The sequence below is a fragment of the Durio zibethinus genome, chromosome 24 (genome assembly GCF_047325235.1).
Source record: "Durio zibethinus cultivar Kanyao isolate XHJ-2024 chromosome 24, ASM4732523v1, whole genome shotgun sequence".
NCBI classification, from domain to species: domain Eukaryota; kingdom Viridiplantae; phylum Streptophyta; class Magnoliopsida; order Malvales; family Malvaceae; genus Durio; species Durio zibethinus.
Genome location: NC_143185.1, coordinates 19,800,807 through 19,924,223, shown reverse-complemented (window position 1 = coordinate 19,924,223; position 123,417 = coordinate 19,800,807). Strand labels below are relative to the sequence as shown.

At 31.5% G+C, this 123,417-nt stretch overlaps 8 protein-coding genes and 3 pseudogenes across 15 annotated transcripts; 8 read left to right on the top strand and 3 right to left on the bottom strand.

The window, feature by feature from the left end:
• Window positions 1-18,666: 18,666 nt before the first annotated feature.
• Window positions 18,667-20,814, top strand: LOC111317124 (transcription factor HHO5-like). Its single transcript, XM_022919482.2, has 5 exons — window positions 18,667-19,039; window positions 19,132-19,364; window positions 19,455-19,797; window positions 20,068-20,144; window positions 20,236-20,814. The coding sequence occupies exons 1-5, from the start codon at window positions 18,841-18,843 to the stop codon at window positions 20,497-20,499; spliced, it is 1,116 nt and encodes a 371-aa protein (XP_022775217.1). The 5' UTR covers window positions 18,667-18,840; the 3' UTR covers window positions 20,500-20,814.
• A 1,854-nt stretch (window positions 20,815-22,668) lies between these two features.
• Window positions 22,669-27,650, top strand: LOC111317123 (plasma membrane, autoregulation-binding site, misato segment II, myosin-like, tubulin/FtsZ protein). Of its 5 annotated transcripts, none has more exons than XR_016333141.1 (10): window positions 22,669-23,003; window positions 23,112-23,213; window positions 23,458-23,503; window positions 23,911-23,986; window positions 24,607-24,970; window positions 25,312-25,561; window positions 25,875-26,117; window positions 26,258-26,377; window positions 26,829-27,341; window positions 27,440-27,650. XR_016333141.1 is itself a non-coding variant. In XM_022919481.2 (10 exons), the coding sequence occupies exons 5-10, from the start codon at window positions 23,925-23,927 to the stop codon at window positions 27,275-27,277; spliced, it is 1,488 nt and encodes a 495-aa protein (XP_022775216.2). In that variant the 5' UTR covers window positions 22,677-22,790; window positions 22,922-23,003; window positions 23,112-23,213; window positions 23,458-23,744; window positions 23,911-23,924; the 3' UTR covers window positions 27,278-27,650. The 5 variants fall into 5 exon arrangements, 4 of the variants coding, with proteins under 4 accessions (XP_089609607.1, XP_022775216.2, XP_022775215.2 ...); XM_022919481.2 differs by having other exon boundaries at window positions 22,677-22,790; window positions 22,922-23,003; window positions 23,458-23,744; window positions 26,829-27,650; XM_022919480.2 differs by having other exon boundaries at window positions 22,679-22,790; window positions 22,922-23,003; window positions 23,112-23,199; window positions 26,829-27,650.
• Window positions 27,651-28,448: 798 nt separating this feature from the next.
• Window positions 28,449-30,633, bottom strand: LOC111316212 (LOB domain-containing protein 10 pseudogene; annotated as a pseudogene). The gene is made up of 2 exons (XR_016333142.1): window positions 29,544-30,633; window positions 28,449-28,582 (listed from the first exon to the last, which is right to left on the bottom strand). The product of XR_016333142.1 is annotated as an LOB domain-containing protein 10 pseudogene (transcript).
• Window positions 30,634-35,385: 4,752 nt separating this feature from the next.
• LOC111316458 (LOB domain-containing protein 10-like) lies at window positions 35,386-37,776 on the top strand (annotated as a pseudogene).
• A 1,741-nt stretch (window positions 37,777-39,517) lies between these two features.
• On the top strand, window positions 39,518-42,087 carry LOC111316211 (Ribosomal protein L25/Gln-tRNA synthetase, anti-codon-binding domain-containing protein). The gene is made up of 3 exons (XM_022918224.2): window positions 39,518-39,979; window positions 40,063-40,192; window positions 41,538-42,087. Exons 1-3 carry the CDS (start codon window positions 39,614-39,616, stop codon window positions 41,762-41,764), a joined length of 723 nt encoding a protein of 240 aa, XP_022773959.1. The 5' UTR covers window positions 39,518-39,613; the 3' UTR covers window positions 41,765-42,087.
• A 2,616-nt stretch (window positions 42,088-44,703) lies between these two features.
• Window positions 44,704-50,014, top strand: LOC111317121 (mitogen-activated protein kinase kinase kinase 5-like). The gene is made up of 11 exons (XM_022919475.2): window positions 44,704-45,395; window positions 45,832-46,455; window positions 46,533-46,620; window positions 46,738-46,800; window positions 46,904-47,067; window positions 47,285-47,360; window positions 48,309-48,368; window positions 48,440-48,565; window positions 48,902-49,111; window positions 49,189-49,286; window positions 49,434-50,014. Exons 1-11 carry the CDS (start codon window positions 44,929-44,931, stop codon window positions 49,627-49,629), a joined length of 2,172 nt encoding a protein of 723 aa, XP_022775210.2. The 5' UTR covers window positions 44,704-44,928; the 3' UTR covers window positions 49,630-50,014.
• On the top strand, window positions 49,708-55,037 carry LOC111317122 (phosphoglycerate mutase-like protein 4). Of its 2 annotated transcripts, XM_022919476.2 has the most exons (8): window positions 49,709-49,849; window positions 51,895-52,112; window positions 52,222-52,300; window positions 53,040-53,090; window positions 53,185-53,295; window positions 53,486-53,617; window positions 54,302-54,377; window positions 54,650-55,037. In XM_022919476.2, exons 2-8 carry the CDS (start codon window positions 51,895-51,897, stop codon window positions 54,868-54,870), a joined length of 888 nt encoding a protein of 295 aa, XP_022775211.2. In that variant the 5' UTR covers window positions 49,709-49,849; the 3' UTR covers window positions 54,871-55,037. The 2 variants fall into 2 exon arrangements, with proteins under 2 accessions (XP_022775212.2, XP_022775211.2); XM_022919477.2 differs by lacking the exon at window positions 51,895-52,112 and having other exon boundaries at window positions 49,708-49,849.
• A 5,575-nt stretch (window positions 55,038-60,612) lies between these two features.
• LOC111316210 (CDPK-related kinase 5-like) lies at window positions 60,613-65,976 on the top strand. Its single transcript, XM_022918222.2, has 11 exons — window positions 60,613-61,481; window positions 62,077-62,207; window positions 62,311-62,352; window positions 62,481-62,589; window positions 62,916-62,994; window positions 63,084-63,380; window positions 63,456-63,568; window positions 64,202-64,309; window positions 64,388-64,450; window positions 64,550-64,717; window positions 65,410-65,976. Exons 1-11 carry the CDS (start codon window positions 60,828-60,830, stop codon window positions 65,548-65,550), a joined length of 1,905 nt encoding a protein of 634 aa, XP_022773957.2. The 5' UTR covers window positions 60,613-60,827; the 3' UTR covers window positions 65,551-65,976.
• A 2,112-nt stretch (window positions 65,977-68,088) lies between these two features.
• LOC111316209 (uncharacterized) lies at window positions 68,089-70,111 on the bottom strand. Its single transcript, XM_022918221.2, has 6 exons — window positions 69,851-70,111; window positions 69,587-69,733; window positions 69,219-69,478; window positions 68,934-69,027; window positions 68,716-68,827; window positions 68,089-68,549 (listed from the first exon to the last, which is right to left on the bottom strand). The coding sequence occupies exons 2-6, from the start codon at window positions 69,720-69,722 to the stop codon at window positions 68,357-68,359; spliced, it is 795 nt and encodes a 264-aa protein (XP_022773956.1). The 5' UTR covers window positions 69,723-69,733; window positions 69,851-70,111; the 3' UTR covers window positions 68,089-68,356.
• Window positions 70,112-74,196: 4,085 nt separating this feature from the next.
• Window positions 74,197-85,858, top strand: LOC111317120 (uncharacterized; annotated as a pseudogene). The gene is made up of 24 exons (XR_016333145.1): window positions 74,197-74,529; window positions 74,651-74,760; window positions 75,550-75,715; window positions 75,831-75,931; window positions 76,512-76,584; window positions 76,674-76,808; window positions 76,956-77,116; window positions 77,179-77,302; window positions 77,382-77,478; window positions 77,989-78,088; window positions 78,353-78,404; window positions 78,558-78,659; window positions 78,747-78,893; window positions 78,952-79,129; window positions 79,237-79,480; window positions 79,563-79,717; window positions 80,446-80,574; window positions 81,033-81,150; window positions 81,261-81,456; window positions 81,648-81,759; window positions 81,839-81,993; window positions 82,578-83,992; window positions 84,301-84,497; window positions 85,276-85,858. The product of XR_016333145.1 is annotated as an uncharacterized LOC111317120 (transcript).
• A 768-nt stretch (window positions 85,859-86,626) lies between these two features.
• LOC111316456 (uncharacterized) lies at window positions 86,627-90,714 on the bottom strand. Its single transcript, XM_089753484.1, has 10 exons — window positions 90,310-90,714; window positions 89,806-89,913; window positions 89,581-89,697; window positions 88,812-89,339; window positions 88,358-88,725; window positions 88,178-88,277; window positions 88,024-88,083; window positions 87,770-87,853; window positions 87,494-87,610; window positions 86,627-87,170 (listed from the first exon to the last, which is right to left on the bottom strand). Exons 1-10 carry the CDS (start codon window positions 90,379-90,381, stop codon window positions 86,985-86,987), a joined length of 1,740 nt encoding a protein of 579 aa, XP_089609610.1. The 5' UTR covers window positions 90,382-90,714; the 3' UTR covers window positions 86,627-86,984.
• Window positions 90,715-123,417: the final 32,703 nt, after the last annotated feature.

Genomic DNA, 123,417 nt, shown 5'->3' with positions numbered 1-123,417 from the left:
AGAAATGGATTTATAATGGAAGCAATAGAGGCAATAAGGGTAGTTGCTCCAATAAATCATATCTCTTAGAGGTAAGAGAGTAGTTACGTCTATAAATCTTATGTCCCTTAAACAAAAGAAGATCAACCTACACTCCAAATAGATACAAGTGTAATCCACAAAAATGTGTAAAGGTAAGAGTTTTAAAACTAAAAAAAGAAGGTACGAATTACCATCTAATAATTACATATATCAAATCAAATAAAAAAATTTTATCCTTGACTTTATTAATAATTACATATATCAAATTAAATCAAAAGTTTTTGTCATTACCTTTATTTAGGTTTATGGCTCTCACCATTTCCTTTTCAATTTATTTATTTTTTACCTACTTCATGTTTATGCCTTTATTTGTTCTTTTCCCCACTTACATGTAAGATGAATTTACAATGGAGGCAGTGAAGGCAATAGGGGCAACTGCTCCTATAAATCCTATATCTCTTAGTAAGATAACTACTCTCACAAATCCTATATCCCTTAAACAAAAAAAAACCAACTTGCCCTCGAAACAGATACCACAAATGCTATGTTACATTTATCTTTATATTTTGATTGCATTTCTTCTTTCCTTTCACCATTTTATACAAACCCTCAACAATAATCTTTTTTTTTTTTTTTTTGTTTTCAATAATCAATCAGCTAAGAGTAACTAGCCAGTATACGAGAAGTCATCAACCCTAGCAAAACCCTTTAAAATTTATCACATCATTTTTTTCAGCACTTATCTATCTTATCTCCGTTAGGATTCTAATCAAGTCGAGTTGAGTTAATATAGTGAGAAGTTTGAACTCGATCTCAACTCAAAATTTGTTGCTCAAAACACGGCTCGACCTCAACTTGAGATAATAATTGAGCTACTCAAACTCGCTCGATTAGAGTTATTTAATAAAAATAAACTCAATTTTCATGCTTAATTCCAAGCTTAATTATGTGTTCAAACTTGAATTTAAGCTCAAACTAATATATATATAAGAGTAAAATAGTAATTTTTTAATTAAAATAATAAAAATATATTAAAATTTAAAAACTCGAGACTTTCTAAGGTTGTAACATAAGCCACAATGAGGGGTTATGAAAGAAATTGATAAAATACACTCAAAACATGTGTTCAAAAGATTCAAAACCAAAGGATCATTTTTCAACATCTTACCCCATTCCATGTCATTCCACTATTTTTTCTATTTTCATCCATCTCATTCCTCATAAAAGGATTCTCATTACTTTGCCTCAATTCATTTGTGGCATTCATTTTTTTTCTTTTGCCTTTTTTTTGTTTTATTTTTTTCTCTTTTTTTTTTTTACTTTCTATCTTTGAGATCTTTTGTTATCTTTTTCCTCTTTTCTTTTTAAAAATTATCCCTCAGTGTGAAAGGTGATACTTCGTCGAGGTTCTTTAGAAAAAAAAATCATAATAGGCTCAAAGGGATAGCAATGAATGACTTTTTGAATGGTAAAAAAAATATGGTCATTTTTCATCTCAAATGTGAATGCTTTCTTTGAAGATCATCTATTGAATAAAAATAAGCTCATGGATCTTTATAAAAAATTACATATCTTCAAGATATATCTATGCCACATCTGCTAGTAGCTGGCTTCTTTTGCTTAAATAGTCCCATTAGGTCAATGTGAATGAGTTCTCAAAATTAAATTCAAAATTATTATTATCATTGTCTAAATATTCACCATTTGAAAATTGGAATGGGAAAGAAAAGTTATGAAAGGTGACAAAGCATGGAACAATGGTTGGATGAAAGAAAAAATATAGTGAAATGCATCAATTTTTCTTTTATTAAAATGATAACAAATGAAATCTTATTGCATAAAAAAATCCTAATATTACTCTAAAAGAAATACTAAAGTGACAAGCAACTCTCAATCAGCTTTAACATCCTTCTCAAAATTATGCCCCCATGTGATTATGTGAAAAACTTTTATTAACATCTAGCCCCTAATTCATTAAAGCTCACCAAGCCCTTTTTGGATCAAACTCGTTCTTGGTCTTCACTTGAAGTACTGATATTGTGATTGGGTAATGGATTGCCACTACCATTAGGCATTGTTGCCCCTCCTTGATCAAAGTTTATCATTCCATCCTTGATCAATCGTTGCACCTTATGCTTTAGGGCAGTGTAATTTTTTATGGAATGACTTGTAATTCTATAGTGATAGTCACAGTGGGCTGTAGGATCATACCACTTAGAATAGAATGGCTTAAGCGATTTCAATCAACTAAGGGTAATCAAAAGATTGTTATAGAGCTGTTGGTATAACTCCGTATAAGTCATGAAGATTGGGTCAAATACGAATTTTTCTTGGGTAGTTTGTTGCTCTCGTGAACCACTTGCTAGGTTAGTAGGAAGAATCTGAGATCTTACGAGAGGTTGAATGTTAAAGATGTATATGGAAGCCTGAGAGCTGAAAATGAGTTAGTATGTTGATGAGTAAAATGGCTGTGGAGAAGGTTGATATGGGTAGGATAAGTTATTATTCATAATAGGATAGTATGAGGAGTAACCTTATGGTGGATAGGGTTGATATCCTCAAAACTGTCTACCAAAGCTCATGGTTTAAGCTTTGGTCTCTTTTCTCTCGGGTTCTCTTTTGGTTTCCTCTCCTTTCAACTTGTCATTTTTAATAGCATTCTCAATAATTTTGCTTGATATCACCATATCGATGAAGTTTTTTATTGCATTCCCTATCATATTTTCATAATAGGGAGATTTTAATATGCTAACAAACAACATTGTGGTTTTTTTCTCAGTTAAAGGAGGTTACACTTGAAAAGCTATGTCTCTTCACCTCTGGGCATACTTTTTGAATGATTCAGTCATTTTTTTTCATATTCTGTAAAGACAAGCGATTAGGAGCTAAGTCTATAATATGTCGATACTGACTAATAAAGTTATGGGCCATATCACTCCAAGAATGAATATGAATTCATCTAGCTGAACATACCACCTAGCAGTAAACCCAGTAAGGATGTTTTAAAATACATGCATCAATAGCTTTTTATTATGGGCATGGGCTATCATCTTCTAATAGTACATGATAATGTAAATCTTTAGGTATTTTGTACCATCATATTTTTCAAACTCTGATACTTTGAATTTTGGTGGTATAATAACATCTAAGACTAAACAGAGTCCAGCAACATCGACAAAATCATAAAAACCAATTTCTTCCACTACTTGTAGCATTTTCTATAACAAGTTCATTTTCTATTCAGCTTTTAAAATCTACTTATCTTTAGGCCTCAATTTTTTTTGAATCCAAGTTGAGGATTGGTACTGATTATACTACCTTTTCAGTAAAGATAGAATTTATATAACTTTGATATCGTTTTGGATTTGAAGCTGATGGCATTTCAAGGTATGTGTACCTTACAGGATAGAAAAATTACTGTGGTGGTGGACCTTGTATGGGTTAAGCTTAATGTGGTCCAAAATAAAAAAGGTACAATAGGTTATCCACCTCTTGTGATGGATGGTCTTGTTGGTTAGTACTTTTTTTTCTACTTTTTTCCTTGTTTAACTTGTTCAAAGCTTCTAAAATCTTATTCAACTCCCTTTTAAGCTTCTCTTGAGCTTTCTATATCCTTTTAAGATGATTAAAATTTTCTTATTCCATTTGTTTGGCTTGAGCTCTTATGTTGTATTGGTAAGTTGGGTTCTTGCTTGATGGAGCTATACTTAAACCTTGAATACCACAATTGTAATAAAAATGGATATGCTATGCTTTATGTTTGATATGTTGATGCATAAATGAAATGTGCATTTTCATGGATGAAATGAAATTGATGCAGATGCACAAAGTTACATATGACAATGAAAATAGTGCATGATAATGCAAATGCACAAAGTTAAATAAATAAAATAGTTAGGTAATCACTATATCACACACATTATTCTTTCTTATGTCCTAACTTTGAGTTACATCTATCAAAGGGTAGAAAAGGCTCTATCTTAGGGTTGGCTTCTTAAATGTAGATTATATGCAGGGTTAGGTGATGTTGACCACTAAAGGTTCTCAAATTCTTCCTTACATCATCATCCATCATAGACTAGTAAGGTAGTCCAATCCTCACCCATCACAGGCTACCAACAAAAAGGATTCAATTTGAGTGGGAGTATTTCGTTAGACATTGCGGAGATTATCATCTCACAAGAGCATAGGTACTTGACTCCTTCCTAAGAGGGACAGAGCCCGGGTATAGAGCTCATATAATGCAAATGCATGTAATAGTGTGTGTGAAGGAACATATAGGTTTCATGCCCCAAAAATAAAAGACAAAAATAAAAATAAAAATGTTAGTAAACAGATAACACAAATCATTACAATTTAAAACCATTAGACCAATAGGATTGGATATATTTAAAATGTTATGGCCTGACTCTCTATAGTAATCCCAATGTAGGCATCAAACTGTCATAACATATAGATTCGTAAATCTATAGCTAGACTTAACAAATAGAGTCACCATCAATCTTTTTTAACTAGGTGTGATTGGCTACCTAATGAATCTATCCTTTTAAGGAACTCTTAAGCTTGACAAAAAGTCTTTAAAAGAATAGGTTCAGGTCTGTTAACCAAAATAGGGTTCGAGAGTTCGATTCCATATGAGGAAGGTTATAGCACCCCTACATGTCCATCCAAAGGATTAACCATTTTATTTTAAATTTATCAAAAGGTCTTGATTCTAATGATTTTAATTTTTATGTTATATATTAGAAATAATTCTGAAGGTTCTCCATCAATCTAGTAGAACTCTTAAAAAAAAATTTTCTCACCTCAAAAGTATTCAAGGATTGCATTTATTTCTTTAAAGAGGCTTCGTCGTCAGAAAAAAAGGTTTAATTATTTTTAATCATTATTTTTATTTTGAAAATATATCTAATTATTCCACCATTTGAGTCAATTTACAAATATTTTCTTTTTTTGAATTTCAAAAATCTCCATAATTTAGGCCTATTTAGAAATTTTCTTGAATTTTTTTATTTTTAAATTTTGAAACATTTGGGACAATTTAGAAAAAAAATTTTTTATTTTTGGAACAAAGTACAATTACTTTAATTGAAATTTTATCTAAATTATTCCATCATTTGAGATAAATTTAAAGAAACTTCTCTTTTAAAGATTTCTTAAAAATTTACCATTTAAAATTTCTAATAATCTCATCCTTGAATAATTTGTATTTAATTCCAAAAATTTTATTAATATTTTTTTATTTTTTATTTTTTGTTTGAAAATAAATATTAATTATTGTTATTAAAATTTTATCTAAATTATTCCATCATTTGGGATAAATTTAGATAAAATTTCTCACCTATGAATTTTATAGAAATTTACCATTTAAAATTTCTAAAAATTTCATTATTAGATAATTATTATTTATTCTTTAAATATTTTTTATTTTTATGCAAAAATATCCCTAAAAATAAACAAACACATAAATAATAAATAAATAAATAAATAAATCAAAAAAATGAAACGACTCGATTGAAGGGTTTGGTGCGACTCAGTTCTAGGCTTAGAAGACGACTCGATGACTTGGCTCAAAAGCTCAGCTCAGCACGACTAAAAAGGTTGACTAAAACGCGTATCGAAGGTGCGGGTTGCAATCAAGTCGAGTCAACTAAATGAAAAATGCGCTGATGTTAGAGCTCTTTAACTCCAAAACGACATCGTTTTAAGATGGTATAAAAGCCTAAATTCAGTCTTCTTTTGTCATATCTCTTCCGCTTCTTTTCTCTTTACTTCTTTTTTTTTCTCCCACTCTCTATAAACCCCAAGAACACCGGTTGAATCCTTCACTAGATTATGGGATTGTTGTCAGAATCTGGATAAATTTACTGGAATCTGACCGAAAGTTCACCGATTTTTAAAAAATAAATGTCGAAAATTGAGAGCTTCATCGAAAACTGAGGATGTCACTAGAGTATCGTCAAAAAATTTAACCGAATTCTTAAAATTTTCCAAAAAATTTTCAAAATTTTTTTTAAATCCAAAAATTTTCAAACAATTTTTTTATGTTTTTTGATCTCTGTGCTTATCTCTGATTTTTCCCATGCTTTTGTGTGTTTATTCCTCTTATTTGAGTTTGTATTTATAGGATTAAAACCACAGAACCCCCATCCGAATCGAAATCCCAATTTCTTTTAAACTTCCACCTTAATCCTAACTTAAATCCTTCAACCCAATTCCAACAATTTCACCCAAATTCAACTACCTATTTTTTCGATCAGTTTTTCCATTTTTTTTATTTTTTATTTTTATTAGCAAAATCAAAAGTAGACCCTTAAATAGATTGCGGTGTCTACATATAGTTATGTGTGATGTGTTTTTATTTCATTAATAACTCTGTTAGGGCTGTATAGAGAAACTTATTTAGTTTGGTCTTAAAGTATGTGATTACTCGCATGAAGCATGAAATTAATTTACTTTTTGAATGAGTATATATATAAATTAATATTTTTTAAAATTTATAACAAATAAAAGTTATATATTTGACTACCTTTCATAAGAAAATAAATTAAAAAAAAAATAAAATGACATATTTTCACTTTATACAATCTTTACTTGTAATAATATATTATATATATGTATTTATATTTACTCAAATTTAAAAACAAAGAGAGAAAATTTAGTGTGGTAAGATAAAAATCTAATTATACACAAAAATGTAATGTAATACAATAAAAAGAATAGTATAAAATCGAATAAATCACTTAATGCACAATATAACAAATATTGCACAAGCTAAACCTTTCACACTACAATAAATGATAATATAAAAAATTGTAAGAAAATTGAAGTAGAAATGTTGAATATCTTAGTTATTTTTAATATTTTTTAATTATTATAGACACCTCATTTTGTTTAAAAATATTTTTTGGGAATAAATCTTCAACTGTAATTGAGAGATTGTCAAGATTTAATTCCAAAATCAATTGGCATTAAAAATGATATAAAGAGATTGTCGAAATTTAATTCCAGAATCAATTCACATTAAAATGACAGGGAGAGATTTTTGGGATTTGATTTTTGAATCAATTCTCATTAAAACAGAAATAAAATAAAATCATATATTTAAAAGAAATTGATTGAGCATGAATTCTTATATAAATATATGATCAAAGCAAATAGGAAACATTCAGAAAAAAAGATTATGCAGAAACTCTTAAGAGAAGAAAAAAAGAGAACTTTGTTTAGCAACTAAGAGGTTTTAGGTCTTGGGTTTGATTTGTTTAGATTTTTTAAAATTGAGATTTGGTGTTTTGGGGTTTGAATTTCTGTAGGGTTTTGCATTCCAGGGATTTCTGGGTTTAGTTTTCTAGATAATTTGTTGGGTTTTCAAAAATTTCCTATCAGTATTTAGGATTTATTTGTCAATTTTTGAAAATTAGTTAAAAAGAAGACAAAAGAATAACCATTTTAGAAAAGAAGCATACTCAAATAATTCTAAAGAAAAGTTGGGTGGTGTAGCTTTTATACTCCCCTAACACAACGTCATTTTGGATAGCCCAGGATTCACGCGTGACCCATTGACCCGCTTGACCCATGTGCCGACCGGATCTGAATTGTAGTTTTTTTTCTATTTTCTCTTGATTTTTTATTTTATTTATTTTATATTTTAATTTATTTATTTTTATTGAATATTTCATAGAATTCTATCTCTTTAAAAATAAAATAAAATAAGACCAAAAAACCAAAAATAAAAAAATCTTTTCGAACAAGTTTTCAAAAAAAATCCTTTAAAAAAAATCTTTTTCAAATAAAAATCCTTACAAAATAAATTCATGAATTCTACCAAATTATTAGAGAATTTTTATGGATTTAATTTTTAAAATGGAATCCACCAAACTATTGAAAAATTTTATAAATCAATTTTCAAAAAAATAAAAATAAAAATAATTTTTAATCCTCTAAACTATTGAAGGATTACTTCAAAGTAAGTTATACCAAACTATTAAGAGATTTTACTAATTTTTTTGTAATAAAATAAATCAATAAATTTGATGACGAGACCTTTTCAAAGTGGAACACTAGTCTCCATGAATACTTCTGAGGTGAAAGAATTGTTTTAAATTGTTACCAAACTATTAGGATAATTTTAAGACTAATTTTTAATATTAAAAAATTTAGTAAATTACAAATATGATCAAGGCTTGGATAATTCGAAATCAAATTTGTATCATCTTTTAGATAGGCATTATGGGTGTGCTATGACCTTTCCCACGCGTAATCGTACTCTCAAACCTAAAATTTAGTTTTGTAGAACAAAATCTATATCAGTTGGCTAATCACACTTAACTAAAAAAAATTGATAGTGACTCCTTCTAATCCATATCTAGTAGTAAATTTACGGATTTATACGTTATGATAATTATTATTGAAATAATGCTTTTTTGTTAGATTTAATTTATGGTACAGCAAATAGTAAGTGGCCTAACCATCCCTGACAGTAAAACAAATTTATTGATTTTTTTTGTGGTAACAATAAAAAAAAATTAACATAGCTGCACTATAATTAAGGAGATTAGAAAGATTGAAAAAAAAAAAGTAAAGTTAAAATTGAATTATTATGATTCAATAAAGAATAAAAAATAAAGATAAAAGGCATATGTAAAGCACTTACAAAATATAAAAATAAATGTTACTATAACTTTGTACTTTATAATATATTTAAAAAAATCAAAATTAAAGACAAATGATTTATTGTAAACCCCTACAAAAGAAAAACAAACTTATATAACTTACAAAAAAAAAATGAGGTATAAACAAAAGTGGATAACTAAACACAAAATAAAATTTATGCTAAATAATGACTTATTTTTAAAAGATATATATTATATAAATTATCAAAAGATTAAATTTTGTCTTTTTGAATAATAAAATATTAATATGAAATCTATTAAGATAAAATTAAATTTGATATTTTTAAATTTTAAAAAATAGATATCTAAATTATTAAAAATTTAATTTTAAAAGATAAAAGATATATTTTTAAATTATATGTTTAAATTATTAGAAAATTAATGTTAAATAACTAATATTTTTTTTAATATTTTTATTTATTTGATAAATATCATAGAATTATCAGTAAATTAATTTTAAAATATAAAATGATATATATTTAAATTATATATTATTAGAAAAATTAATTTTGGATAAATTAAAATTTTTAACTATTTTTATTTATTTAATTAATTTTAAAAAATAAAAAGATATATCTAAATTCTATACATAAAAAATAGATATCTAAATTATTAAAAAATTATTTTTAAAAGATTAAAGATATATATTTAAATTATATGTTTAAATTATTAGAAAATTAATGTTGGATAACTGATAAGTTCTTAATACTTTTATTTATTTGATAAATATCATAGAATTATTAGTAAATTAATTTTAGAAGATAAAAATATATATATTTAAATTACATAAATTATTAGAAAATAATTAGAAAATTAATTTTGGATAACTTAAATTTTTTATCTATTTTTATTTATTTGATTAATTTTAAAAAGATAAAAAGATGTATTTAAATTGTATATATAAATTATTAGAAAGTTAATTTTGGATAGCTAATAATTTTTAAATACTTTATTTATTTGACAAATACCATAAAATTATTAGAAAATTAATTTTATGCGATAAAAAATACATATTATATTGTATATGTAAATTAGTAAAAAAAATTAATTTTAAATAACTAATAATTTTTAAATATTTTTATTTAGTTGATAAATACTATAAAATTAGAAATTTTCCGTTAGTGCAAGTGCAATAACAAAAAATAAGATTGTATCTTATTGAAAACTCTATGCATGTATGTGATATAAACAACGTGTCCATTGAACTTTGCCTAGTGATTTTTCATAATAAATAATTTTTGTTTGTTTTTAAATCATAATAAAAAAGACATTAGCATTGGTGGGTTTTAAGTAGATTTAAAATGATTGTAAACAAATTAAAAGTTAAGGCTGAATTGAGAAAAAAAAATTACTTGATTGAATGAAAAGTTAAAAGCAAAGATAAAAGGCTTGCTTACAATACCTACAAAATATAAAAATAAATATTATTATAACTTTACACTTTGTAATATATCAAAAAAGAATCAACGTGAAAGGCAAATAACTTACTATAAACACCCACACAAAAATAAAAAAATCAAAGTTAAAAATAAATGATCTACCATAAACACCTATAAAGAAAAAAGTACTTATGTAACTTACATTTTATAATACAAAAAGAATAGGAGGTGCAAACATAGGTGGACTGCAATTAAGCAGATTTAAAAAGATTGAAAAAAAAAGTAAAAGTTAAAATTGAATTGTGCTGATTGAATAAAGAGTCAAAGACAAAGATAAAAGGCATATGTAAAGCACCTACAAAATATAAGAATAAATGTTACTATAACTTTATATGTTATAATATATATAAAAAAAAAAGAATCATAATTAAAACAAATGACTAAAAAAAAAACTTATATAACTTACAAATAATCAGGTATAAACAAAAGTGGATAACTAAACACAAAATAAAATTTATATTAAATAATGACTTATTTTTAAAAGATATATATTATATAAATTATCAAAAGATTAAATTTTGTCTTTTTGAATAATAAAATATTTATGGAATCTATTAAGATAAAATTAAATTTGATATTTTTAAATTTTAAAAAATAGATATCTAAATGATTAAAAAATTGATTTTAAAAGATAAAAGATATATATTTAAATTATATGTTTAAATTATTACAAAATTAATGTTGGATAACTAATAATTTTTTAATACTTTTATGTATTTGATAAATATCATAAAATTATTAGTAAATTAATTTTAAAAGATAAAAAGATATATATTTAAATTACATATTATTAGAAAATTAATTTTGGATAACTTAAAATTTTTAACTATTTTAATATATTTAATTAATTTTAAATGATAAAAAGATATATTTAAATTGTATATGTAAAAAAATAGATATCTAAATTATTAAAAAAGTAATTTTAAAAGGTAAAAGATATATATTTAAATTATATATTTAAATTATTAGAAAATTAATGTTGGATAACTAATAATTTTTTAATACTTTTATTTATTTGATAAATATCATAGAATTATTAGTAAATTAATTTTAGAAGATAAAAAGATATATGTTTAAATTATATATTATTAGAAAATTATTTTTGGATAACTTAAAATTTTTAACTATTTTTATTTATTTGATTAATTTTAAAAGATAAAAAGATATATTTAAATTGTATATATAAATTATTAGAAAATTAATTTTATGGGATAAAAAACACATATTAGATTTTTTATATATTAGTAAAAAAATAATTTTAAATAACTAATAATTTTTAAATATTTTTATTTAGTTGATAAATACTATAAATAAAAAAAATTTCATTAGTGCAAGTATAATACCAGAAAATAAGATTGTATCTTATTGAAAAATCTAAGCATGTATATGATATAAACAACATGTTCATGGAACTTTGCTTGGTAATTTTTTATAATAAATAATTTTCGTTTGTTTTTAAATCACAATAAAAAAGAGATTAACATAGGCGGGTTATAAGTAGATTTAAAATTATTGTAAAAAATAAATAAATGTTAAAACTGAATTAAAAAAAAATTACTTGATTGAGTGAAAAGTTAAAGGTAAAAATAAAAGGCTTACTTACAATACCTACAAAGTATTAAAACAAATAATATTATAATTTTACACTTTGTAATATATCAGAAGATAATCAAAGTTGAAGACAAATAACTTACTATAAACACCTAAAATAAATTCAAAGTTAAAGATAAATGATTTGCCATAAACACTTATAACAGAAAAAAATACTTATGTAACTCACACTTTATAATACAGAAAGAATAGGAAGTGCAAACGAAGGTAAGAACTAAATACCAAATAAAATTTATGTTAAATAATGACTTATGTTTAAAAGACATATATTATATAAATTATCAAAAGATTAAATTTTGTGATTTTGAATGATAAAAGACTGTTATGAAATCTGTTAAAAAAAATTAAATTTGATATTTTTAAATTTAAAAAGATAGATACCTAAATTATTAAAAAAATTAATTTTATAAGATAAAAGATATATATTTAAATTATATATATGTAAATTATTAGAAAATTAATTTTGGATAACTAATAATTTTAAAAATTTTATTTATTTGAATAATTTTAAAAGATAAAAAAATATATATTTAAATTAAATATATTTGAATTATTAAAAAATTAATTTTGGTTATATATTTTTTAGATTTTTAATTTTAAAAAATATATTTCTGGATTGATTTGGTTTGTAATTATAATTTAAATAATTTTGATAATTAAATAAATTAAAATTATCCAATTTTTATTTAAAAATATCTATTCACTTTACATGTAATTGGATTCTTGAATATATGATATTCATAATTAATAAATAGTAAATATGAATTTAAACTTAAATTTTAAATGATACAACACCATTAATTGAGTTAATGAATATCATAGATTCATAAATACTTAAGTTCATAAATAATTAAATTAATGAATATTGAAATATAATAAATATGAATCTAAACTCAAAATTTAAATGATACAAAATACAAAATGTATCTATTTACAATTAATTGAATTAATAATATTGTAAATTCAGAAATGTCTAACATTGTAAATGAATTATATTTACATGGCAGTGTCTATGTTGTATATTATTAGAAACAGTGGAGAGATAGCTAAGGGTATAAATGATATATTAGTACTCGCAAGTTACTCGGATTCGATTTAAAAAAAACTCGAATTTGGTTCGATTATTATCGAGTACAGCTCAAGCTCAAGTAACTCGACTTATCGATTGAGCCGAATTCAAGTATTTTTATATCGGCTCGAGTAGCTCGCGACCCTAATCGAGTTTTTATATTTAAATATATTTTTATTATTTTAATTAATAAAATATTTTGAATTCGAGTTCGAGCTTGAGTATAAATAATCGAACTTTTGTCAAGTATATAAATCGAGCTTATTTTTACATATTAATCGAGTTTAATCGAGCGAGCTCAAGTAGCTCAAATTCGATCACGAATCAAGCTCGAGCTTAAAAAATAAAACCCGATCGAGTTCAAGTCGAATATCGAACCGCGAGTTATGAGTCGAACTCGAATTTCTCACTATATTGACTTAATTTGACTCGATTATATCCTAAAGGTAACCAATAGTATTCCAAAGCAAAGACACGCTGAAAAAGTAAAAATTGAGTTATGTTGCCAAATGTCACAATTTCAAGACCTACAAATTAAAATAATATACAATAACAATGACAACAAAAATAAGTTTTATATCTCATAATAGTTATATGAAAAGTCAAAAATAATATATTATTAGATAATTTATTAATTTTATAAACATATCTTAATGAGGCATGTATTTATTTTTTAATATATATACACACATTAATAATGGAAATTTCAAACTTTGTGTAAATTAGAATATCATAATATGATTGTCATATGTCCAATTTATAGTTAATTAATTTTTAGAAATTTACCTTAATAAAAATAATTATCAGTCCTCTAATGTCCCTTTAGGAATTAAACACTCCACCATCATTTTATAAAAATAAGATAATTTTTATTTAAAAAAATCCCAAAATTATGGGATTTAATCTAAAGTTTAAATCTTAGTCCATTAAAATGAGAAAATGGATTTTGAATTTTTCTTTTTAAGAAAATTCAGGAGTAGATAGACTATTCGTCTCTCAGGTCATGATAATGTATGTCGTACTTGAAAACTTAAGATAGATGATTATAAATCGTACATTCGAGATAATCCCAATAAATTATTATTGATAGGATTCGAATATAAAATCTTTTCATCCAAAAATATTAACCTAACTGATTGAATCAATCAAAATGCTCTGCCCACGTAACCAGGCACAAAGCCCATAGCATATTCCCAAAATCGCCAGTGGAGGCATTGATGATCCTTGGACTCTATTTGAGGCCCATCAACGATTTCATTGGGCTTTAACAAATATACATTTTTTGTTTTTTTATTTTTATTTTTTGTAAAACAATGATATATTATTTATTTAATAATAATATGTTAAAATCATCACAGTATTTCCAGCGAACAACTAAATGGAATGTTAATATATCTTTGGAAATAACACTCTAATACCATGTTTTTTCTTCCTGATTTAATGCTTATTATTTTATTTGCCTTTTTGGAATGTAATTTGAACTAAAGAATTTTAAAATTAATTAAAATTTCATTATTTTGTAGTTAGAAAAAAGTCTGGGGTAAAAAGAGGTAAAGTTTATTTGTAGTTATAAACCTTTCATTCGGGTTATATTTTGATTTTTAAACTTTAAATTATTTCACCGTAATCCCAAATCTTTTAAAATAATATCAATATAATCCTCTAATCAAAGTTTACAAGAGCATTACAACTTAAGTTAATAAAGTCATAATTATTACTCTTTACAATCATATTAAAATGTATTTATTAAAAATAAATTTAAAAATGAAATAGAACCCTCATTTTATCCTTAATTTTTAAAATTCAACTTAAAATCAAAGGGAGAAAGTGGTAATTTATTTTTATTTGTAATAGTTAAAAAAATTTATTTTCTTTTTAATAAATACATTTTGGTATGATTGGCAAGAGTAATAATTTTGAATCAATGATTTTATTTCCTTTCTTTATTCTTATTTTATCAAATTTTATTTTTTCTGTATTTATAAATTTTGATCAAATAATATAAAATTAAAATCTTATTAAAAATAAAGTTACATTTAAAAAAAAAAAAAGAAATGAAACATACTCAAATAATTTTTTAACACCTGGCTAAACAAGTACAACTAGTATAATCTAAGACTCTTTAAAATTATGCCAACCTAACATAAGTAACTTATTTAATACCATAATTTATTGAGGAAATATTTTTCTTAAAAGAATCTCATTCCAAATCACTTAGCAAATGAGCATAATTCTCTTATTGTTTAAGTTTAAAATTATAGCTATAATGTAAAATTTAATTAATTATTTTAGGATATACAAGCTTTTTATATATTTTTTGAGAAAATAAATGTTAACCACCAAGAGCCGAAATTATTTGGGTATGTTTTATTTTTTTTTATAAATAATTTATAATTTTATTTTTAATAGGATTTAATTTTATATTTTTTATCAAAATTTGTAAATTTCAAAAAATAAATTTCAAAAAATAAAATAACGAAATAAAATAAAATCGAAATAATGGACCCAAAATTATTATTCTTTTCTATCTTATAAAAATATATTTATTAGAAAAAAACAAAATTTTTATAATTATTATAAAGGAAAATAAAGTATCTTTTTTCCCTAATTTTAAGTTCAAATTTTAATCAATGGCCAAAATGATAATTTTGTTTCCTTTTAAAAAATTTTATAATTAATTTATTTTCTAATAAATATATTTAAATTATTTAGGTATGTTTCGTTTCTTTTATTTTTTGTTAAAAATAATTTTTATATTTATTTTTAAAATGATTTATTTTATATTTTTATCAAAATTTATAGATATTGGGGAAATAAAATTAAATAAAATAAATAAAGAAAATTAATTTAAAATTATTACTTTTTGATATCATAAAAAATAAATTTTTATAATTATTATGAAGAAAACCAAATTACCGTTTTAGCACCAATTTTAAGTAAATTTTTAAAATTAAAGGCAAAATTGATAGTTCTATTTTATTCTGAAATTTTTTTAAATTTTTAATAAATACATTTTAGTATTGTAACAAAAGTAATAATTTTATATCTATTAACCCAAGTTGTAATTCTATTTCAAAATTTGATCTGAAGACCATATTCATACAATTTTAAAAGGTTTTGGACTATCATGAAATGATTTAAAATTTAAAAAACAAAATGGAACCCAAATGAAAAAAAAAAAATCGGATTACAAATGTTCTTTACAATTAAAAAATGAAAAAGAAAAAATAGAGGGGTAAGATGGAGCTTTTCAAACTAAAGAGTTAAGTGTATTTTTTTCTATGAAATTTCAAAGTAATTGTATTTTATCCCAAAGCTTGGTATTTGGTGTAAATTATCTATATTTTCATTTTTTAAGTATCCATTCCATATTTCTTTCCTTTCATGTCTTAATTGTAATCTTTTAACTAAATAAAAAATATATTATGATTAGTGTTGATTTTTTTTTTTTAATTTGGTGAGAATGGAACTTATTAGAAGTTGAAGCGAAAGTGTATCAGACATGTAATTGTTAATGTAATTCCTAGCTTGGTCTCGTTGAATGTTGATTTGAAAAGTGTGTACCAATAAGTTTAGGAAAATTTTTTTTTTTAAAATATGTTTTAACACTTAAATCAATAAATTTAAAAAAAAAATTTAAAAAATAAAGATATTATAGAATTGAATAATGTTCATGTCTGTTTAATTTTCCCTTTTACATCATATAAATAAGGAAGGAGTGATTCTTTGCTTTGAAATCATATAAAAGTTAGAATGGGTAACATGACCACGAAAAATAAAAATAAGTAATCATGTATTTAACAAAAATAAGTAAATTTTTTTTTTTATATTTTGCTATAAAATTCAATTAATAAATTCTTAAAAAAAAATTGGACCATAACTACATATTTATATACATAACTAAATATTCCTTAACATTAAAATTAATAATCACCAATAATTTTCTAAAAAATTAAATAAAACTTATATTTAGAGAAAAAAAAAAAAGAAGTAAAAATGGGAAATGAGCCCCACAAAATACAGAAAGTCCTCCAAAATTTTGATAATGCATTAATAAAGACAGAATTGATGGTCAGAAATGGTTGTCATTTTGCATCAAAAGCATTTCTTTTTCATTTGTCCGGAAACCTATCAAAACCCAACAACAACAAAAAAAAAATGAGTGAATCCTTATCTCAATCACACATTTATAGATTAAAATACACCAAATAAAAAATTCGTGAAAAATATTAAATTAAAAGATTAACAAAAGACGAAGCCTTTTGACACGTGTCAGTTTCAATGAAGGGAATATCAAAAAGGGAATAAAAACGAAAAAATAAAAAGCAATGAATTTATTTTATTTCTGGAAGACACGATCCCTTTGTAACGGACGGGTATGAACAGAAGAATCTTTACCCTGATCACATGTTTCTTGCCACGGGTTACCATTTTGTTGGTGTGTGACAGTCAAGTTTTTTGAAGAGATTTTTTTACAAGAAAGGCAACAATGAGAACAGAGAAAAAGTCGAAGGTGATAGAAATTTGATGTTAAAGTTATTAAATGTTTTTTTTTAAATAATTGTATGAAATAAATTTTTATTCACGAGATTTTTATTTTACTGAGACACACAAATGCCGACAAGAAATTATTATTTTTTATTTTCAAACACCCTATCCCAAAAAATAATATTATTTAAAAATAAAAATAATAAAAATAAAATAAAGTTGCTTTGTCAAACGAAACTTTCACGTGCTTATTAGACTTTGTTTTATTCTTTTAAATATATATAAAAATAAAATATAAAAGGGATATGATTTTAAATTTTAATAATAATTATATATGAATTTAATAAAATTTAAAATATATATTTTATATTTTTATGTTTATACAAAATATTATATGTAAATTTTGTTTAAAATATAATATATATACGAATTTTAATATTTAAATGATATAAATATATTAATTGTCAATTTTTTTTTTTTTTATATTGACTATTAGGTGAAGACCAAAGTTTCCAAGGGGCACTTGACGGATAGATTTGAATTAAAATGGATTGGTCTTGCATTCCCCTCTTTTCTTCAAAGAGGACAGGGGAGGAATAAAGAGAAAAGAAACTTTGTTTTTCGCAATAAATAAAATATATGAATTAGAAGAAAAATAAATTTGTTACAATATTGATTTAATATCCACACTATCATAAAGTTGATAAAAAAGAAAATTATTTCTTTATCTATCAAGATTCAATTTTATCTAAATATTTTGAAAATAAAAATTTAAATACATCGAATTGAAGTAAAAAAAAAAGTGCTTTTAAAATCTTATTAACATAAAAATTTCCAACAAAATTCGTAAGATCAATGCTTTTTAGTCATATATTTATATAAAAAAAAAATCTAGATATGAATTGGCATGTTTTCTCAATTCACAAATATATTTTTACCAAGGATCAAATTGTAAAAAGAAAAAACCAAGGATCTTTTTCTAATAAAAATACTACCAAAGATCAAGATGAAAGGCCATAATTGACAATAGTTTACTTTTCCTTGTATAAAAAAGAAAAATCAAAGAACACCCTCTCTTACGAAATATAAAAATTTGTCATTTCTTTAATGACCAAATACTCAATAAGTATTAAAAGACCAAATTACCCTCTAATATCTTTTGACAAAGAGTTGCCGTAACATGTGTCAACTATTTATGATATATTTTTTCAAATCCACACCTACCGAAGAATCTTGACACTGTAATTTCATTTCGAAAAAAAGGTTGAAAAATAAAAAATAAATAAAAAGTTCATTTTTCAACAATTCGCCGCGTGGGCTGTACGGAACCTAAAAGATAAGTACCATTGAGTTATTCCACCGAGTCACCGAGTTATAGCTTTAAAATATGCGACGACCCGTTTGGAAAGCCGCAGCGAATCTTGAATCTCTCTTACACGTCTATATAAACATGGCTGGCTGTTCCGTGTCATGTTTGTCTGGGTCTGGGCAATGTTAGAAAAAGAAAAAAAGGGGAATATCGAAGAAAATTAGAAAAGTAATGGAGTTGAGCTTGGATTTGTGTTTGGTTTATGTACCAAAAAGCATATCAGAGTTTCTGAAAGAAGTTTCAAAGATAAAAAATGGGCTTCAAAGATTATCAAAGATCAGTGATTATGTTAGAAGATTGGAAGACGAGATGAGGAAAATTGATGCCTTTAAACGCGAACTTCCTCTTTGCATGCTTCTCTTGAAAGATGGTATTTTTTTTATTTTATTGTTTTTTAATTTTTTAATTATGACTTTTTTTTCCTTTTTGTGGGATTTAATTTGATTTTTTATGGGGTTGTAGGGATTGAGAGATTGAAGGAGGAAGAAATGCAGTGTATGGAAATGGATGATGGATCAGTGACAGAAGAGTTGATGTTGCCATTGAAGAAAAATGCTGAGGAAAATGGAAGGGTAAATATGGAAAATGATGGCGGTGACAAGAAAAACTGGATGAGTTCTGTCCAACTCTGGAACTCAAATTTCAACAACGTTGATCATAACAAGAAACCAAACAGAGTTCCAGAACTGAAACTGGTAATTCCGAAACTAACTAGGTTTTCTTTAATCTTAATTTTTGGAAAAAAAAAAAGTAATATGAGTCTTTTTGGGGTTTGAATTTGACAGAGAAGTGAAGAAGAAGATCTGTCTGAGAACCCAATTGAACTTTGTAATAATAAAAGCAGGAGAGGGGCTTTTGTGCCATTTAAGGGACAAGTTGATAAGGAAATTTCAGGGCTTTCTCTTATGACCCCTAGTTCTGAATTGGCTTCTTGTAATCCAATCTTGAAGAGCAATGGCAGCTGTAAAAGTGGTTCTGGCTCTTCCTTGTATGCAGAACAAAAACAAATTAAGTTTCAGACCAAATTACAACAGCAGCAGCAGAATTCCAGGAAACAAAGGCGGTGCTGGTCACCTGAGCTTCATAAACGATTTATTGAGGCGCTTCAACAGCTTGGAGGTTCACAAGGTTAGGCCTTTGGAACTAGAGGTTATCAGATTGATGGATTTATTTATTTATTTTGTCCAGTTGAATTCAAAGAACCTCTTATCGGCAGCTTGTGTTCGTTCTCAATTTCATAGAATTATGTCTTTTTTTATGACCAAAAGATTGGAATCTGGTTCTTTTAGGAAATACCTGAATCAAGTTCTTTTTGAAATGTTCCGATCGAGTTCTTTTTGTATCTAAGTTTTATCTTTAATTGTGGAATAAATCTGATTGATTTATTCTCTTTCACAGTGGCCACTCCTAAACAGATTAGAGAACTGATGCAAGTTGATGGTCTCACCAATGATGAAGTGAAAAGCCATTTGCAGGTTAGCCTTTAGCATGTGAAATCTTCTCATGTTATCCTCTTATCTCCTTTCTGGTCACTGATTTTGTGTGTGAACTTTGGTTTATGTGCAGAAATACAGAATTCATATCCGAAAACTTCCAGCCTCTTCAGCTGAGCAAGGAAACGGCCTATGGCCAGCTCAAAATCAGTGCGGTGAACGCATGAAAGAAAACAATTCACAGTCTGGTTCTCCACAAGGTCCCCTCCTTGCGAGTGCTTCTGCTAAAGGTATGTCAAGTACTGGAGGTGACAGTATGGACGCAGAAGAAGATGAAAAATCAGATGGCCATAGTTGGAGAAGTGGGGTTCACAAGCCAGGAGAGATTGATGTATAGTCAGATAACTTATCCCCATGAATTTTGCAGAAACATGGGGAAACGGATTATAATCATAGTGACTTAGTGAGAATAACTTAGTCAACAACTAGAGGAATTTGAAATTGATATCCTGTTTGAGGCACTACCTTGGGTAGATTTCAAAAATATTTTGCAGATATCATGGACTGGTTTAGTTCATCTCCATATATCAAACTCCTGCTTTGATATAGTATGAGCTTGTGTAATTCTAATGATGGATTGTTGGAAGCAAAATGACAAATTTGTAGATAGTTAACTCTGATATTTGATATTTGATTTGCCTGGTTGCTACCATTCCTTTTATGTTTCATTATGAATTAGCCTTTGTGGGGATAACGTATTTGGGTTTACTCCAATGGGAAGATTAGTGATGACCTCATCTTACATCCAACATTCTGAAAAACTCTGCAGGAAAACCAGGCGAGTAAATAGCCTGTGCTCTGTATTTGCAATCATTCTTTCCGCTCTTAATATTCTCAATTGCGGAAAACATAATTCGTTTCTCCCGAGAATGTGAGATTTAACGTTGAACCGACTGAAATTAATGGTAGGTTTTGGTCTCAGTGGGATTTCACTTCATGACTCTTCTGCACTAACAGTGACCAACGCAGCCACCCATAAAATTTTCATGTTCTATGATATTTATGTACAAATCTTCTATTCATCTGCTTTTGGTTAGGTGTTTGTCTTGATATTTTTAGCTCTTTCCTACTTCCTCACCAAGAAGCAATCAGATATCAGATAGTGAAAAGAGTGGCATGCACTACTCCAACTGTCTGTGCTCAGCATAAAGCAAAAGCTAGTGGTTTCTGATTTCAATTACCTTCTCAAACATCAATCTTTCAAATCCTTCATTGCAAACCAATTCCAAACTTATCATCCCTCCAACTTTTAGCAAAGCTACTCCAATTTCTCTTTGTTAAAGTTAAACTTTTAGTATTAGCCAATTTAGTCCTTTCAACACCAATAAATTTAGACCATTTAATTGCCATGAGCTTTGCATCTGCATATGTTCTTTGCATTCTTACCATTATCATATCAAGAACCAGTTTTTAGTTTTCTTGTCGTTTTTGTGTAACCGATTATTTGTTATAAGCATCTTGTCCTTTATTTTTTTTTGCTATAATTACCTATTATTAGAAATAAAAAATCATTCAACAAATCTTGACTCGAAACTTTTTATTTATTTATTAAATTTATATATGATTTTTATCAAAATTTTTAATTGTATTATTTTCATTTTTTTTAATGTCTACTTTCAATTATAAAAAATTTAAGTTATGGTAACAAATCTGAAGTGATTTACATTGTTTAGATTATCCATTTACACATTTACCAAATTGTAGTAAAAAACCATTCTCACTGCCAGACCAATGTGCAAAACTGAAGCTTGACAAAAGTAGTCACTTCCAGCGCAAAAGAACGACAAAGTTATTGAAATTGGACAGAGGGATATGGTGAGCCCACGTGAAGATTTTGGTTTGAAAATTTAGTAGCCTAAAATAAGTGAGCATTTTAGTGGAATCTTTCTACTGTATTTCTTTATAATTTAATATATATTATATATTATTATTTTTTATATTAATTGATATATTACTGAAATTGATATTTAAATATTATAAATTTTAAAGAAATTTATGCTAATTTTTTTTTTCAATCAAATAAAAAGATTTAATAATAGGTTAACAATTTAAAAAAAAAATGTCACACATTATTTTTTTACTGAAAAATGAAAATATCAAAACTTATTTCTTATGTTTATTTATTTGGTGGGCACTATTGGTGGTATTAAGATTGTCCTCATCACTGTAAAACTTTTTATCATTGGAGGATTTTTCAAAAATAATTTTTACCATTATTTTATTGATTTATTTACCTAAATAATAACTAATATCATTTATTTCAAATTAAAAAACGTAACAATATTCCATAAAAATAAATAAAATATTAGGAACTACAATTCACGAATAAAAAAATTTCCTTTTAAATTGGATTTGGGTTTTGGACTACCCAAAGATGTTACAGTGAATGAGAGCCTACGGGACCTTCAACCCATTCCCTTTTTCTGTTTTCTTCACAAAAACTACGCCGTTTTTTCTGTTGGGAAAATTGAAAATCATAAAACTATTTTAAATAAAAAAATACGCCGCCAAAATAAGAAATCCCTAGAATCTCAAAACGCACCGCTTTTCTGTTCGCTTCCGTTCACCTTCCTTTGAAACGTTCTGCCGGCTCGTTTCGCTCTCCAATCCTGCTAACCCTAGCTCTCTGTAAAAATCCTCTTTTTTTTTTTTCCTAATTCAATTTATTAATCTCAGAAAATACTAAGATTTTCTATCAAATTAAAGATTAAATACGTTTAATTAACGTTATTATTCGACTTAAATATTACATTTTTCAGGTAAATAATCATGAGAGAAATTGTAACTATCCAAGTCGGAGGTTTCGCAAACTTCATCGGTTCTCACTTCTGGAACTTCCAGGTTCAGTTAATCTCTGCTTAGTTTCTATTTTTTTCCCATTTGTTTTTATTTTGATTATATTTCTTTTTAAGCTTGTTAAATTGAAATTTTTTATGCTTAAAAATGAAGGATGAAATGCTTGGCTTAGCCGCGGATCCTTACGGCGATCCACTCTTCAAAACCCAGAGTCTAAACATGGATGTTCTCTACCGTACAGGTGAAACGCCACAGGTGCAACTTTGACCAATTGTTTCTGAAATTGTTATTGCCTTAAAACCTAAAACATATATATATATATATATATATTTATATTTATATATATTTATCCCGTGAATGTTTTACCTTTGACTATTGTTTAATTATCACAAGACTTTCACTGATTTAGTTTTAGAAGGTTTATTTAGAATCAGAATGTCATCGTTGATTGTGCAGTTTTTGTGGAGATTAAATTGTTTATGTTGCTGTACATGTGCAGGGGACTCTTACTTATACTCCTCGTCTTCTCTCGATTGACTTTCAAGGTGTTTAAATTTTAGTTGCAAAGTTGATGTGTTATGTGTCAAATCTACATTGTTAAGTAATGCTAGTTCGACAAAGCCTCCAGTGCGGTGGAGATTCCATTCGCCCCACATTGGAGCCCCGGTGAGCACCAAAACGGCACTGACACTTGAAGTGCCAATAGTGTTTTGCCCCCAACCTGGGCTCTAGTGCAGGGCAAATGACTCCCCACTGCACTGGGGATCATCACCAAATGTTCACTTAGTAAGATTAATTCTACTTATATATATATATATATATACATATATATATATATGTATTTATATATCTATAAGTATATACATATATATATATATTAATACTTATAGATATATAAATACATATATATATATATATATATTCTACTCATGGAAACTTTTATACATTGCAGGATCCTTCGGATCGATGAGTTTGCAGGGTACATTGTATAACGAGGGTTCTAGTGCACCATCTGAAGTTGTTACATGGTGAGATTTTTCATCTTAACTAAGTGCATTAGTATTTCTGGTGTATCTTTTCTTCTGTTTGCAGTTAGTCTTCAAGTATTATCCCTTCAAAAATAAAAATGTAAAGAAGTAGCTTTATAAAAAGTTTGTTGCTTTTGCCTTTTTGAGTGGCATTTAGATGGTTGAGTGTCGGAGTTCAATATCCGACTCAAGCTGATCTCTTTACTGATGATTCTTGTTCTTTCTGTTTTTCTCCAACAAGAATGCTTTCCTTGCAATGTAGTTAACATAATGTTGTTTCAGCCTAATTAGTTAGTAACATAAGTAGTATTCTGTTTTAAATATAAAGGCAACTTTGGCTTCTAATTTCTGTTACTCACTACTAATGAGAAATGCTCATGGTTATGTTTTAGAACTCTTAAAAATATATCGTAATAAGTGCACAATAGATTCCTGTTTATTGCTTAGCACTTTATATCGCTCCATCCATCACTTTATATCACATGCTTGTAATGAATTACATACAGTTCATAGTTATCAGTCTTCTAAATTGCTGGGCTGTGTGCTTTGTCCTTCTCTGTGTTTTGAGTGCATAAGATTTCTACATGCACTAAATTGAACATCTTTAAAAGAATATACAGGGCAGGAAATATTTCCACTCATGAATCTGAACCTCAGAAGAAGAATTTGTTCTTGCAAAGTTTGTATCAGGAAGAGCAGAATGTTCCTTTGATCGATGGTATCAATGGTGGGACAAAGGATTCTCAAAATGAAATTCAGGATGCAGATATAGTCAATTGTTTAGATAAGGGAGTCCAATTTTGGACAGACTTCTCAAAAGTTCATTATCATCCTCAGAGTTTGTACGAAGTGAATGGATTGTGGCTGGATGCTCAAGCATTTGACAATTATGGAATTGGGAGGGATGTCTTCACTGAGAATTTACGAGGAGAAGAAATATGTAACAGGCTTCGTTTCTTTGTAGAAGAGTGTGATCGTATCCAGGTTAAACTTTGACCTATACATTATGATCCTTTACAGAAATTTCTTTGCGGTACCAAAATTTGTAAGTAAAAAACAAAAAGAGAAAGCCTATTTTTATTTGATAACATTTAAGGCTTATCATTGTCAACTTTATATGGTTGTTGAGGGTCTTGCTTAATGAATTTTTGTAGAGTTTTTAACTTAATGATGCCTAGGGTTATTTGGTATGGAAAGCTCTTCATTCCGATTCGATGTTAAGCTGGAGCCCCTCTTACACATCATTTGATGCTGAAATCATCTGTACTCTGATTTCATAATGTTGCTTGTTTAATTTGTTTTGCAATCATTGGCAATGTTGACAGGGTTTTCAATTCATTGTTGACGACTCAGGGGGTTTCTCTCCTGTAGCTTCCGATTTTCTGGAATGTATTGCTGATGAATACACAAACACTCCAGTGTTGCTATATGCTGTTAGGGGTCCTGGTACTCATATGAACCCAAGAAGCAGGAAGCAGACAGTTATCAGAGATCTTCATGATGCAGTATCATTCTCAAGATTATCATCCTTTTGTAAAATGATTGTGCCGGTTGGTTTACCCTTCTTGAGTAGGAGTAAGTCAAACTAACATTTTGATAATTTTGGCTGTCCTCCATTTCATTATTGTATTTGTTTCATAGACTCTTACATGGTTTCAAGTTGGATGTCCTTTGTAATCTTGATCCTTTTAATATTAACAAGGATCTTTTAGTACATATGTGCACACATTTTCCTTCCTGAGTCTATAAGATATCTTATGATGGTCAGCTTGGTCATTTTCACTCAAAATTTGAAGGTCATTAATAATTGTTATTTATTCTGATACTCTTGAAGAAAATTATCCTGACCCTTATATGGACTAAAGATTCTGCTTACCTAATTTTGAAGGTAAAGCTTCAACTTTCCTCAACATTGAAGATGAGAACCCTTACCATTGCAGTGCTGTGTGTGCTGCGGCACTACACTCTACAAGTCTCCCATTCCGCATGGAGCCACTTGGTCCCACTGCAGATTCATCTGATGCATCTGGTGCTGTGGATGTTAATGGCATTGTACAAATGCTAGCAGGACAATCTAGGCAGAATATGGTGGCCATTCTGGATGTTGCAATGCCATGCCCCAGTTTGACAGGTATAATGTGAATGCCTTTCCCCCTCAACACATGATATGAATGGTTTTTCACTTCATGCTCCTTATTAATAAAAAATTAGTTAGTTATTGTTGGGAAAAAGTGAAGTCTCTAGTTGATTGTTCCTAATTATGAAATCCAGGGAGACAGGACGAGCAATCCTTGCTTGGGAATTTGCAACCATTGACTCCAGAGGTTGCTGAGGATGTGGATGATTTGCAGGCTGTAGAATCAATGGCTGTGCATGGAGCAATTTGGTCAGGTACCATTTAGGATCTGTCCATATTTTCAGTTAAAAGATATTTTATTGTAAATTATTCTTATTAATGTTTGGTCTCCTGAATTTGCTCAGAAAAATTGTTTATATGCTGCTGCATTAGGCACTTTATTTATGAATGTTGTAATATACAAGCTCATTAAATGTTTCACAACTCAAATTGGCTTACATTGTCACTAAGGCAACCTTGTAGAAGCTGGAAGATATACATTCTTTCAATACCTTGGGAGGGTAGGATTTTTAAGGATGAATTGTTTCTTGGTCTGGATGATAAATTAAAAGCATCCATTGATGGTGAGGTTTATGTCCATGAGGAAGTTTTAAAAGTAGATAGATAGGTAGCAGTGTAAGAAAATATTTGATTTTTATCTTAACTTTCTCACTCTGAAAGTGGCATGGGCAACCCTGGTAATTGAGATTATTTGTATTGCTGCAGAAGGTCATCGGGCTTCAGTTTCTGAAGTTAAGAAAGCAATCCATGGTGCATATGAACGTGCAATCACAAGGCCAATGTTCTGCCATCTTTCAGTGGCTCGTTGCCCTCTCCCAATTCCCTTGCCATTCCCTTCAATCTTTGGTAATCTTGTTGGCCAGCAAGGTGAGCTGCTGGGAAGTCCAATTCTAGGTTCTATATCTAGAGGTTCACTAGATGTTCACTCTATCCCCATGGCTGCTAGACTGCGTTCTAGCTGTGCTATCTTGCCATTTCTGGAGAACAGATTGGGCAATGTTCGTAAATTTGGTATTGAGCGAGGATCTCCAGGGACAGAGTTGCTAAGAACTTGGGGATTTGGAAAGGATGAAGTGGAAGATATTGGTGAGACGTTGTCTAAAATGGTGAAGACAGTCAACCCTCATTCTGAAATCTCATCCGATTCAGATTAAGTTCATAGCGGATGAGAGGTCACGTGCATTTTCTGTTTTATGTCGTCCTTTCCTGGCGTCTCTGGTCAGTTAATTTCCTCGCTCATAATTGTCTCAGAAAGAGAATTTTTGTTGCAGTTAAAATACTTATCTAGCTGTATGGTTTTGCTTGCCACTTGCCAGACAAGTTGGAGGCGAAATCATCGTTTTGGTTCAAATTTCTGATGGGTGCTGTCAGTTATGGGCCAATAACTCATTGTGAGCGGAGAAGCATAAATTTTTACACTGCAAAATGGCAGCTATCGAAAATTTTGTATTCACGATTTACATATGCAATGTCCTTTTTTTTTTGGCCAATAATATTTTTAATGTTCATAATTTATGTTTCTATTAATGCATTCGGGAAACATGAAAATTTGTTCTTTACATTTTTGCATAAAAGAGTAATTTTTCTTGAAAAAGAAATACTGGTATTTTTTTATCCTCAAAACATTTTTCAGAAGGAAAATTAATAAACACTACTATAAAAATATAAATGCATTGCTCACTTGTTTCTAAGTTGACAAATCTTCAATTATTCTATGGCGAGTAAATTAAAAAGTAGGATAATTATACTTTTTCTTCCTTTCTGTCTCCATTCTGAAGTCTGATCATAATGGCAAACCCATTTTTTATTTTAGGTTAGATACCCTTCTCCCCTTTATCTTTCATGCCATCATCTTAGCCAAAATTTATTGACTGCATGTAAATATATGATTGTAGTTCTCTCCTTGATTTTCTACTTCAAGTAATGACCTTCTCTTCGAGGTAAAAAATTGTTATTACTGTCTTAATTGAATAATTAATTAGTTAAGATTGGGATTCTCAACTTTTAGATTTTAGTTCGACTAAAAATATGAAAAAAAAGGTTTTATCTCGTCATGTGCATATTAAAACTCCATGAGCTTCAAATATGAAAAAGATGTTGCAGTTAATCCAAAATGTAAAATTGAAGCATAGCTTTATGGTTTCTGCAACAACATTCACATGAAGAATGGCTATATGTATTCTAAGCTGATAACTGCAGTATTGAGTAGTGAATTCAAAGTGAAACAAAAAATTTAGAGAAACGATTTCTCATATCAACTTCTCTACTAAACCAAAAGACGAAAAGTTTACTCCTAAAGACCAAAGTAGATCCCACCAATTTTTTTAATGTTATGTTCCAATGCAAGGAGCTCTATATCAAAACCCAAAATTCCAATGCTGACTTTAGATATCTGAGGTAAACTCACTCCTATTTCTTTCTTTCTTTGTTGTTCACTTGTTGTATGCGAAAGATATCAGCTGCAAAAAAGATGAAACATGAAAAACCAAAACAAGAACGAGTCATGAGGAAATGCTTAAAAGCCTTGTAATTTTATGAGTAGTTGACTTAGATCACAAACAAAAGCCAAAACAATATATATATCTATATATATATATATATATATATATATATCCCAGAAGGAGAGATGCTGCAGAAGCTGACAGGAAACTTCATCTCATCCAATGTCAATGCACTTCTTTCAAAAACACTACTACTTCTACATCATTACAAGGAAGAAGCACTAACCTATTTCCAGTCAAAATAAAAAGAGTAAAATAGGTACCCGTATCATTTTTTTTTCATAAAAGAACTTGAAAATTAGTGTCTTTTATTAGGTAAAAGGAAACTATCTAATAAGGGCACTGCTGTCTTTCAAAGAGGCTGTGAAGCAAATCTCAGAAGACAGGTCAAGATCATGGATTTGATCTGCCACACCAAATTCCCACAAAACCCACACTCTATCTCCTTTTTGTCTCATGCTTACTGCAAAATCTAGTGCCGTAACGTATAATTTATTTTTGTTCAAAACAAGCGAATCAAGCCAAAAAGCAAACCGATAACTGTTCATGCATTTCATTTTCGTGGTAAAAATTTTCCCAGAAAAGTTGCTTTCATCAAAAAGGAGTAGAAAGAAGGAAGCAGATTAGGAAGAAGAAAATAAAATGTAGATTCTCAAGTCAATTTAAGGCAGCTAGGTCTCATCGATGCCACTTATAGCTGATGAATGGAATATCCCCCAACTGCCAGAAGACAATAATTCTCTTACCCACCCTTCTGCCTTCTACAATTAAAAGAGTAATTCTAGCTTTCCACCGGTACCAAGTGATATTTCCCCATTTATGAAAAAACCCAACATACATTGCACACAAAACTATCAGACCTTCACGGACAGGCATATACCATAAGTTAATAAACAAGAAAAAAAATTAAACACTTTACCTAGAATGAAAATTTGCTTTAATGAAAATGCGGGAAAGCAGGCACCCCATCTGCAAACAGAACAAGAAAAAAAGAGATTTCATTTTTTATTCAACAAGAAGGACCAATACTCCTACCCTCCTCGCTTCCTGAACTTTGCTGTGGATGTAGCTGTTGATTTTGCTGTGCCTGTTGCTGCTGTTGCCCTTGTGGCTGAAGCAAAAGCTGTGGTTGGAGTGGATGACCAACATGAGAATGATGATGATCTTGTTGTTGTGTCTGAATCTGATAAAGGTTATCAAAACTCCCTAAAGTCAATGAAGGTGACATGGTAGCTGCTGTTGTTATCTGATTAAACCCAGTCGCAATGACTGAATTAGCCCCTTCAAACCCACTATTAAACCTCACAATCTCTTGCTGTTGACCCTGATTATATTGCTGTTCATAACCTCTAAACATTTCTTGTTGTTCCCTTGCAGCTATCACCGCAGCCAATTGTTGTTGAGCCTCAAAAATCTGTTGCTGTTGTTGTGGTTCCCTTATCACCAACTGCCCCCCATGTGAAGCCGAAGCCGCCGCAGCTATAGGAAACCCCATCGGTGGCATCATGTTATGTTGCATCACAGTTGGAGAAGAAGCGTTCCCAACATGTTGTTGCAAAAAACCTGGCGGTTGTAAAATAGGAAGCATAGCTTGAGGACCAATATAAGTAGACAGTTCTTTCTTGGCATTGTTAAGATCATGTTGCATTTGTTTAAGCCTGTGTTGTAAGATGGAGATGAGGCCAACACAGCCATAGACAGGGTCTCGGAGACGAGCCTCAGCTTCATAGGCTAAAGAGTTAACAGCGTCTTCACGTTGGGAAGCGTTGAGTTCGTTTAAAAGTTTGGCTACATTGCTGGCACCGAATACCTTGTGAACGTTGGCGAATTTTTGGGGATTGTCTGGTGGAAAATAAGGTGCAAAGACGCATTCTTGGGTGCATTTTCGACGAAGAAACTTGCAAGCCGCGCAAGGAGAGTTTGATGATGACATCTCGTCTTTTGTCTTCTAATTAAACTGAAATCAGATCATCATTATTCATGAATTTGCAAGATCTTAAAGATCAGAAAGAGAAAACAAAAGAATAAAAAGAAGAGGATATCTAGTAAGAGAAAAAAGAGAAATGGGATTAATATAAAAGTATTAAAAGTGCATTGGAATGAGAAATCACAAAGAAAAAATGCACGTTGGGTACAAGTAAGCTTCTTCAGTTCTATCATCAAAGAGAAAAAAGAACTCTTTTATCATCCAGAAGAAGAACAAAGAAAAAGAAAAAAGAGGAGAGGGATAAGATTTTGATACCCAAAACGCTCCTTTTTCTGATGATGATCAAATCTTCATTGAAAGCCTTACCTTTGGCTGAAACTGCCTGAGCAAAATGGCAAAAAGAGCAACTAACCAAAGATAGCTCTTTTCTAATCAGAACAAATTCCTTTCGAAGATCGATCTTTCGTCTTCCAAAACTTACAGATCAAAACCTTAAACGACAAACAAATCATGTAGTTGTTTCTGGCCAAATCTTGTTCCCTCTTAAACTTCTGTTTCTATTTTCTCGTTTTCTTTTTTTTGTTTTTTCTCTCACTGTATCATAGAAAATCAAACAGAAGAAAAAACAAATACCTAACCCTAAAGACTAGAGAAAACAGAATCCTTTTAAAATCAAAATCTGAGGTTTTTATTTTTGGGATATTAAAAACTAAAAATTGGAAATAAATAAATAAGAATAAATATATTACTATCATCATAAAAGGGTTTGTTCCTTATTCTGAACAACAATTGAATGCGTCCCTGAGAAACCTCTTTGTCCCTGCGTTGTCTGCTTCCATTGCCGAAATTACCCTTTTCTCTTTGTTTTAAAATTTTCAAGATTACCATGGAAAGAAGCTTTTTTTTTTTTGGCTAAATTGGGAAATTAATTATAAGATGAATGAAAATAGAAATGTTATATTGTAGGATTAATTAGTATGAGAAAATTGAAATTAATTACGAGATGAAATAATTGGTAGGTAATTAATGTTAGCAAATTTTTTTACTTAAAATTGTCAAACATTAATTTTTGATTATCTAAATTAAAGATTTAACATTTTATTAATAAATCATATAATCACACATATGTTAGCGTAATATTCATAATTTTGATTTGATTGTATAGATCAATATTTGGTTGTGTGATAATATTAAATTATTGCATAGAATTCAATGGATGGTCTTTATTGCAATGGGAAAAAGGTTGGTTAACTACTATAAAATTTCACTTTGACTTTTGTATGTCTAATTTTTTTTTTAAGAATATTAGAAAAATTAGATTGTTATAATATTAGTGAGTATATTTTTTAATATAAACACTTTTATATATGATATAGAGGATAAATAAATGTATAGCATGTCTAGCCACATCTTACATTCAAAATTAGGTTCAAATTCCCAACTTAGTTAATGTGTTTAAAAGAATATTTAGTATGAGGTGATCCATTTAAAAATTATTGTGATCTACATTAAGTAATTACATTATTTTATTTGATAATAATTTCAAAATTCTATATGTTAGTGATATTAAATTACTGGGTGATAAGATTACTATTTTATAAAGTAATCTGATTCTCAATATGAAAAATTAAAAAGTTTTATCACCAAGAAAAAATAATTTTCAATATTATTTTCTAACTAATTCACCTTTACAAAAAATATAATTAATATTACCCCTAAGAACCTAGTCGCAAAAATTTAAAAAAAAAAATCGGTTTGTTTAATCACTTATTATAAAAAAGTTATGTTATAAATTTATATTGACTATAATTTTTTATAAAATAATGTTTAACTATGTTATAAAGTGTTGATTCAACAAGTATTAAATATTTTGCTTTTTTTTACAAAATTATTTTGGATATTTTGTATTATATGATTTTTTTTTATATAATACCAAATACAGTTATTTTAAAGTACTAGTAATTTCTAATATTATACTAAATATAGTAATTTAAGATCAATCGTGATCAAATCACTTTGATGATTTTATCATCTTAATAATTAAATTGCTACAATAATTTTAAAAATTATACCAAACTTTTTCTAAATGTTTTATTTACAACTCTAAATTTCAATTTGATATTTTGAGGTGCCAAGATATTTTGTTTTTCAAAAAATAGATGTCCAAAATATGGAATTGGTCATCATCTAAATAAAAATGATTTGATTTGGCTAAAAACAAGATTTTAAAATTTTAATTTCCATAATCAATAAAAACTTAAAATTTTAACAGCTCTACATGAATTTAATTAATTCATCAAATAGTTAAAACCACATGATAAGAATATAAAATTCAATTTAATTAATTTATGTAATTATTTTTAAAAAATGATACTCATATATCTAGAATTTAAATTTCAATACTTAAAATTTTAAACTATAGTTTTTTTAGAAAAAGAATGCATGATAAGATTTAAAACGATTTTTGTGTATTATTAATATATTAATTTTTTAAACTATCTCATAAATTCATTGACATGGTAACAAAAACTCTAACTACTATAAATCAACAACTTCAAACAAAAAAAAAAAAAACCATTATAAATCAACATGAAAAATTCTGGGCAATATAGAGGAAAAAAAACTTTTAATTATTAGAAAATAACTATGGGGAATTCAATTTTCTCCACCTTCTAATTGACATTTAAAAATAAAGGGTATTCTCGTAATTGCAACTTCTACAGCAATCATTTCTCTATTTTCTCATTAATACTCACTCCTCTTCTTCGTCTTCGTCTTCGTCCTCGTCTTCGTCAACCTTTTTTTGCCTTCATTTGGCATCAGCAAAAAGAAAAAGAAAAACCCAAACAAACGATTCAGGAGAGGAAAAGCAATGACGTGCGCTATTCCCGGTCAAGGGGCGTACGGAGCTATACCTGACCTGACCCGGCGCTGCCGCTAGCTACAGTGGCGTGTTGCTGACCAATATGCACATCATCAGGGCACAGTCGTTTTGATTTGATTGAACCCTTTTATCGTATTTTCCAGGTGACTAAACCTCAAAGCCCTTACTGATGGGTCAACTCCCCTCTGCTCCATGAGACCGTTACTCACCTAAGTACTATTAAAAAATTTTATTTAAAGTATTTTTAAATTTTTAAGATAATATTTTTCTTGATTAAGAGAATCAAACAACTTATATGTATTTTGACATTTTAAATTAAAATGAATCGACACATAACATGAAGTAATTGAAACTGATTTTGTGTTATTTTTAACATATGTTTCGTACTCTATAATTATCCTTTGAATTAATTATGTACATATGATTTTTTTATGGTACAACTATTTAGTTGCTTAATAAGGACATCTTTGTGATTTCTTAGGCTTAAATTTTAATAAAACCTACAAGGAATGCAATGCAAAGTAAACATGTGACCTAACATATGGTACTATAAATTTGTGCATATATAAGATTTTAAACGAATTAAATATAAATAAATTTTATTATATTTATGATTTAATCATTTAATTAATGAAATATAAAATATCATTCATAATCATTTATTAAATTTAATAAACAAATAGAAATTGATAAAAATCAAAGATATTTCACAAAATTTGCATTTATACCAATGAAACAAAAATAAATGAATTTTGCTATATTATTAATCTATATGTTTAATTATTAAATTATAAATTATTATTCATTATCATTTATTAAATTTAATTAATAAGGAGCTGTTTCTCAAATATTACGTTCCAACGTTCCCCACCCCCCCCCCCCCCCCGCCCAAAAAAAAATAATCTGTGTATATAGAGGGTATTTATAATAAATGGAATGAATCCCTCTGCACGCAATTGCTCAACAACACACTGGACCTCTCTGCACGGCGCTCTGGGTGGAGTCAGTGGTTGCACAACAGCACCGCTTCAGCAGCTGCAGCCAGGCGCCAGACAACTGCTCGCTTACTCACTCACTACCATCTATCGAACCACTCTCTTTCCTGCTCTCTTTCTCCCTTCTCTTCTTTTTGTTCCCCTCTCTTGAGTGCTATCACTCTTGTTTTCTTTGAGTTCTTTTTCCCTTATGGCAGACGTACGTTCATTGCCCCCCCCCCTCACGTCCCGTTAAAGGAAAGGTTTTAACTATTTGGCTGTTTGCAAGTGCTCCCTGACCTAACATGTGTTCTATCCAGGCTCTCTTCTTCCATTGCAGGCAACCTTCCAAGTAAAAAAAGGATTTTAACATTAATTGTTGAACCAACCCATCGGAAATCAATGATTTGTTAATTCAAAAGTGGATAATTAATAGAATGTAGCTGCTATGATATATTTAAAGGAAAAAGAATTCATAGATATGATAAAATCATAACTCATCTCGATAAGAAGCCCTTAAGTGAAAGCTTTAGAAATAATCCAAACGAAATATATATATATATATATTCAAACAGTTTGACACATTCAAATCCATATTCGATGTGTTGAAAGGATATGAATCTTGAAGTATATTTATCTAGCTAGTAATGTTAATGAAAATTTTGCCATAAAAATGATGGAAAAAGTTTCATACAATAACTAACTATGACTTCTTCCAAAGAAAAAAAATCTAATAAAAAATTTTCAATTAGCCAAGTTTATATATACTAATTAGAGAGAACAAGATTTGCCCAGAAACGACGATTTGATTTGTTTGTCGTTTAAGATTTTGATCTGTAAGTTTTGGAAGATGAAGGATCGATATTGGACAGGAATTTGTTCTTAGAAAAGAGCTAACTTTGCTTGGTTGCTCTTTTCATCATTTTCCTCCGGCAGTTTCAAGCAAAGGTAAGGCTTTCAATGAAGATTTGATAATCATAAACAAAAAAAAAAGGAGCATTCTGGGTATTCAAATCTTACCTCTCTCTCTCTTTTTCATTATTCTTCTTCTGGATGATAAAAGGGAAAGCTTTTCTTGTTTTCTTCTTTGATGAAGGAACTGAAGAAGCTTTCTTGTATCCGACATGCATTTTTCTTTGTGATTTCCCATTTCAGTGAAAATTTTAATGCTTTTATATTAAATCCCATTTCTGTTCTTTTTGTTTTCTCATTCTGGGTCTTTTAAGATCTTGCAAATTCATGAATATTGATGATCTGGGTATATTTCATTTCATGGATTTCAGTTTAATTAGAAGACAAAAAAGAGATGCCATCATCAAACTCTCCTTGCGCGGCTTGCAAGTATGGTCGTCAAAAATGCACCCAAGAATGCGTATTTGCACCTTACTTCCTACCAGAGAATCCGCAAAAATTGGCCGCTGTTCACGGAGTTTTCGGTTCCAGCAATGTAGCCAAACTTTTAAACGAACTGAACACTTCCCAACGTGAAGACGCTGTCAACTCGTTAGCCTATGAAGCTGAGGCTCGCCTCCGAGATGCTATCTATGGCTGCAATGGCGGATCGTAAGCGGAACCTGAGGGGGCCTTGGCCCCCCAAAGATTTTGAGTACCCTTAATATATACCATGCCAAGATAAATAGATTAGAAGGAAATTATGGTATTTGAGACCGAAACATGATAACCCGATTCTATTTGATATGGATAGTTATGAAATTTTTACAATTATCTTTGTTAAAACAAATTTATTTTAGTAAGTTCTATAACTCAATGACGAATATATACTATATATTATAATTATTTCATATATCTATATTAAATTAGATTAAATTGGCTTTCACATTAAAATTATTATTCGTTAATTTTATTTTTAACTTAATTTTATGTATTGTTATTTAAGAGGAATTAAAATCTTATTATAATTTGTCTATTTATTATATTCACAATCATTATTCACAATTCTTAAAAGTAATATTTTTATTGTACACTTTAAGAAATAAATTAACTTTCTAATTTTCTTAATAAAGTTTTAAGTTTTCAATCAAGTAATAAATATTATATAAAATTATATTTGATATATTGTCAATATAAAAATTTTTTATACTGTCAATAAATTCGATAATGTCACCTTATTAATAAATAAAAATAATAAATATACAAAAATTAATATTTTTTAAAAAACTTATTCATTAATGAGATAATATAATGTAATTGATTTTATTAATGAGATGATATCATCTTATTCAGTGATAATATATAAAATTTATACACTGATAGTGTATCAAATATAAATCTTATTATATATATAATGTTTTCTTTTTAACCGCTTATTTTCTCATCCTTTATGGTCAGTTTTAATTTTTTTTTTCTCTTCATAAAACTTCAAATACATTAGGTTAATTGTTCAGATTTTTTCATTTTTCCTAAAGTATTTGTGTTCAATACATTTTTGATAAATGTGAATATGGGGGTCGGATTCAAATATGTATATAAAATAATTTTACAAAAATGAGCATCTTTTGTTGAATACATATTCGTATTTGATATTCACTCTTGAATTTAAGTAACATAATAAATATATATATTTATATAATTTTAACCGGCTCCTCCAAAATCAAATATCAAGATATGCCATTGTGTGTTGGCCTTATCTCCATCTTACAACACAGGCTTAAACAAATTCAACACGATCTTAATAATGCCAAGAAAGAACTGTCTACTTATATTGGTCCTCAAGCTATGCTTCCTATTTTACAACCGCCAGTTCTTTTGCAACATGTTGGTAACGCTTCTTCTTCAGTTGTGATGCAACATAATATGATGACAATAATTGGGATTCCTACGGTCGCAGCGGCTTCTGCTTCACATGGAGGGCAGTTGGTGATAAGGGAACCGCAACAACAGCGACAGATTTTTGAGGCTTAACAACAATTGGCTGCGGTGGAAGCTGCAAGGAAACAACAAGAAACGTTTCGAGGTTATGAACAGCAACATAATCAGGGTCAATAGCAAGAGATTGTGCGGTTTAATAATGGGTTTGAAGGGGCTAATTCAGTCACTGCAACTGGGTTGAATCAGATAACAACTGCAGCTACCATGTCACCTTCATTGGCTTTAGGGAGTTTTGATAAACCCTTATCAGATTCAGGCACAACGACAAGATCATCATCATTATTCTCATGGTGGTCATCCACTTCAAGCACAACTTTTGCTTCAGCCACAAGGGCAACAGCAGCAACGGGCACAGCAAAATCAGCAGCCACTACAGCAAAGTTCAGGAAGCGAGGAGGGAAGGAGTATTGGTCGTTCTTGTTGAGTGTAAAAAAAAAAAAAAAAGAAACCTTTTTTTTTTCCTGTTTGCAGGTTGAGTGGTTGCTTTCCCGCTTTTTCATTAAAGCAAATTTTCATTATAGGTAAAGTGTTTTGATTTGTTCCTTCATGAACTTATGGTATATGCATATCCATGAAGGTTTTCTGTATACTAGATAAGCTTTGCATTTATGAAGGGTCATTGATGGTTTTGTGTGCAATGTACGTTGGGTTTTTTCATAAATGGGGAAATAATCATTTGGTGCCAGTTGAAAGCTAGAATTACTCTTTTAATTGTAGAAGGCTGAAGGGTGGGTAAGAGAATTATTGTCTTTTCTCAGTCTAGGGATATTCCACTTATCAGCTGTCAGTGGCATCAATGAGAAGTAGCAGCCTTAGATTGACTTGAAAATCTACATTTTATTTTCTTCTTCCTAATCTACTAATTCCTTACTTCTACTGTCATTTGATGGAAAAAATTTTGCTCGGAAAATCTTTTCCAGGAAAATGAAATGAATGAACAGTTATCCGTTTGCTTTTTGGCTTGATTAGGTTGTGTTGAACAAAAATAAATGATCCGTTTCTGCACTAGATTTTGTAGTAAGCATGAGACAAAAAGGAGGTAGATAGAGAGTGGGTTTTGTGGGGGAATTTAGTGTGGTAGATCAAATCCATGATCTTGACCTATCTTCTGAGATTTGCTTCACACCCTCTTTGAAAGACAACAGTGCCCTTTTAGATTGTCTCCTTTTACCTAATAAAGGACCCTACCTTTCAATTTTCCTTTATGGAAAAAAAAAAATAGTACTAGTACCTTGTTTAATATTTTTATTTTTGACTGGAAATAGGTTGAGAGCTTCTTCCTTGTAATGATGTAGAAGTAGTAGTGTTTTTTAAAAATTGCATTGACATTGGATGAGATGAAGTTTCCAGTCAGCTTCTGCATCATCTGTCCTTCTATATTGTTTTGGCTTTTGCTAATGATCTAAATGTCGACTATACTCATAAAATTCCAAGTCTTGTTAGCATTTCCTCATGACTTGTTATTGTCTTGGTTTTTCTTGTTTCATTTTTGTGCAGCTGATATCTGCCGCATACAACAAGTGAACAACAAAGAGAGAAAGAAATAGGAGTGAGTTTACCTCACAGATCTAAAGTAAGCATTGGGTTTTTGGGGTTTGATGAAGAGCTCCTTGCATTGGAACACACAATAAAAATTGCAGTGATCTGCATTGTAGAGCTATTCTTTGTAGAGTTATACATCAATTATAGTTTCTATCTTTTTCATATTTGAAGCTCATGGAGTTTTAAAATGCACAGCAAGAAATTAAACCTTTTTTTTTTTTAATTTTCTTCTTCTATTGGAAATTTGGGGACCTTCATTAACTTTAAATAAAGTAAAAAACTAAAAGAAAATATTGATTGGAAAATTATTCATTGCATTGAGACTGAAACTTTTAAACTTCATTAATGGCATTAAAAAATTGTCACTTACCTCGTTAAGAGATATTAAAAAAATTAAAAAATTAATATAATAAATAATGAATACATAATAATATTCTAATTCCACAAAAAATTTAGAAATTTTATAAACACCTTCACAGGTCAATGTGCCAAAAAAACTTGATGAATAAATTAGTCCAATGGCTCTTTTAAAAAGTTTATTGGGCCGAATTGGATATCTAGTTTTGTAGGTTTGGGCACAAAATTTGCCCACACTTTCTTAAACCTTGCCCAACAAGGAAAGCCCCAACCATGGCCCAGGTCCTTAAACCCCGCCAGTCCCTAACAATCCACAAAACCCTTATTCCAAAACTCGAGTCTGAGAGCGTCAGTCAGCAACCCAAACTCCAGTAAATCCCATCACCATTTCCATTCTGCATTGGAAACGATCCCTAATGTCCAGGTTGTGGCGCGGCCTGAAAGCGGTGGTCCAAACCCAGACCGCTTCACCTGCAAACTCCCACCATTACCACACCATCCAAGCCATCCCTCGAGAATGCACCGGAAGCCGTGTCTCGAGCCGTGACAGAGCCCAAGGTAGAATCCCGGCTGTGGTTTTCTCTCAAGGGTTGCTCGAAAAAGACCCTAGCAACCGTTCTCCATCGAGGAAACAGCTTTTGACTACCGAAAGAAAGCAGGTTCAATCCATCCTCAAGTCCGTTCAACTCCCTTTCTTTTGTTCCACTATGTTTCAGCTTCATATCAGGGCCGGTTCCGGGTCTTCGGTCTTACTTGAATCCGGAAGAGTTTTACCCATCAAGGCGAGTTTTTTTTTTTTTTTTTTGGGTTTATCAGCTTTTGTTGTTATCCAAGTTTAAATTTTGTTTTTTGGGTTGTTTTATAGATTCATAGGGATGAGGACAGTGGGAAGATATTGAATTTGGTGTTTGTTTGGGCTGATGAAGGGACTGAATTGAAGGTTGATGTGCCCGTTGTTTTCAAAGGAGAAGAGGATTGCCCTGGTATTAAGAAAGGTAAAAAATTTACTAAAATTGCCCCATTAGTCTTTGTTTGATTCATGTTGTGCTTTATTTACTTTTTTTATGGTGGGAAATTTGTTTTGTCCATTTCTCCATTTGGATGAGAATCTCATAATTGTTAACTATCTGAAATTGTTGGGTAAAGAATGTAATTAGATATCTATGTTGGGGTTTTACAAAGTTGAATAGAAAAATAGTAAAGCCATTATGTTTTATGGAGTCTTCCTTTGTGATTTTACTCATGCAGCACAATGCTCACGTGAATAAATTGTTTTCTTAATATGGATATCTAGAAAACTAGAAATGTAGAAGTGATTTAGCCCGTAGACGGCAGGGACTGATGCATTTGGTTTTATTTACTATTATCATTTTGAAAATCTTTTGGGTGTTTGCTTGTCCCCGGGCATCTTCTTGCATATATGTTATATGATGTTGGAACTTCTGGTGTTTATAAATCACATTTTCTTGGAGATCTGTTGTGGTTAGTTAGGTTAGATACAACAATTTTTTATTCTGTTTTATGTCATCAAATTAAGTGCATTAATGTTTTCTCCAAGGGTCTTTTTCAACTTCTTATCTATTTAAAGTATACTTTTGCAACAAAAGTTATCAAGCAAAGAGTCTAGGGCTGAGGTGCTGAACCGGTAGAATACAAAAATTAGTAGTCAGGCATAAGGCACGATTGAAACTACCTCTTTGTTGCCAACAACCATGTGGTCTATTGGTAGAGTGCTTGACTCTTAGTTTTAATGAGTAGGGCTCAATCCCAATAACCTCAAGTGCCAAAAAGAAAAGAAACTACTTCGTTGTTTTAGGGAATTTATGGCACTATCTTTACCCTTACTTATTCTTGGTTCTTGCACCTTGTTATCCATTTTCTTTCTTGCTCATCTTCACATCTTAATGGTCTTTCCTGGCTTTTCATATTATTGCTTCCATTAAATGCTGTTACATTACCATATGTCTGGGTGCAAACAATGATGCACGTGGACCCAAACCCAAACACGCATATGGCCTTTCCTTACCATTTTATCAATGCCTTTCTATACCCTTTACTTCTTTCTTGTTAGGAACTAGCATGTAAAACAGACAAACAGGACTGCTTACCGGTTTCCTTCTTTTAATGCTTGTTTTCATGTTGTTTATGGAGAACCACTTGTTGATCTTCTTATTATTATTCTCTTTTTTGTTATGTAAATGTGGGATTGCTCATATATATATATATATATATATATATCTCATGTGATTTTGCCTCTGCTTTATCTCATTGAAGTCTGACAATCAGAATATGCTTTGTCATTGACAAACATTATTTGGTGGTATTTTAATGCCTTAACAGGTGGCTACTTTAACAGTATAAGAACTAGTCTAAAGTTTCTAGGGCCAGCAGAACACATTCCTCAAAAAATTGAGGTGGACGTGAGCAAATTAGATATTGATGATAGGGTGTTCATGCATGATGTTGAGGTTCATCCTTCCTTGAAGCTTCTAAGCAAGAATGAAAGCATGCCTATGTGTAAGATTGTGCCAACATATTTTGAAAATCCAGAGCCCATGAAGGTATAGCTATAGAAGCATGAAGTTGACTTTCAAAATCAGTGATGCGTGCTCATATGATAAAAGTATTTCAAGAATAAGTCTGATATTTGTTGATGTGGTGCTTTGAGATTTCCCAAGAGATGAGGAATCTAACATTTAAGAGTGTAATCAGACAGTGCTGGTGTTTTGTGGTAGTCGTTAATGGAATCACTATCATGTTGTATCGGTGTTTTTAGTTTGTTTCAAACCTTGTTTCAAAGTAACATTAAGAGGAGGTGGTTCCTGTGAAATGGTTACGCAATTGATTGTAGGATATGCAGAATTTATGTAGTTAACTACACATTTCTTTATGATTCTTTGAATGTCAATGATTTATCTATAGGGAACGAGGTTCGAAACCAACCAAATAGGATGTCCACTTGATATAATTTCATTCCCAAGGGTTTCCTCTAGCTAAAGAATATCCACAATATAATTTCTTCACATAGCCGATTCCTTCTTTTCTTCTGCCTACCAGTAACTTGGAACGATGAAAATTTTGTTCTCATGTATTTGTTTATGATTTGTTGACTGTTGATGCTAACTTTTCGGTAGGGAAGGAAGCTCAACCTTCCAAATAGTTTTGTTTTTTTTTTTTTTTTTTGTGTGGTTGGTGAGATTACTAAGATTTTCCATAACTTCTAGTCGTTTCTCACATTGGCATTCTTAAGACTTCTCTCTGCCAATAATGTCGGCAGTCCATGACTGTTTACCTAGTTAAAGACCAATATTTCTGTTGCTTCCATTTTCGTTCTCAAGACTTTCCTCTGCCAAAACATGTCCGCGGTCCATAGCTGGCTAACTTTTCATATAATATCCACTGCTTATAATAAATTATTTCAACCCTTCATTCCATTACCACGACTTGGAATGGGTCCGCAGTTTTTTGAGTTAGCTTCATTTCGAGACAAGTATGACTATTTCTTGCAACTTTACATTCCGCAATGGCTATGTCTTAGGACGATGTCACTCCAGCTACGGCTTTGTCGCTCCTTGGTTGACAAAAGGAGTTTCAATGATGACATTGAAAACCAGAATCCTAGCCTCAGTCAACAAAGTATAAAATTTTGACATGGTTTTCAAGTCTTCGATTTTGGCTGAACCAGTTTCACAGCTCTCCAATTTTTTTTTTATCGCAATTCGAGGGCTACTGCTTGTGGCATTTGCACCAATGAGTCAAACTTGTGAGCAAGCTTTGGAAAGGCGACCCGTCCCAAAAGATAAAAGATAAGGTCCTTCCCTTTTCTCTTGTTTGTAATTCCGTTGAATGTTTGACCGTTAGCCTTGCCTAACGGCAGTCTCTGCCAAGTGGATTGTGACTCAGTCTTGAAAGCTACTCACTGTTCTTTCCCTCGACTCAGCCTTACTTGGGAAAAAAAAAAGGTGTTATTTAGTATTTGGATTAAATATATGTATTTTTATAGATGATGATGAAAATGAATATAAAGTAAAGAGTAGGACCAAGTCGGTTCATCCCTATCTTTTTCTATATAAAGTAAAGAGTAGGACCAAGTCGGTTCATCCCTATCTTTTTCTATAGTTATTACAATAATAAATTTATTATTACTATTATTACTCTTTTATTATTAATCTCATTTCTTATGTCTCCTATAATAAGTCATTTGTCAATATCTTATTATTCATTTTCCAAATTCAGATAAAATCTGAAATATCTTACTGATGTTCTAAAAAATAATAATAAAACCAAATATCAAATAGATTCTTCCTTTATGCCAGTTAAGGTGTTAGATTTTAGGCTTTTTTTTTTAAATTTATCTTATCCATGATCAACCATATGCATCAATCTAACATAGTGGTTGAATTGAATTAATCACCCTTTGGAATGAGTCTGCAGTGTTACTTTTTTTTTTTCAAATGATGCAAGGCGTAGCTATAAAGAATAAGAAATTTTTGCACCATTATCAATGCTCAATTAACATGAGTGGTCATCGAAACTTCTTCAAATAACCGATGATGTTGATCTTCACTAAGGAAAAAAAAAAAAAAAAGGGTCCAAATTCAAATTCTAAAGTTGAATTTATTATATTACTAATTTTTTTTGCATGGAACAGAACTAATATACATTATATTTCTTTAGTACTAAAAAAGATAGATCAACAACAAAAATGAATATTCAACTACATCAAGGATGTATTCCTTTTTCTTTGGCAAACATGTCGGTGTCCATTATTAATCCATATGTATGATTTTGGATTCAAAATGATGATTTTTAATTTAAAATTTTATTTAATAATTATGTTATTATTTAAAAAATAATATTTAATAGATTTAAAGTTTAATTCTGAACTTTTTATAATTTTTTTTATTTTTAAATTATGATTTTTTGTAAAAAATGAGTTTTTTTTTCTTTAAAATCATTATCATTTTAATTGGAAATGCATATTTAAAATTGAAAATCTTGACTTTAAAAATATAATAAAATGTAAGATGTCAATTAATTTTTATTTACATTTACGATTAAAATCAGCGATTATAACAAAAAAACATTGTGTTATGTGTCAATAACTAACCAAAAGGTTGGCTTTGTGTTTTATTTTTTTCCTTATTTTTATTTATTATAGAATGTAATTAAACCACTAAACCTCCATTAGAACATTTACATAAATTCGTTAATTCAGTTTTACATAAATTATCATTATTGCCGCGTCATTAACCAACTAATCCAACAGCAACTTTGTTATTGTAATTTAACGGAAATTCACGCCATGTTCTAACGACAGAAAAAAATATATAGTCCCACACGCTGTCTCCCCTAAATAAATCCAATTAAATCTGAATAAAAAAAAACAAAAGAAAGAGATATTCTTCAAAAATATATTATAATAAAAAAAGGGCGAAGCGAAAAAGCAAGAGCATCTTAGCTTTATTGACCTCCTTAAAAACAACAAGGCTTCGATCGCAAACCCGAGTTGTTTCAGACCTAACATATAAAAAAAAAAAAACCCGGTTTCCCGACATCCAAATTGCAAACGGAAGCTCGGCTTCCTTTCAATCTTTTGTAACATCATCGGCTTATGTTATTGCACATCTTGTTCTTTTTAAACCTAAATTTATGGATTTTCCTTTTTTTTTTCTTTCTGATTCTTTGGCTTTGGAGATTTGATTTCTTGTTTTTAGAATGATTTCTAGCCATGCGTTGGCCTAATATTTCCTTTTCTTCTTCGTCTTCTTCTTCCACCACCGCCGCCAGGTCGGCAACTTCTCCCGAGAAGCATTTGCAAGATAATAGTAATAATCAGAATTATCATAAGCGTAATCACAATCAACGTCACAATTCTCGTTCCCATTACTTGGGGTTTCGCATTGCGGGCCCCAAGCTGACGAGGCTAAAGGAGTTAAGGCGTCTCAGCAAGCAGGAGATTGCGCAGACGGAGGCGGTGGCGACGCCGCTCTCCAGCAGTTACGATACTCCGTTGTCGTCGTCGGCTCCGGCTTCGAAGACAACATCATCGGGGTTGGCGGTGCCGTTGCCGCTTCCGCTTCCTGTTCCAGAAGGAGACGGGGAGCAACGGTTGCCGTCGCCTAATGAAGTTGGACATGGCAAAGGTTTAGAGGATAGAGATAGAGAAAAAGCAGATGGAACTCCTTTCAATTCAAGGTGATTTCTTTTTTCTTCTTAGTTATTAGTTTTAATTAATATTTACTTAGAGATTTCTTGATCCTGTCTTAATTGATGCAATAGGTTACAAATTTTAAAAAGGATTATTTATTTTTATCTTTTAACAAAATTGATATTTCATTTGTCAATTTTGCTAATTTTAGGAAATTTTAGAAACTAATTATGATCTAAGGCATGGTTTATTCATGATTGTAATATTATTTGATTGATAATCTGAATGCTCAATCTGAAAATTTAAAGCTTCTTTCATGTATGGGTTTGTTATTAACATCTTGGCCGCGCTGCTTTAATAAAATGTGCTTTTTGTTTTGCAGAGCAGTTTTAGGTTTTATATTTAGAGTCATTATAGACGTTCTGATAACTTCTTTTACTGGTTTTGCAATAACTGAGAGTTTGTTAATTTATCCTATTACAGTATGTTTGCTTCTCGTGACTCAAGGAAGATAGCAGAACATGCGGACACAAGATCATCCTCTAAGGTGTTACATCAAGAAGTCAATAGAGGGGACAGTTCTCAGGATGAGTTTAGGGTGAATGTTCCTGTTAGAAGTTTTCCCACGAGTCCATACAGCAGTCCTGCTGTAACTAGCCCACGCAGAATGAGTGCTGGTGACATGTATCCACACTATATTGTTCCTACAGGTAAACAAGTCTGGTCGGCACCAGAGATGCTGACATTAGATGTTGCAGGGCTTCCTCCCCCAGCATTCTATGATTACATTGCATTTAGCACCGATAATACTCCACTTCACAGCCCACCAAATAGAAGTCCTTGTCGAAAGAATAGAAGCCAAAGTGGACCTCCTTCACCGGTACATCAGAAGTTGTTACTTGAGATCTCATCATCCAGACCTGAAAGTAATGGCCCTATCAATGTCCATCCATTACCTCTTCCTCCAGGAGCAGCCATGGCTTCACCATCAGCTTCCATTCCCCAAGTTACAACTAAACTGGAGCCATTGCCAATGAATTGTCAATGGCAAAAAGGCAAGCTTATTGGACGTGGTACATTTGGAAGTGTTTATGTTGCCAGTAACAGGTATACAAGTTCTATGTATCTTTGCTGTCTGTTGCTCTTGCTATCTCAACGCTAAAGGGGCTTCTTCTTTCTGACAGAGAAACTGGAGCTTTATGTGCAATGAAAGAAGTTGAGATATTTCCTGATGACCCAAAATCTGCAGAGTGTATAAAGCAACTAGAGCAGGTTTTTCTGCAGCAAATATTACATTTCTTCACTCTAGAGAGAGAAGAGTGAGAATTTAATGATTACTAATGCTGTTAGTTTCTTCTACCGCCTTCCTAACTACTTCTTTAATTGCAGGAGATTAAGGTTCTTAGCCAGCTCAAGCATCCAAATATAGTTCAGTACTATGGTAGTGAAATAGTAAGTAACATGCCAATTGCATGTATAGGATTTCACCTCTTCTTCTTACTCCACTTATTATCTCAAGAACTTCTGCTAAGGACTTCAAATTATGCATATGCAGGTTGAAGACAAGTTCTACATATATCTGGAGTATGTTCATCCTGGTTCAATTAATAAATATGTTCGTGATCACTGTGGTGCCGTAACAGAATCTGTTGTTCGCAATTTTACTCGCCATATTCTTTCTGGGTTGGCTTACCTGCACGGCACAAAGACAATCCACAGGTACAAAGCACAGTCCTGATTTCTGGGTTAAAATAAGGCTTGTCATGCACCCTAAAATAGCCAAGTAGAGTGTAAAAGTGAATAACATCTAGTATTAAATTCTAATTCAAATTTTAAGCACAGAAAGACTAGTAGTTTGAGAAGAGGAAAAGAGCCTATTTTAGTATTCTTGCATGAATTATTGGTGCTTAGTATGCTCTTTAACTGTTCTATTTAGGGATATTAAAGGGGCTAATTTGCTTGTTGATGCATCTGGAGTCGTCAAGCTAGCTGACTTTGGGATGTCCAAACATGTGAGTTTCATATCTTCCCCTTCTCTTTGCATGCATGCTAGTCACAGATAAGGCATGTAAATTTGTAGCCATAGGATCTTTTATGAGTTAATGTCCACCCACCCTTCCCCACACAACAATAAATAATTTAACATGAAAAGAAATTTTTATTTGAATTCATTCTCACAACTGCAGTCCTTTTATGGACATTTTAGTGAAGTGTAAAAGAGGTGATGAATATATATTGACATAAGCACACAGGAAGTTATAAAGACAGATTAAATCTTTTTAGTTGAGATTATTACTGTGCTTGTATAAAGTTGCAACACCTGGTATGTGCTGGCAGAATTGAAACTGTGTAGTCTTCAAGCAAGGAATCCTTTAAATCTTCATTTTCTTTGCTTTACAAGTATGGTACTATGTTCCTTTGGTCTACAAGACATCAAATGCTGTATTAGCAAAGGTACTTGCTTTCAAGATCTAAAGCCTTATCCAAAACGGTTAGTGCAGTGACTAAGGAGAGGAGCTCCCTTTCCTTGTCAACTAGGGTTCAATTCTTGTGGGGAGCACTCCGGAAGTAAAATCCTGGATACATCAGACCGATGTGGGAGAGAGTACGCCCTTAAGGTCACTCACGGAGGGAATTTGATCCTGGCAAAGCTTGAGGATACCCATGATTGTATTATCAAATAGAAAAAATTCTAGACTTAGATCTAATTTGATATTCAAGCCAAAATAACAAGAATCAGAAGAAAGATGAGGTATTCTGTACTATTAATAGTTAACTGTGGCAGTTATGAGCTGTGCAAAAATTAGAGTTGATTAGCTTGGTGTAGCAGATGTGTTACCATCATCATCATAATTTGCTTTTCATTACTTATTGTTCTTCCAAGATATCTTGCTTCAAGGTCTTTGCTAGTTGTTATTTTCCTGATTGCTTCAATGATTTTGGATCCATTTGTTGCACAGCTTAGTGGACAAAGAGCTGATCTATCTTTGAAGGGAAGCCCATACTGGATGGCTCCAGAGGTACCATATCGCAAATATATCAATACATATTGGTCTGTAGTTTCAACATACTGACATTCATTTCCCTGCAGTTGATGCAAGCTGTGATGCAGAAAGATAGTAGTTCTGCTCTCGCTCTAGCCGTTGATATTTGGAGTTTGGGTTGTACGATTATCGAAATGTTCACTGGTAAAGCACCATGGAGTGAGTATGAAGGGGTAAGCACCTGATGTATCTCAATTCACTTTATTAATCATGCTGAGCATTGGAGAAAATTTAAACATGCCAACTTTTCACTGTTGCATTAAAAGTCATCAGATTTCAGAAAAAAAAAAAAAGAACAAAGAGTTGGGTACTGTGTTTCTAATACTGCTAATAGTTATGCATTGTTTACCAATTAGATTGTGCTGGATGGCCTTACTTGTCCGCCAATCATTAAAGACTTATAAGAGTGCCATAATTGTCTGCATGACAAGGACAATAAATTGCGTGGTCTAGTTTGTTTTTAAATAAGAGCCATTTTTAATTTCTCCACATTCTCTTTGTTAATGCAGGCTGCAGCTATGTTTAAAGTGATGAGGGATACCCCTCCCATACCTGAAACGTTATCACCTGAAGGGAAGGATTTCCTGCGCTGCTGCTTCCGAAGAAATCCTGCAGAGAGACCATCTGCAAGCATGTTACTTGAGCATCCATTTGTAAAATGCTCATCACAGTCGGGTGCCTCACCTAGTCGCTCATCATCTAATGTGCAAAAGTCCATGGTAAATAAGAATACTTCCCCTTTTGTTGCTGCTGACATCTAATACTTTGTTTACTAACTGGTTTAATATATATACAGGATATGCCCCTTAGTCCAACAGAGCGATCTGAATTTAAACTGGATCAATTGCCAGTTCAGCAAAGCCTGCGAAATACTAAAATTGTGACTCCTGACAGGTAAAGAGTTACATTTTGCATTGCCTTTGAACTTATACTCTGTCATTTGCATATCCTTACTGCAGTTCTAAAAAATAAAAAAAAAACTCAATCAAGTTGGTAAACTCTATTCTTTTCTTGACTGTCTACTCCATTCTTTTTCTCCAGTGAGACTGCACAACGATCTTATTACAAGAGTTCCAACTTAACAGTGGCCCCACGATATTCTCCTCGATCTACCCTTGAGGCTCTTCCTAGTTTGTCTTCTCCACGCTCGAGTCAAAATAGTTATCATCCCAGCCCTTCTGGTACCATTAATAGATCTATTAACCAGGAGTCCAAGAAGAACCATATTTTTGGATAACATTGACGAGAGGAAGAAGCACTGTACATTATTTTAAAGGTTTCTGCTGATAAGGCAGCTTTAAGCATTGCGTTGGACACCTTGAAAGATGCTGTCTGACTTGTGGCCATGGAGAGCTTAACCAAGAGCTTCCCACCTGATCTCTGTCATCAATGCCTTATTAAAGTTCCTGAAGCCTTGCCATCCTTGAAGCATATCCAGAAGTAGGATATATGAGCAGGTTTGTTTTTGTGTGCTATTGACTATTTTTTAGAGCTTCCGAATTTGAGAAAGCTCTTTTTTTATGTATGTCTTACAGAAGGTGACATTTTCATCCCATGAGTTGAACGAATTAGTAGATTTTAGAAGGTTTAAGTTATCCATATATCAGTTCACTTTCCTGCAATTAGTGCAAATTTCCCCATTGTTTCCTGTCAAGGGGCTAAGGTTTCCCATTTTCACAATGGCATCAGCAAACTCAGCATAAAATGTGATGGGGTTGTCGCTATATGCAGTGACCTGAGAGTCCATGGAGCCCTCATTGAAGAGCTGTTGGTCTTAATAAAGTGGGCCCTTGTTATTAATCAAATTCTTGAAATAAGCATTGTCGAAAATTTCCTGCCAGATCTCTTTTTAGAAATACTCAAAACCTGGGTGAATCTTAATTCGGAATTGTCTTTTCTTCCTATTTATTTCTGGTCTTAAACTGAAAATTTCCTTGCATGTTTGTTTGAGCTTATCTGAACAATCTTTTTATGCGCACAATAAAACTTTTTATTTGACATAAAATCGATACTTTCTTTTTCTTTTCAAACTCTTTATTTTTCCTTCTTTTCCACTTCATCCACCATTGTGGCTTCGCTTGCTTGTTCTCAGCAATTGCTTTCGCTCGAGCTTTTGGGAATGCATATCTTCTATTTAGGACTTCGACTACTTCTGGCTCCTCCTGTTTTGTTTCTTCATCTACAAGTATCTTATCCACTGTCTTTCTCCTCCTTGATCTGTTGTCTGGATGTGTTTCTTTTAATCCTTTTAAAGCTAAGTTTCGCCCTGCCTCTGCTGTAACCTTCTGTTCCATTGCTACTGAAACTCGCCAATCTGCCAATAATGTTTCTTCTTCAGCTCTTCTCTTTAGGGCATAGTAGTCTTCCTGAGTTAGTTGTACTGGGAAATTGTCTGATTCTGGATGATTGATGTAGCGAAGTGCTTCAGCTGCTGATGCTCCAAAAGCTTCTGATTCTATTCGCATGGCTCGAAGTGTGAGTTGCAATGTCCGAAGAGTCTGCCTCCTTAGCCGCAAGGTTTGTTTTAGTTTAGATCTTGCCGTGCGCTCTTCATCCTTATCTGCCTTCAATTGCTTCAACTCTTCGCGTGTTTGTTCTAGAGCTCGGTTTATTTCATTGATCATCTTTGTGGCCCCGAGTTCTTCCTCCCTTTTGGATCTAACGTCCATGACAACGGTCTCAAGTTGTTATTCAGGCGCCAAAATTACATTATTAGACATAAAACATCGATTTTAAGCAGTGGCGAGGTCTGATTTTAGGCTTTCAAGCTCATCAATAAGAGGTGTGGAGTCTAACCATGATTCGATGGCATCATCCTTGGCTCTTTTTAGCTCTTCCTTTATTTCTTCAGTTCTTCCACCTTGGCCTCCAAGATGTTGCAACTTCCTTTGTATGATTCTCGTGCTTGGTCCCAGTAGTTCGCTGTTGTTTCATCAAATGACTCCATCGCTGTTATTGTTGATCAAGAAAACAGATTTCCCATGTTGGGATTTCTCTGAAACATTTGCATTATGAGTCCGACTTAATTGCTACAATTCTGTCGTTTTCCAAATCAAATTTTCATAGGAATTAAAAAAAAAAGTCATTTGAAACCCCAAGTCCTAGGAATGCCTTGTTTTCACCGGCTTGCCTTTCTTGTAATGTCGTATCTGTTGGCTTTACATGTACGGTATACGTCCGAGCTAGATTCTTGTAATACTTGTACAAGTCCATGTTGCTATGTCTATCCTTTAATTAAATAAATTACCTCTGAGATTTTTTTTAAAAAAAAAAAAGCAAATGAATTTGTTGTTGTCCTGAGCCTCGTACATGGGTTGTCGTCTGTTTCCCATGCTTGGGGCTGTAAGCATGGTGGCTACCAACCCACCAGTGCTTGTTCCTGCAACGACATCAAAATAATCTGCAATTCTTGCATTTGGTCCATCCATTTACAGGCTAAGGTTGTAATTAAGCCCCTAATTATTACCACGTTTTTCTTGAAAAAAAAATTTTCTTTTTAAAGATGAGCGCATTGCGCACCCAGTACCCTTTAGCAGAATGTCTGCATTCTCCGCATTTCTCGTCAGGGTCAGTCAAGATTCCAGTTTACGTGCAATTTCCTTCAGCTATAAAAACGCTCCACCGTAATAATGTACCGAAACAAAGCCTTTCCTTTAGTCGCCGCTCGACTCATCTTGTCAAACCGGCCTACTCGCTACCAATGTCCGACTCTAACTCTAGGTAAACTAAATCATCCTTAAATTTGTTAAATTTCTTTACCATAACTCAAACTGGAAACTGCAAAAGGACCTTCTTTTTTTCGATTTAATAAATTTGTGTCAAATTACAGCTGCGTGGATGGTGCTTATGCTGAGATTGTGGTGGTGCGACATGGAGAAACGGAGTGGAATGCTGATGGAAGAATTCAGGTTTGAATTTCTCGAAAAATTTCACATTTTTTAAAAAATATTTAATATTTTATATATTTTGGAATTTGAATTGGACATAAAAATGTCAAATATATCATTTTTCTGGAAATTATCGGATAATTAGGGATATTGCGTGCGCGGGAGATTCTATGATCTATTTGTTTATTTGTTTGTTTGGATTATTGATTTTAATCACGTTTAAGTAAGTTTGATTTATTATTGATAAATACTTAATATTTTTTATTTATTATTGATAAATACTTAATCTTTAATTTCATTTTGGAAGATTATAACTCTATTTTGAGATTTTGAATATGAAGTAAATGTTCACACTTTATATAATCTGATTTTTGGTTATTTCAGGATTGGATCAAGTAAAGGAGAAGAAAGTTTTGTTAGGTTTAAGTAGTAAAGAAAAGAACTTGGTATTTATCTGCTTCATAGATGGAAATGGTTTATTATCTGTATGATGAAATTCATATGATAGAGTGCAAGATGATGAACAAAACAGCCTTATCCGTTTCAATCTCATGATTTTATTACTCTTAATAGTTTGATAAAATCTTGGACAAGGTTCTCAGACTGATCATTTTGATTTACCTCTTATACATATTGATCCTTCTATTTTCAAATTTCAATTACATTTGTACGTATCCATACTCTTGTTATGTGGATGCCTTGGTTAATGTAACAGTTTATCTTGATAGTTTGATTAGTTTTTTCCTATATCTTTTGATAGGGGCATTTGGATGTGGAACTAAATGAAGCTGGGAGAGAGCAAGCAGCTTCAGTATGTTCTTGTAATTTTTGCTCATATGACATTTCTTTCTCTAATGTTGATATCTTAAGTTCATTCTTTGTTCCCTGCCTCTCACTTATTATAGGTGGCTGACCGACTATCTAAGGAGCGTAAAATATCTGCTGTATATTCATCTGATTTAAAGCGAGCTCTTGTGACAGCTGAGACAATCGCAGCTAGGTGTGGTGGGTTAGAGGTATGAATCTCAAAGCAATGTTCCTGGAGTTAAAATGTGTTAGAAGTGTGTTTTTCCACTGTTAAGGCAGTTTCTTTTAGAATTTTTAGGTTCAAGTTTTCAATGATGCTAGATATGGTCTATAGCTTGGAGGAGTTTGGCACTATATGTGAAGATTTTCTGTTATCTATGTTTGTTGGATGTGAACCAGGTTATAACAGATCCAGACCTACGGGAGAGAAATTTAGGGGATCTTCAAGGCCTTGTATATCGTGAAGCAGCCAAGCTCAGTCCCAAAGCTTACAAGGCCTTTTCATCACACAGGACAGATCAAGATATACCAGTAAGTTAGGATTGGTTTGAACTTGAAGGATAACATTGCGAAATCTAGGAATAAATTTGTCTCTGGCTTTGCTAGTATGAGAATATTCTCTATTTAAATTAGTAATGTGTTGGCTAGACAATTGCTGGCTTTGGATTTCATAAATTTCAGAATTATGTTCAAATAATCATCTTTGAAGCATGGCTCTCTAACATTATGTCTCAAGTTAATATTACGACTTCTGGTCAAAAACGAAGGTTCAAATTTGGCACTAAATACTAAACTTGAAAAGGCCAAATTGAGTCTAGTTTTTCTTGATTTTGCATTTAGCATTCTCTCTCCCAACATGGAAGGAAATGGTTGTCATTGCTAGCTATCCTTATTTTTGGGCCATGTCTTGCTAGTCATTCTTAATCACAATCCACTACTCTTTACAAGCATACTTACTTCTGAAGTTGTAGTACTGATTGCACTTTACATTAATATGTTTACTGATGGTTTGTTGATTTGTGCCAGTTATTATCTAGTTGTAAGCCCTTTTTTTGTTTGAATCATCTTTAATCACTAGTGCAGCACATGCTCTTGTTACTAAAAATATGCAATAACTAGTTAAGTGTGATTATAGTAAAAGAAAAAATGATAGTATATCATGGTTTTCACGTTATTATACATTTAAATGCTTACTCTGATTCACTTCATATTCAGGGTGGTGGAGAAAGCCTAGACCAACTCTATCATCGCTGCACATCTTCGTTGCAGAGAATTGGTAGGAAGCATAAAGGTATGTTGTATCATTTGTAAAGGATCATAATCAAGGTGCAAATGATATGGTTTATGAATAGTTTGTTGTTATAATTTGTTTAATTTTTAGCACTCAGTGGCAAGTGTTTTCCATTAAGCCCAATAACAAGGTGTTGCTGCTGTAAATATCTAAAACACGCAAGTGTTTGAACAACTTTATTTGCCCTCCAGTGCCTACCGTTACCTTATAACATTACTAGGCTAATATATTTCTGGTTTAAATATCTGAATAGTTGCTTATCTCTGTGATAGGAGAGCGAGTTGTTGTGGTTTCCCATGGCGGTGTCATTAGATCACTCAACAAGCGTGCTTGCCCAAACGGAAAGTCTGCAGGGAAGGTGCTTAATACATCTGTAAACGTATTTCACTTGTCTGATGAGCAATGGACCATAAAATCCTGGGGTGACGTTAGTCATCTCGATCAAACAGGATACCTGAAGTCGGGTTTTGGCGGGGACAAAACATCTGGTTAGTTTGTAGTTGATATTTGATACTTGATGTTTCCTTTGGCACTTTATCATTGATTATTCTGGCAATGGCACTGGAATATTCAAGTGATGTTGTTGGGCTGATTCAAGCCGCTATCACCAGGGATTATCACTTCTAAATTTGATTCTCGAACTGCTCTTATCTTTATTAACGATGCAACTCTTCTTTTAATAACCATTAATTTGAAAGGTGCACCAATTTGCTAACTTCTTATCAGAACTTCGGTTCGCAGATTAAAAATTAAGGATTATTTGATAACGTGATAGAAAGAACTTTTATGGTGTCACAGCTGAGTAATTAGAGATTCAATTATAAAATGCATCACATCACAGTCGAGTGATTTGGATTCAGTCATAAAATGCATCACCCAGCTGTGGTGCTATGGGAGTCTATCTCTGGAACTTTAATTTTCAATATTTCATAAAATTTTATGAAATTTGTATATTCGCATGTAATCTTTAAAAGAGAAAAAAAATAAAAAATAAAAGGGAAAGGCACGATTCGTGGCGTTTCACGTTAAGTCAGTTGAGATACCCGTCGGCTTGAAATGTCTGCCAACTTAAAACGTCTTACACAAAAAATAATGTTCGTACACGACAAAACTTGGCCGTTTGTACGCACCACCGAGTTACTATGTCCGAACCTAGTTCTTGGTAAATCAGTTAGAAATATAAAGAAAGAAAACTTCATTTGATTAATTATTTGAAACCTGAGAAAAAATTTTACAACAGTTCTTTAGAAAATTTGTTGTTTTTTTTTTCTCGGGTTAATTTAATTTTTAGTTTGATCGGGACATATGGATGTTGAACTAAATGAATTTGGGAGACAACAAGAAGCCTCAGTACGCTGTTTACTAATAATTTCTTTCTCTGTCTCTGATGCTTGAAAGCTCTTCTTTCTGGCTGTGAAATTAGCTGATGGACTATCCGGAGAGCCTGAAATATCCGCTATATATTTTTCTGATTTGAAGCGAGCTCTTGAAACAGCAGAGACAATTGCTGCATTTAGGGGATGTTCAAGGCCTTCTATTCCATGAAGCAGCCACAGTTAGAACCGAGGCTACTAGAGCTTTTTCATCACGCAGGACTGATTCATTATCAGTTGATGCTTTGTTGGCTGAAATTAATGCAAAATTGAGGAAGATTTATCATTAGCTTATCAGTAGTACTTAAAAAAATATAAGGGTTTTGGTTTATATAATAGTTTGCTTTGGCTTTAATGTCATTTTTGGTGATGCATGCAGTTTGTAGAATAGTTTTGAAATTATAATGTATCAGAGCTTTCAATCATGGTTTTCAAGGTCTGTGTTCAAATCTCACATTTTATTAAAATGGAAGATGCTTTTCTTGTCGCCTGTTATGCTTTCCTGAAGTTGGGATGGCCTCCTACTGAGTCACGCTGGAGCTTTTCTCTTAAAATGAGCTTTCATCCCAGACTGCTCAATAAAAATAAAAAATTTAAGCAAGGCCAATTTTGGGGTACATTTTCTGTTTTGGGCTGAGGTTCTCCTTATAAGACATTAAGAGTTGGACACTGCGTCATGGAGAAGAAACTCCTTTTGTTGGTATCTAGCTAATTATAAATAATAATAGTTTGCTATGAGGCACAATCTTAGTGTTGGAGCAACAAGTCAATCAATGGTTAGCTGATATGTCGCAGCAATTTGCTGGCCATAAGTCTTTTTCTTCGATCATATGGTGGTATTACATATCAAAACTGTTACGATGATTACGATGATGATAGGGAGGTGGAGAAAGCTTAGACCAACTCTATCACCATTCTAGATCATCATTACAAATAATTGGTCAGAAACAGACAGGTATTATTTACTGTGTCATTTGTGAAAAGAAACTCGAGCTCCCAGATTGTAATCAAGTTATACAACAGATTACTTTCATTTTTAACCACTTTAGTTACTTCCAAGTTCCATCTACAATTAATCTTCTAGTCTGACTTTTACCTGACACTGCTGCTAGGATGTAAGATGTTTCTGTTTTAAAATTTCTGATTGTCGCTATATTTCCCAATGGCAGGAGAGCTAGTGGTTGTGGTCATTCATGGAGGTGTCATAAGAGCACTTTATAGGCAGGCTTGCTCAAACAGGTTTAGGGGGAGTATAATCAATACCTCTGTAAACATATTTCTCTTATCTGGTGCTGATGTTTGGACCATTAAAGCCTGGGGTGATATCAGTAATCTCCACCAAACATGACATATGCCAAGTCTGGTTTAGGGGGTACCATAACATCTGGTTAGTCATAAAGGTTCGAAAATTTTGAGACAGACTCCTCGTCGGCAACGTATGCCAATCCCGGAAGCAAAACGAGTAGTCTTACGTTGCATATACCAGTTAGTACTAAAACTGATGCATAACTGACCAAAAAGAGTGCAAACACCAGATAGGGAAACTCATCTGCTATATGATATTTTCTAGAAGTTGCAAAGCAGTTTTACACTTTGGCAAAATCCTTTTGGAAGCTTTGTGTTTAATAGGAGCTTTTACTTTCAAAATTCATCGGACAGTAGTTGCATGGGGACTCTCAAGAAGATGATATATGATATTGCATGGTTTTAAACACTTACACCGAACTCTCTTAACCATATTCAACCTTTATTAAGGATCATGTTCCAAAAAGATTTTAAGATGTGTTTTCTTCCCCATTTGATCCATTTTGATTGAAAATGAAAATAATTTTTTAAAAAAATTCATACATGGGAAGTCCTATTGCCATTTTTAGGCTTCATTTGGAAGTCCGATTGAAAGAATGTTCAATAAAAAAAACATTGTTCAATAAAAAAAACATAATTTCTATGCTGTGAGAGCCTTTGAATCAAATTTCCAAATAAAGCTTAGACTCACTAAAAAATAAATAAATTTGTGGTTTCCAAGATAGCACCAGCCAAAAAGAATATATAAATCCCTAACTATGTTTAGCGGCGGATTTCGATTTTTTTTTGGATGTTCACTTATAATATATATAAAAAAATATTATGAAATTAAAAAAAAAAATTTTTAACCTTGGGTTTATCCATATATACCTATTATACCATTTTGATCCGTATCTGACCATGTTCCCAAAACAATTGCTTTTAAAAGAAAAGAAAAGTGGAGTTATCTACTTCTCCAGGCAAAGGTAAGCATGTGCATCATTTGTAGGATTTGAAGCATATAAAAACATTGCAAATGTAGTTGTCGGTGTGAGTGGAATAACTTTACTTTCGTTTCTAGTCATTGTTCACGTTCGTTAAGCTTTCTCCTCATCTTCATTTTTGAGAATTTTTTACCTAAATGCACTCAATGAACCCTTTTTGACCCAAAAAAAAAAAATATTTTACTAATATTCAATTTTGCCCCTCCATCATCATTTTTAACTGGTCAAACTCAATATTCAGCATTCTCTCCAAAATTTTTTTTATAAAAAATAATTATTTTGTCATTTTCATAAAAATTATTTTATGAAAATTACGATTGAGCATAAAAATATTTATTTATTAGTTTTTGGTTTAAATTTGTAAATAAAAATTTTAAGTCGAAAAATTATAATTTTATTATTTAATATTAAATTAAATAAAAATAATTTTTAAACATAAAAATTACTTTCCAAGTAACATTAAATAAAAGAAAATGCCTATTGGCTTGCCGTCCAAAGCCAACTTTAACCTAGCTCCAACTTTTTCCCGTTAATTTATTATTAGTTCAACTATATTTAGTGAGGCACATGGTTGAATAATACATATAGCTTAACTCCTTTTTGTTTAGACCAAGAACATTAGTTGACATAGTCACATAGCTCACCCTTTTTGTTCTGTAATACTTTTGTTTCTTTTACCAGCAATACTTGCTTTTGTGTTGAATTAAACAAATTCAACAGCTGATTAATTCTGTTTAAGAAACAGATATAATCATTGCTTGGAAAAAGTGGAAAAAAAATGGGCTAATAATTTGCCCCTACAAATTGAAACAGGCATCAGCTGTCTTGCTTAATTAAAACCCAACATTAATTTTTGTTGGGCTACTCCTATTTTATGTTTTTTTTTTTTTGGCTATACAAACAAATAAATCACACGCATCAAGGATATGTATAATATCAAAGGTCTACAAAGGCAAATAAGTTGTGGGCTACCCTATATTTTTATGGAGTATGATTCATATCAAGATTTTAATTTTAAACACAATTTTTCCTCTGTCAATATGAAAAAAATATCACAAATATGTATTTAATACTAATAATATTATAAAAGATATGTGAAGGGCAATTCAATTCCAATGTTACGTTACTCAAATCCATTTATTGGCTTGTTTGATTTCCTTTATTACAACAATGACAGGGTTTGAGTAGGATTGACACTTCAACTCGAAATTGATGAGTTTCGATTTGACTCGATTTTATATGATCGATTTTTTTTTTTGAAAATCGAATTTTAGGTAAGATTAGATTTTAGATAAATCCGACTCGACTTAACATTATGTAAAAAATTATTTTTTTAATTTTTTATTTATATATATTTATATATTTATTTTTTAAAAATAATATTTTATATTTTAAAAAGTAATATTTTATTAATTTCGGATCAAATCGAATCAAATACAATTTTGAATTTAGATCAGGTTCAGATAAATAAATAAACAAAAAATTCATGTCAAGTGCATGTACGGATTTTATGATTATAAATCAGGTCGGATTCGAAGCGAACAAAAACTCATCTTGACCCGATCCTCTGTCATCCCTAAGTTTTGAGGGAAATTGTATTGCATCTTAGCAAACAAATAATTTATATCTTTACCTAGAGAGGCTAGTATTGCTAGAGAAATGATCTTATATTTAATAATCAAATATTGAATTGTGATTTTACAAGCAAATATCACATTTATGTTATCGAAACATTTTTTTAAAAAAGTTAAAATCTTGAAAGCAAACATTCAACAAATAATATTTTATAATGGACATAATTTAATAATATTAATTCGTTGAATCAATAATGGCATTATCTATAAAAAATTATATTATCATTCAACAAACACATAATCCTTGTCTCTTAACCAAGGAGATTGATGTTGAAAAAAATAATTTCATATCTAATAGTTAATAGTTAATGATTGAATTATGATTTTATAAATAAGGAACACCCTTTTTCTATTAAGATTTTTTTTTAAAAGAAAAAATATGAGGATAAATCTTTAAAATTTTAAAAGTAAACATACTTCATAGTTTGCATTAACAGTGTTTAAAATTTTCATTAAATATAAGAACAAAAATTGAAAAGAATTTTATTTCTTAGATTATACTCATATTTTTAATCAACTAAAATTAATATGCTACACTTTACTCTGACTGGAGACTTTAGTAGAAAGCGTTGTCGAAGGAAGTTAAACGACGTTGTTTTTACTTTTTTGCGACAAAATCACCGCAATTGGAGAAAATGCCAATTGCAACAAAAAAAAAAAAAGAATAGGGAAAAAGCAAAAAGCGAAAGAAAAACAAAAACGGCGAAATTTCGTCACCTAATTACTGTGATCAAAACAGAACTCAACTAAACGGCCCCAGGATCATGCCACGTGGAAAATCTCTCCCTGTCACGATTCATTGGACCACCACCCGTGGCCCCACAAAAGCTCATCCATCTGTTTCAATTAGAAAAAAATATATTACTACAGGTTTACAACAAAATTAAAAAAATTAAACACTCTCTCTTTTTAGTATTTTTTTGGATATAAGCGAAAAAGTGAAGACATCGTCGTTTCCTTTTTACAATCGTCTGTAGATCCCATGTCTCTCCGACAAACACTTTCAGAAAAAGCTTCAGTCATCTAAAGAAGAAAATAATAATTCTTTTTTTTTTATTTTCATTTTGATTTTATCCAACTTCAAATGGTGTAATGAGAGATTTAAAATCCTACTTTCTGTTTGGGGGGAAAAGAGAGAGATAGGCTTACTCTTCAATGGGTCTTTGCACTTCCAAACCCTTCCCAAACCCTTTGTCTTCTCCTAAATCTGATTCCAGAACGACGCCTATCCATCCCCAGAATAACGATATCCGTCGTAACTCTAACTCTATTCCAGCTTCGCCCTTACCAGATGTAGTAAACGGTAAACAAAACCGGAATCCTAAGGAAGATCAAGGTAAAGAAGAAGAAGAAGAAGAAGAGGAGAAGAGAAGCTCAAATTCCAACAATGAAGGAAAGAAATCGCCATTTTTTCCGTTTTATAGTCCGAGTCCAGCTCATTTCTTGTTCTCCAAGAAGTCTCCGGCTAGATCTTCGGCCAATTCGACTCCGAAAAGGTTTTTCAGGAGGCCGTTCCCTCCGCCGTCGCCGGCGAAGCATATTAAGGCAGTGCTTGCGCGGCGGCGCGGGTCCGTGAAGCCAAATGAGGCCTCCATACCGGAAGGAAGCGAGTTGGAGCCGGCTGACGCCACGGGAGCGGCCTGTACTGGACTCGATAAGAGCTTCGGGTTCTCGAAGCACTTCGGGAGCAAGTATGAGCTCGGAGAGGAGGTAGGGAGAGGCCATTTCGGTTATACTTGTGCGGCGAAGTTTAAGAAAGGAGAGCTTAAAGGACAGCAAGTTGCCGTTAAAGTTGTACCTAAAGCGAAGGTTTCTTTTTAATTTTTATGTTTTAATTTTATTTTTTGAAAATTTACTCTTTTTTCTTTATTTTTTGTCTATTGATTTGGTTGAAAACCTTTGACATTGAAGAAATTAGACCTGATAATTAAATATCTGTGTCTTATAAAAAATTGAAATTCATGTATTTATGTTGTGTTTTACCCGAAAATTACGTATCACAATTCGTGTTAATATAAAAACACGAGATACATATTTTTTTTAATTTCGTTAAAGCCAAATATAGTTATTGCTAAAATTTTTGTCTTATTTTTGTATCATATTTGTGTCGTGTTTTATATTGTAGGTCTAGAAGAATGAGATCCATCGAGTAGTACGTGGATTCGATTGTTATATTTACTCAAATGGGAAAATATAATTTAAATATTGAATTTACTGAATTTTTTTAACAGAGTATAAATTGATCATAGCTCAAAAATAATATGTATATTCATGGAGTTAAATTTCGAATGCAGCAACTTCTATAATTGTTATTAGTGAATTATAAAATTTTATTTCTGGATGGTAGCCATTTTATGCCTTGAATTGACATGTTATGATTTCTGGTTTTGTTTTTGGTTGATAGATGACCACAGCAATTGCCATTGAGGATGTTAGAAGGGAGGTAAAAATATTAAGAGCTCTGTCTGGACATAACAATTTAGTACAATTCTACGATGCATATGAGGACCGTGATAATGTCTACATAGTAATGGAGTAAGTTCTGTATGGAAACATGAACTGATTTTGTGTTTGGTGTGTTTTGGTTTGATGACGATTGTATGCAATGGGTTCTAATAAGTGACCACGCATCTTTCAGATTATGTGAAGGAGGGGAGCTCTTGGAAAGAATTCTTTCAAGGTATTTCTTGTAATAATAACTGCTTCATGGTCCTGAATTATATTGACAGGCAAAATGTAGGAGATTGAGGATGAATGAACTTACTCAGGATTTGATTACTTATGAAGTGTATGCTTCTATTCATGCAGGGGTGGAAAATACACCGAGGATGATGCAAAAGCTGTGATGATTCAGATACTTAATGTTGTTGCCTTTTGCCATCTCCAGGGTGTTGTGCATCGGGATCTTAAACCTGAGGTGAAATACATTTCCATTTTTAATCAGGTTTTCTGATTTTATTTATTGAGTCGTATTACGCTGGTTTTGGATCCAATATAAGATTTCCAAGGTCTCATGTAAGGGTTTTCGTTGAGGATAACCTCGGGCTAATTATTCTGGTTAAGCAGTAACTTTCAAGAAGAAGCACTTAAGCCTAGCCAAAAAACTACGGCTTATCTTCTTGGTTGTGATCCATGCTAGTATATTGCATTTTCATCTTCTTAGCACCAGAGGGTTTTAATAGTTATATAACAAAAACTTTGCCCACACGATATTGTTCTAAGTTCAGCTATTTTTTGGATCAGAATTTCTTGTTTATGTCAAAGGATGAAAATTCGCAATTGAAGGCCATAGATTTTGGCTTGTCAGATTTTGTGAAACCAGGTTTGTACTCACATTCCTATTGCCTAAGCTATACTGCTTAGTTATTTGATTAATTTGTTAATATTTTCTTTGTCTTTTTCTATTGGCAGATGAAAGGCTTAATGACATTGTTGGTAGCGCGTACTATGTAGCACCAGAAGTTCTACATAGGTCTTACAGTACAGAAGCAGATGTCTGGAGTATTGGTGTGATTGCTTATATTCTGTTGTGTGGTAGTCGTCCATTTTGGGCCCGGACAGAGTCTGGGATTTTTCGATCTGTTTTAAAAGCTGATCCAATTTTTGATGAAGCGCCTTGGCCGTCTCTATCTTCTGAGGCTAGGGATTTTGTGAAACGTTTACTGAATAAGGACCCAAGGAAAAGATTGACTGCAGCCCAAGCCTTGAGTGAGTGCCTCATCTTCTGTCATAAACTCATCATTCTTATGTTCTTGAAATTTTAGTCACAGTTGTTTGCCACAGGTCATCCCTGGATAAAAAATTATAACAACATTAAAGTGCCCTTGGATATACTGATATTCAAACTCATGAAGGCTTACCTGCGCTCTTCATCTCTTCGGAAAGCTGCATTGAGGGTGTGTATATGGTGATAAATATGAACATTATTCTCTATATCTGATTCGTAGTGTGATTATGCAAGTGTGTAGAAAGCACATCTCTCTTTTTATGTGTTTTCTTTCTTAGGCATGATTTGGGAAGATTTCGGTCAGAACAACTTAGGTGAATCTGGGGCCAACTTTAGAAAGTTGCTTGAGGTGGCCAAAATTTGTGGTTTATAATTCGATTGTAAGCATAAAACCAATATGCTATGAAACACAAGTTGAGCCTGAATGTATGAACCACCAGTGGCTTCTCCGTTGGAGCTAAATAATTATTGAAGGTCAAAAAAGTGTAACTTATAAACTTTGTTTTAGTACTTAGTCATGAAACAGTTTGTATGAGTTTCCATTGTGAAGTGAGAGGTACTTTAGAAATAGGGTTTCCATTAGACTTCAATGAAAATTTTTTCAGAAAAAGTAAGTGCTTCCATTAGATGTCAAATTGTTTATCTTATTACGTTAGAGGTTGGTATTGCATGAAGTCTCCTCCAGTTGATCCTATTAGGCTTCCCATTTTTATAATGCAAACTTTTTCCTCTGTATACGTGGGATTTCTAGCTCCTGTATTATTCAATAGGTTTATTTCCCTTTTCGTTGATATTTTTGCAGGCTCTGTCTAAAACTTTGACTGTGGATGAGCTATTTTACTTGAAGGAGCAGTTTGTGCTGTTGGAGCCAAACAAAAATGGCACTATAAGCTTAGAGAATATTAAAGTGGTTGGTTTTTCCCATAATCTTGAAAATTTTTCTGCAGTTTTCTTTCGAATAATCATCTAATGCTCTTGATCTGGTCAGGCTCTGGTGAAAAATGCAACAGATGCTATGAAGGATTCTCGCATCCCTGAATTTCTAGCATCAGTAGGTGCTTCTTCTGTTTTTGATTGGTGTGGCATTCTATATAAAATTCTAGTGGTGGTCGGAATATCTAATTTTGTTCACCTTCTCCTTTTGTGGTAGCTAAATGCACTTCAATACAGAAGGATGGACTTTGATGAATTCTGTGCAGCTGCATTAAGTGTACATCAGCTGGAGGCTCTTGATCGGTGGGAACAGCATGCTCGTTGTGCTTATGAACTTTTTGAGAAGGATGGAAACAAAGCTATTTTCATTGAAGAGCTAGCTTCGGTATGTTGATCTCCTCTTGCTTGACCCGGAAACTTTTTTGCATCTATGCCCCATTTGGATGATCATTTAATTCCCATTATTGCCATTTTTCACATCATATAGAAGATGATAGTGGGTAGGTTGACACTTGACAGGCATTGAAAACTCAACAAGTCGTATTTATGACATTAATGTTTCAGTCCTTTACAAGAATTAGACTTCAATTTTTTACCTGTTTGGCTTTATGTCTCTATTATTTTCTCTTCACATGGACTTGTTGGCATCTTCCTCTTTTTATGACACCAAACTTATTAAGAATTTTTAATTTCTTGCTCGTCAGCATCAACTGTAATTAAGAGAGTTGTGTTGTCTCTACAAAGTTAGTTGCGGAATTGTGGAGTTGTTGTGTTATTGATAATAAAAGAGTGATTTAAGGAGCATTTATTTCACTTTATTGGGCCTTTAAACCTCATTTAATTCTCTTTTATTTACTGAAAATGTATTCAACGACTATTGATGTTGATTTTTTTATCTCAACCTTTTTGTTCTTTTAAGATTTCTATAAATTTTAACAATGCAAATTTAATTTTTTATGTTATTTTGAGGCGGGAAGTTCATTTTCTTTCTTTTGTTTTGCTTATTTGGGATGCTTGTTAGGTGTGAAGCAACAGAAACCTAGACTAATCTCTAGCATTTTTACTATAACTTTCCAGGAACTTGGACTGGGTCCATCCGTTCCTGTTCACTCTGTCCTTCATGACTGGATTAGACACACTGATGGGAAGCTGAGTTTTCTTGGATTTGTCAAATTATTGCACGGTGTATCGAGCCGAACCCTTGCAAAAGCTCAATAGAAGTTGTAAAACTTCCGTAAGAGCTCCGAAAATGGCATCTTTCCTGAGCTGTTGTGCCTAATAAATGAATCAGGTGAGGTCTTTGCCAGCCTGAACATGATATGATAAAGGGAATTTTGCCACCGCAATCAACGCCCCCCAATCACTTTGGTTTTGGCTATTTCATTTGTCTCTGTCACAAGCTTATAAACCTCGTGCAAGTGCAAACTTTAACATTGACAAAGCTTAGGCATTTTATGTTTTTCCACTGTAAAGTTGTAGTTAAAAAATGTGTTCAATTGCAGGTGAGAATATTTCTCAACTGATTACAAGAGACCTGATAATCTGACATATTTTGACTAGCCTCGTGAGACCATGGTTGCTGTTGTATCATCATCATCTTCTGTGTTCTATAATTTGTAATCAAAAGTTCTTGCCTTTAAACCAATCTTCTCAGCTTTTTTTGTGTGCTTCCATAACCGCCTAGAGCCATCAGAAACTAGCTAACCATGATTCAACAAATTGAAGAGGCAAAACCAGTCTTATATGGCAAATATTGATGGACAAAAAGATTCGTGCATTTGTAATATAAAATCACAAAAATTTAATATTTAGTAAATACGAGATATTACCTCTTTAACAGCTATTTAAAATTTCCTCTTGCTCCATCTTTACCAAAAGCCGTATCAGATCTGGGTTAAACAGCACCTTGCTCACTGTTTCCTTGAGAAAATCACCTCTCCAATCTTGTCTTCATAGATGTAAATATATTGGAATTTAAAGATAAATTGAGCATATATATATTTTTTAATATCTTCACTTTTGAAAATGTCAATGTCATATTAATTCAATAAAAAGTCAAATCAATCAAGTTAACAATTAAATCATTAGACTTTAAATTTAGCGACAACAAATTATTAGACTTAAGGACAGAAATTTGACTAATTGTAGATGATTTAATAATTTATAAAAATGGAAAAAATTTTAATATTAATAGATTTGAGCAATTAAGAGATGAAGAATTGGAGTAAGGTTTCAGATTCAAAGTTTTGCAAAATTTTGTGTGTCCTCAATCAGAACACTAAGTCATGATTTTATCCATGCAACTCTCCCATCAGTCAAGCACCTCAACTTTATTTCGTGGACCATGGCCTCCACTAAAATAATACTATTGCCAACAAATATAATTTTTTATGTTTACCGAGTTTGATTTTTTAAAATAAAATTTTAATTTTTAATTTTGTGAATAAAAAAATAAATTTAAAAAATTTTATATTTTTTATAAGGTTTAACTTTGTTCAATTTTAAATTAATTGAGATCTAAAATAACTATTAAATATAAAAAAAAAACCTCAAATAAAAAAAATAATTTTTTACGTCTAAATTAAAAAGAGTTTCTACTTTCAGACGTGAAAGATCGATTTCTTCGTAAGATAGGTTTGTTTGCTTGTTTATGTATTATATATTTATATATGAGATTAAATATTCAATCTTTTCATGTCTAGCTATTTTAAAAAAAATTATAGAATATGAATTAATTAGTGGAGTGTATAAAACTGAAAACAAGTTACCTTATTTATGTACTGAATTATGTATTTAAAGATTAAAATTATTATTTAATATATAATCACAAAGTTTTTAAATTTCATAAATAATATTAAAATATTATTATATATATATTTCTTTAAATATATTATAAAGAAGTATGTGAGAAATTCTTTAATGAGTAAAATATTAAATTAGCTTTAAACTTTTTATTTTAGACAAATTTTATATTTTATTGTACTCAAATAAAATTTTAATTTTTATTTCAAAAATTAAAGGTTGATTTCTGTTACCACTATCGCTGCTTGGATTTTTTTTTGTTTACATGAAAATTGACATGGGTTGATTGAATCCAAAATTTTTTTAAAAAATAACGAATTAAATTTTTTCTTTCTCTCTTCTCCTTTCAATTTTGATCGTTTTAAATCCCTCAATCAAAATCTATCTTGGTCATTATTCAACTAAATCAAGCAAGCCAAATCCAAGGTTGATAATGCTAGAACAACCTTAAATCGCATTGAAACGACTTGAAAAATTTTGCTAATTAAATAATGATTGAAATGAATATGAATTGAGTGACTAGGGGTAAGAATCGGAAGGAAGAGAGTAGAAAGAAAGAAAATTTTCTAAATAATTTAAAATTTGTTTATTTATTTATTTTAAATTTTAAAATTTTATCCATGTTATCAACCCCTTTAAACCTTTGTATGATCAAAACAAATTCAATTGACATTGACTTAACAGAAGTCTAACTCTTTTTAAAATAATAATTAATTATTTGAGTATAAACTAATAGATAAAAATTTATTTAATTACAATAAAATATAAGAATTTATCTAAGCAATAGTAAAGAATAAAATTTTTAGTTATTTTAGCCATTTTTAATTTCATGAGTGAAATTAAAAAACTTGTTGATTGTGCATTTGATAATTTTCAAAATAATTACTATTATATATATATATATATATATATGAACTATGAAAGATTAGTAACACATTACCTACACACTCGAAATATAAATCATCATGTATTTCTACTTTTCAAACTCCTTAGAAGGAAAATAAAAAGAAGAAAAAAAAATCCCTTGAGTGAATTTACATAGCAAATCCTGAAATGCTAGTTCCAATGACACTTTTGAAAATCCAATTGAAGTGTCATTGGTACCATCAACATTTCTAAAGCATCAAACAGTGTAGAAGAAATGAAAACCATTGAAGATGATAATGATAGTGTAGAAGTTGCAAATGATTTGAGGAGCAAGTTGAGGAATGGTTATGAATAGCTAACAGAATCTGGTGATGGAAGGACGGAGGTCAATCTCCTGGGTCCAAGCGGTCCGGTCTTGAACATGCAGGTGCCAGTAGGTCTGAGCCAACGCGTCTGGGTCCATCATCATCACGGCCCCGTCCCTTCCCACTCCGCTTTGCTGTTGCTCCCCAACCATCCCTTTCTGTGATGCCGATGGCACCCTGGATCTGCATTTTACATTTATTGCTAATCATTCGTCATCATTTTCAGTAATCACCTCTTTCTTGCACATACTTTTCATTCTTATGAAAAATAAGAAACACAATTTCACTATAATTTGGAGTTTTTATCTGGTACATGAATATGGGATAGGATTCGTCAAGAATTTTTTACCTAGGTGGACCAATAACTCCGTCAATGATAATATGGGCGACATGGACACCAAGAGGCTGGAACTCTCTTGCCAGGCATTGGGATAAAGCTCTCAGGGCAAACTTTCCACAGCCTGTTTCATTTACAAGACAGTACTGCTAAATTATTTCTTTTTTTCTTTTTTTTTTGAAGTTGGGGTTTTGGTAAATTTCTGATATCAGGTATGGGTGAAAGTTTACATAGTTCAGAGAAACCAGCAATGCCATTGAGTGAAGCTGAGCAGCCAGTGAAGAGAATCGTTCCTCTTCCCCTTTCCACCATCCCGGGAAGTACCTTTCATTGATTAGCATATTACAACAAGAGTAAAACTCCTCCAAAAAATTTGATAAAGAAACCAATGAAACAAAAGCTGAAATCTAACAAGACAAAAGCAAAAGATAAAATTCATTTCTGATTTCACACTAGAGGCTTCACACAAGAACAGAATATTTCTGTTTGGACAAGGATGGAAACTAGAAAGGTACCTGTTGAGCGCAAAGGAAAGCACCAAGGGAGGATACAGCAAGAGATTTCTCGAAGGAATTGATTTTAATGTCAGTAAAGTTTGTGGGGTGACAAGAAACTGGCTGATATGCATTGTACACCAGAACTTCTACAAATCCTAGTGAGAGAACCCCTTCAAATGCTTCTCTGACACTTCTAGAATCCGAGCAGTCAATTCTGATTGCAAAGACTTGGGCTTTCTCTTCCCTGGCTATCTCATCTGCAAATTTTGACAATCTTCCTGAAAGCATATAATCCAGTGGTATTACTGAAATTAGCACTAGAAAGAGTGATAATGGATAAAAGGGAACGAAAAGAGAAACTTTTTAAAGCAAAAGGAAGAGCGTACCTAAGTCCCGAGCAAGGATGGCAACGGTGTATCCTTGATGAGCAAACTTGCGGGCAATGGATCGTCCAAGCTTAGGCCCGACGCCTACAATGGTTGCTATACCTTTGGCGGAAGTGGAGCTTGCCATGCTGCGCATCTTTAGTAAATCTTGAGGGCCAAAGAGATAAAAACCAGATAAGAACAGCAGAAGCAGCAACAGCAATAGTTTTAAAGTGTTTGATCCTTAAATATTTCAATTTTACTTGTCCAAAAGAAACGAGAGACCTTAGTTCAAAGGAAAATGAGATAGCAGGTGGGACTATGGTTTACAAGCTGCTCCTTCAGTTGTCTAAGTAGTTGCCTCCTTAATGAGAGGCACTTTGCCTTAAACCTCTCTTGCATTAGAGTCTTGCCACCCTTTTATATAACCCCACCATTTCGTTTCATCTCTCTCACTCAATCATCATATATGGAATGATGAATCTCTGAACTCGAGTGGTTAATCCTGAATCATGATGACTCTGTCTGAAAAGTTTGCTTGGTTGGTAAAATGTCATTTTTCAAGCTTTTATAGGAAGTACCCTTTGTTAGATTAACATCAACGGTCATTGGTCCACATGCCTGAAGAGTGTTGACTAACAGGGCAAAGTAGCAATTGCCAACCATATATAATCCCATCTCAACTGTGCTGTTCAGGGTTAAAATTCTTGTTCAACATTGAACTGTTTAGAGCCTTTGCCATTTTTCATTAAGTACATACAAATTTTTAGAGTCCTCCAAGCTCTAACAAATTCAAAGGAATGGTCAACGTAGAAAATTTTAAACAGACTAAGGGTTTCCTTCACTTAGGAATTTGTCCCCAAGAGTTTCCCCAGAGGGTAAGTTTGTTGATGGTCTCCTGGCCTTCGCACTAGGAAACTACATTTATTTGCACTTTACACCGTTTTTATAAAACAGTACAGCAAAAGAACAGATTTTTTTTTGTACTGTGTAGGACCGTTTTGCTTCTTGGTCCTGATACGGAGAGATACGATGCATATCCATATGATTTACATTGCCTTGGCAAATTATTTAGATGATTGGTATGGGGACATCGCATGTGCACAAGCCCTCCTGATTCCTGGACATAGTAAATTCTTGCCAATTGGTCTTGTGAAGGAATATGACATCAATTAGTTTTGATTTGCTTCATCCTTTGAGAATATTTGGTTGAAAACAAAAATGCATAGATGGTCCTACTGGGCTTCTCCAGGACTTTGGCACATGGAAAGTTCAGCACCTAATGCCGAGTTGATCTTTTCTCTTCACTGTGCCAACTGCCAAGTGCACAGGCGCAATCATATTTTCCGGTCAACTTCCGGGGGTTAACTTCACAATTTAAAAGACGGCACATCCGGTAAATAAAAGCAACCGAAGTTCCTTTCCTTAATTTAGATAATCAAAGATTAAAAAAAAAATTAATTCTGTGTAATTTCTCTATCTTTTGTGTAAATTCAACAGATCGAGATTCTAGAATGTGATGACCCCGATTGGAAATCGCCTTTAATATCCCATCATTGCTAAAGCCACCTAGCTTTAGGAGGTGCTTTGATGCCACATTACCAGACAAAAAGTAAAACAAAAAACGTGAATTTGCTTGAGTTATGTGCGTTTCCAATCATGCAAGAGACTAGGAACGACAAGGCAAGGCAAGTTGGATAATATCTGTAACGTTTGAAGAAGATTTTTGACAGATATTATTATTGAATTTAAAAGAGCCCCGGGGTTTCAAAGTTGTACTTTTGTTTTCCACCTTATCTTTAAAGCTTTCTAACTAAAGACAAAGGAGAGCCACTTGTGAGTTATAACTTGCTTTTCCAAAAGACCTGTCCTTAACTACTAAATTTAGGCCTTGCCTATCATGCAAAAATAAAGATAAGAATAATGAGAATTTTTTTCCCATAGAAAGACTGTTGGCTTTTCAAAAGCCCGTTAGGGTCATGTTGCTAAGTTTTGAATTTAGAAAGAACAAGAAAATATGACTGGGGATGCAATTTTTTATTTAGCAAACTTCAGTGAAATATGCTAACCATTTAGGTTCAGCCATGTCTTTTAGTTTGAAGGATTCCCCCACCATATATGATGAGAATTGAATATGATCAACGAATCAAATAGCTATATTATTCTTGAATCTTTATCCCTCTTATGATTGTAGGCAGTGGCTGAAAGCTGAAAAGTGTTCAACAATGAACTTTTCACCCGATAACTACATAGATTTTTTTTTTTCTCTCGAACTCTCCAAGCACCAGCTTTAGTCATCTTTCATTCTTCCGATAGCCCCACCAACCCATTTTTGAGACTAGGATTGCTCTAATGTCACCAGGAATCCATCCTATAACCTATATATATAGTATCAAATATCAATTTTCCTTTTATTCTTCTTGATCTTGGTAGCGATCTTGAGCTCATATGCTGGATAAGGACGCCAGCAAGACAATATATGATTCTTGCAGAAGTGAAAAGGGGAAAATATATACCCCCTCTTACATTCAATCATTACTATGGGACCAGCACATGGAAGTCCTATCTTAAACTTTTTGAGCCCTGTAAGAACCGTAGTCATCAGTTGCCCATGATTTTTAAGTATCTAGATCTTTCTCTTCAAATTAAACCTTTGAATCCATTCCTGACAGTGAAGCAGTCCAATTATGTGGCTCATGTTTCCCATTTGTACTATATCTTCCGATGCCATCTATTCCTTTGTTTTCATCAAGGCTGGTTGCTAGTCGTTGTTGATTATACTTGAATGTGTGACCTATGACATTGGACACATTTAGTGATCGATTATTGATCCGATGGATATTATCAAAGCATGTCAATATTTAAACTCAACAGATCGAAGAGATTTTTGTCCTAAGAATAACCATTCAAACATGCTATACTGATAAGCATCCTTAATCAACTGGTTCGGAAAAACTATGAAAATCCAACAGTTGGTTGAAAGTTTAAACCACCGAAAGATGACAGTGGTCATTTTCATGATCGAATAGGCAACTTGCAGGTGTTTGGTCAGTTTCATCACATTCCATCACTATTCTGCTTTATTAAAGGTGTCTTATTCCTCAGCATCGTCCAAGAAATCCTAATTGATGGAGAACTTGGATTGAGCTCTAATGAAGACAAACACAGGTTTAAATGCAGCATTCAATCGCTATTAAGTGCTTATTATTTTCAACTTGTGTATGGCCCCTACCCATTGGAACTAATCTGCAGCTGAATTTGGATAGAAGGGAACCCTTCAGGCGGGTTTGATCAATCTTCTTAAATGAGCCCCAGATTTGTGGCTTTGGATAAGGCTTCATCCATGGGGGAGAGCCTGGAGTCAATTTCCTAATGATGATATTTGGTGGCCTTGGCCGTGGCCGTGGCTGTGATGGTGGTGCTCATGATTAACAATCTATGTCAGATGTTGCCTCAACATTAACCAAATGATTGAAATACATAACAAATTCTTCTTTCTTCATCTTTAGAGATAGATGAGATGGATTGGACCATAATTTCCACACCAATCTTTCAAAGATGACAACTAACTGAATCAAATGAGTTTCTTCTACAATAAATTTACATGAAAATGTCTCAAACAAAGCCCTTTTCTTTTACCGGGGAAAACCAACAAAGAAAAAAGAAAGAATGGAACCATTGACCAATTCATGAAGGTGAGAGTTTGCGGGAAATTTTTTCTCATCCTTTTTTTTTTCTTCATTTTCTCTTTGAACTGTCCATTTATAATCCCCACACTTTTTTTTTTTTTTTTTTTAAATAATGTTTGTTATTATCATTCCTTTTCGTGTTATGATGAATGTGCACAAAAGTTTTGATTCTCAAAACAAAAGTACTTTCTTTGAACTGGCACGGATCTTAACATTCTTTCCATCCGGGTGAGGGATTTGTTTATATTCTCGAATTCCATGTTAACAAATGATGATAGGGCTTTATCAAGGGATGCTTTGCTAAGTGACAAAAAGGATATGTTCCATTGGTAATTGAGTTTGAATATCTTAGAATATTGTGATAAAATAATTTTTTATAAATTTGTTAAATTTAGTAGAGATAAATTTGTTTAAATCAATAAAAAAAAATATACTGAATAAAATCTAAAAATTTTTCTCCACTTAAAAAAAAAAAAGGACAATAGTGCTTAGATTAATATTGTAATATAAATTAAGTTGAAAAACTTTAATTGAAATTAAATTTAAAAAAAAAAGGGTAGATAGCCATTTTTTATTAACTGAAATACCAGTTTGATATATGTAATACAATTTATTTTTTAATGATATTTTTCATTTTGGCGGTCTTTAAGAGTATATAATTCTTCAGTTGTACTTAATAGTGATATATTAAAAATAATTTTTCTTTTTTTTTTGGAAATTTGTTATAAACCAAACAAAGCTTTCACAATATAAACCAAAGCCCAATATCAGCCCAGACATGGGCCGAAATAATCCCAAAATGGGCTAACATGTTACAGCCCAAATCTAGGGCAGTACATTTACTGTAATTAAACCGACATAAATCCAATAACGGCGAATGAAGTAAGGCCCAAATCTTCGTATCTCCATTGACTCCAACTCTCTGCTCTTCACTTCAATTTCAATCATCAGATCTTCGTAGTTTTGTTGTTTTTGTTTTTGGGTCTTCGTTTATCCACATTCGTCGTTCAAAAAATTTCCGGATGAACTCTCTAAGCACATAAAGAAAAAGGTACTATGAACATTACTTGGTGTTGATATACATTTTTTATGGGCTAATAAAATGAGAGAGATACAGAGAGAGTTGAAAAGAAGAATCGATGGAGTGGACCACATTGCAACACTTGGACTTAAGGCATGTCGCTCGAGGCATTCTCAAACCGTTGCAGCCACATGCCTCCGCTTTTCATCCTAGTCAGGCTCTCGTTGCCGGCGCCATCGGCACTTACATCATCGGTAATCGCAACTACAACACTTGTTAATTTTTGTAAATTTTGGATATATTTTGAAAATTTTTGTGATTAGAAGTTGAATCTGCTTGAAAGGAAGAACAAAATTTGGATCTTTTTTGTTGCAGAATTTGATGCTTTAACTGGAAGTAAGTTATCTACTATAGACATTGGCTCGCTCGTGGTTCGAATGCCTTATAGACCTACAAGTGGACACTCTGTCATTGCTATTCTTGAGGTTGGTTCCGAAATTGGAATCTTTAGATTCGAAAACACAGATAGATCAGTCTTCCATAGCAATTGTATCAAGTTATCATGATAATAGATTACCGCATATTAAAATTTGTATTAGTACAATCTTTAAATCTTCTAATGTGAATGGTAGATCATTCCAAAATCGATATTATTTCATTCTTAAGATTTACTGCCACTAAACACATTTCTTTAAAAATTACTCTGGAATGAGGAAATAATTTGAATTTGTTTTCGTTCTAAGAATTTAGTGGCACTTTAAAGTAGGGTGTGTTCTTTCAGTGTGGCATTTATCTTGTAGATAGCTGGCTTAAAAGAGTCATTTTTTCCCTGTCTCCAATTATTAACAAAACTTGTTGTCTTAGGATCTTTTATTAGAACCTAGCTCTGCTAGTGTTATCCTAGGGGCCATATATTTTATGCGGTTGTTCCCAAGTCTTGAGAATGGTGATGCCAACCAGGCTATGTAGATACATAGATTGTCAGACCAATGCGATAAGAAGCAAATTTGGTGGTTTTTTAATTATTCTGTAATTTCTATTAAGATCCTAGTGCACCAGTCTTGATGTTTTTCAGAAGGTCAGCGTAACAATTGACTATCTTTGTTATTCGTACTTGAATTTGATTCAATGCAATAATGAGTGTGGTTGTTGTTGTCTTTAAGCTTCTTATGTTTTTACATGGCTTTTATTTTCTTTCATCTAGTTTCCCCCTATATGAAGTTCTCCTATGCTAATCAAAGCCTTTATCTTTCTGAAAATTTTTCATGCTGCAGGATTGTACAATACGTTCTTGTGACTTTGATGCTGAGAAAACTTATGTTTTACATTCACCTGAAAAGAAGATGGAACACATTTCGTCTGATGCAGAAGTTCATCTGGCTTTGACACCACTCCAACCGGTTGTTTTTTTTTGTTTTCACTAGAGAATGAGTGTCACAAGTTTTTTACTCCTTGTGTTTTCTAATTTTAGATATTCTTTTTGTGCTTGCAACATCATATTATACTATGAGAAGTTATAATAGTCTTTCTAATTCTTTAACTGTTATGTATCAAGTTGTTGGGACTGTTGACGGTGGGAGAGCACCTATAAAAATAAAGACAGACTTGAAGAAACCTATTGTCAATCTTGCTTGTCATCCTCGATTACCTGTTCTGGTACATTTTCATTTTCCTGGGTTAGGTTTTATTCTTATCAGTGTTGTTACTATTTGTGCCATCTGATATGATTGTGAATGTATTTATAGATCTAGTTCCAGGTAGAGTTAAAAGTCGTTAGAGGTTTCAGAGGTGGGATTTACTTGGGATAGGCATGAGATTTGAAATTTGAATCTGTTCTTAACTTTTCGCTTGCTTGTTTAATATACATGAGATATGTACTTTACTATCGAAGTGGTAGACGCTGAACATGCTTGTAACCTTTAATTCTGATGGAATAGTCATCTAAATGGATATTTTCTAATGGCGGGATTGAATTTTCAAAATATCAAATTAATTCATGTTGCAAACAGAAGAATAAAAAATCTGCTCTACCTAATTTATCTGGATAATTAGCCACCATTATTCTGTTGTGACATATCTGGTGAATTAGATAGCAGCTAGACTAAAGTCTGATCCATTTACCTGTCTTATCAGTCATTGTATCACTGCTAAATGATATTTCCCCTTCTTATGGTTAAGAATGTAATGAACAGCTGCTCATTTTCTGGTTCTTGTCACCTCCTTGCTGGAAAAAAAGCATGTTGCATATGCAGAAGGTTTGATTCGGGCATACAACATTCATACATATGTGGTTCTTTATACACTACAATGTAAGTTGAGGAAAACTGATTATTTTTTTGAATGTTAATATTGTTCATGCTCTAATTTCATGTTACTTTTCCTGCCTTGTTTCTTTCAGTTGATAATACCATTAAGCTTATTGGTGCCAGTGCATTTGCTTTTCATCCAACACTGGAATGGATTTTTTTGGTGATAGACATGGCACGCTTCTTGCCTGGGATATATCAACAGAAAGACCTATTATGATTGGAATGTAAGCAGTTTTTTTTGGTCCTCTTCATGTCATATGTTTTTCATCTTTCCTTTCCTTCTTTTCAAGCCTATATATTCTGTGTTAGGTAGGAGTCGAAGAAGATACTCTAGAGACTTTTCTGTGAAATATTTTGTTTTTGTCATGCAGTGCTCATGTGGGTTCTCAACCTATCACATCAGTTGCTTGGCTCCCAATGTTGCCTTCACTTGTCCCTCTTTCAAAGGATGAAATTCTACAAGAAAAACATGATTGATAGTTAATCCAAATAGACCTCCAACACAAGTAGATTTTTTTGAGACTGCTTTCAAGTTACAGACACGAACATTCTGGGAAGGGAGGAGGAGGAGATATATTGGTGTTTTCTTTCCAGCAATTGATCACTGGACATACCACGCATTCTGTCTCAGCAGGGAGGGGAAGCCGTTTATCCCTTACCACGAATCAGAGCTTTGGAAGTTCACCCAAAATTGAACTTAGCAGCTTTAATTTTTGCGGTTAAGAATGCTCATCTATATCATTGCATTATAAACTATTTTCTGATTTCCATTTTGTGAATGTGCTTTTCTATGACAGAATATGACTGGTGGTCACAACTTGAAGAATAGCGCTGCTTACACTAGGGAAGGAAGGAAACAGCTCTTTGCAGTTCTGCAAAGTGCCAGGGGATCTTCAGGTGGACATTAGTTAATCTGCCTACACATGCATTGTTGCACATGAAGAAAATATTCTGTTTTAAAATAATTTAATGCCATCTAATCTCTTAAAATACCTGGATGTCAAGTGTGAAGGGTCTTACTTATTATAAAAGCAGTTTTTATATTATAGGATGGACATTTGATTTCTTATTGAGCACAAGCGTACGCAAAATTCTACCATTAATGTGATCAAAGCAGAATTGAATGTATTGTTTTCTTGGAAACTGCTTTTACAGAATCTATATTCATCTTATCTTGAGGCTGTTGCTCATATTTGATGCTATAATCATATTATCTTGAAGCTTTTGCTCATATTTGATGCTTATAATGCTTTATACATTTGCTAACTTTTTGACTAGAAACTAACGAAAGCTCTTTATTTTTTGTATGTTTTCTCTCTGCATTATGTTATAGTTTTCAGAAATCTTTGTGGTAATACCCTTCCTAATTCTTTGACTATATTTGCTGAAAGTTGATATCATGTGCGGTATCTGTCTTAAAGTAGAAGCTCTCATCCATGGCCTTGTCTGGAATTTTGGCTGACCATCAGCTTCAAGCGCAACTGCAAGAGCAACATATTAAGGGGTGAGTTAAATTTGTTATCAAGCAAAATTACTGGTTTTGTAAGCACAGTTGGAGTGTAGAACTTAAATCTGGATGTGCAGATAAACCTATTTAGTTTGGAGGTTGAAATGTTTAATTATTTTGGGATTAATGGTTGTAGATTTATAGCTATTTCATATTATTGTGGATAAATTGCTATCTTGGTATGATTCTATTTGATGATCCAATCTCGGGATATTTACATTATCATGCATCATGGTTGACCATTTATATATTTCATGGCAGCCAAAGTTATCTTACAATTTCAGAAATTGCATGGAAGGCATTCCTCTATAGTGTGTGCTTCTTCTTCTTTCCAAGTTATTCAATTCAAATTAAGTTATTTGTTTTATATATTGATATCTAAATTATATGTTAACTGCATTTTTAAAGCTCTTAACCATTTGATTTACTTTTAAGTTCTAACTCTTATCTTTTTTGATTATTGCAGCATTTCATGGAAGGTCATGCTAAAACTTCCCCTATATCTAGGCTGCCTCTCATCACTATTGTGGATGCTAAACATCAACTGAAGGACATTCCTGTTTGCCAGGTACCTTGGCTGGTGATACTGAATATGCATCAATATCTATGTTGCCTTATGTTAACTTTTGTCTGACTTGACTGAATTTATTGGCAGCCATTTCATTTGGAGCTCAATTTCTTCAACAAGGAGAACTGAGTTCTTCATTACCCTGTCATGGCTTTTTATGTAGATGGTGTGAATGTCATGGCCTATAATCTTTGTTCTGGAGCAGATAGTATTTACAAGAAACTTTTAACATCGGTAAATGCTGAAAAAGATGTATTTTTAATGTTATGACAAGGCTGTGATCCTTAATAAGAGATTTTGCTTTCGGATCCCTGGAAATGTGGAATATTATCCTAAACATATGGTTTATGCTAAGAACTGGCATCTATTTCTCATTGTTTATGAGTTTAGTTGCAGTACGAATGAAGTGGTCCTTTACTGGGAAAATACTGATTTGCAGTTGGCTAACAGCAATGAAAGCACAATCAAAGGTATGTTTGTCCGTTAAGCGTGTTTGCTTTGCCTGTTTTACCTTCTATTTTCTCATTGTTTGCCTCAACCAGATTATTGTTATGATATTTTCCTTTTGAATTTGTAGGTTGCGATGCAGCATTTATCGGCCCCCAGTGAAAATCAATTTGCTATTCTTGATGAAGATAAGTCTGGACTGGCTCTGTATATTCTTCCAGGAGCAACTTTGCTAGAAGCTGATGGAAAAAGTTGTGCATTTGAACCAAATCTTTTACCTGATCAACCTGTGGATGCAAAACTTAATTCTGTTCAGGATCCTATTTCATTTATGTTTGAAACTGAAGTCAATCGTATATTTTCCACTCCTATAGGTGCTTGGGCTCATATGATTCTTCAAAATGGGTATTGCCATCTGTAACACGTGATGCTGATCAATGTGTTCTTTAATTGCAGAGTCCACTTTGATGTTTGCTTGTAATGGGAAGCAGATTGGCTTGGCAAAGTTGGTTCAAGGGTACCATCTTTCAACTTCCGATGACCACTATATATCAACAAAAACAGAAGGGAAAAACTCTATAAGGTTAAAAGCAAATGAGGTTGTGCTTCAGGTGAGTAATTCAACTTTTTAAGGATGACTTTTGATTTTTTTCATGAAATCCTTTTAAATATTACCATAAAATTCTTAATATAGTTCATTTGAATATATGCATATATATATATATATATATATGTAAACTAAAAGTAACGAAGGATTTCATTTTTTAACTACGTCTTCCTGCTAAATTTTCCTATCACTGTGTCACCTTTCCACTTGGTATTGTTCCTCTGTAAACTTTGACTTGCAAAGACCTGTTCTCTCTTTCTCCTTAAATGTTCACTAAATTTAATGAAATCTCAATCTACATTAGCATGTGTATGATGTGAGACTCATGAAAGGTTCTTATCATGAATGTGTGTATGTTATAGCACCAGGACTTCATAAGGCCAACTGACTTTCTTCTTTCTTGTATAAGTTCCCAACATTGCTATATTTACCCATGCCATGTTCATGAATCGAAATAGCACTGATGACTGAGATCTCTTCTAATGTCCTTTCAACTGCATATCAAAAAGACATGCACCTATGTGTCAAAACAAGAAACACTTTAGTTTCTTGGAACTGAGTACATACATAAACAAACTCATATCTATTGTGCTTTTATCTATTTATCTATGTATACCTGTATGTCTGTTTATGCATAAAATTTTGTATCCATCTATCTAGTTTGACTGCACTTTTTCTTGAAAATAATATTCTAATTGTTAGGATTTTAACCATGTTTTCGAATACCTGCAGGTGCATTGGCAAGAAACTATGAGAGGCTATGTTGCAGGAGTATTAACTACTCACAGGGTGCTTATGGTTTCAGCAGATCTTGACATACTTGCAAGCAGTTCTTCCAAATTTGACAAAGGAAATCCTTCAATATCCCAAATATGTAATGCAGCAGAAATTTTGGCACAAAATTCGTACATGCATACATGACTGCATATACACGTGTGCAGAATAACTTTGTGTCCATGGATGCTTGTAAAAGTATACACATGCTTTAGGTTTGTTTCTTTGTGTACACATGTCCGACATGAATATAGTTTTTGGATCTTTTTCTACTCTTTGTTTTTTTGTTTTTTTTTTTTACCGGTTTTGCTTCTTCCTACCATTTACTGGTTGGAATAACACCATGATTTTGCCTGAGACAAAATATTTATCGTGACACCAATGTAAATCCAATCCTTATTTGTCTGTTAAGGGAAGAGAGGTTGTTTTATCAACCATATGTGGTTACACTTGTGTATATTTGCTTGCATACTTGTACTAATACATGTATGTAATATATATTGTCAAGATTAATAAATTTGTTTGACTGCTTAACTCATGCGCACTTTAGATCCCTTTTGTGGGTTGGACCTGCACTTCTCTTTTCTACTGCAACTGCAGTTTGTATTTTAGGATGGGATGGGAAAGTGAAGACTGTACTCTTGATTAGCATGCAAAATGCAGGTTTGTAACTTTTCTCATTCTAAATTGTTTTTTACACCATATTATATCGAATACAATTCTGTGTTGCATCATATATTGTGGAGTTACTGATATGACCATGTTTTCTGCAGCTCTGGTTGGGGCTTTAAGTGATCGGCTGTTGCTCGCTAACCCTACAGATATAAATCCCAGACAAAAGAAGGAGGTTGAGATTAAGAGCTGCCTAATTGGGCTTGTTGAACCTCTTTTAATTGGTTTTGCTACAATGCAACAAAGTTTTGGGCAGAAGCTTGAACTTTCCGAAATACTATACCAAATAACGTCAAGGTTTTGTCCCTTTTCTATATATAATATCTTTTGTTTTATGCCTAATGTTACTTGTCTCATTGAAGTCTTGCTCATGTTTGATGTGTAAAAATGTAGCATTTTATCAGTTATTGTCTTTGCATTAGCTATATCAAAGTCAATCAATGCATGAAACTTGGCATCTGACTTTTCTACTGTTTTATCTTATGTAGGTTTGACAGCTTACATATCACTCCTTGATTTCTTGATATTCTAGCTAGAGGTCCTCCTGTTTGTGGAGATCTTGCTGTTTCATTATCCCAAGCCGGTCCAAAGTTCACTTAGGTTGATGAATAATTCTGTGTTATGTTTATATTTCATTACCCTTTTACTTGGTTCTGAACTTGCTATAAAACAAACTTAGGTGCTGCGGGGAGTTTATGCAATCAAAGCACTTCATTTTTCTACTGCTTTATCTGTTTTGAAGGATGAGTTTGTGCGTTCTAGAGATTATCCAAAATCCCCACCAACCTCTCACCTGTTCCACCGGTTCTGCTAATTGGGACATGCCGGTATCAAGTAAGCAATCAAATTCATTAACTTCTATCTTTGCCACAGCAGTGTTTCTGGGTTTTATAAACGTTTTTAATGAACTTCTTGTCAATAATCTTATTTTTAGAAGATTGAGAAGATGGTGTCTTTTTTATAAAAGAAGAGGATATGTTCATTACTTTCAGAATATTAAATTTGTAATATATCATGCTAGATATTGTGTGCTGACCTATGGTTTAGAGTTAAGATTAGAGTATTCTGATTGTTACTAGTGTGAATTGAAATTTTGAATTAGTATTATACCAGTCTTCTTTATGTATAAATTTTGGATAGATGACTACACAATTTTGTTGTGGTAAATAGCTAATGCTGATTGAATCTTTATCTTAAAGTTATCTGTGCCCCTTGAGATCTTTATCAAAAGTTCAAAATGTATAAAATATTATGTGCGTCTAAGTTTAAGCATCTGTCTTTAGAATTATCATCATGACATTATGTAATCTTTATTAAGAGCATTATAACCATTAACATTGCTCAGCCTTCATGACTGTTTGAATTGTCATTTTATGGTCCCATTTTTGCTTTATGAGACTCAAAATTTGAAATTGCAGGTATGATCAGTTTGACAGAGTGAAGGAAACTTTTGAAGTCATAGCAGACTATGAAAGCATGCTAGACCTGTTTATATGCCACCTCAATCCCAGTGCAATGCGTCTTCTTGCTTAGAGGCTGGAGGAACAAGGTGCTGATTCAGCATTGAGGTGGTATTGTGAAAGGATTTTAAGAGTCAGCTCAAGTGGTTGGACACAAGGCATTTTTGCCAACTTTGCTGCTGAAAGTATGGTTCCTAAAGGACCTGAATGGGGTGGTGGAAACTGATGGTATACCTCAATGGGAGCTTGCTGCAGAAGTTATGCCATACATGAAGACTGATGATGGTGCCATTCCATCAATTATCACTGATCATATTGGTGTTTACCTTGGTTCAATCAAGGGAAGAGGTAATATTATTGAAGTAAGAGAAGGTAGCTTGGTCAAGGTCTTTATACCTGCAGCAGGTTACAGTAAGCCAAATGGAGTACATACTTCTATGGTTAAGTTTATAGATAACCCTAAGGGAATTGCAGGTAGTGAACCCAAGGCTGATTCCTTAATGGGTCTGGAAACTTTAAGCAAATCTTACGGCAGTTCCACTGCTGCTGATGAACAGGCTAAAGCTGCAGAAGAATTTAAGAAAACAATGTATGGGACAGCTGATGATGGTAGCAGCAGTGATGAGGACGGAGTATCAAAAACTAAGAAGTTACAGATCAGAATATGAGACAAGCCGACATCAGGCACAGTGGATGTCATTAAGATTAGGGAAGCAACAAAACTACTTGGGGATGGCTTGGGCCTACCTATTAGTAGGACAACGTCATTGACTGGTGTTTCTCAGGATCTTGGTTAGAGTCAACAGCAACCTTATCCTGCTACCAGTGGGTCTGTGATTAATCCCACAGTTTCTGTGCCTGGAGATCTCTTTGGCACTGATTCATGGGTACAACCTGCATTGGTATCACAACCAGCTCCTGCAACCAAAAGTGTGTGAATTGCTTCTGGACCTATACCAGAGGACTTTTTCCAGAACACAATACCATCTCTCCAGGTTGCAGCTGCTTTGCCTCCTGCTGGAACTTATCTTTCAAAGTTGGATCAAACTTCTCAACAGGTTGAAGTTGGTGGAAACGTGCCACCTGACCAGGTAAATGCACCTGCAGCTGATATTGGTCTCCCTGATGGTTGGGTTCCACCTCAAGCCAGTGAACAACCTATTCCTCCTGAGTCTATTGGGCTTCCTGATGGCGGTGTTCCTTCGCAATACTCAGCTCTGGCTGTTGGTATGCTGGAGCCTCAAGTTCAGCCTGTGCAGATGCCACTATCCGCACAGCCTCTTGATCTTAGTGTTCTTGGAGTTCCAAACTCTGCAGAGTCAGGAAAACCTACTTCCTCTGCATCTGTCCCAGCATCCATATGCCCGGGACAGGTGAATGCACATTATTTTATCTTTTGTTTCTATTCCTTTTCATTCCTAATTGTGGAAGTCACTGGTGTTTGTATTTTAATAAACACAGCTGTATGTGTCTAACTTAAAGTCACTTAACTTATTGCCCTGGGAAAAAACGAAATAATTTCTAATAGTATATGGAATAAAGGTTCTATTGAACTATTTTGCTTTGTAGCAATAATCTGTCCTTCTGTGTTGGCAGCTCTCTACTTCTATCATTCTCTGTAGATGTGTTTATTATGTAGCTTCCCTTATTTTTCTATTTACTGTATCTTCTTTTTTGATAGGCTCCATGTAGGGCAGCAGCTTCCATATGTTTTAAGATTGGACTTGCTCACCTTGAGCAGAATCAACTTCCAGATGCATTATCCTATTTTTATTAGGCTTTTCTTGCACTGGCGAAGGATAACACTCTTGTGGAGCTGATATTAAAGCTCAAGCTACTATATGTTCTCAGTACAAGATAGCAGTAACACTTCTTCAGGTACATCATTGTTTCACAGGCACCAAATGAATTAGAACTTGTGTCAAGCGTCTGAAAAACAACAGAGTTGCCTTTTGTCATACTAAAGACTAAAACATAAAATGTATTGATGAATGATGATATTTTATGATGTTTCAAATATTTTAGCTCTTAATCATCCTGTGTGAGGGTTTTAATTTGGCCAAATATTCAGTAGTCAAGGTTTTAAGCTAAGAGTTTTAATCTCCTGTCAAGTTTTAAAAATATCTATTTGGGTTGAATGTTCTTTCTCTTCTGTCATTAATCTCATGGTTCTGTGCTTTCTTTAGCATTTCACATGCACATAGCATGATGAGGATCTTGTTTAGGCTCTGTGTTGTTGCTAGTAGATTTAATGCTTTTATTAGCACTTAAGGACAGTTGCATTAGATATGGGCGCAACTCCAAAGTCTCTGTGTTGTACTCACGATGTTTGAGATCATAAAACGAACTGATTTTGATCTCTACAGAACAAGAATGTATTATTCTGTGTACATGGACCATTATTTAGCATTCTAATATGAAGTTAGTTAAATTAATTGCCATTGTATCAAACTGGGTAGTTTATGCTAATTTACGATACGTTGACAATTCTAACATTCAAAAGTTAGAATCTAAATGGTTGTGTGGATATGCTAGCTTAGCGATAGCATTTGCTTACTTTGTGCCCAATTAAAAGTCCCAAGCCTCAACATTTATTCTCTAGTTTCAAACATAATATTATCTTTAATGACTGGATATTACTTTGGTTCTCCTGCAGGAAATTACAAGGCTGCAGAAAGTCCAAGGCCCAAGAGCACTCAGCGCAAAAGATGAGTTGGCTAGACTATCTAGACGTCTAATTTCTTCGCCTCTTCAGGCAAAGCACCGAATAAATTGCATTCACACTGCCATAAAACGAAATATGGATGTTCAGAATTATGCTTATGCCAAGCAGATGCTTGAACTTCTCCTATCCAAGGCACCTGCAGGTAAGCAAGAGTAATTGAGGAGCCTGATTGACATTTGTGTTCAGAGGGGTTTAACCAACAAATCTATTATCCACTGGAAGATCCCTCTCAGTTCTGTGGTGCCACTCTCAGTCATCTGTCAACTATCGGATATGATGTTTGTGATCTTTGTGGGACCAAATTTTCAGCTCTCTCAACACGTGGATGCATTATCTGTGGGATGGGAAGTTTTCAAAGATCGGATGCAGTAGGAGGGGCAGGCCCAGTTCCTTTGCCATTTGGCTGAGATCATATCTGCTTTTTCTGTAATCTATCAAACTCTCCTGGAAGCCCGTCCTGAATGTCATAGGTTTTCTTCTATTCTAATGAGATGCTTCTGCTACAAAATCTCATCTTTCTTTTGTTTTGGCTCCTTCCACAGTGGTTCCTTTTTCATTGAAAATCTAGCAGCGGCCACCTGGTACATAATTTCTCTTTTCATTTTTTTGTATATGATTCTTTTTCCTCCTCCTTATTCCCCCTCTCCCTGTGTCCTTTTTTTTCATATCATCTTCAGCCTTGTTGCGACTTAGGCCCTTCCTTTGTCACAGTATTTCACATTCAAAATTTCATAGTTTGTAATAACATACCAATTCCCTGGTCTGTAAATAACTTGGTGACATGGCCCATTATAAACAAAATTTTGATTGGTGTTTCAGATTACAGGCTCAAATGATTATCTGTTTTATGGTACTTGGATAGTTCCTAGAATGCTAGTGTATAATGAAACAATTATATGATCTAACATCCCTTATAATCTTAGACGCACACTCTTTATTTCTTTCTAGAAAAGTACTTAATACTTTTTAAAATTTTCTAGATAAGCTTCTATATTTCTATTATATCCAATTAAAGCCTTAAATTATTACCTTTTTCTAATTAAGCTTTTTAAATATTGTTTTTGTCTAATTAAACTTTTAAAGTGCTATTTTTAATTGAACCTTTATTTTTTTTTTAAAGGATTTTATTGATTTTCATGCAAAATAAAGATTTAAAACAAATGTAATACGTTCAAAGCTCAATTAAGTACAATAAAAGACTCAAGGGTTTATTAGAAAATTTTGGAAGGCTAGAGCAAGAGAAAGTTATTTCATCTGGTGTGTTCAATTGAAAATGAAAGAGGAAAACAAAGGCACAAAAATGTAACATAAAGAAAAATAAATTACAATGAATCAATCAACAAGCCCGGAATCTATTTGTAAGTAAAACCAGTTATTCACCTCCACATCTCTTCTTTTCACAGATGCTAGATTTTACATATGTACTTTCATTATGCCTGTTATATTTTAGTAATTCAGCGTATAAACCTCACCAGCCCCAAGTTCATGAACCTTTGCTGACCCAAGTATCAATTGCGAAATATAATTCTCAACGTTGTAAAAGCAATCTGAAACTGAAATCATATGCCATTACTTGTACTAGTTATGAAAGAGGCTCTTTCCCCGGTCTTTCTATGCATTTAACTGCTTCATTCCTCATTTCATTTGGCAGCTGCAGACAAACCCAATCCGGCAATGATTCCAAATCCTTTGCAAAGCAGATACCAATCCAAAAGCTTTGGAATTATCAACTTGTTTGTTCTTGAAATGCCAACCGCTGCCTGTAGGTAGTCTCTCTTAGCTGTTTCTAGCTCATCTTCAACATGAGTTGCTGTGTATACTCTCACCTTCATTAGCAGAACTTACATTTCAGCACTTCTAAGCATGAAGTAATATTCATTTACATAGAGGATTATAAGACAGCGATTTTAACCATCAGAAAGTTTTGAACCCCATGATTCCTTTGAGTTTTGGGACTCCGGGTCATTTTGTAATTATCTTTTTTCCTTTAAGAAGGCATTTTCACAATGAAGCTGATGATGATACATTATCTAAAATTACAAATAAACATCATTCCTAAGAGATTTTCTCTACACCTTGTAGATAGCATTATCAAACTATATATGTTTCCTTATACTACAAAAGGAGACTGATTTCGAAGCAAACTTACTGCAGGAGATGACCAGCTTCCACATGCAAGAGCAAATGTAACCAAGGGTTCGGACCACTCTAGACCAAATATATTGCGTGCTTTCATCTCATCATTTTTTGCTGCTTTGGGAAAGGTCTTTAATAGGAAGAGGAAAAGGGATGATCCAATGATCAGCAATATCAAATTTGCTTTAAAATGTCAGAATCCCCAATCCCAAGATAGAAAAACTTATGGATGTATTCAATCCTCTCCCCTGCAATGGTATATCCAAGAAAGATGAACAATTTTACTTACAAATTTCAAATGGAAAGGCAGCCTTAATATGAAATGCTCAATTGGTATTGCATTTAGCAAGCGTCCTCCCACAACTATTGTAGCCTGAGGCAGCCATAAACATAGACAAATTTTGGTCAAATTGTCGAAAAACATAGAGTAAAATGACACAAATAGCAGTATCCTTGGCAAATCATTAAATGTTCGCACTAGCCGGTGGAAGGAAAATAATAATAATAACAATAATAATAACAAGAAAGATGGATGAACCAAACCTTTTGCGTTAGTTCTACAACTGTTTCAGGACACTCAGGAATCCCATGCTCCAAAATCGCCTAACAGATTGATTGCATAAGTGTTATGCTCTTGCTTTTTGCATGTTCAGCAAACTTTCTCGAAAATGGAATGTATCAAAATAAACATTCTTACATTCATCATACATGAATTATAAGTGTTTATCCAGAATGCAACCTTCTGCTGATGGCTAAGGCCCTCTAAATTTACGGAGGCTAGCTTCCCGAGCAGAAACCTGAAATAATCGTCATAGAGATTGACTGAATAGAAATGTTAATTAACATGTAAGCAAGAGCAATCAACCAAAAAACTTACTTTAGTCTTTGGATTAGAAACAAAGCATTCATTCTTCTATTCGGATCAATTGTGTTAGCTTCAATTGCGTAAAGATGCTTATAAGGGCCAATATCTCTAGTTCTCAAATCTGAACAGATACCATAAGGGTCTTGGCATTTACTTTCTCTATTTCTTTCATGAGAATCGACTACTGATCGGGAAGGTAAAGTCCCGGATTCCACAGCTTTGTCTTTCAATGTGCTCAACCTTTTGAAAATGCTGAACAAGCACCTTACAGTATCCTCAGATATTTTGTTTGGTGTATTATCAGCTTCTGATACTTTATCATCTGACGAACCAGAAGGGCTTCCTTGTGCTCTTTCTTGGTCAACTAATCTACCATCTAGCTGGACAGTCAAAAAACCACAATTTATACAACCTTAATAATGAGGATACTAGCTCTTCTTTCAACTAGAAATCGATCGGTACATACCTCTAAGTTCAGAGGATCCAAACTTTTGTCTGCTGATTCATGCTTGGTTGGAAGTCTCTTTACTGGGGTCACAGCTTTAGAAACTTTCTTTTCAGGAGATTGATTATCCTTCACTGCATTGGCAAATGATTGATTCTCTTTTCCTCTTACATCTCCAGAAGCAGAATTGGGTTTTATGGAAGCTTGTCTCCCATATATTGGCCTGCTAAAGCACTGCATAGGTCGATCATTAATAGTATCTGGATGCAATAGCTTTCTGCTTGAAATGCTTCTGGCAAGAGATGGTTGAGGCCTGGCAATGGTTGTTACTGAACTCATCCCGTTTACAGACAAAGACAGTGATCGCTGTTGTTTAGAACTTCTGACAGGAGATTGCTCAATGGATTCTTTCAAATTCTTCACATTTGTCTTCGAAGATGCATAGACAGCAGCCTCTTGATAGAGGCCTAGCCAAAAATTCACTGCTTGCTCTTCAAGCCTAACAACTTCCTCTTCCAAAACAGCTACTTCAGCAAGTAGCTCTAGCATCTACAATCCAAAAAAAACAAAATCATAACCCAATTCACTCTCTAAAGCATGTAATAAGTTTCCAAATTTTCAAGCGTCTGACAGGTTAACTAAATATTTCTTCCTCGAACAATTCCATGAATGTCGCATGCATTTAATTCTCTCTTCTTCCTTTTAGGCTTGTTTATAGTTCCATATTGATGGCATAGCAAGAAAGAGAAGAGACAATGATCTAAGAATAGAAAGTTGCAGTTGCACTTACATATGGAGGTAGGTAAGGAGGTAACCGAGGAAGTGATCCTAAAGGTCTAGTAAAAGCCCTCTCCAAAGCTCTATGCACATTCTTTTCATGTCTAAGCTTCCTTTTTAGCTTATCAACCTTCAAATTACCCAACACACAACAATGAAAATAATGGAAAATTGCAAAAATAAAAACATAAGAAAAGAAAATTCTTGAATAGATTAAAAAGTTAATAATTGTGGGTACATCTTGTAATAAGGCCATTTTCCTTTCCCTGTTTGATCTTCCCCAATTGGTGACTGCTTTGCCCGTAGCAAGTGCTCTGCTTCCCTGACTCTTCTCCATCTTCTCCTTCTTTGTATAATAACAAAAAAATCACTAAAGAATAACAAAGAAATAATTGAAAGAGAGAAACTTAAAGAAGACACTATTCCTTTCTTGATACAAGTGCAAGTAACCACTTCAGATTTTCGATCAAAAGTGCATTCTACTGCCCTTTTTATGACACATCCCAAAAAAGTTAAATTAAAACAATTCCAATATTTTCAACAAAACAAAATCGAAAATTTTGGATTTTTTTTACTTCATTTAAAAAATCCAAAATTTTTAAGCTCCAAAGAATCAATCTTGGGTCATTCAAACTAACAATAAACAAAAATCCAATCTTCAAATCTTGTAAAAAACAATAAATGGTCAAAATAAAAAAATAAAAAAGAAAAGGGAAGATGGAAGAGTGAATAGAGAAGTTACTTTACTGCTGTGCCTGTCATGATTTAAAGGAGCTTTCATAGACTGAAGAGCTGTGCGGACTCTTGTGTTCATCCTTCTTTCTTTTTTTTTTTGGCTTTTCAAACTCAAAAAATAAAACAAACCAATAACAATGCAACAATATCTACACTCTTACTACTACTAACATTTTCATGACAAGAAAAAAAAAGCAATGCAAAAAAAAAAAAAAAAAAAAACAAGCTGATAACCAGTGAAAATCTGAAAGTTAATAAAAGATGAGAGAGATAGAGGGAGAGAAAGAAAGAAATTTCTTTGAATACCCTTGGTTTTTTGTAAGTTACAGAGCGGTAAACTTGAAAGTAAAGCGACCAAGATGCTGAAATGGCTGCATGGATATGCGCTTTTACATGTAAGTTTTTTATACAGTAAAATTGGATGAAAGTTTTATTATGTTTAAAGGCCTTGAAAAGAGTGAAGAAGCAAAAATCCAAAACCAAACAAGAGATGAAGACAAGAAGGAAGAAAAAGACGAGGATCGGAGCTTAAAAGCGCCATCCAATAATACTAGGGTAACAGATGGACAAACCTAAAACCAAAACTAAAAACAAAAACAGCAAAACTGATTCCTATATATATATAAATTAAAGTATTGTTAATAGTGTAATGAAAATGTTTTTTAATTAATAAAAAACAAAATTGTTATTAAGAAGTGTGGAGTGAAGACAAGAGTCATTCACTTGCTGACCGCACTTATAAACCCCTTGCTTTAGTGCTTCTTTTTCTTCTTGTTTGGTTTTGTTTCTTTTTCTTGCAAAGAGAGAGCTTTTTGACATCTTCTTCTTTATATATAGTCTTTGAAATTATTTTATATATTTGGTTTATTTATTAAGTTGATAAAATGTCTTTACTAACATGACTCAGTTGATAAGGAATTTTTTTTTTTTACATAAGGGTTTTAGATTTAAGTTTAACCGATAATATTTTGTTAGAATCATGTTGAATACGAATTGTAATTATTATTTTTAAATTATTTAATATAACATATTTTATTTTGTAAAATGAAAAATAACAGAGGCAAAGATAATAAAATCATAAAAAATCAAAATAATAATTTTTTTTTTTTAAAAATAAAATTAGATTGAGTTTTATATTATAATAGTATCAAATTTTTTTGAATTCACATCTGCTATATGTCTTAATTTATGCAAGTTGCTGATTTTTTTTTTATTAGTAGGGAAGAGGATTCAAGCCTTGTTTTATCATACATTTATTAATACTATTAGCATGTAAATTCTTAAATTATAGTAGTGACTAATTAATTTTTTTAAAAATTTTTTATATGGTTTTAATGTCACTTTTTTTTTTCTTAATTGAAGCAGCAGAAGGAGCACTCAGCATTTGTGATAATCGATACCAACTCTTTTCTTCAGAACTTTATACCATGTACTACTAATTAGAAAAAGTACTAAGCATGATTAATTAATATTTTTTTATTTAAGTTATATCCAATTTTGAAGTCAATTTCGTTATAATTAAATCAATTGTTAGAGTACAATTATTAATGATAAATATCAGTTAGATTAAACTAAATAAAGGGTTTTAAATTTTAAGTAAATTCGCTTTTTTATCTAAGCAACCCAAAATGCTAATTAATGATTGGGGGGGGAGGGGGGGAGGGAAATGATGGAAACCTCTCGTGGTACGTACGTTTCAATGTACTTCATTTTTATTTTTATTATTTTTATTAATAGTATTTTTTTTTTTTCATTCATAACTCGTAATCCTTTGCTTGTTGGGTTACTTTGACATTGATATTCTAAAATTTTGAACTATTTCATTTTTTTAAGTATTGTTTTACTATTATTTTTAATATTATTAAGTCTTATAATTCTTTGATATTTGATTGTTTTTATAAGTTAGTCTAAAATTTATTATATATGATCTTATAACTAATAATTTTTAACGTTAAACAATGATTTAGACATATTAAGGGTCTAAAGGATTTAATAACAAATTAAAGCTTCTCCTTTTATTGGGAATGATTGATGTCGAAGAAATTGATTCAATTTAAATGAAAATTTTTATTTTTTATTTTTAAAATTCAGTTCGATTCAAATTATAATATTAATTAAGATATGAAAAATGAAAAATAATAATCCGACGGAACATGATTATTTGAAGGGAAAAAAAATAAAAAGGCAGCTTAAAATAAACATTGAGAGAGACATTAATATAAAACAGATGAAAATGACAGTTTAAGCATAATTTTTATATATAGGCAGAAGCAGGAGAGTGTTTTTAGCATGTATTCGTGGCTCATGCTTCGTTATTGCATAGCCATTTTGCATGGGAGACAATATGGTGGTCTCAAGCTTTTACCTTAAAGTGTTAAGCAAATAATTTTCTTAATCAAAGCCTAATTGTTAATTAGCTAATGGTAAACTTAGATGAGAGAACTATGGGATTATTGTGATTAAATGGGGATTGGAGATGATGGTGAGAATCTTCATCACAATCCTAACTACGAGTACTGTTTTCAAGCCTTTTTTTTTTTTTTTTTTTCTAGAAAGAGGCTTGGATCCTTTAAATAAAAACTTAAAAAATGTTTTAAATATATAAAATTGAAACTTAAGCTATTAGAATCCAGGTGAAGCGTCAATATCTAACACATCAATTAATATGGTCTAGATTGATGACCAATATATTAAGTGATCGAATTAATACAGATTAGTATACCTTAAAACTCAAGGTTATAATGGCTAATCCAACTTTTTTATTGAAAGAAAAATGAGACCGATTTCTCTTATTCTAGTTACTAAAGCATTTGGTTTGTAGGATAGAATAAGATAGGTTTTAGCTTCATCTTAATCGGTGGCTCAATCATTGATGGTGATTTAATCAAGCTTTCTCCATTCCAAGCCTATATGCCTATAACTTGATTCACATAACGAAACAATCACATGCTGGAGATTTTTCAGTAGGCTATTAGTTTCAAGACATCACACATCAGAGTACAAATAAAAAATAGAAGCTAAAGCTAAGACGTAAGCAGTATATTAGGATTAACACCCCCCCCCCCCCAAAAAAAAAAAAAAAAACCCTAAAAGAGTGGTTCAGTTTGAATAATTCAAGAGATGGTCCAATTAATTGTACTTTTTGGGTGGTCCCAAAGAAGGGGAAGGTGACCCACTATGGAATTTTGAGCTCATTCGACTCAGAGGTGAAGGGTGAGGCCCAAAGCAAAAGGTGAAAAAGATTGTTTTCCAATTGCCTAGAAAGGTCTCTACTTCTAGGTTCAATCTAATAGAATATCATTACAGGTAGAAAACAGAAAGGAAAAAGCCCAATCAGTCACTGTCCCAACCGTCTGTAGCCGTGGTCCAAATAGACACCTACAAAACTGGACCACCTTGGACAGATGCCATGCACAAACGAGCTAACAGACTGGAATCAAAACAAGCATTTCCCTGAAAAACTTCATCTGCTTGCACCATTTAGTAGGCAAGACATACTATAGGTTTTCTACAAATAAAACTTGGAAGGAAACAGATGAAATGATAGGGAGCTTAGATTTTGTTTGTTGGGTTGCTGATGGAACTATCCAATCACAATTTGGCTTCGCCAGCTCTTACAACTAAATTAACCTAAATCAAATTCCCACTAAATACAGTTTGGTTCACAATCATTTGTCCTAGTATAGCTCCATTGCCGGCTCAAAAACAAACGCCTCTCCTGTCTTGTCAACATAATGCTGTCAACAAGTGAAAATCCACCTTTCCATCCATGCAAGGCTCAGAATCATTATAACAAGAAAGCTATGACATTCAGACAGTTTTTATAATGCATACCTACCGCGTCAATGATAGGGTTCTTAACTTGTGTGTGCCTGTATAGCATGTATAGACAGCTGGTTAGCGTTCTTTGGGTAGTGATGTTATGGACAGCATAGTGTGCTAGCCTCTTCAGTGTGACCCAGTTGACTAATTCTGTTGATGAAAACAAACTACACTGCTGTAAAACCAATTTAACTGCAGTAAGCAAAAGGAAATGGAAAGTACAAGAGGCATGTGGTCAAGTTATTTATTTTATCCCTACCGCTCACAAGAATTTTGTAACCAAAAGAAAATTAAAAGAACCATGTTTTCCCCAATAATAGGAACATCACTTTGACTACAAGGCTATTCTATTTACATGAGAACAAATGCAGACCATCTAGATGCTATGTAAGTGTTAGCAGCAGTCTGGACCACATAATTTAGCATGGCTACAGCCTACAGGAAAATACTGCCCAATCCCCAAACACTTCAGTTTCTGCTCGGAGTTTACATCAGAAAAATTTTTGATTATTTCCACCAAATAAAGTTGAAAAGACTTATACCCCATTATTGACCTCAAAAATTGAGATTAGGAAAAAGGTCTATCTCTCAAAAATCTATACCTATATATGGAAAAAAAAAAACCCTAAGATTCTCATTCATTAGATAAAATTATTATTATTTTATCCTTGATAAAAAAATAAATCACACAATCAATTATATAAAATAACTATTATAACTAAAATGTAAATAAATAATCTCAAATAAAAATAAAAATAAAAATAAAAAACTTAATTTTTATACTTTAAACCAGAAAAATATTAGCAAAAAAATTAAGAAGTGACTCCAAAAATAAAAGTTCAAGATTTCATTAAAAATTAAAAAGAATTCATCTAAAAATAATTAAAGAGCATAATTTCTCACAGTTCAAGAACACTAATTAAATTTAATGACAAAAAAAAAGCAAATTTTATTTCAACATCAAAAATGAAAAAAATGAAAGTTGAAGAAGAATTTTTGGGTAGGGTTAAGGAATTTTAGATTGATTCCAAAACACATAATTTTGGCATTTGAGAAAAAAAAAGAATCAACTCATCTGACTCAAAGTCAAGTTTATGAGGAGATTGGATTATTATTTACTCATTGATAGTCTAAGGATTTAAGTCTAAATTTTATAAAGAAAATTTGATAAATTATACCCTAATATTCTTTTATGTCTATTAGTTGTGTTTAAAGGTAAAATTAAATTTATAAAATTGCTTGAAAAATATTAATTAAAGATTAATAAAATAAAAAAATTGAAATAACCTCATGCAATAATAATAAAATGGAATATAGTTATTTTCAAATAATTAGAGAATATAACAAAAAATTTTATTAAATAAATATTGACTTCAAATAATTAACCAAAAATGAAAAATATAAAATATTATATTAATTAATTATTACATTTTTATTGAAAAATTTTAATTCCAAATTATAAAATCAATTAGATACATATACTTTCAAATTCTATTAATAATATTTTACATTAACTTCAAAAAAATAAATATTGACTTCAAATAATTAATGAAAAAAGAAAAATATAAAATATTATTAATTAATTATTACATTTTTATTGAAAATTTTTAATTTCAAATTATAAAACCAATTAGGTACATATTTTTTCTAATTCTATTAAAAATTTTAAGTGATTTATATTTTAAAAAAATGTTAACCCGGGCACTTTTAGCTGGACACTTTTACTAGTTGACATTAGAAAAAACGTCTCTATCCTCATTTTCCAATCAAACGTATCCTTTCAAATCTTTTGATGTGCCCTATGAAGTTTTGATTTTCAACAAGGAAAGGAAGTAAAAAGTAATAATAATAAACTAAATTGAATTGATTGATAAGTTAACACGTATCAACCAACTAAATAAAAGTGATTTGCTACATTTTTAGAAGAGAAAAAAATAACATTACAAAACAAGAGTTTGTTTTAATAGAAGTAAAAAAGAATTTAAAAGAATATAATTTTAGAATCTTAAATGATGCGACTATTACAAGCTATTGGTTTTTATATAATAAGATTCAATAATAATCCTTAAAATTTAATATATACTCTTAGTTAAGGAAAAAATATAACTAAGATATTCTTAATTAATAAAATTTGTAAAACTAAAATAAACACTATAGCATATTAAAAATAAAATAGAAAAAAAGATTACAAGTATTAAATCTAATATTCTTCTAAGCTTGGCTACAAATCTTCGTACTTTCATTATTCCATCAATAAATCTTCAAGCTACCAATCTCCTACATGCATAGTCTATATGTGAAGACCATTATACGTAAAACCCATAAGTGAGGTTCAGGATACGCAAAAACCTTTATGAGGCCCAAGACACTCAAAAACCTATTTTAGCTCACTTTCACATGAAAGTCCATAAAAGCAGAATTTTGCCAAACTATCCTTGCAAGTAAGCAATGTAATCATCACGAGCTACTTCTTCATGGCTTCATTATCCAAAATTTTCATTTGGATCTGATTCCGTGTAAGTAATAAGTCAAGGATCAATTATAGCTTATTTGCCATAGAATAAGTAATAAGACCCAATTAATGCGCAATAGCGTCTTGATCCTTTTCATCATGAATTACATTAGCCCCCACAATATCTCCATGATAGATTACATTATTTTCTCTTGGTTGAGAATGATTTGTCCTCAAATCAAAATCCTCGCTATCTTCCAAGCATTCATCTTTTTTATTATCTAACATATCTTTATCTTCATTTACTACATCCTCTTGAATTTCTTGAATGGTCATCACCTCCTTGTTCGGACACTTAGATTCATCCTTGTTTTCTACAAGATCACATGTGATTCCTCTTTGTGCTTGAGGTTCTCACTTTTTTATTTAGTTGCTTTCCAATCATTCTTTCAATCACTTGCATTAAACAGATAAGCTACTCCCTCTTGTATTGTTTTTTTTTTTTTTTTTAATTTTATTATTTGTGCTTGATTTCAAGATAATGTTATTGGTACATACTTTATGTTAGGCCATATCTCAAAATAACAACAATCAACCAAAAATCAACTCGCAAAGCACAAAAATCTTAAACTCTTTAGCGTGACCCAATTGACTAATTCGGTTGATAAAAACATACTAGACTATTGTAAAACCAATTTAACTGCAATAAGCAAAAGGAAATGGAGAGTACAAGAGGCATGTGGTCAATTTATTTATTTATTTTATCCTACCGTTCACAAGAATTTTGTAACCAAAAGAAAATTAAAAAAGAAAAAAAACCTTGTTTTCTTCAAGAATAGCGATAATGAGGGTCTTGGAATAAATTTGAACCAATACTTCCCTTCTCATGTAACATGCCTTTCAACTTGGAGTAAACTTATGCCACAATCCAATGAATGCATAATATTCGTTTTCAACAGATATAATAACGAATAAATAATTGATTTAATTGATTAAAACTCATTTTTTTTTATAAAAAAAATTTAGATTCGAGTTTTACGAATTACTATTTGTTGAATCATCTCAAATGTATTATATGTAATCATCTGTTTTAAATTGTTAAATATCACACATTTTATTTGATTTGAAAAATTAAATAATTTATCTATTTTAAGATTTAAAAAAAAAAAAAAAACCTAATTTAGGCCCAGAGCTGATTCTAAAATTTGCTAATCGGAACAGTTCAACAGAAAATATTGTCAAGGAAGCTATGATGGTGTTGACAATATCATCTATTCAGGAGGGTTAGGGAAAGGGGGTTGCCTGAGGAACATCACTTTGACTACAAGGCTATTCTAGTTACATGAGAACAAATGCAGACCATCTAGATGAACAAATGAGAGCAAATGATCTAGATGAGAGCATCTAGATGAACAAATGAGAGCAAATGCAGACCATCTAGATGAGAGCAAATGATCTAGATGAGACCATCTAGATGAACAAATGAGAGCAAATGCAGACCATCTAGATGCTTATGTAAGTCTTGGCAGCAGTCGGGACCACATAATTTAGCATGGCTGTAGCATACAGGAATATACTCTCGGTGCCCACACTTCAGTTTCTGCTCCGAGCATACATCAGAAAAAATAGATTATTTCCATCAAATAACGTTTAAAATAAAGGAGAGACGTCTAAAAGAAGATTTGTACCACATTATTGACCTCAAAAATTTGACATTATGAAAAAATCTCTGCCCCATTTCCAATCAAACGTTTACTTTCAACTTTTTGATTCATAATTGAATATTATATTTATATAATCAATTATTATATTATTAAATAATTAATTAATAAATTAAAATTTAACTATATAATCAATTTCACACGTAATACAATTTAAATTTAAAATTTTAAAATCTCTTCATTATCACTATGTCAATACTTCGTTGGCTCAAACATTTTGATTTAGACTTTCCGGAAATGAGCACAATTCTGCAAAACTTTTTTCTTGCAAAGAATTAAGTATACCGCAAAAGTAAACATAAAATTATTGAAAACGTTTTTCATAAAATAATAATAATAATAATAATAATAATAAAATTTAGGTTCAACTAAATTTGGTATAGATTTTTCACTGAACCCAGATCGAAGCCACGAGGCCTGGATTGATTATTTGGCAGCCGCAATATCAAAATTGTGGTGAAGGGAGGTTTCTTCAAAAAAAAGTCAACCGAAAATCGTTCCGTCAAAGACACGTGACAGAGTACTATAAATAGTTGTAGAACCAACATTTTTTAGTTGGTTTCATCTCTCCTCTCTCTCTCCTTCCCCACCCTCCCTCAGAAACTGTGTTTATGATCAAAGGAGTAATCTTTTTCTTTATATCTCTTCTGGCGCTGTTGGCGCACCTTGCGGCGGGCCTCCAAGAGGCTCCATCACTCGGATATGGATCCTTCGGACGGTGGATGGCTCCGGGATGCAACCCAAGTCACCCCGAGAACTGCCCACCTCCTGCTTCCGGATACCGGAGAGGATGCAACCCTAACGAACGGTGCCGTGGCGGCTAGGGCTCCGGTAAGACGAATGAAAAGAACAACTAGATCAATGACTTCGACCTCCTACGGATCAGGTTATTGTAATTTGAGGTAAGAAAAAAAATTGCAGGATTTGAATGTAAGATCTTGACAGCGTTTCTATTACTGTTACATGTTTTATTTTCTCCTCGCTGTACTGTTACCTGAGCGCTCTTTCTTTGTAAAACCCATGTTATTAAATAAAAATCAGTCTCTTCTACTCTTCCTAATTGTCTTTTACAATAAATGAAAATTATTCGTGACTATAAACACCATACCAAGTAAGCAACATGCAAGTGCTGATGGTTCGAGTGACCTCATATCTGACCGATCTTACTGATTTGGCTCGATTAGTTTGGGTTTTAAGTTTCACTTTATGTTGGGTCGAATCTCAGATTAACCTATGGCAACTCAATTCAATCTGAGCAAATAAAAGTGTCATAGAATATACATAAAAATTAGGAAGTCAATAAATATATAAAATAATTTTTATAAATAAATATATAAATTGTTATTTTTGTATTCTCCCCAACTAATTGCAATAAAAATATCAATAGATAAGATATGAGATAAATAAAATATTTTTATCTTAAATTTTAAATTTTTATATTATATTTATTTTTTATTTATATTCAATAAATATTTTAAATTTAAATTTATTTTTATTTTCATAAATATTTAATAAATATAAATAATTTTTTTATCCATAACCTCTTAAAAAATCAAAATGTATTTTTTTTATATTTTTTATCTTTCATATTTATATAAATTTTTATAACTATATTAATATATTTTTAAATAAAAATATATTAATTTTAATTAATTTAAAGTAATAATTTATATTATGTAATAAATATATATATATGTAAAATACCAAGACAGATACAAAAAGAATGTTATATTAATTGTTTCTGTCCTATATCTAATAAAAAATTTAAAATTTATTTATTTTTATTTTTATAATATAATACTCATTCTTACGCTTATCCTCTTTTAAATAAAAAAATCAAAATTTTTATTGAATATAAATAAAATTAATATCCCTAAACCGCAACTGAATTAACCCATCTACCTTGTGGCGTGTTTAGCGTTGAATGACTTGGCGAAAGTTGAATGGTTTGTCTATGCCTTGCAATATTTTATCAAAGCTTATAAGACAACTGGGTGAACGTGGTTAATTCAGGCCCCATTTGGTGTCCCACCAAGCATCCAAATTTCCGAAGGGCCCCGGCCTTCAAACAATTAAAAGAAGGAAATTAATAAATAAAAAAGAAATTAAAACAAGGTTACACTTCGGTGGCTACTGTGGCAGGAAAATCGAGAAAGAATCCAGTGGAACCAATGGACAGAAATTTAAAAAGAAAATAAAATGCAACTTCTTTTTTTTTTTCCTAGTAATAATTTAATCTAATAATGCAACTTCTCCAATCGTTGACATATTCCTCTCCTCCACTTTCGTAGTAATAAAAAGGAATGACAGAAGGAACTCAACAAAGCAGTGTATTGGAAACTACTTTTAATGAGATTTAGTCAATGGATTTTGGAACAGGCACGTAATTAACCATTGCTTATGGATTTTAGAAAGTTACGTGTAATCTAGAGAAGTCAGTTTCAAAAGTCCACCTCAAAAAGCATGCTGTGGGGATCATTGTTGAGAAAGTTTGTTGGCAATTTTATATTTTTTCTCCCATTTTCATTTTCGTATTCTCCCGAATCTCCCACTCATGATTCCAAGTTAAACATATTCTTGTTCAAAGATTAAAAAAATAAAAATTATCAAATTTTAAATTTTTAAATTTCATTGTCAATTGTCAAGACTAATAAGATATTAAATATATAATACTAGACATATGTCAGTAACTTAATGGTTAATCCTTTGATCCCTTGACAGATGACTGCACATCGAAAATTTTTGGTCCCATTAAAAACAAGAATGGGCTTAAAAATACATATAAAAGACAGTAGATTGTCTCAAAAAGGTTGGATGATGCTCAATTCAATACCTACCGCAAAACATCAAATCAAATAGATTCAAATATCATATTTATTAAATATAATACATAATATATTTAAATTTTAATACAAAATGTATATTCTAAAATTAAAGAATCTTTTCTCAAAATGATTTAAAAAAATAAATTATTATACAATGCATATGAATAATATTAACACATTAAAAAAGATAATCAAAATAATACAAAAGTGATAAAAAAAATTTAATAGAAATTGATTCTATTTCTTGTAATGATGCACACAATCTATTTTATTAAGCATCCTAAAAAGTTCTTACTTATGTGGGATGAATCTTGGAATTAATCATAGAATGACTTCTAACTTTTGAATTACTAATTGATTAAAATAAATTAATAATCAAATTATGACTAATAATGTTTTAAATTGAGAGTAATTTATGTTTGATAATTAGAACAATCAAATATAATTTGTATTCAATGTGTTTGGGAGAAATGAAAAAAGAAATTTAAAAATAAATATAATAATGATAATAAAATTAATTTGATTAAATATATCAAAATTAATTTTAATTGATTTGATCATCTATTAATTATTTTAAAATCAATAGATTAAATGTATTGACATATATAACTTAAAAAGATGGAGCCAATAGGTTAAATTTTTTAAAAATTGGAAAATGTATACATTTTTATAATTCAAAATTTGAATATTTATAATTAAAAAAGTGACATAAATTATTTTATTTGTTAGTAATGACAATCAAAAGTTTTAATACCTTTCACATGAATTTAATGAGAATGATTTAAGGAAAATAATAAAAAAATATATAATTAATTTAGTTTTATAAATTATTTTTTAAATTAAATATATATCAAGTAAAATAAAACACATTTATTAAAGGATACATAATATTTTAAAAACTGTCTGTATATCAATAATAATATTAATCATCCACATTCAAATTTTTTTTTTAAATGTTGGCTTTTATATATTAAGCCTACATGACCAACAAGAGCCCTTGAACAGAAAGCATAGGCCCAATCACTTTCCGGATTAATCATAGATTCCTATTTTGGGTTGCATATATAATATAGAAAGTACTGGTTCGACCTCATACTCTTTGAGCCCAGCCCAAATGAAGAGGGATAAAAAGAAAAATAGCAACGAAAATCTCAAGTTTTTATAATTAAAAGTTGGATTAATTTATTATAATTAAAGGAAGAATATATATTATTTTATATAAATCGATTATGAAATTTTTAGCTTGATAATTATTTAAAATTTTTATTTCTTAATTATAATGGATTGTTGCTCAATTTTATAATCTAGAGAGAGATGAGTTGAGGTTTGGTGAGATCTTGAGATACCTTGATACATATATGATCCCATGAGACATATATAGTTGGGGCACCATGATTCCACTTCAATAAATTGTACCATCTTCATAAGCTTAATGGTATCATATTGTTAAGATATATATATATATATATATATTTGCCAATTTAAGAGATATGCCTGAAAAATAGTTTTTTCATGGTGTAATAGAAAAAAGAATTAAAGTTTGGTTCAAAATGAATTATCAACTAATCAAAATTCTCAATATATACAAAAGCGTTTCACCCCTCCAAGAGATAAATATTCTAACCCAAAGTTTTAGTCTCTCTGTTTTTTTCTCAGCCAATAATAGATTTTCATTAATTACAGAAAAGGCAATACCATTATCTCATTCCTGAAAGAAGTTAAAAAATGGAGTGGAGATCAAATTGTAGTCCAAAAATATCAAGATTGCAATACCATTTTGTAGTCTCGCTGTTGAAAGAGTGGTGATCAAATTCTTTTTTCCTCAAAATAAAATTAAAAGAAATGTGGTACTTACATCATCAAGCTAAAAAAATATATTTTAGTTTAATACTTTTTATATAAGAGGAAAAGTGGTTAATTACTTAAATTTGGGATTTGACCAATTAATTTATACAATCATTTTTAAAACATGATATCTAAAAAATTAAATTAAACTTGTATACAGCAATGCATGCTTCAACTTGCAACTTTTATGGTTGAAAACCCCAAAAGGCTTAGTCCCCCTCTCTGTCTCTCTTGCGTAAGACCAAATTAAACATTAAATAAATAGAAAAGTAAGTGGACACATTTCAGTGAACCTACCAAAACCCTTAATTTAATTAAAGTGATTCTTTTTTAAGATTAAATTACAGAATGTATTTTTGCCGTGAGGTATCAAAAGTAGGTTAAATTGCAATCCTTAACGATTGATCTACCACTATTTCTTAATGCACGTGGACACCAAAAACCCAATCAAGATTTTTATTTATTTTCGATTTTTCTCTGTTTTAATTTTAAAGTTTATTATTGTTTTATAATTCTAATCTTTACAGTGTGTGTATATGTGTAGTCTGTTTTTTATTACGATTAGCAAGGATGATCACATGGGCACCAACCAAAAGAGAGGTTCCTTTACAGTGCTAGTCACACCAAGAGATTAAAAACATTTGATTCTCTGCGGTGCCAGTCTGTAAAATGCAACTTTGCAGTTCTGTTTAAAGTTAAATTGACTTGAGACTTCAGTTCGGGCAGAAGGAATCTCTCATGCATATGATCTTTTGATTCCTAATGATGTTCCTGGTACTGCAATACTTCACATATCTGAGTCTAGGTTCAATTTGCAGAGCATTGCGCAGAACATATATACATAGAGTAAGACTAATTAATTCCAAAGAAAATGTTCATATTTTTCTAAGATTACACTAAATATGAAACCCCAAATCCTTCATTAGAACTTCAAGTCATTATATGAATGCATGCAAATTAGAAGAGTTTGACATCTTAAGTGAAATAAATAAAGAATAAGAAGTTACTCTGTCAAGTGACTTGAAGTGTTGGACTATGGCTTATATATACTTTGACTTGAAAGAGTGCTTTTGGATTGTTTACCAAAACGTCCAGAAAACATTTGTATTTGATAGATATGGCAGTCGTTGCAGAATACAAGCCACAAGGAACTGCAATTTATTAGAGATAAAAAGGAATGGCAAGTGACCTTATATCACTTTGCTCTTCAAATGTTTTTAATCGTGCAGTTAATAATATTGTATTTGACAGATATGCCAGTCGTAGCAGAAAAGAAATAATTCTAATGAACGTGTTATCATTTAAAATTGTTTTGAGTTTCGCAGTAAGCCGATGGAGTGCCAATAAAGTAACAATAGGCAAAGACCGAGTTATAAAAGCCCGGGGCTCATTTAATTCACAAAATATTTTTGCAAACACTAATTGGGGAGATAACAAAATTCTTTTGTCTTGGACCAGACTCTATCCTCCCAAAAGCCCAATCCTTTTGGATAGTTTTTTTTTTCTTCTTTTTTTTTTTTCATTATTTTAAGTTTGTAATGATTATTTTTTTCCCTTCCAAATAGCACTCAAACCGTTTTTGTTGCAAACCAAACTTTTATTAATAATGAAAAGTTGATACAAAGTAGGGCCCGAAAAACCCAGACGCCACATAACAATACTCAAACCCAAGGTACCTCAAACTGAAATTGAAACCAAAGACATGTCAAATAGAGAAACCAAACTAATTATTAATAAGCGGAAGTCTTCCCATGATACAACTTTCCGTCGCCATTCATGTTAAAACACCATCTGTCTACAATGCGAAGAATAACATGGAGATGGAGCAGTACTGCTCCATAAGAAACTGTTGACCTAGTTTTGAAGGGAATCTCCGACGCCAGGACTGTGTCCAGGAGTTTTGGGCCTGAAGTCGTGTACATTTTTGGGTGGCGGGGCTTGGGTTTCTCCTACAACCAGACTTGGTGGTGAAGGAGGAGACTGCGTGTTGGCAACAGCTGCTTTATTAATGTTAACACCATTAATTTTTGGATCAGGAATTATCCGTGCCAGATGTTTACCGTAACGTTGGACCTTTCGGGGACTGTGGTTTCGGTCAAATATCAAATGCCTTCCAACAACGCATTGAATTTCCAAGACGAAAACAAGCAAAAGGAGAACAAGAATGGAGAGTAGTTTCTTCTGGGCCATAATGTGAGGTTTTTGTGAATGAATATATGAGTGGGAGAAAAGGAGGGAAGATAGCCAAGCAATTAACTAAGCAAATCTTTGGTTGAAGTATGGAAAACAAGGAAGAAGACTCACCTAGCTAGTAGCAACTTTGCTTATAGACCTCTTCCTCCCCCAGGGTGATATTTATAGAAGATCAGAGAGAAAGCGAATGGGGGGTCGAAACACTAACAAATAGGATTTCTTAGAGGGAAAATGTACAAAAATTAAATAAAGGAGTAAAAATTCACTTCTTTCTCGACATGCGCGCACCACATAGAGCTTATGGTTATAGTCACTCTCACAACAGTAATTTGCATGGCCATGCAACTGTTTATTATTTATCTAATCTCCTTTTAGTCTCTTCTTAACATTTAAAGGGTTATGTAGTGCAAAATAACCCTTATATTTTTTGGTGTTGGATTAATTAATACTAGCAACAATCTATTCAATGTTGTCAAGTGAAGATTAGTCCAGATGGCCTACATATTAAACAAATTCTTGAAAGTTACAATAAAATTTAACCATTTAAGTGGATTAAGTAAATAAGGATTGGAGATTGAAAAGATCAATTAAGAATAAAAAAAAAAATCTTTACGGCACGCATGCAAACTAAAAATTATGGTAATTAATTAATGAACATCATGGTCTGGTTGTATATTGTTATATATATATATATATATATATGATTTATTAGAGTTTACATATCATGGTGTACTTAATTAACTTAGTTGCCCCAGCTCCTCACCATAAAGGTTTATAAAACATTTTTTTAGAATCTTTTATTGTTTAATTTGTTGTGCAGCATGAACAGTTTTTGTTCAGACAGGGTGTTAAGCTTTCTATTGGAAATCTTAGCTGTTTTTAAACTCTTTTTAGGAATATAAATAATATATTAGTATTTGTAAACTACTCGAATTTGATTCGAATAAAACTCGAATTTGACTCGATTATTATTGAGTCAAAGCTCGAGTTCAAGTAGCTTGACTTTACGATAAAGCCGAATTTAAGTACTTTTATACCCAGCTCGAATAGCTTGATGCTATTCGAGCTTTTATATTTACATATATATTTTTTAATTTTAATTAATAAAATATCTCGAACTCGAATACAAATAATCAAGTTTTTGTCAAATATAAGAATTGAGCTTATTTTTATATGTTAATCGAGCTTAATTAAGCGAGCTTGAGTAGCTCGATTTTTATTTCGAGTCAAGTTCAAGCTAAAAAAAAAACTCGATCGAGTTTGAGCTAAGTTTCGGGTCTCAAATTTTAAATCGAGCTCAAACTTAAGCTTAATACTGTATTAGTTTAAACTCGATCGATTACACCCCCAACCCATTCTCTTTGTTTTGTATGTTTGTAGTTTTAAAAAGTGAACTCATCAGCTAGGTTTTCAAAAGCTAAAAACCACTTGCAAATAAATCTAACAATTTAAAATATGATACGATAATATGACATGAAAACGATATAAAAAAAATATAAAAGTGATACAATTTAAAATTGTAACAAAAGTTATATATAAATTTGATAAACCTAAAATATTTTTTTTATATTTTTATATCGATATGAATTGTTAAGGGTGTAAATGAACAGAACTTTCAATGAATTGTTCATGACCGTGTTCGATTTCTATTTGTTTATGTTCATTTATTAAGCTTAATAAACGATCTTGAACAACATTTTTATTTTTATTTATTAAACGAACTAAATACGAATAGAGACCTATTTGGTTTGTTTATATTCGTGAACAGATTTATTTAAAACTTGTTCTTTATTATTCGTTTGTTGTTTGTTTATAATAATTCTAATAAAATTATATTTTTATCTTTTACTTAATCTTATTTTAAGATTTGTTGGGTTTGTTTATGTTCGTTTAGGGTTTATTTGTTTAAATTTGTTTGATTGTGATTTATTTATTATTCATGAATATGCTCATTTATATATGTTCGTGAACATGTTTGTTTAATGTTAACGAATGAGCTTGTTTAACTTAATTGAACCAAACACAAACAATCTACTATTTAAATGAACCGAATATGAATGAACAGAACAATTGTTTTAGTGAACATGAACCAAACACGAATAGCTCTAAAAATAAATGAACAAATCACAGACAAACATTCATTCATTTATATTTGATTCGTTTATAGCCCTATGAATTGTGACATGCAATTTTAATATAAAATGCAATCTGAATACATGGAGTAGGAAGGAAGCTATAGTTGGATCCAATCTTATGTCAACATTATTTACAGGGCATAATAGGTCAGGGAAAAGAAAAAAATTGTAAGAAACTAGGCATTTTTATAAGTAACTAGTGCGTAAAGCTCAACTTTGCACAGTTTGTTTCAATAATTTTCTATATTCTATTAAATTCAAAGCTTCTTAATGGTCAATGGAAGTTCAAAAAAGCTAGCAAAAATAATTGAGTTAAGCATAAAAAAAAAAAGCACCTAGGTCGACTGTTCCATCTTCAATTGTATTATGATGCTTTCTAGTTTGCACAATGATAGTAGCAATAATGATCGCACTAAATTCAAGCTAAAAAAAAAGGTAGAAGTTATGAATTTTGGTGTAACCATTATGTTAGAAACATTGATAAAAGAGACCAATGCTACTCACCTGAAACATTTGAAAACATGCAAGAATGCATCTTTTTTTTCCCTACTATAGTGTCAGCACAAACTTCCACGGTTATTAGACAAAATGGGAATAATAATCTTTGAAATAATGATATTTCGAATAACTTTATTTTTAAAATCCTAATCAATCTAATTTAAGTAGCTAACTCTCCAATTTATCTAGAGATAAATGTTTACGCAATAGCTAAAACCACTTTTCACATTACGCCAATCAAGATAATCATAATCTAAAAGTCTCAAATTTTAGCATTTTAACTGAAGCTCACTAATTGTAAAACCCAAAACAAAGAAGCAAACAATAGAATCCTCAACCAAAAGCTTAAAAAAGTAATCTAAAAAACAAAGAGAAAGTTCATACCTTACCAAAAATAATGAAAAAAAAAAAGAACCATTGAGCTAAAACTACTTTAACAATACAAAAAAATTTGAGAGGATAAAAAAATCTAAAAAAAGAAGAAATACTCAAACTATATTTACCTTTGATCTTGCTTTTCTTGATCGGATTTTAGCATTTTAGAAGCTAAAGACTTTGGTCAGCCATACTCTAAATATCTTAAAAAGTCAATTTTTTAATTAAAAAGAAAAAAAAAGAATCATTAGGTGAACAAATAGGTAAAGTAAATTGATAATTAAAATTGAGATTGATTAGACATATATCATTTACCTTATCCATTTTGCCAAGGTCTAAATCCTTCAAGTTTTTTAAAGTGAAAAATAGGGGCAAAGTAAATCGGCAACTTAGTTAATCCATAACTATTTGACAAAATGGGAATAATAATTTAAAACTAAAGCCATTCAATAATTTTCTTTTAAATTAAACAATGATATAAAAATACTTACATTTTCTAATAGCAATATCAATTCTATCAATAATAGCAGTAAGCCTAAGCACATGTCTCCAAACTTTACAAAACAACCAACCATAAATCCAATAAATCAAACTGATAAACCTTCAAAGAATACATATGTAATATATGATTTCACCTTTTTTTTTTTGTTTCATTATGTTAAAATATAACACATGTTAGACAAAAACCACCAACGCCTTGGTTTTTAAAATATGAATAATCATTGTCAATGAGAACACTGTAGCAATGTGAACTTACATATTAGAAGGAATATCATTTTCTAATAGAAATCAATCGTTGTCAGTAACAACAAGAAATAAAATCCATTTTGAATATAGTTTTTTTGTTCTTTTCTTAACTTGTTTTTGTCTAATTATGGTATGGTAAAAACAAAATGAAACTCATGGTCAGGTACAACAATAAAAGGGAAATCCAGATTCTCATAGAGCTTTAATCTTTTTCCTCATTAGGATTATCCTTATGAAATAACCCACCAAAACTATACAAAGTACAAAAAAAAAAAAGGTTCTTTACTAATTGGTGTTCCTCATCAAATGTTATTAAGAGCTCTATTTTATGTGATTTCGATGACATATAATCTAGTTATTAAAGAATTTGTTAAATTTTAAACTGTTAAACATAGATGTTTAAGTATAAGAGAATTACATCTTATTTAAACTATTATTGATTTGTTCTAATGATAACATCAACGATGTTGAGTCTTGTAAGCAATGATAAATAGAAGCTAGCTAGGTAGATAAGATAAATGATCAAAATGGACCCAGAGAATGGCTAAAACATTAAAGTAATTAAACGCAAGGCTAGGAAGATAAGAAATCATACCATGATAAAATTAGATGGATTGTATTAAATTGTAATCCTCCTAGCAAGGCTTTCAAATTTTGAATTTTATGACTAAAGCCCCCTCAATCCTTTTTTCTGAAAAAATATCAATCAAGAAATTCGAAAGAAATATTGCATAAAGGTGACCTGAGAATCTAGTGATGATCAAGGAATACAATGACAGGTAAGATGGGGGAGAGTTGAAATGTAAGGCATACATTGTTCTTATTCCTGAAAGGTAAAAACTTGACTTCCTGTTATTTGAAAAAAATTATAAAGACTATAAAACAGGAAAAAGCTTTTGGTATTTAAATGTTCCTAAAGGTAACTCATTAAGACAAAGATAACTTATTGTGAAATATCATTGAAGCAATTAAAATAGAAACTAAAAAAAAAAAAACCCTAAATTGATAAACCTCAAAAGGGCTCACTTTAAATCAAAGCAACATTAAAAAAGAAGCTAGTAACCAATCTAAATACTAATGAACAATCAAAATTAAAATTCAGCTTAAACTTAAATGCTGTAATACTCGAAACAATCTTTATAGTTGCAAAGTACTAAACAACCAACAATAGAACTAACTTTGAACATAATTGTTAGAGTAGTCTAGATACTCTTTGCAAAAAAAGAATAAAAATAATAAAACATTTAAATTAACTCAATCTTAATCAAATAAAATGCCAGAAGCAATTTAAAACTCAATTATCAATTTCAAAACTATTCTAAACAACATGCAACAAAATTAAAAGAAAAACTAACTTTAAACACGCTTGTTGGAATTCCTTAACGGAAACCAATTTGTAAACCACTAAATGCCTTCAACACTTCTGTAAGAAAAATGAAAAAAAATCAAATATGTAATTTAATTCAATCTTAATCAAGTAAAATGCTAGTCATCCATCATAAAACTAATGTAAACAACATGTAAAAAATCTAAAACCAAAATTAACTTCAAAAACACTTGAAGGAATACTTTAAAATTTTTATAAAATTGCTGGAATACATTAAAGGTTTCTTCCACGAAAATGAAGTAAAATGTCAAACATAAGAAAATATTATAAGCAATTTAACAAATCAAACACACAAAAATAATCAAGCCAGCCAATACCTAATTCAAAACAAACAAAAGGAAACTTCAATAATCTTCAACAATCCCTTACATAAACATGAAAAAAAATCAATGAAACATCTAAAAACCCAAATCACCAATCAATTTTAAATCAAAATTGACCAGTATGCAAAATATCAAATATTATAAAATTTGGACATATCTTTCAAGAAGCAAAGAATGCAAATAAGAAAAAGTTAATATCCAAACTTCAAAAACATAATAATAAAAACAAATTTCGAAAAAAAGAATCTCACCAAAGTCGAAATTAAAACCCAAAGAAAAAAATGAAGAGAATGAAATAAATAATGGTGAGTTCCAAAACAAAATGCTCTCACATTTTTGCCTCATTCTCTGGTGATGATAATTTGAGAAAATTTAAAATATGAAAGATATTTCCATTGGATATGCCATGAAACAAATACAGTCAAGGAACTCACAGTTATTTTTTTGTTTTTTTTTTGGTTTCAAAACAAAATCTCTTTTTTTTTTATTTGTCTTTTTTTCAGTCATTTAGATTTGTAAACAATACAATTAAAATACCATTCAAATTTCAAAGATGTGAACTTGAGGAGTGAACAAAAGAGGGGGTTAAGACTAGCCACGGCTTTACGACGGACTATTCACCATTGAATCAGACGTTGGCACTCGAGCTATTATTGTAACAATGGCGATTCCATGAATGACTAGCTCTTAGCTATTGGATCTTTCAGAGAGATTATCAATGTCGCCATTGACTCTGTCTTCTCTTCCGTTTGCATTATCCATACCTTCAGTTTTTATTTTTTTTAACCACGAAGAAAACAAAAATTAGCTAAAAAAATTTGTTTTGGTAGTGAAACAAAACAAAAAAGAAAAAAAAAAGACTATTAGGATAGTGTAAGAAATATGGAAAAAAAATTCTAGTAGGAGCAAAAGAAAAAGGAAAAAATCATGGGAAGGAAGAAAAAATTGGGACACATGTAAGATTGAGGATCTTTCGAGATACCTTTTATATATAATAGAATAGATGTCCCAAGTATCAAAGGAAGAACCGTATACATTCATGTATATATATGTATATATATATATATATATGTAAATGAAAAATAATAAAGAAAAATTTGGGGGTAGCAATTTGTTGCTTTGTTTGTCTGCCTTCAGACCTTTGCATTAATAGTCTTTCTTTCGAAGAGGTAAGACAAAATGTCAACTTCAACTGCTTATAGAATATTACTAATTAAATTGATGACTAAAAATTAATTTTTCATTAATAAATTAAAGATTAACAGAATTTTTAAGTAAGTTGGTTCTTCTCAACAGAAGTGATTTAGACTCAAAGTTTATCACTAATCTAATTTTTGTGTTAATCTCCAAATACAAAATTTCTATGAAGCAAAACACATTCTCTTAACTTAAGAGATTAAGCAATCAATATGTTCTAAATTTTTTTCAACGCTGGGAAACAGCTGCAAAGGATAGCATTGTTCTAAGAATTTGAGTCTTGAAAAGACAATTCAATAAGGATGTGATATTACCAAATTACAACACAGAAATCCTCACAAAATGTCTTCAAAATGATTTACCAAGTTATCCAAGCCAATTAAATGCACTAAAGGCTTAAAGGGTGCCCAAACAGATTTTATTTCTGCCCACATACATGGGTAGCAAAAACTAACATTAAGAACAAAATCATTAAGATCAGGCATTGAATTCTTTTTAATTTGTTAGTCATGATCCACAATTCCATGGTCCATAGCAACACCAGAAGGGGCAGAGGATTGGGCTTCCATTCTTGATTCTGAAACCATGTCCTTCTTTCGTGGGTAAATTGTGAACAAAGTATGGTTAATACACTACTTAAAGCTTAAACGGTTGAAATTAACCTAGTAGGAAAGTTGCCGAGTCTTGAAAACAAAAAGCATCAAAACTAATAGCGTTTGATAACTGAAATCATAAACATGTAAAACCAGACTAATTTGAAGCTACAGGGAAAAAACTTGAACAATTAATGACAAGAAACTCACTAGGCATGTGTGCCTGTGTATTTGAGAGAGAGAGATGTGCCCAAAATCAGGGCCAGTTCTTAGTCCTTGGAATTTCCCAAATGAAAGAATCATGAAAACCATGATGAAAACAGCAAGTTTGACAAGTAACTATTCCAAGTAAGCTGAAAAGTCATAGAACTTCACATCTGTTGGGGAGTTTGATCGAACCTATCAAAATGCAGTAAGATTTTGAATGAAATTCTCCATTAATTAACTAACTATATAGCAAACTAAATGCTGTCAATACTCAATCCTATGCAAAGTACAAACTATTGCCCTATCAAATACACAGCAATTTGGACAGTTTTCTGCAAGAGCAATGCTTGAAAAAGTTTTAGTGTCAATGTATTTGATAAATTTTTTTATGTTTGTCTTATGATAAGTTTTATATAATTAATAATTTAATCTATTAAAATTTGAATATATTTCTATTGCTTTTTATTTTTCACTCAAAATATTTTTGTAATTTTACTCCAAAGATTATTTATATAAATTATTAAAGCAAACTTATTATACAAAAATGAAAAAGAAAACTAGACAATCATTTTATCCTTAAATTATATTATTCATAATAACTAATTTTATTTAATCTAAAAAAGTCTTTCAAAACAAAGGGGCAGACTTTCTAAAAGAAGGTTCGTACCACATTATTGACCTAAAATTTTGATATTATAAAAAAGTCTCTCTCTCTCAAAAATTGACATTAACCTCCTTTTGATATATGAATTAATGTTTAAAAATAATTTTTTTATGTTTTTCAATGTTTGAAAAGTTCCAAATGAAGTGATCAATAAAAATTAATTTCTGATCAATAAAAAACTAAAGCTTGACACGTCAAATTATCTTCTTTTTTTTCTCTGACGAAAGACAATTTCCCAAATATTACAAACCACGATCAGTTTATTATTCCCAATCTCTCTCAAACAAGTCCATAAGCTTTTCCAAATCCTAACCGTTTTCCCATTTCCGTTCACCATTAAAACCTATAAATCTGCTTTATTCTTTACAAACCTCATTCTTCACTTTTCTGTTCTTTTTTTTTTTTTTTTCTTTCTTGTTCTTCCTTCTTCTTTTTTTCGTCATAATTTTAAAGATTAATCAATAACCATGGTGAAAGATGTTTTCCAATCCAAACAATAAACGATTTTTTCTTCCATGATATTCAAATAACAAAAAAAATATCTTCTATAAAAAATATTTTCTTTCATGAAGCCACATTCTGATTGTCCAACGGAGTCTCTATCTCCCTTTTTCAATCAAAAGTTTCCTTTCAAATCTTTTACTTAAACTTTCTGGAAATGAGCAGAATTTGGCAATACTTTTTTCTTCAAAGTAGTTAAGTATACTGCAAAAGTAAACTTAATATTATTAAAAAAACCATTTCGTATAATAATAATAATAGTAAAATTCAGTGTTCAATTATATTTGGTATAGATTTTTCACCTAACGCGGATCGAAGCCCCGAGGCGTGGATTTTCGAAAATAAATTAGCCTTCCAAGTGATCAAAAAAGGAGAAGTTATTGAAAAGAAAATTATATTGAAAACCGAAACCGGTATTTACATTCATTTGCCTACAATAGATCGACGCCACGAGAGAAATTCTTGATGAATTGGGTAGTGTTGGGATTGGAATAGAAGAGGGTCAAACTGATTGATTATTTTGACAGGACATGGCACGAAATTGAGGTGAACAAGCTGGGTAAATTGGCTACAAAAATCTGCAGAAAATCGTTTCTTCAAAGACACGAAACAGGAGTATCTTTTATTCAACATAACTTCAAGGTGGCCAACTCGTGCGGATTACTTGGCTGAAATAGGACCCTCACTTTCGTCCTTTTTTCATTTTTCAAAGAACCGCCTATTAGTTTTTCTTCGTTGTTGCTACGGGAATCATGTTTTCCAGAACCGTTTTATGTTTAATGCACTTTTTATTAGAAACAGGAGTATCTTATAAAAAAAATCTATAAATAGCTATAGAACCCAAATGTTTTTATTTGGTGCCATTTCTCCCCTCTCTCCCTCCCCTTCCTCCCTCCCTCAGAAACTATCTGTCTATGATCAAAGGAGTAATCTTTTTCTTTATATCTCTCCTGGCGCTGTTGGCGCACCTTGCAGCGGGCCTCCAAGACGCTCCATCACTTGGATATGGATCCTTCGGACGGAGGATGGCTCCGGGATGCAGCCCTAGTCACCCCGAGAACTGGCCACCTCCTGCTTCCGGATACCAGAGAGGATGCCACCCTAACGAACGGTGCCGTGGCGGCTAGGGCTCCGGTGAGACGAATAAAAGAACAACTAGATCGATACGATGACATCCGATGGAATTTTTTGGCCGTTTTATGTTTTTATTTATTCATTTGAATGTAAGATCTTGACAATATTTCTATTATTTTCTCGTTGCTGTACCGTTACCTGTGCACTCTTCCTTTGTAAAACCCATGTTTTTAAATAAAAATCAGCCTCTTCTACTCTTCCTAACTGTCATTTAAATTAAATGAAAATTATTCGGACTCTTACACCATATCAAGTAAGCAACTGCTAATGTTTCGAGTGACCTCAAAACCGATCCGATCTTACTGATTTGGCTCCATTGGTTTGGATTTTAAATATCAGTCTGTTGGATCAGATCTCAAATCAACTTACGGCAACTCATCTCTATCTGAGCGAATAAAAATCATAAAATATACATAAAAATGATTCACTACCATATCTGATGTGGCTGCTACTTATAATTTTTTATTTTTCTACTCTTCCTCTCTCTAATTCTTCAGCTTTCAGTGTTTGCCACCACCCAAAGTCGGTGCCCGTTTGCCACTAGTCAAAGCCGGTGTCTGTTTGCCTACTGCCCAGGCAGGAACCGCCATCATCACGGCCTATAAGCCTACCCAGACTACCCATCACCTCCCTAAAATCCCAGCCACCAACCATCGTCAACCCAGAACAACCATCAAACACAACCCTTAAGCCAAAATTACCATCAAATACAATCCTTAAGCCTACTCGGACTAGCCATCACTACGCCAAAAACCCAAACCCAGCCACCTACCACAATCAAAAGACCCAAAAACCAAATACCCAAATCACCACCCAATTGGCCCCTAAACTATTGTGTTTTTTTTTTTTTCTCAATGGTCCCTAAACTATTATAGATTATTACTCTCACCTCCTATCTTTGACTCATCATTCACGTCACATGACGAGAAGATCATTCTCGTTACATCACGAGTAGATATCCCAAACCAATCGCAACTCGTTGGGCCAAAAGCCGAACACCCATCAAAGTCTCCTCTTTGTACTTTGTAGCATGCTTAGCTTTGAATGACTTGGAAAAAGTTGAATAATTTGTCTATGCCTTTTCTCAAAGCTTACGCGTAAGACAACTGGCTGAACGAGATTAAATCAGGCTCCATTTGGTGTCCCACAAAGTATCCAAATTCCAAAGGGCCTTCAAACAATTAAAAGAAGGAAATCAATAAATTAAAAAAAAAAATTAAAACACGGTTAGATTTCGGCAGGCTACTTGCCAGGAAAATGCAGATTCCAGTGGAACTAATGGTTTGAAATTTAAAAAGAAAACAAAATGTAAAATCAGCATGCTTGTTTGCATAAATAAATCAAATAAAAAATATGCCAAACAAAATCTAAAAACCACCTACCAATAAAAAATGTTAATTAACATTAGCAAAATGCAGCAATGCTAAAAATCACAAGACTCTGTAACAAAAAAAAAAAGAAAAAGGAAGTCATAAAAATGAAAATATATCTGGACACTCGGTTTCTGCCTCAGAATTTGACGTGTGAGAATCTTCCTATGATATTTCCTCTTTCCTTTTCAACGAATCAATTTTGGCTAAAAAAAAAGAAATTATTAAAAGATTTCTTTTTTTTTTTTCAAATAATAATTTAATTTAATAATGCAACTTCTCCAATCGTTTATATATTCCTCTCCTCCACTTTCGCAGTAATAAAAAGGAATAACATAAGGAACTCAACAAGCAGTGTACTGGAAACTACCTTTAAAGAGAGTTAGTCAATGGATTTTGGAATAGGCAAGTAATTAACATGAACATTTAGCCATCGTTGAGAAAGTTTGTTGACAATTATTATTTTTTCTCCCATTTTCATTTTTTTTATTCTCCCGAATCTCACACTCATGATTTCAAATTAAGCATATTCTTGTTCAAAGATTAACAAATAAAAATTATGAAATTTTAAAATTTTAAAATTTCATTGTCAAACCCGATAAGATAATACATACTCATTAATATATAATAAAAATAAAAAAATGAGAGCAACTTAATGGTTAGTCCTTTGATCCCTTGACAGTAAATTGTATGTTGAAAGTTTTTTTAGCCCATCAAAGGTAAGAATGGGCTTAAAAATATAGGCAAATGTGAATTGGTTGACTCCGGTTGTAAGAAGGTAATCTTGACCGCTTTTTATGAAATTTTCGCATTGTTTAGAACGTGAACCAGACCAAGAAGTTGAGGTTACATGACCAACTTATCCGCTAAAATGAGCCTACATGAGCAACAAGAGCCATTGGACTACAAAGCCGTAGCTATACAATTGTTAACTGCATAGGCCCAATCACTCTCTAGATTGATCTTAGATTCCTATTTTGGGTTTGCATATATACAACATAAAAAATATTGGTTCGATCTCATACTCTCTGAGCCCAATCCAAATGAAGAGTGATAAAAGGAAAAAATGGCAAACATCGTAAGAGTTGGATGAATTTATTATAAAGGAAGAATATCTATTATTTTATATATATCAGTTGTGAAATTTTTAGTTTGATAATTATTTAAAATTTTTATTTCTTAAGTATAATGGATTTTTATGATGAATTTCATAATCTAAAGAGATATGAGTTGAGGTTAGGTGAGATCTTGAGATATCTTGATACATATATGATCCCATGAGACATGTATAGTTGGGGCACCATGTTTCCACTTCAATAAATTGTACCATCTTTATAGGCAAAATGGTATCAAATTGTTAAAAGATATGTGTTTTTTTTTTTTTTTTGCCAATTTAAGAGATGTGCTTGAAAAATAGTTTTTTCATGGTGTAATAGAAAAAAGAATTAAAGTTTGGTTCAAAATGAATTATCAACTAATCAAAATTCTCAATATATACAAAAGCATTCAACCACTCAAAGAGATAAATATTATAACCCAAAGCTTTGGTTTCTATTTTTTTTCTCAGCCAATAATAGATTTTCATTAATAACAGATATGGCAATACCATCAACTCATCCCTAAAACATCAGAGTCCAAAAATAGAGTGGTGATCAGAGTCCAATACTATTTTGTAGTCTCTTTATCGAAAGACTGGTGATAAAATTCTTTTTTTTTCTCAAAATAAAATTAAAAGAAAAAAATGTGGTACTTATATCATCAAGCTAGAAAAAAAATTTTAGTTTAATACTTTTTATATGGGGAAAAGTGGTTAATTACTTAAATCCCAGATTTAATCAAATTAATTTATATTATCACTTTTAAAAAGTGATATTTAAAAAACTAAACGAGGCTCCTGTAGAGGAACGCATGCTTCAACATTGCGATTTCTAAGGTTACCCCAAAAGGTTTAGTCTTTCTCTCTTTATCTCTCTCGTGTAAGATAAAATTAAACTCTAAATAAATAGAAAAGTAAGTGGGCACATTTAAGAGAACTACCAAAACCCCTAACTTAATTAAAGCAGTTTCTTTTAGAGATTAAATTAGAGTTTATCTTTGTCATCAATAATGAATCCAAATGAGGAATCAAAAGTAGGTCAAATTGCAGTCTTTACAACTAATTTAACCAATGATCTACACTATTTCTTAATGCACGTGGACACCAAATGCCCTATCAAGATTTTTATTTATTTTCAACCTTTTCTATGATTTAATTTTTAGGTTTATTATTGTTTTATAATTCTAATCTTTACAGCGTGTTTGTGTGTATATACAGTCTGTTTGTTATTATGATTAGCAAGGATGATCACATGGGCATGCCACATTCTTTTATTTTATTTTTAATAAGAAAAATGATTTTTTTTTTTTTTTTGCAATACTAAGGAAACAACACCACTATCATAGAGTAGAATATATAAACGCAGTAGTAATCAAGATTATAATAGTAAGACACCCAACTTGAGATATTGTAAGTAACTTATAGTATCGAATAGGAAAATATTTTTAACTTCACAATTCTGGAAGAAAAGGGTATATGATCCTTTAAACTGTAGATGTGTTATTAGAATTAAGGGATGTCACAAACATTTATTGATGAGAAAATGTTTGGTTCAAACCTCAAAGGAATCTATTTAGTTCTGACAGCCAAAGAGTGTTGTCCACTACAAGAATTTCTTATGGGTAATACAAGAAAAATATCTTTGTTGAGGGAAACGATGTCACGTTTAATAGTTAAAGATGCAGGCTTTCAAGCTTCAAAACGAACAATATTTTATAACAGACGCAATTCAATAATCTTTATATTAATAATATTAACCGTTGCTTCAACATTCTGCGCTCAAAGTTTGGCCAAAATGGTTATAGGGTCAACATGGAAGGGATTTTATGGAATCTCTCATGCATATGATATTTTGGTTCCCACTAACGTTTCCATGTACTGCAATACTTCACTTATCTGAGTCTAGCTTCACTGTACAGAGTGTTGCGCAGTACGTATGTACATAGAGTAATACTAATCCCTTCTGTTTACAAAAGAAAATGTTCATATTTTTCTAAGATTACACTAAATATCAAACCCCCAAATCCTTCATTGGAACTTCAAATCATTATGAATAACTGCAAGAAATAACATCTTAAGTGAAATAAATAAAGAACAAGAAGTTAATCTGTCAAGTAACTTGAAGTGTTGGACTATGGTTTTTATATATATATATATACTTGCCTTGAAAGAGTGCCTTTGGATCGTTTACCGAAACGTCCAGAAAAGATTTGTATTTGATAGATATGCCAGTCGTCGCATAATACAAACCATAAGGAACTGCAGATTATTAGAGACAAAAAGGAATGGCAAGTGACCTTGTATTACTTTGCTCTTCAATCTTTTGAATCATGCAGTTAATGATATTGTATTTGATAGATATGCCAGTCGTAGCAGAAAAGAAATACTTCTAATGAACATGTTATGTTTTAAAATTTTTTTGAGTTTCGCAATAAGCCGATGGAGTACCAATAAAGTAACAATAGGCAAAGAACGAGCTATAAAAACCCATGAATGTATTTCACAAAATATTTTTACGAACATTAATTGGGGAGATAACAAATTCCTTTGTCTTGGACTAGACTCTCTCCTCCCAAAAGCCCAATCCTTTTGGATAGTTTTTTTCTTCATTTTTTTTTTCATTATTTTAACTTTATAATGATTATTTTTTTCCCTTCCAAACAAAACTCAAACCGTTTTTGTTGCAAACCAAACTTTTATTAATAATGAAAAGTTGATACAAAGTAGGGCCTGAAAAACCCCGACGCCACATAACAATACTCAAACACAAGGTGCCTCAAACTGAAATTGAAACCAAAGACATGTCAAATAGAGAAACCAAACTAATTATTAAGAAGCTGAAGTCTTTCCAGGATAGAACTTTCTGCCGCGATTCATGTTAAAATACCATCTGTCTGCAATGCGAAGATTAACATGGAGATGGAGCAATACTGCTCCATAAGAAACTGTTGGCCTAGTTTTGAAGGGAATCGCCGACGCCAGGACTGTGTCCAGGAGTTTTGGGCCTGAAGTCGTGTACATTTTTGGGTGGCGGGGCTTGGGTTTCTCCTGTAACCACACTTGGTGGTGAAGGTGGGGACTGCGTGTTCGCAACAGCTGCTTTAATGTTAACACCATTAATTTTTGGATCAGGAATTATCCGTGCTAGGTTTTTACCGTAAGGTTGGACCTTTCGGGAACTGTGGTTTCGGTCAAATATCAAATGCCTTCCAACAACGCATTGAATTTCCAAGACGAAAACAAGCAAAAGGAGAACAAGAATGGAGAGTAGTTTCTTCTGGGCCATAATGTGAGGTTTTTGTGAATGAATATATGAGTGGAAAAAAGGGAGGGGAGATAGCCAAGCAATTAACTAGGCAAATCCTTGGTTGAAGTATGGAAAACAAGGAAGAAGACTCACCTAGCTAGCAGCAACTTTGCTTATAGACCTCTTCCTCCCCCTGGCTGCTATTTATAGAAGATCAGAGAGCAAGCAAATGGGGGGTCGAAACTCGAAACACTAACAAATAGGATTTCTCAGAGGGACAATGTACAAAAATTAAATAAAGGAGTAAAAATTCTCACTTCTTTCTTCACATGCGGGCACAACATAGAGCTTATGGTATAATCACTCTCACAAAAGTACTTTGCATGGACCATGCAACTGTTTATTATTTATTTAATCGCCTTTTCGTCTCTTCTTAATATTTAAAGAGTGATATAGTGCAAAATAACCCTTATATTTTTTGGTGTTGGATTAATTAATACTAGCAACAATCTATTCAATGTTGCCAAGTGAAGATTAGTCCAGATGGCATACATATTAAACAAATTCTTGTCAGTTACAATAAAATTTAACTATTTAAGTGAATTAAGTAAATAAGGATTGGTGATTTGAAAGATAAATTAAGAATAAAAAACAATCTTTACGGTACGCATGCAAACTAAAAATTATGGTAATTAATTAATGAACATCATGGTCCGGTTGTATGATTTATTAGAGTTTAATATATCACGGTGTATTAATTAACTTCTTCTCCCCAGCACCTCGCTATTAAGGTTTATAAAACGTTTTGTGTTTAGAATCTTTTATTGTTTAATTTGTTGGGTAGCATGAACAGTTTCTGTTCAGACAAGGTGTTCAGCTTTCCTAGTGGAAATCCTAGCTGTTTTTAAACCCATTCTCTCTGTTTTGTATGTTTGTAGCTTTAAAAAGTGAACTCATCAGCTAGGTTTTTAGAAGCTAAAAATCATTTGCAAATAAATTAGATAATTTAAAATATGATATGATAGTATAATATGACAATGATATAAAAAATATATAAAAGTGATACGATTTAAAATTTTAATAAAAATCATAAATAAATTTAATAAACTTAAAAAATTTATTTTATATTTTTTATATTGATATAAGTTATTAGGGGTATAAATAAACAGTACTTTTGATAAATTATTTGTGAACATGTTCGATTTCTATTCGTTTATTTTTGTTTGTTAAGCTTAATAAATGATCTTGAACAACATTTTTATGTTTATTTATTAAATGAACTGAATACGAATAGAGGTATGTTAGGTTCATTTATGTTCGTGAACAAACTCGTTTAAAGTTCGTTTAAAACTTATTCATTTATTGTTCGTTTGTTATTCGTTTATAATAATACTAATAAAATTACATTTTTATCTTTTACCTTAATCCTATTTTAAGGTTTGTTTGGGTTCGTTTGTTTAATATTTGTTTGGTTTGTGATTTGTTTATTGTTCATGAATATATTCCTTTATATATGTTCGTGAATATGTTCACTTAATGTTCATGAACGAGCTCATTTAACTTAATTGAATCGAACAAAAAGAACTTACTATTTAAATGAACAAAACATGAATGAATAAAGCAATTTTCTTAGTGAACATGAATTGAACACGAAAATCTTTAAAAATAAACGAACAAACCACAAACATACGATCGTTCATTTATATTTGGTTCGTTTACAATCTTATAAATTGTGACATGTAATTTTAATATAAACATAACATGTTCGTTTAATGTTTATGAACAATCTCGTTTAACTTAATTGAATTGAACACAAATAACCTACTATTTAAATGAACAAAACATGAACGAACAAAGCAATTTTGTTAGTGAACATGAATCGAACATGAACATCTTTAAAAATAAACAAATAAACCATAAACATACGGTCGTTCATTTATATTTGGTTCATTTATAACCTTATAAATTGTGACACGTAATTTTAATATAAAATACAACGTGAATACACAAAGTAGGAAGGAAGCTATGGTTGGATTCAATCTTATATTGATGCTATTTACAGGGTCTAATAGGTTAGGGAAAAGGAAAAAAAATTATAGGAAACCAGAGAGAGGGGGTGAAAGTGTGCAGCATATGGGTTGTGAGAACCAAAAGGCAAAATGTGAGGCATTTTTATAAGTAACTAGTGTGTAAAGCCCAACTTCGCACGATTTGTTACAATAATTTTCTATAGTCTATTGAATTGAAAACTTATTAATGGTCAATAGAAGCTAAAAAAAGCCAGTAAAAGTAATTGAGTTAAGCATAAAAAAAAGGGCACCTAGGTATACTGTTCCATCTTTAATTGTTTTGTGATGCTTTCTAGCTTGCATAAAGACAATAGCAACAATGATCACACTAAGTTCAAACTGAAACAAAAAGGTAAAAGTTATGAATTTTGGTGTAACCATTCTGTTAGAAGCGTTGATTAAAAAAAAAAAACAATGCTACTCATTTAAAACATTTGAAAATATGCAAGAACACATTTATTGTTTCCCTACTATGGTGTTATCACAAAATTCCACGATTGTAGGATAAAATGGGAATAATAATATTTAAAATAATGATATTCCCAATAACTTTCCTTTCAAAATCCTGATCAATCCAATTCAAACAACTAACTCTCCAATTTATCTAGAAATAAATGTTTATGCAATAGCTAAAACCAAGTTTCACATTATGCTACTTAAAACAATCATATTCTAAAAGTCTCAAATTTTAGCTTCTTAACTAAAGCTCACTTC

Bases quoted from the DNA above. Each gene is read 5' to 3' on its own strand.
- LOC111317122 (XM_022919476.2), top strand. From the start codon at position 51,895: ATGAGCGCATTGCGCACCCAGTACCCTTTAGCAGAATGTCTGCATTCT. The intron at 52,301-53,039 runs GTTTGAATTTCT...ATCTTTTGATAG, and splicing joins ATGCTGATGGAAGAATTCAG to GGGCATTTGGATGTGGAACT. The intron at 53,296-53,485 runs GTATGAATCTCA...GATGTGAACCAG, and splicing joins CTAGGTGTGGTGGGTTAGAG to GTTATAACAGATCCAGACCT.
- LOC111316456 (XM_089753484.1), bottom strand. From the start codon at position 90,381: ATGAACACAAGAGTCCGCACAGCTCTTCAGTCTATGAAAGCTCCTTTA. The intron at 89,340-89,580 runs GTAAGTGCAACT...TTTGGATTGTAG, and splicing joins CTCCTTACCTACCTCCATAT to ATGCTAGAGCTACTTGCTGA. The intron at 87,611-87,769 runs GTAAGTAAAATT...TTCCTATTAAAG, and splicing joins TGCCTTTCCATTTGAAATTT to ACCTTTCCCAAAGCAGCAAA.
- LOC111316209 (XM_022918221.2), bottom strand. From the start codon at position 69,722: ATGCGCAGCATGGCAAGCTCCACTTCCGCCAAAGGTATAGCAACCATT. The intron at 69,479-69,586 runs GTACGCTCTTCC...ATATGCTTTCAG, and splicing joins CATCCTTGCTCGGGACTTAG to GAAGATTGTCAAAATTTGCA. The intron at 69,028-69,218 runs GTACCTTTCTAG...AATCAATGAAAG, and splicing joins CTTTCCTTTGCGCTCAACAG to GTACTTCCCGGGATGGTGGA.
- LOC111316210 (XM_022918222.2), top strand. From the start codon at position 60,828: ATGGGTCTTTGCACTTCCAAACCCTTCCCAAACCCTTTGTCTTCTCCT. The intron at 62,995-63,083 runs GTTTGTACTCAC...TTCTATTGGCAG, and splicing joins GTCAGATTTTGTGAAACCAG to ATGAAAGGCTTAATGACATT. The intron at 64,451-64,549 runs GTAGGTGCTTCT...CTTTTGTGGTAG, and splicing joins TCCCTGAATTTCTAGCATCA to CTAAATGCACTTCAATACAG.
- LOC111317121 (XM_022919475.2), top strand. From the start codon at position 44,929: ATGCGTTGGCCTAATATTTCCTTTTCTTCTTCGTCTTCTTCTTCCACC. The intron at 46,621-46,737 runs GTTTTTCTGCAG...CTTTAATTGCAG, and splicing joins GTATAAAGCAACTAGAGCAG to GAGATTAAGGTTCTTAGCCA. The intron at 49,287-49,433 runs GTAAAGAGTTAC...CTTTTTCTCCAG, and splicing joins AAAATTGTGACTCCTGACAG to TGAGACTGCACAACGATCTT.
- LOC111317124 (XM_022919482.2), top strand. From the start codon at position 18,841: ATGGAGTTGAGCTTGGATTTGTGTTTGGTTTATGTACCAAAAAGCATA. The intron at 19,040-19,131 runs GTATTTTTTTTA...ATGGGGTTGTAG, and splicing joins CATGCTTCTCTTGAAAGATG to GGATTGAGAGATTGAAGGAG. The intron at 20,145-20,235 runs GTTAGCCTTTAG...GTTTATGTGCAG, and splicing joins AAGTGAAAAGCCATTTGCAG to AAATACAGAATTCATATCCG.
- LOC111317123 (XM_022919478.2), top strand. From the start codon at position 22,932: ATGAGAGAAATTGTAACTATCCAAGTCGGAGGTTTCGCAAACTTCATC. The intron at 23,214-23,457 runs GTGCAACTTTGA...GTACATGTGCAG, and splicing joins GTACAGGTGAAACGCCACAG to GGGACTCTTACTTATACTCC. The intron at 24,971-25,311 runs GTTAAACTTTGA...CAATGTTGACAG, and splicing joins AAGAGTGTGATCGTATCCAG to GGTTTTCAATTCATTGTTGA.
- LOC111316211 (XM_022918224.2), top strand. From the start codon at position 39,614: ATGTCCAGGTTGTGGCGCGGCCTGAAAGCGGTGGTCCAAACCCAGACC. The intron at 39,980-40,062 runs GCGAGTTTTTTT...GTTGTTTTATAG, and splicing joins GAAGAGTTTTACCCATCAAG to ATTCATAGGGATGAGGACAG. The intron at 40,193-41,537 runs GTAAAAAATTTA...ATGCCTTAACAG, and splicing joins TTGCCCTGGTATTAAGAAAG to GTGGCTACTTTAACAGTATA.